The sequence below is a fragment of the Camellia sinensis genome, chromosome 1, assembly GCF_055761805.1.
Source record: "Camellia sinensis isolate YWXY chromosome 1, ASM5576180v1, whole genome shotgun sequence".
NCBI classification, from domain to species: Eukaryota; Viridiplantae; Streptophyta; class Magnoliopsida; order Ericales; family Theaceae; genus Camellia; species Camellia sinensis.
Genome location: NC_138961.1, coordinates 194,766,688 through 194,910,866, shown reverse-complemented (window position 1 = coordinate 194,910,866; position 144,179 = coordinate 194,766,688). Strand labels below are relative to the sequence as shown.

The 144,179-nt window shown below is 36.0% G+C and overlaps 6 protein-coding genes and 2 long non-coding RNA genes across 27 annotated transcripts; 4 read left to right on the top strand and 4 right to left on the bottom strand.

Moving 5' to 3' along the window:
- Positions 1-1,077: 1,077 nt before the first annotated feature.
- On the top strand, positions 1,078-10,782 carry LOC114261845 (glutamate receptor 3.6). 3 transcript variants are annotated; one of them, XM_082891434.1, is made up of 8 exons: positions 1,230-1,371; positions 1,602-1,795; positions 2,089-2,388; positions 2,522-3,879; positions 3,968-4,245; positions 8,810-8,841; positions 8,932-9,341; positions 10,076-10,782. In XM_082891434.1, the coding sequence occupies exons 3-8, from the start codon at positions 2,124-2,126 to the stop codon at positions 10,553-10,555; spliced, it is 2,823 nt and encodes a 940-aa protein (XP_082747560.1). In that variant the 5' UTR covers positions 1,230-1,371; positions 1,602-1,795; positions 2,089-2,123; the 3' UTR covers positions 10,556-10,782. The 3 variants fall into 3 exon arrangements, with proteins under 3 accessions (XP_028057965.2, XP_028057959.2, XP_082747560.1); XM_028202164.2 differs by lacking the exon at positions 1,602-1,795 and having other exon boundaries at positions 1,078-1,277; XM_028202158.2 differs by lacking the exon at positions 1,602-1,795 and having other exon boundaries at positions 1,195-1,371.
- A 560-nt stretch (positions 10,783-11,342) lies between these two features.
- On the bottom strand, positions 11,343-20,253 carry LOC114261859 (serine/threonine-protein kinase/endoribonuclease IRE1a). 6 transcript variants are annotated; one of them, XM_028202190.2, is made up of 8 exons: positions 19,718-20,253; positions 17,021-17,249; positions 16,482-16,674; positions 15,152-16,367; positions 14,158-14,330; positions 13,557-13,803; positions 12,617-12,920; positions 11,343-11,688 (listed from the first exon to the last, which is right to left on the bottom strand). In XM_028202190.2, exons 1-8 carry the CDS (start codon positions 19,894-19,896, stop codon positions 11,545-11,547), a joined length of 2,685 nt encoding a protein of 894 aa, XP_028057991.1. In that variant the 5' UTR covers positions 19,897-20,253; the 3' UTR covers positions 11,343-11,544. The 6 variants fall into 6 exon arrangements, with proteins under 6 accessions (XP_028057991.1, XP_082747549.1, XP_028057974.2 ...); XM_082891423.1 differs by having other exon boundaries at positions 17,029-17,249; positions 19,718-20,204; XM_028202173.2 differs by having other exon boundaries at positions 15,152-16,674; positions 19,718-20,229.
- A 13,443-nt stretch (positions 20,254-33,696) lies between these two features.
- Positions 33,697-34,242, top strand: LOC145821950 (protein FAR1-RELATED SEQUENCE 5-like). Its single transcript, XM_082918520.1, has one exon. It carries the CDS (start codon positions 33,697-33,699, stop codon positions 34,240-34,242), a length of 546 nt encoding a protein of 181 aa, XP_082774646.1.
- Positions 34,243-37,460: 3,218 nt separating this feature from the next.
- LOC114261612 (uncharacterized) lies at positions 37,461-39,057 on the bottom strand. Its single transcript, XR_014329209.1, has 3 exons — positions 38,981-39,057; positions 37,922-38,003; positions 37,461-37,835 (listed from the first exon to the last, which is right to left on the bottom strand). It is a non-coding gene; the product is annotated as an uncharacterized LOC114261612 (long non-coding RNA).
- A 1,131-nt stretch (positions 39,058-40,188) lies between these two features.
- On the top strand, positions 40,189-63,790 carry LOC114261881 (exosome complex exonuclease RRP44 homolog A). Its single transcript, XM_028202207.2, has 24 exons — positions 40,189-40,562; positions 40,678-40,815; positions 42,430-42,587; positions 42,902-42,957; positions 47,073-47,195; positions 47,363-47,493; positions 47,627-47,867; positions 49,147-49,300; positions 50,375-50,615; positions 50,906-51,062; positions 51,214-51,282; positions 53,493-53,618; positions 53,767-53,819; positions 55,262-55,368; positions 56,557-56,611; positions 56,692-56,791; positions 57,238-57,349; positions 61,269-61,389; positions 61,698-61,757; positions 61,864-61,969; positions 62,067-62,162; positions 62,657-62,738; positions 62,833-62,898; positions 63,371-63,790. The coding sequence occupies exons 1-24, from the start codon at positions 40,509-40,511 to the stop codon at positions 63,570-63,572; spliced, it is 2,808 nt and encodes a 935-aa protein (XP_028058008.1). The 5' UTR covers positions 40,189-40,508; the 3' UTR covers positions 63,573-63,790.
- A 4,900-nt stretch (positions 63,791-68,690) lies between these two features.
- On the bottom strand, positions 68,691-68,923 carry LOC145801111 (uncharacterized). Its single transcript, XR_014342014.1, has 2 exons — positions 68,813-68,923; positions 68,691-68,761 (listed from the first exon to the last, which is right to left on the bottom strand). It is a non-coding gene; the product is annotated as an uncharacterized LOC145801111 (long non-coding RNA).
- LOC114261902 (exosome complex exonuclease RRP44 homolog A) lies at positions 68,758-91,106 on the top strand. 10 transcript variants are annotated; one of them, XR_014341992.1, is made up of 24 exons: positions 68,758-69,752; positions 69,868-70,005; positions 71,626-71,783; positions 72,098-72,153; positions 73,010-73,132; positions 73,300-73,430; positions 73,564-73,804; positions 75,032-75,188; positions 76,258-76,498; positions 76,786-76,942; positions 77,094-77,162; positions 79,331-79,456; positions 79,605-79,657; positions 80,731-80,837; positions 87,111-87,165; positions 87,246-87,345; positions 87,787-87,898; positions 88,597-88,717; positions 89,024-89,083; positions 89,190-89,295; positions 89,390-89,485; positions 89,994-90,046; positions 90,174-90,592; positions 90,675-91,106. XR_014341992.1 is itself a non-coding variant. In XM_082891354.1 (24 exons), exons 1-24 carry the CDS (start codon positions 69,699-69,701, stop codon positions 90,701-90,703), a joined length of 2,574 nt encoding a protein of 857 aa, XP_082747480.1. In that variant the 5' UTR covers positions 68,758-69,698; the 3' UTR covers positions 90,704-91,106. The 10 variants fall into 10 exon arrangements, 8 of the variants coding, with proteins under 8 accessions (XP_082747480.1, XP_082747467.1, XP_082747473.1 ...); XR_014341993.1 differs by having other exon boundaries at positions 89,994-90,076; positions 90,175-90,592; XM_082891354.1 differs by having other exon boundaries at positions 90,174-90,204.
- An 885-nt stretch (positions 91,107-91,991) lies between these two features.
- On the bottom strand, positions 91,992-99,920 carry LOC114310481 (protein PIN-LIKES 7). 4 transcript variants are annotated; one of them, XM_082891377.1, is made up of 12 exons: positions 99,712-99,860; positions 99,553-99,606; positions 95,764-96,040; positions 95,586-95,665; positions 94,568-94,692; positions 94,348-94,469; positions 93,620-93,841; positions 93,351-93,467; positions 93,138-93,238; positions 92,993-93,045; positions 92,709-92,894; positions 91,992-92,354 (listed from the first exon to the last, which is right to left on the bottom strand). In XM_082891377.1, exons 3-12 carry the CDS (start codon positions 95,896-95,898, stop codon positions 92,230-92,232), a joined length of 1,266 nt encoding a protein of 421 aa, XP_082747503.1. In that variant the 5' UTR covers positions 95,899-96,040; positions 99,553-99,606; positions 99,712-99,860; the 3' UTR covers positions 91,992-92,229. The 4 variants fall into 4 exon arrangements, with proteins under 4 accessions (XP_082747503.1, XP_082747512.1, XP_082747499.1 ...); XM_082891386.1 differs by having other exon boundaries at positions 95,764-96,026; positions 99,712-99,856; XM_082891373.1 differs by having other exon boundaries at positions 99,553-99,920.
- Between the last annotated feature and the right edge of the window lie 44,259 nt (positions 99,921-144,179).

Below are 144,179 nucleotides of genomic sequence, written 5' to 3'. Positions count from 1 at the left end.
ATTCTCATTCCTCCATCAATTTTATGACCATTGAACTAGCTCTTCAATGTTATTATGATCACAAAATTGTTGTGTAATTCATATGTCTTTTTTTCAACTTCTTTTCATAATGAAATGTTAATAAAAAGTTGAAATTGTAACAAATTAAAAAAATTAATTATATAAAATAATAATACTGCATACTTGAATTTTTATCCAAAATTTTGTCCAGAAACATCAATATGTAATTCATATTTATTTTATATATGAATCTCACAAAACACTCATTACATCTCAACCCACATAATAATTCTAGATAAAGTTCTTTCTAGAAATTCTAGGACCATGACTCATAATTAAAGTGGGTAAAGTGTAATTTAACCAAACTAATTTTATAAGGGTAAATTATACTAATCTCTCTTGAGATTTAGAGAATATAACAAATTTTACAGTTTTAATATAATTATACTAATATCTCTTTTAGTAAGATTAAAAAAATCAAAATTAATTTAGATAATATCTAACAAGACAACGTACTCGTGTCTCTTAACATGTGTCTAACACTTTTCAAAACGTGTTTTATTTTTTAAAGATTCGGACACTTTTTGGATACTTGGAAGACACGTATGTATCTCTTAAACACATGTGTCTATCGATCAGACACATGTAAAAATAATTATAAGTTTGAACAAAATAACTTAAAATACAATAATAAAACAAAAATCATATAAATTTATAGAGATTAATGTCATATTGTATTTTTTTTATTATTTTTGAATGATATATTTATATATATAATATATAATAAATATATATATGAGTATATATTTCATATGTGTTCTCCATATATCGTTTCCTACATTTTTTAAAAATTAGCATTTCGACGTACCCGTATTAAATTACGTGTTTGTGTCCATACTCATTAGGATAATATAAAGACACAAAAACATGCAAGATAAAATATATATCTCAATATAAAAAATATAAAAATATTATTTTTTATTTACACTACTAACAAATTTACGAGGAAAAGAAAGTAAAATATTGCATGAATTAAATTTTTTTTTTAAAAACTCAGTTTAATTTTTTGAAAATATCAGGGAGGTGGAAGTGGGTGTAATGTAATGTACCCATTTTAGCACTGTTTGTTGTACCTGGAAGTGTGGGACCCAACAATCAAATTGCTTTTTGTCAATTCCTGATTTTTGTTGATTTATTTTTCTGGGAAGCAATTGGTTCCCTTTTTCAGTGGCTCATCTTGGAGTATGGAATGGATGGTCTGATTCTACAGCTGCCCTGTAAGTTCTCTCCCTACTCACTGTTCTTTTATCAACCTTCCATACAGTCCTTCACCATCTAGCTTTTCGTGCACCACCATTTTTCTACTCCAAGGTGCCCTTTTCTTCTACTTTCCATCTTCTTTTTTTCTTTTCAGCTTTGTCCTTTACTTCATTACTTGCACAAAGATTGACCTCCTTTCACACCAAGTTGCTAATGCTATGATGGGTAGTTCTTGTGTTGCAACTTTTGTCAAGCATGATTTGTATATGTATGAATCTGTGTTTATATGAACTTGTTGGCTAACATAGTTCTGAGCTCATGTTGGCCTTTGTTTGTTTCAGTTTTTGTTTATAGGTTACAAGGCAAAAATAGCTTAAATCAGCTGAAAATTTTGATTATGTAAAAGTTGGGTTGGAGGAGGGGCGCTTTTAGTTTATGTTTTCTGATTATTCACTTTCAGCTTAAGAAAAAGCTGCATCAAAGAGGCCCCGTTAAATAGCAAGGCTGTAATGGGTGTTCATATTTTCCCCGGAAAGTCTGTATATTTAATATTTGTAGTTTTCATGCCAGCTCATGTGTTATTATGGAAGTTACTTTACAGCTTGAGTTTTCATAATGATATTATTGTTCTTTGTTTATTTGTTTACCCAAACAATCTTTGTTTACTGTTCTTTAAATTTTTATATTTTGATTGTTTGGTTAGATATTATTTCATGAGTTTTAAGCAACATCATGTATTTGAGCTTTTCTCGGTGATGTAATTTGGGAATTTCCAACAAAAATATACATATAAACTGAACTAGGTTTTCTATCCTCTTCACATTACAGATTGAAATTTGGGGCTTTTAATTAGACAGTTCGCCATGAATCTGATTTGGGTACTGGTATTGATGATTTTCAACAATGGACATTTTTCACAAGGAGTTAGTACAAATACTTCTAAAAGACCTGAAGTAGTTAACATTGGGTCAATAATCACTTTCAATTCTGCAATCGGCAAAGTTGCAAAAGTTGCCTTAAAAGCTGCCATTGAAGATGTGAATTCTGACCCTGCAATTCTTGGAGGAACCAAGCTGAAAGTGACTATGCTCAACTCCAATCATAGTGGATTTTTGAGTATCGCTCAGGGTATATATATGTACCTGCAATATCTATTTTTTCTTCCTCCCAAGCTTCATGTTGATTTCTTCATCTAGACAAGCAATTCATAATCTCAATAGTCATCATAGTCTTATAATTTGTAACTTTCTTATGATAACAGCTTTAAAGTTCATGGAGACCGATACTGTGGCAATTATTGGCCCACAGGCTTCTGATCTAGCTCACGTGATTTCCCATATTGCAAATGAGCTCCAAGTCCCTCTATTGTCTTTTTCAGCAACAGACCCGACCTTGTCTTCACTTCAGTATCCGTTCTTCGTGAGAACATCACAGAATGACCTGTTTCAGATGGCTGCAATTGCTGACATTGTTCAGTACTATGAATGGAGAGAAGTAATTGCAATCTATGTTGATGACGATTATGGGAGGAATGGGATAAGTGCGTTAGCAGACCAACTTGCCATGAAACGCTGTCAGATCTCTTACAAAGCACCTTTGACTTCTCAAGCTAGCCAAACTGAGATCCAAGATGTCTTGGTTCAGGTTGCTTTAGCAGAGTCTCGGATTCTTGTTGTTCATATGCATCCCAGTTCGGGTCTAGATGTGCTTTCCGTGGCACAATATCTTGGTATGACGGGAAGTGGGTATGTTTGGATAGCTACAAATTGGCTCTCTACCATCCTTGACACTAACTCTCCTCTCCCTCGGGAGACAATGGACAAAATCCAAGGACTTATCACGTTACGTATTTACACACCAGATACAAAACTAAAAAGAAACTTTGCTTCTAGGTGGAAAAACTTGACAATTACAAGTAACCAAACAGCTAATGGCCCTGTTGGGTTGAGTACTTATGGTCTGTATGCCTATGACACTGTTTGGATGCTTGCAAATGCAATTGATGCTTTTTTCAATCAGGGTGGACACATTTCCTTTTCAAATGATTCGAGGTTAAGTGAACTAAATGGAGGGAATTTGCATCTAGATGCTATGAGCATCTTTAATGGAGGGAAATTATTGCTCGACAGCATTTTAAAGGTCAATTTCACAGGTTTGACAGGGCCGATCAGGTTTGATCCAGACAAGTCACTCATTCGTCCTGCATTTGATGTAATCAATGTGATTGGCTCGGGGGTTAGAAGGGTCGGTTATTGGTCTAATTATTCTGGCTTGTCAGTTGTGCCTCCAGACACACTCTACACAAAACCACCTAACCGGTCTAGTTCAAGTCAACAACTGTATAGTGTAATCTGGCCTGGACAAACAGCCCAGAAACCTCGCGGATGGGTTTTTCCAAACAACGGAAGGCAATTAAGAATTGGAGTCCCAAATCATGTTAGTTATCGCGAATTCGTAGCAAAAGTGCCAGGCACTGATACGTTCAAAGGGTACTGCATTGATGTTTTCACTGCTGCAGTGAACTTGTTGCCTTACGCTGTCCCATATAAGTTGATACCATTTGGGGATGGTATTAATAACCCGAGCTGCACTGATCTTGTGCGCTTGATAACAGCGGGTGTGAGTATGAGATACCGAGTTCTTATCATAAATTTAAAGGTTTTCTGCTTTATCTCATTTTAAATTTCTGGTTTCTTCGTCTGTATAGGTCTATGATGCTGCAGTAGGTGACATTGCGATCATCACTGACCGTACAAGGATGGCGGATTTTACACAGCCATATATTGAGTCTGGGCTAGTCGTGGTGGCACCAGTTAGGAGATTGAACTCTAATGGTTGGGCTTTCTTGAGGCCATTCACTCCGATGATGTGGTCTGTCACTGCTGTTTTTTTCCTAGCCGTGGGAGTGGTTATTTGGATTTTGGAGCATAGAATCAATGATGAATTCCGCGGCCCTCCTAGGAAACAATTCACCACTATTCTATGGTAAGTGCCTAAGAAATATTGTTCAATTACATAGATTCTGAGAATTAATAATGAACGTTTTATTAGTACATATACATCAATATTAGTGTGCTTTGAAGTCTGAAGTCCCCTTTCCATCATTTGAGGCTGCAACAATTATTCCAATAATTACATATCCGATTTGACCTATGGACAAATATGCAAACATTTGTCTTTGTTTGAGTAATAGCAATGAGATTTCCCAATACCAAGAATAGCTAGGATTTTCATAAGATGCCATCCATTCAATGAGAAATAGAAAGGAATATTGAAAATCCGAGTGTCTAGAGCTGAAAAAGAGTCGAAAAGATGATTCCTTGTAACAAATAGATGTATTATTGATTGATATCTTGATGTTGTACAAGATTTATAAATTACAATTCCTATACAATCTATATATAGAAGAAAATGTGGTAGTAGGTGTAGTGGAGGTGATAGTGGGTTAGGTGAAGTGGAGTATATAGAAGAAAATGTGGTAGTAGGTGTAGTGGAGGTGATAGTGGGTTAGGTGAAGTGGAGTGTGTGGTGAAGTGGAGGTAGGTGAAGTGGAGTATGTAGTGGAGTAGGTGAAGGTAAAGATGGGAAATTCTAACAGCCCCCCGCAAACTCAAGGAGGAGAGAAACTAACCAACTTGAGTTTGGAGAGAGTAACAAAACAAGAAAATACATAAAAATAAAAAAGGATAGGAGACACTGTATGGTCGTGTCAGACCGTTGGTGAAGACACTGTATGGGGTGTCATAACGTTGTAGAGGACACTGTATGGTGGTGTCAGACCGATGTAGAAGACAGTTTATGGGGTCATGTCGGACCGTTGTAGAAGACAGTTTATGGGGTCATGTCGGACCGTTGTAGAAGACAGTTTATGGGGTCATGTCGGACCGTTGTAGAAGACAGTTTATGGGGTCATGTCGGACCGTTGTAGAAGACAGTTTACGGGGTCATGTCGGACCGTTGTAGCAGACAGTTTACGGAGTCTTGTCGGACCCTTGTAGAAACTAACCGGAATCAATGTCGGGACAGTTTACAGAGTCTTGTCGGACCCTTGTAGAAACTAACCGGAATCTATGTCGGGACAGTTTACAGAGTCTTGTCGGACCCTTGTAGAAACTAACCGGAATCTATGTCGGGACAGTTTACAGAGTCTTGTCGGACCCTTAAAAAGTCGCACCCTCAAAAGGTGTGCCCAATCTTTCAAAAGGCGTGCCATCAAAAGGCGTGCCCAATCTATAAAAAGGCGTGCCATCAAAAGGCGTGCCCAATTCATCAAAAGGTGTGCCGGACATGATGGCGAGGCACGTGGGCGCCTTGGCTTGCGTGCCCGTTTGTCGGCTGGTGGCAAGAGGCGCGCGATGCGCGTGGCTACCTTTGCTATTTAACCAAGACGAAGGCTGAGGCGGAGGCATACCATTCTGAAACCTCTGAAACCAACCCTTCTCTGAAAAAACTCTGCCTCTTCGGAGAGAGAAACTGTGGAACATTTTGTAGCCCAGAAAAATGGCTTCGTCTTCCCGCGGGCTGCTCACCCTCTTTCCCGACCTCAACGAGTCAACAAGAGAGAGAACTGGTGCGGTGGCACTGGAAACTCAACCAAGCACCCCGGAGTTTGCTCCGTTGAACTTTCCGATGCGGTCGGTGGAGCAAAGAATGGCAGTGCAGTCGGATGTGGAGGCCAATCAGTATACTCTGAAGGCATGTGTGGAAAGCATGACGGCGGTCACAAACTTGTCGAACCGGCTGCAGAGTAGGACAAATGAGGTGCAGCATTTAAACTCCCAGCTGGCTCTGCTCCAACGCATGTATAAGGATGCGCGAGCAGAGATAAGTGTACTGAAAGCAGAAAACAAGGAGTTGAAGCGGAAGGCCACCGTGATGTTCCGTTTTGGAGGTCCGCCATATGCTGCAGTGGAGGAGCAGAGAGTAGTGATCATGCCCAGTGGAGTGGGAAACACGGAGGCAACACCGGCAAGGGCCGCCCAGGACGGAGGCAAAAAGAAGAGACCGGCGGCAGAGTAGGTCGGTGGGTGGCCGTCTGCAGAAAAGAAAACAAAGCTGTTGTTTTTTTTTTTTTTTTTTTTTTTTTGTGTAAAATGTGGATCGGGGTTGATCCCGATATGGCAGATGGTGATAGTGTATTCTGAAGCTGCCTCAAAAGATTAACCATTCGGCTGGCAGTTAATTTTTTTTTTTTTTTTTTTTTTTTTTTTTGGTGTAAAATGTGGATCGGGGTTGATCCCGATATGAATAAAATGAGTGTATTGTGCAAATTTGTAAATTGGTTGCAATTATTATTATTATTATTTTTTTTTTTTTTTTAATAAAGTGAAAAATAAAAATAAAAATAAAAATAAAAATAAAAATAAAAGAAAGAAATAATAATAATATATTTAAAATAATAATAATAATAATAATAATAATATGTTTAAAAAGTGGGGCGGTGGAAAATGATGATTTTGGGTGTGAATAAAATATTTGATGTGTCTATGGAGGTGGAGTACCCACGTGAAATATCTTGAGGCATGTGGGGTGATTATTAGAGAGAGAGAGTGACAATGTGTGCTATGTCCCCCCTGTGTTGCCGAGAGAGAGAGCTAGAGAGATAAATCATTAGGAATTTCAAACCCACCCCCATTCACACAGATCCAATCAAAAAGAAATGAGAGAGAGACCCTCTGAGAGAGAGAGAGCTCGAAGGAATGCGAAATGGTGAAGTTTCTGAAACCAAACAAGGCCGTAATCCTCCTCCAAGGCCGCGACGCGCCGGAAAGCCATGATCATCAGATCCTTCGACGATGGCCTCTCAATCGGATCTGGAACGGCAAATCGAGCACTTGATGGAGTGCAAGCCACTGCCGGAGGCGGAGGTGAAGAAGCTCTGTGATCAAGCTCGAGCGATCCTGGCGGAGGAATGGAACGTTCAGCCGGTGAAGTGTCCGGTAACTGTGTGCGGCGATAAAATTGATGTAGATCGAGGATACTACTTCCGAGTATCAATCTGTGAACGTTCAGCCGGAGGAAGATTCGCCGGAATATTCGTCTAGGGTTCGAACATAGTCGTCGGGAAATTGAAGGAGGAGCTGGAGGGGCTGTTGTTTCACTTCTAGCCAACTTTTCCTTATCTTCCTTTGACATTCCTATGAGAAACCCACGCTGTGCTAAAGCATCCATTTCATTAAAGCCTTCCAGCATTTCCACCTGCTGCTGATAATACCCAGCCACATTATCTTCTGGACGTAAAACGCCGAGACATGAGTGATGGAGGCCACGAGGAGGCGGCTTTTCTTTGAGTGGTGTGTGTTCTTTGGTCTCTAGAGAGAGAGATGTGTGAGTCATGGTGTGGTCTCTAGAGAGAGAGAGAGATGGCTGTCATGGTATGGTCTCTAGAGAGAGAGAGATGGCTGTCATGGTCTGAGAGAGCCGAGAGGTAAGAGAGAGGAAGATGAAGTTACAGTCTGGGTATGTGTAGAGGTCCGGCGGGCAGCCAAGGCGAGGCGGCCGCCCGTCGGTGAAGCAGAATGATTAGGTTGTTAACCTGGCTCTGATACCATGTAACAAATAGATGTATTATTGATTGATATCTTGATGTTGTACAAGATTTATAAATTACAATTCCTATACAATCTATATATAGAAGAAAATGTGGTAGTAGGTGTAGTGGAGGTGATAGTGGGTTAGGTGAAGTGGAGTATATAGAAGAAAATGTGGTAGTAGGTGTAGTGGAGGTGATAGTGGGTTAGGTGAAGTGGAGTGTGTGGTGAAGTGGAGGTAGGTGAAGTGGAGTGTGTAGTGGAGTAGGTGAAGGTAAAGATGGGAAATTCTAACATTCCTCACTCCTTTCTCCAAGTCAAAACTGTGCATGAGTCTTCCATTGGTCACGGCTTCTAAGTGATTATAGAAAGAACTCTCTGCTTTTTGTATATTATTTTCATGAAAACAGAAGATCAAAAGTAGACGGATGAGAATATATTTCAAACAACTAGATATATAATAATATAATTGTTAAGACAAGTTTAAATCACTAATGCTCTGTTTGTTTTGGCGAAATATATTTTTTGGAAAACATTTTCCGCATTTGCTGAATTGGTACAACGGAAAATGAAAGCCAACTTCCGTGCTCAATGGAAAACAAGTTCATTTGAGCAGAAAATATCTTTCACTTTTAAAAGGTGAAAAACATTTTCCAGACTAAAGTCTTACCACCGCCACCGTTACCTCCACCTCCGCTTCCACCTCCACCACTAACACCACTACGTCCACCACTAATACAACTAGTAACACATTAATTTCCAAGGCCACAACCAAACGTAGGAAAACTTTTTCTTCAGAAATCTGAAAAAAGTTTTTCATGTTTTCCGCTCAAACTAATGGAGCGTAAATATGTAAGGCCGCAACAAAATTGTTTGTGGTGGCTGTCCCCTCTTTCCTTTCTCTTACATTGATGCGTATTTTTGAAGTTATTAATCACCTTATCTAAGTCTCTTGATTGCTTATCTTCTTCTCTTTTTTTTTGCTTGGGATTGCTTATCTTTGTGCTTTCACTTTGCAGGTTTAGCTTTTCAACTATGTTCTTTTCCCACAGTACGTAATTCATCACTAGTTTTACAGTCTTCTCTTCCCAAATGGAACTCAAGTAATAATGATGCATATTTTTTTCGCTGTTTAATGCAGGGGAAACAACAATGAGCAGTCTCGGTCGCTTCGTGCTTATCATATGGCTATTTGTGGTTCTGATAATCAATTCCAGTTACACTGCAAGTCTGACCTCAATCCTCACAGTGCAGCAACTTTCTTCCCCCGTTGATGGAATTGAGAGTTTAATAATGAGCAATGAACCCATCGGCTACCAACAGGGTTCATTCTCAGGAAATTATCTCACCAATGAGTATGGCATTCATGAGTCTAGACTCATTCCACTTAATTCGCCAGAAGACTATGATGAAGCCTTGAAAAAGGGTCCCAACAAGAAGGGTGGCGTTGCTGCGGTGGTTGATGAGCGAGCATATCTAGAAATCTTCCTCTCAACTCGTTGTGAATACAGTATTGTAGGTCCACAATTTACCAAAAGTGGATGGGGATTTGTAAGTAATTCTTCATCAACGTCACTACTTCTATGGTTTTTTTTTTTTTTTTTTTTCTTTTATTGGTCAAACACTAATTTTCTTAAGTTTCGCTAAAAAAGCAACAAGCTTTGAAATGGAAGAAAGCTTGGTTCTCAAGTGTGTCTGACTGAGCTAATTATGAGGCAACCTCAAGAGCTTAGTTTTTGTATAATGGTAGTGTGTTTATTAGCTTATCTGTTTGGCTGTTTGACAACAGCTAAAAATGTCACAATTTATTTTTATTTTTTTTGTGTCTTTGGTGAATTTTTTAAAATCATGTTGAAATTTTTAATTTTCAAGTTTGTCTAGTTTTGAATAATTTAAAAAGTAAAAAAAAAAAATCAAAAAAAGATCTTCAAAAAAATAATACTAATAAAATAATTAGTGCACTTATTTCAACAAAAAAAAAAAATTTAAATTTTTTTTAGGTTCATCTAGTCTTGTAGATCTTAAAAGTGAAATAGTTTTTTGAAAGACGAAAAAAAACCAACAAAAAAAACTGCAAAAAAAATAATTGCCAAACCCAACCCAAGTTAAAGCTAAGATCAAGACAAATCAATGGGCTTCAAATAAACCAGTCAGTTCTTCAAAGGCAAAAGCAAAGGATTAGCTGTGTTTCTTTGTTCTGCTTCAAGATGACGAGGAATGTGCTGTTTATTTGTTGACAAAGATTCACTTACCTAGTTTTATTTTTTGTTTTTGTTTCTTATCAGGCCTTTCCACGGGACTCGCCTTTAGCGGTTGACATGTCAACCGCAATCCTGAAACTGTCAGAAAACGGGGAACTCCAACGAATACACGACAAATGGCTGATGGGAAGTGCCTGCAGTTTACAAGGCGCAACGCTTCAAGTGGACCGGCTTCAACTTGGAAGCTTTTCAGGCCTCTTTCTTATATGCGGATTAGCTTGCTCGCTCGCTCTCCTTGTGTATTTTGTGTTGATGGTTCGCCAATATAGCCGCCATTATGTTGATAAGGCAGCAGAATCTTCTAACAGAAGCTCGCCATCAGCGCATCTTCAAACGTTCCTTACATTTGTTGACGAAAAGGAAGAGGAAGTGATAAAACGGTCCAAGAGAAGGCAGTTGGAGAAGGATTCAAATAGAAGCAATGGTGAGGATGAACCGACAATTGTTTCCAATGCGGAAACGAGCTCAAACAGAAGTACTGTCAGTTTTGCTTCTGGAGTCTAGTTCATGTATATATCTCACCCTGAACCAAGTTATACAAGTTGTTTCTTCTTGTTTTTTTAATAATCAATTTGTAATATAATTGGTTTTTGAATTTATTGGGAAGTGTGCTTTTGTATTTCAGCATATGTTCAAATTCCATGGTGGTCCTCTGGGAAGGGCCTCGAACTTTTGTACTGTTCGTAACTGAAAAATCATGGTGGTCCTCTTATGGAAGTGCCTTTTGGTAACTACTAGGTATTTCATGTATATATATGTTGATGTCTTCACAACGAATCTAGCCTTCTTCAACTCAATTGTTTTAAGGGGAGCTTTTCTTTGATATGAACCATTTTAATGACAAACTCAGATTTAATCATAAGTTGAATAAAAAACTTTAATGGTGGTAGAGTGCTAAACTTGAGCGTTACAAAATAATTTATATTTTTTTGAATAAACATATAAGTCTCCGTTGATTTGAGTAACACGCCAATTTGATATAACTTTTTGGTCAACGAGTGAATCATGTTTTGAATGATTTCCATCCAAATTTGAATTTGATAGTGGTGGTCCAGTTCATCTGGTATAATTAGGGTTGTAAATTGACCAGATTTTAATTTTCAATCAGTTTTTCTTTATAAAATTCAATTTCTGAACTTTTTATACCAATACAAACTCAAATATTATATTTAAGGTTGATTAACGCTAGTTTCATCTGTCATTAGGCTACATATTACATGTATAGACACTTACACGCGAACAGAAACATCAGATGACAACAATGAATAGAAAACAAAAACGAAAACAAGGGTTTATAATAAAAGTTAATAAGATTAATTGGGCACTTCATACATCATTCAGTTACAGCCACATTTACATTCATACACAATTTAACACGTGATGAGAGATAGAGCGATCAACATCAAATATCATCCACCAGCCACTACGATATTACCTTAGTGTGCAAGTTTTCTACTCTTTTCTAAAGCGGTCTGTTGGAGCAACGACTCAAACTATATATTGCTTTCGAAGTACTTGTTGAAGCATTCTTCTTCCCTACAGTATTTGTACATAACTTTGTATACTTCAATCAATAATTTTGGGAACCGACTTGTGAAATAGCCATCAAATCCTTCAGGAACTGGTCCGAGAATTTCCTGAATAAACACCAAAAGTCAAACTCAAATCAGCCACACAAAGGAAAAACAAAACTGAAATTTATATTCATAAGAACATTGGTAAATGGCCACCAATTTGGTAAAGGCATGAAATAGTTAAAGAGAAAAATAGGAACTCCATTTATACATCCTCTGAGATTTTTTCGTGTAGAGAAAATTCACGATGTATTTAACTAGGGCCTTTTTCTTCAAGTATGGGTCACCTCAACGAAGGTAGGAGCCGGTGTGTGATTTGGAGATATGAAGTGTTTCCTAGCATAGAACTTAGTACAGCCTAAAGAATGTGATAATCAAATGGCAATGCTATACAATCTTAGGCAAATAAGAGCTGTCCCTTGAGGCCATTTTTGCTTGCCAACAGTTAAAAAAGTAACACTTATTTTCATTTTTTTTTTTTTTTTGTCTTTAGATAGATTTTTAAAATTTGTGTCCAAAGTTTTTGCTTTTCAGATCCATTTAGTCTAGAATGATCTAATTTTTTTTTTTAATATCCAAAAACTAGTCTAAGTGGACCATTTTTTTAAAAAACTTATTACTTTTCAAGTATGTCAAGTCTAGTAAGACCTAAACGTTAAAAGTTTTTCAAAAAAAAGTCAACAAATAAACTGCTCAAAAAGCAATTGCGAAACCCAACCAGGTGGTAAGAGATGAGCAGAGTTGGGATGGATCTTGAGGTCAAGTCTTGCTATGGGGAAAGTATAATGAACAGTGAAAAAATGGTCAATCGCCCTTGCAGCTGCTCAACAAACACTATTTGAGTCCTGGTTGGGTACCACATTTATTAGAGCATTTACCAATTCTTAAAATAACAATCCAGTAACCATCCAAAAATTAAAATATGTATGTACACACATATATACACGTAAAACACAATCCAATTTATTAACTGTTGGCATGAGAAATGAACCTGAATTTCGACAGGAAGTTCTCTATAATGATTCAACTTGTTCCGCATGACTCGCAGTAAGTCACGAACACTGTCATACTTATAGCGCCTGTACCGTCCAATATTATTAATGAATGCAGTTTCCATCTTTTCATCCCATTTTGTGCCTAAAGCCGCTGGACCTATACTTTCTAATGCTTTTAAAAGATCAGAGTCAGTTTCCCTATCTTCCAACTCTACCCTATCGCTCGTGTCACGGAAAAATGATAATCTCATCTCAGAATTCCAAAACAAAGGATGATTAAACACCTCTGACGCCTTGGGCCTGCAAGAAATCAGTAGAACTCAGACAATTAGTGCTCAACAAAAATAAATTCGAATAATTAAGAATGCAGGAAAATTTGTTTGCATAAATGTCCCAACAAAATCAGTGTCCCACTGGCATACAGTCTACAGCACAGTTAGGCCATGTTTGTTTGGACAGAGTGGAATAGATGTGATTAGCATTCCTAGGACTGTTAGTCCAAGGATTATCAATTCCTTTGGAGTGTAAATCATATCTCAATTTAACTAATTAGTCTGAACCTCTACTTAGTCCTTCATTTTATATCTCACCCTCTCTCATGGGATTCAATAGTCCGGATGGAATATTATTCTGGATTTTTTTGAATTATTAATCCAATCCCAAGACCATGTCCGGCCAAACACACATGGTTAAACTACTCCATAATGTGTTGTACATCACAATTGACGTTACACATTCTTTTCATTGGACAAAGAATAACTTTTAGGAATTTGTGAATGACTGAAATGGATTATTGTGGACAAAGAATAACTTTTAAGTTTGTACACTCGATGAAATGGATTAGTGTCTCCAAATATTGTGGAGAACAACATATTAAGAGGCACAAGTCATAACTATTGCCATATAGTCATCGTGACAATAATGTCCAGTACTTACCTTAATTCAACATTAGGGTTTAATAAACAAGAGAACAGATCCATGGCTTCTGGAATATTCTCCACTAAGAAGAGGTCTGCTTTGTTCTTCACAATATTGATGTCACGTTCAAGACGGTCACCAAATGGATGTCTACCACCAGTAATGCAGTAAAAAAGAACACAGCCTAGGCTAAACATATCTACTGCACGTGTTTGGCGTCCACAGAGAAGCTGTTCGGGAGCTTGCCATCCCGAACTGCCATAACCTGCAATAGGTCATCAAACAAAATACTTAACAAATGAACTAAAAACCATTTATCATTCACATATGAATTGTTAGATAACTCTTTTAGGTCTCCCAGATCTACCATAAACCAAACTCAACGTCAAATCGACTAATTATTTACACCCTAGTTTAAACAAATTTATGAATTAAACACGATGCCAAAGGGACAGAAAGGTGGATTGTAGAATTTTTTTTAAAAAAAATGGTTGCATAAAGGTTAAAAATCTAGCAAAGCAATCAAGACACAGATGTCATATGACCATAAAACTTCACATGCATAGCAAATGATGGATATATAGAGTTGCTGACATAATAGCTAGTCAAGAATACTTGCCAGTAGCGTGATGGCCCAAGGAAGACATCTCCCCAACAAGACGCTTGCTGATACCCATATCAGAGAGCTTTGCAAATAAAGATCTTTCTTTAATTATCAACACATTTTGAGGCTTTAAGTCCCGATGAATTATTCCTAGTTCATGCAAATGCAGGAGTCCAGAAACCACATCCCTGTGTTACAGATACAAAAAGGAAGATTAAACAAATGCTGAATTCAGACCAATTAAATTGGCATAAATGCAGACCTACAAAGATTAACAAGGGAATCTAACCTAAACTTGTAACTACATTTGTTTTCATCCAGTCACCAAACCTAATGGCAATTTATGACTACAGCAATAAACTCCGGCAAGCCAGAATTTAAAAGAGGGGAGAGGGGAGGATGGATTCAAAAATCCATTAGACATTACAAAATACCTTGTTTTACAAATTGTATTTAAAAACAAGAAAGTGCTCTAGAATGGAGCTCATCATAGAAAATGAAGGCGCCATCATAGATAGTAGTAAAATTTTTAAATATGATCAGCACATGAAATCCTAAGAATTTCTATCTGCACATCAACTAAGTACTCTTCTTAAAAGTGCTAATGAAAATAGGAAGCACTTATTTCAGATTCATTGTAGAAAAGGAGTAGGTTCACTCTACTCAATGTTGACTGACTGAATGAACATTTCAGGACAGCATATTCCAGTTTTCAGAGGGGCTCATACTCTGCAGCACAGGGGCATCCCTTTCTGCAAACTTACCTTAAGATCTATGCCACATGGGCAATAGAAAGTGGTATCCCCTTCTACAAATATGCTAAATTATTAATAACTTTTTCCCCCATGACCAATGGAAAACGTTGATGGCCATTAAGGTTTGGTGACATCTATGCTGTGGATAAGCAAAAGAATGCGAGTCTGACACAAGCACACTAGTGGCATATTCGGCATGAAATGATGACGGATCTAATGTAAATCTAATTGAAACATCAAAATTTTAAACTAACCTCATCAGTTTCAATAATATAGGTGAAGGATAGCCATTTTCTTTCCACAATTTAACATCCCGCATAACGCCCTTCATTGAATTCAAACGGACTTTATACTCTATCATGGCTTCCATAGCTTGTTCCTCAATAACGGTTGGTTTTTCAGAGGTATCGGAGTACATCTGAATTAGATCATTTAAGTTGCAAGTGCAACGCTCCAGTGAGAGATACACAAAATCTTGATCAGATTCCACTCCATACCATCGAACAATATTTGGATGTCTGTCAGATGCAACAAGATTCTGGATTTCCTTAAAAGCAACGTCATTATGGGCCTTGACAAGACGTTTCACAGCTACTGAACGACCTTCATAAATTCCCTCAAGGACAATGGTACCATTGCTTCCCTTAGCAATTTCTGTATTAGAGACAAATAGTTTACCAACCGTGCGTCCTTCTCTGCTATCATCCATTGATTGATTGAGTTTCAACCATGGTCTGTTATCATATCCATCAGCAAATGAGGTGCTTTCATCCCTCTTCTCAACAATGCCACTATTCTTTCCTGACTTCCGAGTTTTCTTCCTTTTTAAAGGCACTGTTCTTGCATTTAAATCACCGGGCTGCTTATTCAACTCAACATCTTTTCTAGTCACTAAAGGACAAGAGTAGATGACAAAGCCCACAAAAATGATAGCAAAAGAAATGACAGAAAATACACTAGCCACATTTAGTCCACCATTATGATGCTTTTTCACATCTTGCATACCAGATATCCCTGAAATTTCAGTCATTTGAGTCAAAGATGGCACTAGATCAATGTCATTGTAGTGATGAGAGTCCAGAAATGTATTGACATCAGGTTGTGAAGAAAGAAAACGATTTGGACCAGGCAGTGGGAGTCTCTCATCTTTATGATGCAATTCTGAGGATTTATCAACTTCAGGTTGCCAATCAAGCATTAGATTTGAATTAGACACAGGGAGCATCATATCTTGACGATGAGCTTCAGGTAGCATATTAGGCTTATGAAAGGGTCCTAGCATATGAGGACCGCGAAAGCGGTAGACAACAGCCTTTGATTGACATGGCAATGGCATATTAAAGGGAATGTTTGGTTCAGAAGGCAACCCATATTCTAAATCTGAAAGAATCCCACTAAATGAATTCTCAACTTCCTGACAAAGGAAAGCAGCTCCAACTTCAGCAACTGTCATGTTCCACAGAACTTTATCTGTATTTAGAGCGAAAGACTTCAGTGAATAATCAGTTCTTGTGATGTAAAGAGGCAGCTCATCAGGCTTAAGGTTCGATGAACCAGACTGTTCCAGTTCATCAAAAGTAGTACCATTTAACACACTCTTCTCATCATTGTTCTGTGATGTGGGTGGAGAATTAGACAAACTGTAAGTGTAGATTAGCCTTCCAGTCTTAGCATCAACCAGAAACACAGTAGTTTTCTTTGAGCCAAGTACAACTCCTCCATCTTCTGCTATGAGTGGAGTATTACTGATGAACTCTTCAATAGTCTCTTTGAGTTTCTGAGACAGCAAGAATAATACAAGAAATCAAGAGCATATGGTATATGATTATGCAAAAAGGTAACAATATGGCCAGATGAATGGTAACGCTTCTACATTAGGGAAAAAAAATATTGTGCAAGTGGGTATAGATATATATATATATATATAGGGGGTGTATTAAGAAGCTACCAATATCAAATACCTGTATTCATAAATAAAACATATCAGGCTGTCTAGGACAACTAGTCCTAGCAAAACCTGTCAGTCAACACATATGGACGCAGAATCTCAACACTAAACCTTATCAGTGGACCACTTCAAAAAGCATTGATATGAAATATAGCCATGACATTTTCAGACATACCCGCTTACCAAAGGCATCATGCATATACAGCGCCCAGTCATCCCCACAATCTATAAAGAAACTTTCTAGTTGGGAAGTATTTTCCTTTTCATTACTTTGCTCAACAGGAGCCTGATATGAAGAGTGAATTGATGGTCCTGATGAAAATGACCACAACACTTTCCCAGATTTAGGCTCGACTAAATGGATTGTACCATCCAGGGCAGCAACCAGTGCAGTATCATGCTCACTGTTTCAAATAAAGCAATTAATTTAAAAAATAAAAAAAAATGAACAACAACAACAATTGGAAGGTAAATGACAATTGGAAGGTAAGTGATTCATTAAAAATCTTTGCATGCATGTAATGTGACATGACTTCTGTAGAGTCCTGGTCCTGAATATAAAATCCATAGATGAATATTTTTCCTTGTTTTATGGGGAAAACATCCATCATTTAAAATTTTACAAATAAACTTTAAAAAAAAAAAAATTAAAAAAAAAATATTACAAAACATTTGATGCATTACCACCTCCATGTCCTTAAATATGCAAGTCAGTATTTTTGAGCTTTGTCCCTGGTTTTCAAGCCCATTTTATGCATCTAGTAGTGTATTTAGATTGAAATAGACCAAACCCTAAGGATCAAACTGGTCAAAATTGAACTTTAAAACCTAATAATAATAATGATCGAAATAAACAACAACAAAAAATTCTATATCTTCTACCAAAAAACAAAACCAAAACAAAACCAAAACAAAATAAAATAAAATCAATAGAAAAGGTTTCAACAAAACTAAACAGTATTCATACCTTAAAAAGCATTTCAATTGAAATTATATACCTACATTATATAACCCTTAGGCTGTGTTTGGTTGAAGGATTTGAAGGATTTGGGTTCCCTCTCCAAATCCTTCAACCAAACACAGCCTAAATGATAAGCATCAATCACACATCATAAACAATTAAGCAACTGTTCAAATTATACATTTGAAATGTGATAACCTATTTCAAGCTTCTGAAGTTAAGCTAAATAGTGAAAAGTCATAGAAAGTGACAACAGTTCAAGAATATGAATTTTGAAACAAAAGGTAATAAAGAATACCATAAGGAACTGCACCACAGGGAATAAAAAGAGTAGACACTTTTAGCTCTAGGCAGAGTTCAGAATTAAGGGAATTGACAATAGGTCTAGGATTGACAGGATGGGCTTAGAGAGTAAAAGAGAAAAGGCGAAGACGGCTAAGCACCTAATGTACTTTAACACGTAAAGACAGAGAGAATACTTGAAAAACAGTTGCAACATAGTATGAGATGCATACATATTATGTTCATAGTGGAGAAAATATCAGATTCTTCAATAAGCATGGCACACCTTTACTCATGAAATAAGGAGCATAGATTCATTGTGAATCAATCTGAGTTTTACACATGGTAGACCTTCACAATTAACTAACTCTACCGTGGTTGTGCCCACTCTGCGTCTCTCTCTCTCTCTCTCTCTAAAACAGGACTCTATCCTACTATTTCATTTTTATTTGTTTTTCTGATTGTCAATCAGTTTATCAACAAAGACAATAAAACATCTTCGTAATCACAATATGATGTAATTATATGCACTTAAAGCATACGATCTAAAAGAATAACAAAATTTACATGATGAAAAAAGTGGCAAATTTTTTTTTGAAGGCTTGAAGAGGCAAAACTAGTGACATTACAAATCACAGAGCATGTACCCACAATTTAGACCCCAAATTCACCCACAATGATGTGGCAAGCGAGTTGGGCCCTATATGTTGAGTCTGTGCCAAATTAAAAGTTGACACTTATCCTGCCACATTATTGTGGATCAAATTGTAGGAGTAGTTTTAGGGGTCTCAAACATTCAGCAGGGTGACACCCAGTGCACGCATGAATCATATTATTCCTATTTTTTATTCCTCTAATCTATTCATTCCTAATCTTTCTCTTACTCCATGCGAACTGCCCAGAGAATATGTGTTTCTTTTAAATCAACTGAATTATTTAGATAATTAGCCTTTTAATTAATGGTAATTTTATACTTATCTCTATAACTAATAATTGGGCTTCAAGACACCAAAACTGGTGTTCACATATCTATCTATACTATTATTGAAAGTGAACACCTCACTTGGTGTCTATGAACTTTCTTACCTCTTTTTTGTCAAGCTCTTGCGCAAAGTGTCAATTTCTCCATCCAAAAGGAAACAAATAAAAAAATAGTAGTTAAAAAAAGAGGCACAAAGGCTTGAATCTAAGACCATTCACTTAACTTAATAATCCTTTCATCACTTAAACAACATAAAAAATATATATTATGAATTCAAAATTAAAATTTATATTTTAAGCACAGGCATCAGGTGGGCTCACACCCCTAGTATACTAGTATATCTAGGTAGATTAAATAATTAAACCGGACAGATGCTGGAATAAAATATATATATATATATATATTTTTTGATAATTAGATGCTGGAATTACATATTGAAACGTGATAGGAGCTCAAAATAAGTATCTGATAAATATTTTCATAGAAGTGTTTATACACAACTTAACGATGCCACGGTCGAAAAACACTAGATATTCCAGCACAAACAATTCAACAAAACCCTAGGCCTCCATGTTAATTATCTGAAGCTCAAGAAGAATAGAATAAACAAAATTTGAACTTTGAAAAAAAATAGAGGAAACACTCACTTGGAGACTGACAATAGAGACCTCCCAGCCGGTGGTTGACTGAAGCCATTGAGATCGTCTCCAACTAAAGTCGAAAACCGAACCTTGGAAACTTCGGAGCTCGAAACATCGCCGGTGGAAGCCGACAACCCAATCACAAGCATGAAAAGGCACAAAAGACGGATCAATTTGTGTTTCATCGGAGAGATTGAAGCTGACAAGGAGGATTGGGAGACTGCAATTTGTGTGGAGAACGAAGGGAAGGTAATTGATGCCGTAGACAGAGACGACAGTGATGGGGGGTGGTGGAGATTGAGAGGGTTTGGGAAATCCCTGTCGATGTTGAGAACAGGAACCAAGAAGATTCGAAGCTTCCCGTGGTTTCTGCGATTTTGGGATCTCCCGACGCCGTCGGATTAGCTTTCGTGTTTACGTAGAAATGTTTTGTCGCATGACTAGCGGGAGTAATTTTACCAACACGAACTCCAAACACATCTCACATGGGGTCGGTGGGTTTGGAAAATGTTAGCACCTAAATAATTTATTAATTTTTTTTTTTTTATAAGCGTGTGATTTGTATTATGTGATTTATATGTATTCAAGACTCGTTGACAAGTGATTTTTTTAATTAAAAAATTAAAAAATTAAAGAATTAATAATTTTTATTAAAAAGTTAAAAAAAATATATTTTTTATTTTTTTTATATTTTTTTGTAAAAAATTAAAAAATATTTTAAATATATTAATTTTTTTATATTATATTTTAATTATTTAATTAAAAAGTTATTAAAAAAAATATGTCCCCTAATAAGGCTTTATTCCGTTTTTTTATTTATTTAATTTTTTTAACAGGCATTCTGTCCCTTGCGTGTGGCTAGTGTTTGTGACTAGCTGTTTGGTCACATGTTTTTTAAAAGATTAATTATTTTTACCACCCTATATTTTTACTAAACGTTTGTTTTGACCCACCACTTCCATGATAGTCAATCACTTCCCTCCATTTGTCTTTTAAAGGCGGCTACCTTATGAATAAAGTATTACCTAGGGTGGGTTTAGAAATATTTTATTTTTAATTTTTTTCAATTTTTTAAATTAAAATATAAAGTAAAAAAAATTAATATATTTGAAATATTTTTTATTTTTTATTTTTTATTTTTTTTTGCAAAACAACGTGAAAAAAAATGTAAAAAAAATCTAGAACTTTTGACCTTTTCAGTATAATTTTTTATCTCTTTTAATTTTTAGTGATTTTTTAACTATTACTATAGGTAGTTTCCAAACCTACCCTTACGATATAATAAAGTATATATATACATATATCTATAATTGAAATAATAATCATGATATGTCATAATCAATCTTATGACCAAATCACAATTAAGAGTCATAACCAAACATTATTTAAGGATTAACTAAAGGCCAATACTAACAAGTGTCTCATAAACATTGTTTGATGTTGCAAATATGTAAAGATATTAAAAAGTATATTAATTTTAATAAAAGTACATTGAAATTAGTAAAAAGTGTATTGTATTCTATAAATGTTTTATCTTTTACTTGTATTCTATAGGTACTTGTTAGTAAGACTATTGTGTGAGTGATTTTCTGATCACACTGCCCGTTTAGTAATCAACTAGAGAGCACTGGTAGAATAGATGGCTTCAGTTATCCTGCAACAGAAAGAAAGGGCTCCGACGGTGGCTCCTCCACCCGGGGGCACTCCGACGATCAAGTCAGTATATCTCTCAAAGATAATCAAGTGCTAAACTCACTGTTCAAAGCATAAATTGCGTACCTTAGACCCACGGGGTGCCTCTCTTTTATAGTTTACTTAATCCTAGTCCCACAAGAAGCCTGACTTCTATGGACTCCAATTCAGTACTTACTTTGGACTCTTCAAGAGATAAAGATAAACTCCCTAAGAGTTTTATCCTCATCTTGACTAAGTCTCCTCTTTATCCTATGACTCTTGTCCCTTTTCCTTTGTCCTCTTATCTCGGATTCCAATATCTTCGGAGATAACCTTGGCCTTGCCGAGATCATCTCGGCGTAATAACCAGGACACGTGACACCTCGGCTGACACATCGGCGTCACCTTACCACTTGTTGGTACTCAAAAATATATCCCCACAACTACCCCCTAGGTTCTATTACCCCGGCATTCTGAGGTGATGGAACCTATATCATTCCATTTTTCCAGTACGTCCGTTTTCAGTATTTCAGCCGAGATCATTATTTTGGCCGATATCCTTTATTGAAGAACAAGAATTTCAAGAACCCTTGCACGCGTATGAGTTGTCATACACCATAATTCAACCGTTTCTAACCACGCGTTTCTTTCTCGCTGGTTCATACCTGTGACGCGCCCGTAAGTCATCTCTTTCTCACGTGCGCCATCTGACGTATGCGTTCTTCTAGGCGTATTGATTACTTTTTTGCCGCCGTTTTCATTTTTGACAAAATCTTTCCCCCTTTCTTCACTTTTCACTTTTGCATTCGATTTCTCTGTGCTTTTTCTCTCTCTAGCTCCTGGATACGCTATTGTTCCAGTATTCAAGCTCTGCAACTGTCTTCCGTTCTCCCTTCCTATGAAGCTTTTGTCGTCCCCGTTACATCTATAACTGTCGTCTGACTTCGGCAATCTTCATACCGACTTCATATTTTCTGGTAAGCAACTGCTTTCTTCTTATTCCAGTTTTTGATTTTTTCTAGAATTTCTTATTTATTACTGCTTTGCTCAAATAATCAATTTGTAAATCATACATCTGAATGCGTTGATTTCGCTTTTTGCTTATGCCTTGAACACATGTACTGTTCATAGTTCTTCTTGCACGCCTTGCCACTGTTCTTGGCCTTCAACCCTTTGTATTCTTCATCTCCATAGTTTTAGGTTTGGGATTTGTTTGTAGAACTCACGATTTAGGGCAAAACTGAAACTTTCCTTACAAATTTCTGTACCAGCCCAAACCTAGGTTTTTGCCGAGGTCCCATCAATAAGAAACATCTTCCTTCTGAATTTCAACCCTTCTAATTCAGGCCGATGTCATGGGTATGTGGAGACATAGGGTAGATACCCCGACCAAACTTGAGTACTTTAGGCAAGAGTTCTCCATCCCTGCCGATGTCCATCTAAAGCTGGCTGGGGATTATGACTCCATCATGCCTACAGAAAACGCCATGCCCTTTCCCATTGTAGCTTTTACTGAGTGCGGACTCCGGCTCCCACTCAACATCCTTTTTCGCGAGATTCTTCATTTTTATAAGTTGAACCCCATGCAATTGGCAATCAATTCTTATCGAGTGATCTTTGGTATTGCCGCCTTAGCTAAACAGGAAAACGTTAGGATCATCCTAGTCGATAGCCAGTATTGTTATACCATGTGTGCCCTTAACTTGAAAGAAAAAGGCTTCATTTATTACCTTAAGACGAGGTCTACAGAATTCAAAATCATAGCCGACCTCCCAGACTCCAACAAGGGGGCTGGAGATGACTATCTCATTACCTCGAAAAATTGGGAGTTTGTTCCGGACGAGGGCATCCATCTCTATCCTCTTCCCCGATCAGTTTTAGAGGGTAAGGGTAAGAGCCTAGTATTCAGCTTTGCCTGTTTTCTTTCAAAGTCTTAAATACTTTGTCTGTTTCTGACATCTGTTCTTCTTGCAACTGTTCGTCAGCCACCAAAAGATTTTTTACCAATCCTTTGTCCCCAACAAGGACTTGAAGAGACTTCCGGATTTGCCAATCCACAAAAGGAAAGCGCCTGTGCTTCTTAATTTTATTCCATCATACAAGTCGACTTTGCCCGACATTTCCAAAAGGAAGAAGAAGTGCCTTTCTCCACCCTCCGTTACAACTCCATTGACTGTTTCTACATCACGAACAGATCAAGGATCAACATCTGATCCTGCAGATCAGCTATCTTCTTCAGCTCCATACTTGGTTCCAATTGCAGAACGAAAACGTCGGCGACGACTTGTCCTTACTGCCGAGATGGGTCGCCCTAAGCCTGTTGCCAAAGATCTTATGGCCAGCATTCCATCATCTGTTGATAAGCAACCAACCCAAACCCTTCCTCCATCGAAGCCAAAGAGAATAAAAAAGGCTCAACCAAAGCCTAAGGTAACTCAGGTCGAGTCCGAAGATAGCCTGCCTACCTCAAAGTTGGCGGAGAGTGACAAACCTCAACCCCCTGCTGGAAGAGGCGCTCGGAAACCCAGCCATCAGAGTCCCCAAAATCCAAAAAGCCGAGGTCTTCTTCCGCTACGACTTCGGGATCCAAGAAGAGCGATGCCCCCTGGTCCCCAAAAATTACTCTGGAGGACAAGCCAGTCTTGGCTACTGACAGTGCCGACGACATCAATGTCAGCGTAGCCCTAAGCACAGCTCTGCTCCTTCCCAGCGACCTTGATCGCAACGCCGAGTTGAGCGAGTACGAGAATTATGCATTGATGCTTCAACGCTCCGTTCAAGTTAGTGTTTTCTTCTTGGTAATTTTCTTCTTTCTGTTTTGTATTTAGAGAATTTTGAGCTAATTTTTGTCTTGTGTTCTTTCAGGCAATCCAACATGCCCACTCTTTTTTTGTGCAATCTTTTGAAAATCGGCAAAAGCTGGCCGACATGAAGAAGGAGTTCTCTTCTCTTCAAAAGATCAATAAGAGCCTTCAATCAAAAATGAAGAAGCTGGAAGATCAAGCCGAGACTGCAGTTAAAACTCAGAATAATGCCGAAGAGAAGGCTGAGGCTGCTGAGGCTATCAAGAAAGTAGCTGAGTCCCAAAGAAAGGAGGCCGAGGAGAAGATGGCCCAAGCCGAGAAAGAGCTTCAAGAAGCCTTGGCCACTAGAGAGGCTGAAATAAAAGATGCTGATGAAAAGGCATATACCCAAGGCATGGCTGATGTCACTGATGCTTACGAACAGCATGTGAAGGAGGCATGCAACAAGGGTTTTACCCTTGGTTGGATGTCCCATCTGAAGAAACTTAACGTCCCAGAGGACTCGCCATTAAGAAAATCTGATGCCATTCCTTTGCCATTTCCTCCAATTCAACCTCCAAATCAAGACATCGGCGAATCCGAATCCGAGGAAAATGATGAGGATGAGGATCAGGCCTTGGTGAGAAAACCCAAGGATACTGATGAGGCCAAGTCCCCTCCTCAAAATGAGCAAGTCCTAGACTTGACTCAAGATGAGGAAGGTGATGAGGTTCCTATAGAAGTTGTTCCCGAGAATGTACTTGCCGACGTCTCCTCTGTGGACAAGAGTGTTGAAGAAACTCTGCAAGAAATTGATGCCGAGATAGCGGCAAATAAGGCTGCTGGGATGTCTTCTCAACAAGCAACTGATCTTCAAATTCAACCAATTGACGGAGAGGAGTCTTAACTTTATGTTCTTCTTTTGCTTACTTGTATTTTGTTGCTTCTTTATCTTTTGGAACAATGTATGTTTTTTGTATGGCCGATGTGCCATTTTCTTGGTGAATGAATATAACTTTTTCTTTTCTAAGTGCTTGCACTCCTGTCTTCTCTTTTTTGTCTTTGCATGATTCTATACTTAGAATATTCTGCATATGTATACTCTTCCTTCTTTGTGTAATCCTCTCGGGGTGACACACCTCGGTTATACCAACCGATGATCTATCTCGGCAAGTTCTTGTCTTCGGTTTAACTTCAACTTGTAAATTGCTACAAATTTCAACAAGTGAAGATAAACAATTATCTCGACTTAACTTCAATTTGTAAATTGCTACAAATTTCAACAAGTGAAGATAAACAATTATCTCGACTTAACTTCAACTTGTAAATTACTACAAATTTCAACAAGCGTTAAGCATTACTTCGGTTTAACTTCAACTTGTAAATTGCTACAAATTTCAACAAGTGAAGATAAACAATTATCTCGGCTTAATTTCAACTTGTAAATTGCTACAAATTTCAACAAGTATTAAGCATTACTTCGGTTTAACTTCAACTTGTAAATTGCTACAAATTTCAACAAGTGAAGATAAACAATTATCTCGGCTTAATTTCAACTTGTAAATTGCTACAAATTTCAACAAGTGAAGATAAACAATTATCTCGGCTTAACTTCAACCTGTAAATTGCTACAAATTTCAATAAGTGAAGATAAACAATTATCTCGGCTTAACTTCAATTGTAAATTGCTACAAATTTCAACAAGCGTTAAGCATTACTTCGGTTTGACTTCAACTTGTAAATTGCTACAAATTTCAACAAGTGAAGATAAACAATTATCTTGGCTTAACTTCAACTTGTAAATTGCTACAAATTTAGCGTTAAGCATTATTTCGGTTTAACTTTAACTTGTAAATTGCTACAAATTTCAACAAGTGAAGATAAACAATTATCTCGGCTTAACTTCATCTTGTAAATTGCTACAAATTTTAACAAGCGTTAAGCATTTTTGTCTTCTCTCTGCCCCCAATGTGAACCTGAGTTCCACTTGGGTTCTCATTATTCAGAAACAATCATTATACATCTTTTATCAATTCACAAGTCTTTGGAGAACTCTGTTAAAATTTTATTGATGATGTCAGTAAAAAATAACAAGGAACATCTAATGATAGAAAAATTTCAAATTACAAGTATTCCAGGGTCTTGGCAATGCTTTGCCCTCATTATCTTCAAGCCGGTATGCTCCATTGCCTAATACTAAAGTGATTCTATAGGGCCCTTCCCAGTTTAGGCCAAGCTTGCCCTCTCTGGGGTCTTTCTTGTTGCCAACAACTTTCCTCAGGACTAGATCGCCGACTTGAAAATCCCTTGGATTAACCTTCTTATTGTAAGCTCTAGCAAGTTGCTGCTGGTATGCTGCGAGCTGAATTGCCGCTTTCTCCCTTCTTTCTTCTAAGAGATCCAGATCTCGGGCTAGAAGTATGTCATTAGTCCCATTCTCTACTCCTTGGGTTCTGATCCCTGAGATGCCGATCTCTAGTGGAATGACTGCTTCTGTGCCGTAGGCCATGGCAAAAGGGGTTTCCCCTGTTGATCTTCTCGGCATAGTCCGATATGCCCAAAGTACATTGGGCAACTCGTCTAACCATTTTTCTTTTGCTGCCTCCAGTCTCTTCTTTATCCCGTCCAGAATTACTTTGTTGGATGCTTCTGCTTGTCTATTGCTTTAGGAAAAACTTGGTGTTGAAAAGTAATTCTTTATCTTGAATTTCGCACAGAAGTTCTTGATAAGTTTGCTATCAAACTGCGTTCTGTTGTCGGTAACTATTGCTCTTGGAAAGTTAAATCTGGTGATGATGTTTCTCCATATGAAATTCTTGACGTCCACATCTCGGATTTTGGCAAGAGGTTCTGCTTCTATCCACTTCGTGAAGTAATCTGTTGCTACCAACAAGTACTTCCTTTGCCCAGTTGCTTGGGGCAACTGCCCAATGAGATCCATGCCCTATTGGGCAAAAGGCCATGGACTGGATACAGGGTTTAGATCAGCAGTTGGCTGGTGTATCAAAGGTGCGAACCTTTGGCATTGTTCGCACTTCTTCACGTACGCTTCTGCATTTTTTTGCATGTAGGGCCACCAATACCCCTGGGTAATGGCCCTGTGAGCTAGTGATCTGCCCCCAACGTGGCTTTCACAAACCCCTTCATGAATTTCATATAGAAAATCTTCAACCTGCAAAGGGTGTACGCACCTTAAAAGGGGTCCAGTGAAGGACATCCTGTATAGATGTCCGTCCGCTGTCAAATTGAATCTTGCCGACTTCAATCTAATCTTGTGTGCTTCCTTATGGTCTTCTGGTAGCTTTCCCTCTTTTAGGAATGCAACAATTGCATCCATCCAGCTTGGTCCTAAGTCCACACACATTGCTTCTTGTTCTATAATCGGTGGTTCTATGCTTGGACTTGACAAAAAATCAATCATGATTGTCCTTGTTTTTTCAGTTTGTATTGAACTTAGCCAATGCGTCGGCGTGGTTGTTATCATCTCGGCTGACTTGCAGAAGTCGGCAGTTGCGAAACAAGGCTACCAGCCTGATGACTTCCTTTGCGTATGCCGACATCCTCTCATCTCGGGTGGCAAACTCTCCTGTTGTCTGATTTACTATAAATTGTGAATCACAAAAAATTATTACCTCATCTGCTTCGGCTGCCACTACCAACTTTAGTCCTGCAATCAATGCTTCGTATTCTGCCTCATTGTTTGAGACCTTGAGCCCTAATCGAATAGACTGTTCCAATATCTCCCCATCAGGGGATATCAATACTATTCTTACCCCTGCTTCTTGCCGGTTTGAGCTCCCATCGACAAACAGGCGAAATGAGTCACCGATGTAAATGCTGCAGGGTCTTAGTTTTTCCTTTCCTTGTTCTTTTGCCTTTGGCTGGGATTCTCCTTGTTTGTTTGGACATCGCTCATCATGGCTCAACGGAGCCCGATGTTCGATGGATTCTGGCGTGAATTCCGCCACGAAGTCGGCCAAAACTTGGCCCTTAATTGCTGTTCTCGGTCTGAACCCCAGGTCGTACTAGCCCAAGGCCACTGCCTATCTTGCTATTCTTCCAGTTAAGTCTCTTTGTTGTAACAATGACTTCAGTGGGTGCTCTGTTAGCAATATAATCTTGTGCGCTTAAAAGTAATGGTTCAGCTTTTTTGAAGCCATTACTAAAGCTAGTGCCAATTTTTCTAAGGGTAGATACCTTATTTTTGCATCGGCTAGGGTTTTGCTTACATAGTAAATAGCCCTTTGCTCCCATTTTTCTTCTCGAATTAATACCGCACTTATTTGCATGTTTTGAAACGGCTAAGTACAGGAACAACTTCTTCCCTGGTTCTAGATTGGAAAGAACTGGAGCTGTGGTCAAGTATTTCTTGAGGTCGGCCAAAGCGGCTTCGCATTCTTCTGTCCACAGGAAATCTGTGGCTTTCTTCACCAGGTTGAAGAAAGGTTTACATTTGTCTGAGCTTCGGCTTATGAACCTGTTTAGGACCGCGACCCTTCCAGTAAGCATCTGAACCTGTTTTGCTGACGTCGGGCTTTTCAGCTCTAAAATGGCCTTGATTTGATCTGAGCTAGCCTCAATGCCCTTTCTTGTTACCAGGTACCCCAAAAACTTACCTGATCCAACTCTAAACGCGCACTTCGATGCGTTGAGTCGGAGCCGGTATGTTTTGAGTATATCAAAGACCTCTTTTAGGTCGGCAAGATGACCCTTAGGTTCCTTGGTCTTTATGACCATGTCATCGATGTAGACCTCTACTGTTTGGCTAATCAGGTATTTGAACATCTTGGTTACCAACCTTTGGTAAGTTGCTCCTGCGTTTTTCAATCCAAAAGGCATTACCTTGTAATAGTATAGCCCTTTCGGGGTGATAAACGCTGTCTTCTCCTCATCTGGGGGTACATGGCTATTTGGTGGTATCCCCTATAAGCATCCAGGAAGCTCATCTTTCAATGTCCAAATGTGGCGTCTACCAATTGGTCAATCTTGGGTAGAGGAAAGTTGTCTTTGGGACAAGCTTTGTTCAGGCTTGTAAAATTTATGCAGACCCTCCATTTACCGTTCTTATTCTTCACCACTACTGTGTTGGATAGCCATGTCGGGTAGTGAACTTCTCGGACGGCCCTGGCCTTCAGAAGTCTGTCTACTTCTTCCTCTACTGCTTCGACGTACATCAACATCGGTCTTCTAGCTTGTTGAATTACAGGTTTGCCGATCTATCGACATTTAGTTTGTGGCAAGTGACCTCGGGGTCAATGCCAGGCATTTCGTAAGGCGTCCAAGCGAACACCTCAATATTTGCTCTTAAAAAAGTCTCCAACTCTTTTTCCTCTTCTTCGACTAAGCCCGAGCCGAGAAAAAAGAAGCGTTCTTCATCCCCCTCCTGGACGAGGATTTTCTTTAGCGTCTCTTCGCTTTTCTTGGCTGGTTCTTTGCCAACGTCTTCTACGACTTCCAAGTCCTCATCTTCAATTTTTGCCTTATCTGGCTCTCGCATGCTGCAAGTAGATTTCATTGCTGCCATGGAGCAACTCTTCGCCTGTAGCTAATCGCCTCTAACTTCCTCTATCCCATGCTCTGTTGGGAATCGCAGTAGTTGATGCAATGTTGAGGGAACTGCCCCATTGCATGCAACCATGGCCTTCCCAAGATGATGTTATATGGCGAAGGCGTGTCAATCACAATGAATTCTGTCCTGACCTTCTTAGTGCCGGCTTGTACTTCCAAGCTTATTGTGCCCAGTGGCCACGTCGGCGTTCCATTGAACCCGGCCATCGAGGCATTGGATTGCTCCAAGTCATCAGGATGAAGGCTCAGCTCCTTGTAACATCTAACATACATGATGTCGCAAAAGCTGCCTTGATCAATCAGGATATGTCTCACTTGGCACTCCCTAACCTAGAGGGATACTACCAAGGCATCATTATGTGGATGCTGGACCATCTCTAGGTCGGCTTCAGTAAAAGCTATCGTCGGTCCCTGGCATTCTTCAGGCCGAGGTCTTTTATGTCCGACCTGGTTTACGTGCTGTAGGTGTTTTACCTTCTGAGTCTCCCCTCGTATGTTGTTTTCGTTCACCTTTGAGTGAATTACATTAACCACCCGTGGTCCTCCTGCCTGTGGTTGCTGAGCTGGGGGAGGCGAAGCTGCTGGTGCTTGAGGCAATCTTGCCTGTTCTTCCCTTATCCTGGCCTCATCGACAAGGTCCCTCAGATGGCCTTGCCTCATCAAGTCTTCTAGGTGTGCTTTTAGGGCTCTGCAACCCTGAGTTGGGTGCCATTCTTCATTGTGGTAAGTACAACGCCTACCGACGTTTTTTCCCATAAATTCTCCTGGTGTTCTTGTCGGTCCTCTGAAATAGTGTTGGTTTCGTATTTGATCCAGGACTTTGTGGACCGGGATTTGGAACACAGTCGTCACTGCCTGTTTAGCCCTCAATTCCGTTTCTTGTTTAGTTGATCCATTGTTACCTCGGCCTTGCTTCGACAAGCCATTTCCTTTCTCCTGCTTTGTCTCTTTGTTTCCCGACGTATCCTCCTCGGTTCTAGCGTACTTTTCAATTCTCGCCATGAGTTCTTCCATGCTTTTTGGCAATGTCTTTGCCAAAGACTTCCGTAGTGGGCAGTCATCTTTCAGGCCGTTCTTGAAAGACACGACCGCCACCTCTTGGTTGCATTCGGGTATTCGATTGAACACCTTGTAGCACCTTTTTGCGTAGGCCCTAAGGCCTTCATCCTTGGTGATCCTTAAAGCCATCAGAGCGTCGACCCTCAAGGGCTATAGTTTGTTCGTTGCAAACCTAGCCACAAACATCTCGGCTAGGCCTTTCCAAGTTTTTACGCTTCCCTTCGGCAGTTTATGGAACCAATCTGATGCAATCTCCTCAAAAGATGAGGGGAATACTTTGCAGAGCAACGGTTCGTCCCCACTATATAATGCCATTGAATTCAGGTATAATCCAATGTGAAAGTTGGGATCTGACTTACCGTCATATATTTGGAACCTTGGCATATTGAATCTCTTTGGTGCTTCAAATTTGTCTAGTTCCACCGAGAATGGTGTCCTCGGTTTAACCGGGGAAGTTACGTCGGCTTCAGCATTCTGTTGCTTCCTCTTGAGATAATCTCTCAAGTCTTCTTTACTCCTCCCTGGAGCTCGGCTATCTTTGCACTTCAATCTTTTCGACACACTACTTTCGGCCTCGTGGTGGGCCCGTTTTGATTTTTCTCCATGGGTTGTGTCAAAGCAGAGCGCTTGCCCTTGAATATGCCGATGTTCTTTGGGCCTTGGGTCCTTCGTGTGATACGTCCTTCGGGACTCCTCTCGTCTCGACTCCTCTCGTCCGACTTCCTTGGAAGGTCGGTGAGAGTGTCTTCCGCTCCTGGTGTGCTGAAGAGCTTCGGGGATTGTTTTCCTTCCTCCATTCTGGGTGTTAGTTGCTGGAATCGGCGTATCGTGCAGCGGGTACGGTGGCTGCATGACATTGTTTTGCATCATGAAGTTGACGACCGACTGCAGGTTTGTCAACTTGTTTGCCAATTCTTTTACTTCTTTATCCCTCCGTAGGCACCTATCCCTCCATACCTGGAGGTTATCTTCGTTATAGTACTTGTTTTGGTTTGTCTTCTTCGAAGTGTCGCCCTCCTGTCCGACGTCGTTCTCTCCGTGGCCCTGGTCACGGGTTTCTGTATTGTGGTTGTCTCCTTCAATATCAAGGTCGATTGGTCTACCACTCCTAGTAAGAGCGTCGTCCTCAATCTTTTCCTTCTGTGCGTTACTGGCCATCTATTCTTTCTTTTTCCCACAGACGGCACCAAATTGTGTGAGTGATTTTCTGATCACACTGCCCGCTTAGTAATCAGCTAGAGAGCACTGGCAGAATAGATGGCTTCAGTTATCTTGCAACAGAAAGAAAAGGCTCCGGCGGTGGCTCTTCCACCCGGGGCACCCCGACGATCAAGTCAGTATATCTCTTAAAGATAATCAAGTGCTAAACTCACTGTTCAAAGCATAAATTGCGTACCTTAGACCCACGGGGGTGCCTCTCTTTTATAGTTTACTTAATCTTAGTCCCACAGAAAGCCTGACTTCTATGGACTCCAATTCAGTACTTACTTTGGACTCTTCAAGAGATAAAGACAAACTCCCTAAGAGTTTTATCCTCGTCTTGACTAAGTCTCCTCTTTATCCTAGGACTCTTGTCCCTTATCCTTTGTCCTCTTATCTCGAATTCCGATATCTTCGGAGATAACCTCGGCCTTACCGAGATCATCTCGGCGTAATGACCAGAACACGTGGCACCTCGGCTGACACATCGGCGTCACCTTGCCACGTGTTGGTACTTAGAAAAATATCTCCACAACTATTAACTAAAAATTTCTTCAATCATAACCAAAATAAAAATTACAAAATATTGTAATTAACATTACAATAAATCATTGTCAAATCATATCTAACACTACAATAAGTAGTAACAGCAAAATTACAAAAGAGTTCCATTTCGTAGCTCGAAAGGTCAAGGGTCGAAAGGCCCGAATTTTGACCATTCTTTGCACACCCACCTTTTCTTCTTTGTACACAGGTAATTCTTACCAAACTCAGACATTCGTTTCCAAAAAAAAAGAAGAAGAAAAACAAGAACACAGTATAGAGAGTGATAGAGAGGACGCCGATCAAGGTTGTGTGTGCGAAAGGGTGCCGCCGACGAAGCTGCTGCCGCTTCTACTAGTACCGCTGACGAGGCTGCTGCCGCTGTGTGTGCGAAAGGTGCCGCCGCCACTGCATGTGTGTGTCGAAAGGTGAGTGAAATAAAAATTAATGTGGTATGATCTTGATGTTAAACTAGTAAGAAACATTGAGCAATCATCCACCGAATCTTGATGTTAAACTAGTAGGAAACATTGCTCAATCCATGTGCGTGCCGAATTTTGACCTTTTCCCACTTTTTGCACACCCATCTTTTCCCACCTTTTGTCAAAGTATAAATCCATATGTTCTGTTAAACTGGTAGGAAATGGGTTGTTTTTTGTTGATGAAAAAAAATGTTGTATTGATGAAATCTGCTGTTGTTAAGGAACATTATTATTGATGAAAAATATGTTCGGTTGATGAAATCTGGTGCTATTAAGGAACATTGTTGTTGAAGAAAATTAAAAAAGAACTTCATGAAAATTTAACAAAATTAACAAAATTCACATTGCTGTTGTTATGAAATATATTGTTGTTACAAAATTCAATGATATGTTATAAACACCACAATTCAATGCACAAAATTATAAACACCATAACTCATTGTATAAATTAATTCAATGAACAGATTCATAAGTTCCTTGTTATGAACTACAATTCAATGGCTTCATCTTGTTATACTTTAATGCTCATAACAAGGTATTTTTATATAGATTGCCATTTTGGCAGCGATCCATTTACTTGAAAGTTATGTTTTCTATAATCAGATTCCATTGAAGGGCACTCCACATCAAGTCACTTACTTTGCTGAGAAGAATCTGTACCTACTTTGAAGCTACAATGGATATTGATTCAATGAATAATTCATTCAATGTAAGTGAGGAAGTTGAAGAACAAGATAACAATGTTGAATTTAATGAGAGTGGTGAAGTTGAAGAACCGAAGAAGGGGATGTGTTTTATCTTCAAGCAAGAAGTACACACATTTTATGCAAAATATGCGAAACAACTTGGATTTGCTATATCTTATAGAACACAAAATGTAACGAGGGATGGGCAAGTAAAGTACTTTGGAATTGAATGTACTCGGGCGCGAAATAGAACAAAAAGATTAGAAGTAAATCCCCTCGAACCATCTTTGTCATCAAAAATAGATTGTAAAGCAAGGGTTAGAGCCACTCTACAAAAAGATGGAAGATATAAGTTAACCACGGTTGTGCTTGAGCACACTCATGATTTCATTCCGAGTGACTCACTGCATTTTCCAATGAATAAGAGGATTCTTACTCCGGTGAAGAGGAGACTAGAAGTTAACGATGCAGCAGGGATTGGGGTGGCTAGGAATTTTCATTCCATAGTTGTTGAAGCGGGGGATATGAGGCATTAACGTTTGATGAACAAGATGCAATGAATTATATTCAAAATGTTAGAAGATTGAGACTTGGGGTAGGCGACGCCGAATCAGTTACATTTTATTTTCATAAAATGCAACAACAAAATTCAAACTTCTATTCGGCAATTGACCTTGATGAAGATGGTCGCATGCGAAACTTGTTTTGGGCAGATGCAAGGAGTAGGGCGGCTTATAAAGTATTTGGGGATGTTGTCTCTTTTGACACAACCTATTCGACAAACAAATATGATATGTCGTTTGCTCCGTTTGTAGGAGTTAATCACCACGGTCAATCAATTTTGTTTGGTTGTGGGTTGTTAAGTAATGAGAACACGAAGACATTTGTTTGGCTTTTCAAAGAATGGTTAAGTTGTATGTCAGATGCGCCCCCAAAAGCGATAATAACTGACCAGTGCAGAGCTATGCAAAATGCCATAGAAATTGTCTTCCCACAGGGTCGGCATCGCTGGTGTTTATAGCATATTATGAAGAAAATTCCGGAGAAATTGCGAGGATATTCGCAATATGAGTCCATCAAGGTTGCTTTAAGTAATGTAGTTTATGATTCATTCATAAAAGATGAATTTGAGGAATACTGGGAAGCAATGATTGAAAATTTCAATTTGAATGATAACGAGTGGTTGAGGGTATTATACCATGAGCGACATAGGTAGATTCCTGCCTATGTTAAAGACATATTTTGGGTTGGCGTGTCAACTACACAATGAAGTGAGAGTATGAATGCATTCTTTGATGGATATGTGAACTCCAAGACAACCTTAAAGCAATTTGTTGAGCAGTATGACAATGCGTTAAGAAGTAAGGTAGAGAAGGAGACAAAAGCAGATTTTAAGTCTCGTAACAAATTGTATGATTGCTTAACGGTGTATCGTTTGGAGAAGCAATTTCGTGCAACTTACACTAATTCAAAATTTAAAGAAGTTCAACTAGAAATGAAGCGTCTAGTGTATTGTCGTGCAAATCTTATCAAAGAGGAGGGCGCAATTTGTACTTATCATGTGAGGGAGGCTGTTATTATGGGTGAGGGGATGAAGAAAGTGGAATTTATTGTGTATTTTAATTCAACTGAATGTGAGCTCCAATGTATGTGTCGGTTGTTTGAGTTTAGAGGTATTATGTGTGCCCATTCACTTTGTGTGCTCATTGAGAAATCCATATATGAGGTGCCAAATAAATACATTGTTTTGAGGTGGAGAAAAGACTTGGAAAGAGGCTACACATGCATTCCAACCACAAAAACTAACTTTGGCTCTTCTCTACATCCAAAGTTGCATGATAACTATCACAACACGTTGGATGAGATCCTAGAACTTGCTACCAATGATGATGGGTAAACACAAAGTCATTCAACTTGGGTTGATGAAAATCAAGGATGAAGTGAGAACAGTTTAATCAAGTAGTGCGAGTAATGTGCCATGTACTAGTACTTTACCACTTTCGAGTACTACTTTACCACCTTCCCATACTTCACCAAAAAGTCCGCCTCGTATCAATAGTAGAAAAGAAAGCATGACTCGCAAGGTGCTCAGTCCTTTGGTTGCTCGAAGAAGAGGCCGTCCATGTACGAAACGGAAGGTTAGCAAGGTTGATACAATAGTGAATCGGTTGAAGGGAAAAAATAAGAAGGCTAATCCGGTACATTTTTCATTCCGCACTACATATACATATATAGCCGAATTTGTTAAACTTCAAATATTCATCAATGAACTTGTGCTATAGGGTCAGAAGGTGCGTCAAGGTGAACCTCGTAAGTTAAGCTTTCCTTGTACGGGAGGCGTGCAACACACTATGTATGAACCGGTACGCGTTACGTTAAATATAAAAGTTGTTTGGTGTTAACATTTTTGGCTTTTAATTTTATTGCTTGAAATTACTAATTCACTTGTGTTACTATTTCATTATTAGGTGCCGCCAAATGAACCTTACTATTGTCCTTCTATGGATGCCATAGCAGACAGTATGTATGTACCGGTATGTGTTGAATAGACTTAATATATTGCACTTTGTTTGTTATCGGTTGATATTGGTGAATATGTTTGTGGATTTTTTTTTTAATATTTACTTTATTTTTACAGGCACCAGTTAGTACAATTGGGGACGACATTGGAAGCACATCTCATACTCAAGCTAGAATGCTTAACAATATTACCAGTCAAAGTTCGATAGTACCATCAAATTTTGTTGACTTGAACATCGACGGGGATCCATTTTTTTTTTAGTTTCGAAGTGGTAATTATAACCTGTGTATGTTGACTGAAAAAGTATGACTGACTTTGTATGTTCAGTGAATTTGTTGAATTTCAGCTGTTGAACATGGACCATTAATGAGTGAACCTGGAAATTTTGAACCTGTGTATGTTTGTTTGTGTGAAACATGTAATAATGAAGACCTTTGCTTCAATGTATATCCTTTGCTTCCTTCTGGTGCTGCTGTGTTGCTCTACTACTGCTGATGTGTTGTTCTGGTTGGTTGCATTATTCAATAGAGTTGCTCTGCTGTTGTTGATATGTTGTTATGATGGAATATGTTAGGGTGATTATTTGTGTGTCCATTAGTTGCATTTCACTCCCTTCTGGTGCTGCTGGTGTGTGGCTCTGCTACTGATGTTGTGTTGCTCTGCTGCTGCTGATGTGTTATCCTGGTAGCTAAAACATTATTCAATAAAGTTGCTCTGCTGCTGCTGATATCTGGTTTTGTTGGCATGTGTTAGGGTGATTATTTGTATGTCCATTAGTTGCTTTATGCCTCCTAATGCTGCTGTAGCTGGTGGAGTGAAGCTGCTGATTATTTGTGTTAGGGTGATTATTTGTATGTTCATCCTTGGTTCTTTCTCAATGAAGTTCTATTTTGCTGATCAAAAAATTAACATAATAACAAGTGCCTAAAAACCTGTTATGTTCTGCTAAGCGAGCCAAACAAGTTCACTTAATAGAGCCAAACATGTTCACTTAAGAGAGCCAACCTGTTTGTTCACTTAAGTGGCTAGAAACCTGCTATGTTCAACTGTTCACTTAAGTACCTGTTATGTTCACTTAGTAGATTATTCATCTCATAACAGACAAACAAGTTCAAACAAACAAACAAGTTCATTCATTCATCTGCCCATTCATTCATACCTGTTATGTTCAAACAAGCAAACAATTTCATTCATTCATTCATTCATACACAGATTATTCGAGTACCTGTTATGTTCAAACAAACAAGTTCATTCATTCATTCATGTGTTACACAGACTATTGGAGTACCTGTTATGTTCAAACAATAGACCAAATTTTTTATTAAATATTAGACACTGTTAACAGAGCCTACATTCATTCAACCAACAAAATTAAAATACATTCATACAAATTGTGGACACTGTTATGTCCATCAGGTCGTTCCTTCATACAATAAATTAAAATACATTCATATTAGACACTGTTATGTCCATCAGGTCATTCCTTCTCCTTAGATCATTAATTTTTGCACTACTTGAATCTGTCTGAGGTCCAGCATTGGCACAAATTGTGGACGTAACGTCGTCATTATCTGCCCAACTGAAGTAATTGCAGTTTCCGTTCGCACTCTACAATGCAGAAGAAGCAGTTAATCAATAAATGACAAATGAAGTTTGTAAAAAACAAAAGATTAATTTATATACTAGATACTTACATATTTTGTTGGGCAAACGAAAAAGACACGTCCTTCATTTCATAGGATCTTCAAACAATCTTGAATGAATTTGGTTAACAGACTTCTTCAAACAAATCAGTAAAGACTTCTAAGTTCAAGAATTGAATAGTTTTAAAACTGAGGCACTATCTACCATCTTAGAAGACCATGTGCTATTTTAGCAGGAAACATTGAGCAATCATATGAATTTATACTTTTACATGTTAAACTTAGCTTATTGGAAATTTGGAAATCTTGAATCATTATTCCCAAATCAATTCTCAAGCAGTTTTTAGTCTTCACTAAAATTAGACAAAGATGCTAAATCAATTCTCAAGCAGTTTTCTTCAATGGCAAGCCTCCAAATTCAAGAATAACTACAAAAAATTCCTTTTATTTTTCTATTATAGCTGACCTTCCTTCAAATTGGGTATCAATGACTTAGGAAATGGTAACATGAATTCACATGAATTCACTCTATTTTTAGTCTTCACTCTAACTCAACAGGACATAGTCTTCATGAAGTGGAGATGGTTACATGAATTCATTTTCCTCTAATTGCCTCTGTTGGAGAGGCCATTTTCATAAATTAGAGGAATAACTCAACTCAATCAGATTTAGTTCAAGGAATATAACCATTTTTGATACAGTAGTTAGTGAAAACGAGGATTATACTATTTTTGATACAGTATTATAACTAACACAGAACAAGAGTATGAAATTCATGTTCAACAGCTGAAATTCATAGGCCCCAAATTCTGAAATTCATGTTAGTGAAAACGAGGATTATACTATTTTTGAAATTCATGTTCAACAGCTGTTGAAAGAGTATGACTGAATTTGTATGTCCATTTTTGATACAGTATTATAAAAACGCAATAGGTAACCAACACAGAACAAGAGTGGTAGAAGCGGAACCTCCTGAACAAATTAAAGCCAAATCGCAAACCCTAACACAAATTGCATCATAAATCCAACCCCAAACACTCCCAATCGACTTTGTTCTAAAAAAATTGAAGCCAAATGTAAAACCCTAACTTTGCGATTTTTAATTTGTACCTCAGATTCGCTGTCGCAGGCTCCCGTTCGTCCTCCGTCGTCGTTCGTCGTTCGTCCTCCGTCCTCCGTCGTCGTTCTTTGTTCGTCCTCCGTCCTCTCCGTCGTCGTTCGTCCACCGTCTCCTCGTCCCTTGTCCCCCGTCGCGTCTTCCTTCGTACTCCTTGAAGGCCAGAGTGAAGAGATAGAGAGGAGAGACGGATGATATCGAGAGGAAAGAGAAGATATCGAGAGACGGATGGATGATTTCTTTCGAGCTACGAAGAAAAGAAAAATGGAGTTGTTTTCATTGCCAAGCGGAGATGGGAGATGAGATGAAAAAGAAAAGAAAAGAAAAGTAGCGAGAGGAGAGAGAAATTTCTAATTTCAAGCCTTTCGAGCCCTTCAATTTTCGAGCTACAGACCAATTTTGATTACAAAAATCATGACTGGACATCTAGTACACACTTTAAAAAATGTGTATCATCAAATTTTTCTTATAACATAGAGACCAATTGATTTGAATGGATTTTATGGTGGAAGTAATAATCCTAAACTTGTCTCTTATAACTTTTAAGGAATTGGCATAATGGCTTGAGTTTAAGGGTTTATTTTTTCTATGTTTTAGGTTCGATTTGGTTCGATTTGGTTCGATTTGTTGACCAATATAAAACTCTTGAGACCAGAAAAACTTATTTTGAAAAATTTATTCAGACTATAAAAATTTAATTTGATATGCGAAAATTGGCCCAAATATTCTACATAACAACCACCCTTGGAAGAAATCAGCTTGCTTATTTTTATTTTTCAAAAAACACTTTTTAGAAAATTTTACATTCTTATTTTTCGTATTTTTTATTTTTATTGAATTTTTTTAATATTTTAAGCAATTTTTTTTACTTTTTAGACACACCTAACATAAATACACCTAAAAAGTAAAAAAATTGTAAAAAAAATCTTTTAAAAATTCATTAAATACCAATAATATAAAAAATACAAGAATTCAGTATATTTTTTTATATTTTTTAATTTTTTAAAATATTTTTTCATAATTTTTTTACTTTTTAGATACATTTAACTAAGGTGCATATAAAAAAATAAAAAAATATATTTAAAATTTTAAAAATATACACTAAAAACAAAAGAATACGAAAATAAAAAAATTCTCTAGAAAATTCAAAACAAACCCACTAAATGGTCTTTATATCCGAATTGATTGAAGACCCGGACTCAACCGACCCGACCGGAAACCCGCATAATTCAACACCCGCTCATCAAAACAATGGGCCTGTGTCCGTGCGCCAGAGAGAATCGAGCCCGAGACGGTGAAGCTACCACTAGGTGCGTAAGCGTATACATGTTATCGGCGCCGAAACGCAGTACAACTACTGATTATTACTGATAACTAGACAATTAAGGAAGGAATAAGCATACAGGCAATTCTGCAGATACAAGTAAGTATACATAACCCATACTCGCCGTGGTAGGCCAACAGAAGTTTCGAAATTGGGAGAGTGGTAAAGCGACGCCGGAGCCAAATTAGTCTAGAAAGATGTTGCAGAGCAAGTCCTTTGTCCGCAAAACGAAGCAAGGCAAAGTTATCAAGGTCTGTGCCCGCCATTCCTAAAACCCTAGCCCTAATTTGCTGCATCTTCTTCTCCTTCTCAATTTCATTGGTTCAGTTTATATAGTGTTTAAAATGATATCCTTTACACACACAGGTCGTTAGAGAACACTATCTGAGAGACGATATCTACTGCGGAGCCCCTTTTTGCAATGTCTGCGATTCTAAAAGTGCTCGCTTGAGCTCCTCTGCCCCCACCATTCTTATTTTTGACACCAACGTCGTCCTCAATCAGGTAGCCTCTGATTTCTGATTTCTACGCAGTTTACATTATGTTAATACATGTGTATGTATGTGTGTGCAATGGAATAATAATTCATTGGAAAAAAAAAAAAGGAAAGATTTTGAGAGAGACACCGAAGAACTTCCTTCTTGTGCTCAACTTTGCTGGCGAATTGATGATTGCGTTTCTTTCTGTGGAAAAACAATTGAATATGCTATAAAAATAGTGTAACATACAAAGGGTGAACACCATTTTGCTGTTCCCCTCAAGTTGAAGCCTGTTAATATTTTTTTTTCTCTGCAAGTTAATGATTTTATTTAAGAACTTTCATGCTCTCTCAATAATATTTGGATATATTAGGAATTTTATACCTTTTCAAATCATTCGATCTGAATTTGGAAAAAAGTGGCTCATTATATATTAAGAGATTATGAAAAATGGTTGAAGAGAGTGGGGAGGCTGCTAATTTAAGATAATGACGCATGCATGCAGTGTGCACTCTGCGTCTACTGTATATCACAATCAAATCTGTTGAGAGAGAGGGTTGAGGATAGTTGCTGGGAATTGCTAAACATTGGAGTTATTTCGTTTCTATATTGCTCCTTTAGTGAATGAATATAGAAGGCACCTAAGAAGCACATACATTTTTTTAGAAAGGTGGCGGGTTTGTGTTGGACACCGACACTAGTCAAAACGTGTACTAATTAAAAAAAAGAAAAGAAGAATTGGACGCTTGGACAACACATGTGTCCATCACTTACATGTACGTGACTTGGCATATAGTGACCCAAAAAAAAAAAAAAAATGTAAATGTATAGGAGTTCGTGTTAGTTTGCATTTTTATCTATGAGATAAAATAAATATATTTTGTGTGTCCCCTACAGATTTTAAAAATTGTCATGTTGGCGTGTTCGTATCATATTTATGTCATGTCACATGTCCATATATGTACTTCTTAGGAAGGCACTTTAAATTGTATATTAGTGAATTTTCTTAAGACAATTTTGGTAGAGAACATATTAACACCTCTTTCAAATGGGGGAACACCAAAATGGTGTTCATCCTTATATATAGTGTAGATGATACGTATGCAATTGTTTTTAATTTCATTTTGGTGGTTATTAGCGAGTAATTATCTAGTCTTCCATGATCACCACTTTGACAGTGTGCCCATCCAATAGCAAGGGACTATGTATTTACATGGCTCAAAAAAAAAAAAAACAGTTGGGGAAAATCAAGAAACACCATTGGTCAGGCACATAACCACATGGTGTTTCAGGAAGACTGTATAAATTATGGTTACTAGCAGTTAAATAGTAATTAAGATTAACAGTTAGGGTTTCATGTGTTGTAATGTTAGTGGGTCTTGTAGGTTTGTGTTAAAATACGTTATCAATCAATGAAGGAGGCTGGAATATTTTGAAATCGCTTCTTTTGAGGTTTTGGGGGTTTGTTCTTCTCAAATAGAACCAATAGGAGGTCTTTCCCTCTCAAAGCAGGACTTCTCTGTATCTTTTCTTCACGTCTTCTTATTTATTTAGTTTACTTTTAAAATGGTACATATCAATATTTATTTTTGTGGGTAATTGAAATTTTGATTTGGTTTTGAATGCATGTGTTCCTCAGATTGACTTGCTCGAGAATCCGGCAATTGATGATGTTGTCATATTGTCAGTGGTGTTGGAAGAGGTGAAGAACAAGAACCTCTCGGTTTATAATAGAATCAGAGCCCTCTGCAGCAATTCTACAAGGAAGTTCTTTGTGTTTTCCAATGAATATCACAGGCAGGTTTTCTTTAGTTTTCATCATGTCTGAGTTATACCATTTGTTGGATAAACGCATTGGATGCTAGGCCATTCATCATTTTTTAAAATAATTAATATGGTTATTTATTTATACTCAATCAGAGTGTTTAGACTACTATGTAAAAGTGTAGTTTACTTTTTTTAAGCCCCTGTTTCCAATGGTTGTTACTGCATGCCTGGCCTTATTTTAATTTATTCAGTTGTAGAGGCCGCAGCAACTGTAGTAGTATTGAAACAAAAAGATCAAACTAAACTCCTTCTAATTCTTGGTGCGTTATTTGTTTTTCTTGAAGGGATACATATGTGAAGGCCATGGTCGGTGAAAGTCCAAATGATCGGAATGATAGAGGTTTTTTCTTTGCTTTATGCTAATGTTTTGTTTGTTGGATTCATTTTTAATGACTACCAGTTACAATGCTATGAAAGAGATGGTACTTGGTGTCTAGACTCTCATATTCACTATAAAATTTCCTTTTCACGTAACACAATCACCTTGTGGTAGTAGTGATCCATTAATCATTGATTATACATTTTGAACTTGTTGCTCTATTTTCTGGATATCCCCATGAACTGAAACACGTTTCTATCAGCCAAAAAGTTATGAAAAGGCTTTGCTGAGTTCTATATTGGTAAAGTAACAATTCCCAGTCTCTGACTCTCTGCAGACCTGACAATGCTGCTAATAATCGATATATTTGAGAAGATAGTGCAAATGTTGCAGAAAATGTAGATTACTTCATACACTTGGATCTTATTATCAATGCTGGTGCCACTAAGAAGACATGATATGCATTGAATAGTCATGTTAAAAGAATTTATTTTTTCAATATTTGAAAAGACCTCTTCAAAGTAAGAATTTCACGTCTTTTGCTCCATCCTAACGCCCAGAATTCAATTGTGAGGCTGAAGATAAACAATAATGTATAGAGAAAGAGAGAGAATAAATTGTATGTATTATTATTGATTGATATATTGATCTCTATTACAATGATTTATGATTCCTATATATAGAAGAGGGTGAGTGTGTAGTAGGTAAGGAGTAGGTGAAGTGGAGGTGGTAGTGGTGTAGTGGGTTAGGTTTAGTGGAGTAGGTGAGGTGGTAGTGGTGTAGTGGGTTAGGTTTAGTGGAGTAGGTTTAAGTGGGTGAAGTAGGTGGAGAGTAGGTGGATTTTAACAGCCCCCCGCAAACTCAAGGGGGATAGGAACTAACCAACTTGAGTTTGGAGAGAGTAACAAAACAAGAAAATACATAAAAATAAAAGAGGATAAGAGACACTGTATGGTCGTGTCAGACCATTGGTGAAGACACTGGATGGTTGTGTCATAACGTTGTAGAGGACACTGTATGGGGGTGTCATAACCATGTAGAGGACACTGTATGGTGGTGTCATAACGGTGTAGAGGACACTGGATGGCGGTGTCAGACCGATGTAGAAGACAGTTTATGGGGTCATGTCGGACCGTTGTAGCAGACAGTTTACGGAGTCTTGCTGGACCCTTGTAGAAACTAACCGGAATCAATGTCGGGACAGTTTACAGAGTCTTGTCGGACCCATAAAGGAGCTAACCGGAATCAATGTCGGGACAGTTTACAGAGTCTTGTCGGACCCATGTAGAAACTAACCGGAATCTAGGTCGGGACAGTTTACAGAGTCTTGTCGGACCCTTGTAGAAACTAACCGGAATCTATGTCGGGACAGTTTACAGAGTCTTGTCGGACCCTTAAAAAGTCGCACCCTCAAAAGGTGTGCCCAATCTATCAAAAGGCGTGCCATCAAAAAGGCGTGCCCAATCCATAAAAAGGCGTGCCATCAAAAGACGTGCCATCAAAAGGCGCGCCAGACACGCGGTGATGCACGTGATCGACAGTGCGCGTGTCGGCCTCGTCGTCATGTTCTATATAAATCAATGCGGAGGCTGAGGCAGAAAACCTGCTAAAATCTTCTGAAAAACGCTTAACCTTGCCTGAGAGAGAAACTCTGTAATATTCTGTAACCAACCCGTCTCTGAAACACTCAGCAACATGGCCTCTTCTTCCCGTCCAGCTACCCAAAACATGGCCTCCTCGTCCCGTGGTCTGCTCACGCTCTTTCCAGAACTGAACGAGCCCACAAGAGAAGTAACTGGTGCGGTGGCCAGTGAACCTCAACCAAACACCTCTGTGTTTGCTCCGTTGAACTTTCCGATGCGGTCGGTGGAGCAAAAAATGGCAGTGCAAACGGACATTGAAGCCAATCAGTATACTTTGAAGTCCTGTGTGGAGACGATGACGGCAGTCACAAACTTGTCGCACCGGCTGCAGAGCAGGACAAATGAGGTGCAACAGTTAAACTCCCAGCTGGCTCTGCTCCAACGCATGTATAAGGATGCGCGAGCAGAGATAAGTGTGCTGAAAGCAGAAAATAAGGAGCTGAAGCGGAAGGCCACCGTGATGTTCCGATTTGGAGGGCTGCCATATGCTGCAGTGGAGGAGCAGGGAGTAGTGATCATGCCCAGTGGAGTGGGAAACACGGAGGCAACACCGGCAAGGGCCGCCCAGGACGGAGGCAAGAAGAAAAGACCGGCGGAATAGGCGAGAAGAAAAATCCCACTGTTCCGATTTGTGTTGGTTGTGTTTTGTGTTTTTTTATTTATTTATTTATTTTTTTTATGGTGTAAAATGCTGATCGGGGTTGATCCCCGGCATGAAGAAATGACAAGTTTGTAAAATGTTGTTTTTTTTTTTTTTTTTTTTTTTTTTTTTTTTTGAGAGTGTTTTGTTGAAAAAATAAAAATAAAATGAAAGAAAACAAGGGAGAAAGAAAATAGATAAAAAATATTTATAGATGGATTATATGAAAAACATCAGTGCGATTGTTTCAAAATAAAGTGGGGTATTTAAAAAAGAGGAAAAGTGACTTGGAAAAAATAAATAAAAATAAGTGATTTTTGAAATCAAATGGAGGAGAGAGAGGGACAAACCCATGTGATAAAGTGGAGAGAGAGTCGGTGAGTGGGGTGCAAAAGGTGAAGGAGAAATGATGGATTGAAAATGGTTTGTGTCAAAAGTGGACACTGTTAGTGGGGAACATGAGTGCATTGATTATTTGATATAATAATAATAATAATAATAAAAATAAAAAGTTAGAACAGTTGGAGAGAATGAGTGGAGTATGGTAAGGGTTTCATCCAAAGCCAAAATTCCTGCAGCGAATCACTTCGCAAATCCTAGCATGAGCTTTTTCTCTTTCCAGGCTTATTCATGAATTTCCTGGTGATTTCAAGAGCCTCTGGTGGCATTGTGGCAGAGAACACCCCAACCTGGATTTTGGGTGGCAGCAACTGAGAACACCCCAACCTGGATTTTGGGTGGCAGCAACTGGAAAATATCATAGATCTGATTTTTAAAAACCTCGTGACAGCATTTCATCAGCTTCATCCAAGACAAACATTTTGATGTAAACAGGACGAAGTGATTGTCTCCGCAACATGTCAAACACACGACCAGGAGTACCAAGAACAACATGAACCCTACTGGAGAGAATGCGCTGATCTTCGCGCACACTAGTCCCTCCAACACAAGCATGAACCTTCACACTTTGCTGGGCAAGTTCAAGAGTGGGTGGAAGAACCAAAGCTTGGCACTCAACCAAGCTATAATCTAGCTGCTGCAGAATTCCAGAGCAGAATGTTGCAGTGTTTCCAGTTCCAGACTGTCTCGTCATATGAGGTGAAGAATTCTTCTCCATCAGCCTCACACATGACTACAGTTGCACAAATCTTTGTTGATTTTATCAGCGGAATAGGTTGAGGCCCGGCGGGCGGCTAAGGTGAGGTTGCCGCCCGCCGGGGAAGCGAAAATACTAGGTTTTAAACCAGCTCTGATACCATGTAAGAAATAATGTATAGAGAAAGAGAGAGAATAAATTGTATGTATTATTATTGATTGATATATTGATCTCTATTACAATGATTTATGATTCCTATATATAGAAGAGGGTGAGTGTGTAGTAGGTAAGGAGTAGGTGAAGTGGAGGTGGTAGTGGTGTAGTGGGTTAGGTTTAGTAGAGTAGGTGAGGTGGTAGTGGTGTAGTGGGTTAGGTTTAGTGGAGTAGGTGAGGTGGTAGTGGTGTAGTGGGTTAGGTTTAGTGGAGTAGGTTTAAGTGGGTGAAGTAGGTGGAGAGTAGGTGGATTTTAACAGGTTGGTTATGTAAGAAAATACAGAAATTGTGCTTTATTATACACACACATACTTGTACCTGCGCGTACTTGATCTTGCAGGCATACTTTAGGGTGGACTTACATAGGATGGTGTGGTGTCAGTGTAATAGGGAAATTTTAGTATTGGAAATATGAGCCTTAGATTTTCTATGTATACAATTACGTATAAGAGCAATTTTCTGTATTCTGGTGGTTATTTTCATTCCTAGTGCAATGACATGCGTTTGTGGATTTCCATTTCCTGACAAGAAATCGTGGTTTCAGCTATTCGGGTGGCAGCGCAGTGGTATAAAAATCATCTTGGTGATGCAAGTAGGGTCTTACTAATCACAAATGACAGGGAGAACAAGAGGAAGGCCACTGAAGAGGGAATTTCTGCGGAGACAGGTAGATTAAACATCATAACTAACTTTTTTTAAGCTGCCTAGCAGTTCATGCACATCTGTAATGGGTAATACTTCTGTTATATTGTTGTTAACATGTTGATTATGGTATGAACTCATTGGACATCTTATATGGACAAGGCAGACTAATGAAGTTCCTTTTTATTTCAGTTGAATCATTTGTGAAATCACTTGATCAACCTGGATTACTTGACCTGCTTGTTCAGCCTCGTTCAGAAGATGTAGGCATGGAGGAAGTTGAAGATCTGAGACCTTCAAAGAGGAAAATACTTTATACTGAGGTAATCTTGGCTGCAAATGCATGTTTACAACTGATGATTGTATATCATGTAACATGTGTTATTGACTAAATTGTGGTCATGAATTATGCTCAGACAGTTTACAAATTTTTTTCCTGCTCTCCCTTTTGTGCAGCATAAACCCATGTCAGAGATTACTGCTGGCTTGCATTGTGGTATTTTCCATCAAGGGAAACTTCGTGTTAATCGTTACAATCCTTTTGAAGCATATGTAGGAAGTGAGAGCATTGGTGATGAGATAATCATATATGGGCGTGTAAACATGAATAGGGCTTTCGATGGTGATATAGTGGCAGTGGAACTTTTGCCTCAAGATCAATGGCATGAAGAGAAGTCATTGTCCATAGCTGATGAAGGTATGATAGTGCCAGCCATATGGTTATTGGATATATAAAAGATGCAGCCATGAACCCATGATCATACCATTTTTTTTTTGGGTTAAGTAATTGAACCTTCATTTGAAAAGGTTGGAAAGTTATGAAATTTCAAAAAACTAAGAATACTCTTCAATCTATACAAGGGAACCTCCATACCATCAAATGTCCTCCTAAGTATGATCATACCATGCTTATCCATTCCTGTATGTATGCAATTATACTTTCAATGAAATTACATTTCCTGGAATTTTTTTTTACCTACAATATGGTTCTTAGGTTTTGTTTATTGTAAGATAAAAACTGACAATCCAAAAGTAGAAGCCAAAAGCACCCCTTACTCAGCTCTAGAAATAAACTTTTTTCAGCGTATTAAAGCTATTTTTGCCTAATAAGTTATAAGTAGAAGCTATACCAACTGTTTGCATAAAAGCTATAAGCAACTCAGATAAGCTGCACCAAACAGCCCCTTAATGCACTGCCCATGGAGATTTTGGGTTGTGAATTGGCTGGTATACTTTGTGCTATGTTATATGGGCTCTTCAAAATAAATCAAATACCTATCAGACAATTGATACTTGGATAAGGGTATGAGATATATGTTTGATTCTCCCCACCCTCCTCTATTTTTCTTTAATTTTTTTTCCGTATTTTTTTTTTGGGGGGGTGGGGGGTGCTTGTGCGTGAAGTTGGATGCTTAAAAATGAATGTCCTGTTTTAATAGAGGAAGGCTATTCCTACCTTTTCTCTTCCTCTGACCCCATCAAATTCAGATGGTCTGGTGGGTTTGTGTCTGCCCTTTGATTCACAAATTATGTACTAGTCTTAAGCCAAAAAGTGGAATCATATTCCACTTTTTGGAATGGGAAGACAATTCCTAATTACCTACTCAAGCTGAAATCACTTTCCAAACTAATCAAAAATCTGATCCCATTACTCCTATCGTAATCTCACATTTCTGGAGGAATATAAAACCATTTAAGAGTGAAAAAAGTGGATGGGCCTGCAATATTTAAAATTTTTCCATTTTCCCAAAAGAGAATTCCTAACTAAACCAAGTGTTTGAATAACATTGATACAGTAATTTTATAAATAGTAATGAGATTCTCGTTCATTCTCTTTGATTCCTGCCATCCAAACATAGGTTGATGTAATTTGGTCATAGACAGAGTGTTTTGTGCTTGCATGTGTGTGAATTAGGAGTGTGCTATGCATGCTTTAAAATATTATACTTTCCATTAACTTTTTAACTATCTTCCAGAGGATGAGGAAGAAGATGTTCATCTAGTTCCAAGCAGTGCTGATGATGCTCCTAGAGTTCCAAATCCAGCACAAGGTTCTGCGGGAGGTGCAAATACTGTATCTTCTCGTCCATCTGGCCGTATTGTTGGTATCATAAAACGGAACTGGCACTCGTAAGTTAAATGGCTTGATTACTTGATAAATGCGATTATGCTTTCTTCACGAGGCTGGGGGTTGGTTAAGTTATCTTTTGTTTGAGTTTGACATGCTATTTGCTTTTTCCCTTTTCATTTAGTAAAATGCATTCACAAATTGAAAGACTTTCCTCTTAACTTAAGCCTGGCAAAATACTTAAAAAAAGGCTTTTTGGTAGTCTACCAGGCAGTTGACTGCTCATGCTACTCTTCCCTGATTTCAACTTCCCTTAAAAACACAATAACTGATGCTCAAACATCTCATAACTTCATTTGCATTTGCTGCTTATGAGAATGTTTCCACCTTGGCGATGGGGCATTTGTTAGAAATCTCTTTAGGCAGTTTATGGTTTGTGTTTCTACCTGAAATTTTTTCATTACGTGTTTCTTGTTTTATGTAAATAGAAAACATTGAAAGGCAATGTTACCAAACACCACCTTCAGAAAATGTTTTCTGTGTAGAAAACATTTTTCTACGTTTGTTTGTGACTCCAAAATTGTGGTACTAATGGTGGCGGTGGCGTGTTGGTGGCGGTGGCGGTAGTGGTGATGGTGGTAGTGGCAACAATGTTTTCTGCCCAAATAAGCTGTATTTTTGTTGATTTTTGGTTTTTGTCTTACCAAACACCAAAAAATGCCAAAAACATTCCAGAAATCTTTTGCCAAAACAAAGAAAGTGTGTGTTAGTTCCATTCTTTGAAATTTCATATCAGTCATATGGTTCATAACTCCCTTACTGCCTTTGTATACCATATATTTCAGGCTTGGTGAGCTTGTCAAAATTATTTCAAGCTTGATGTGCTTATAAAAATAACTTGATGCATAGTTTTCTTGCTTGCTTCTTCGTTGCTGCTTTCATGGTGACAATAGTTATATTTTCTATATTATTGTTGCTCAAAAAAAAAAAAAAAAAAAAAAGGTTCTATATTATTAGTTTTATAATGCATATATTTTTCTTCTAGAATTTAGCCATTATTGTGGCTAGAGTTACTTGTGTTCCTTGGCTTTTCTGGAAATGGATGAAGTTATTTAATTTTACAAAATATCATGCAGATATTGTGGATCTTTGGAGCCAATGCCTATGCCCGCAGGCACTGGTGGTGTTGCCCATGCTTTATTTGTCTCTAAAGATCGCAGGTTTCCAAAGATACGGATTCAAACTCGACAACTTGGAAATCTTCTGGACAAAAGAATTATTGTTGCCGTTGATTCTTGGGATCGTTTATCTCGATATCCTTCTGGGCATTATGTACGAACAATAGGAGTAATCGGTGACAGGGAAACTGAAAGTGAGGTATGCAGTAATGGCTTTCTGTCAGTTTATTTATTTATTTTTTTGGGGTGAGTGGGTTAAGGCCAAGGTCATTTGCTTCCCTGTTGGACAGTTATCTGTTTCTTCTTTCAATAACCATAATCTATTTCTTCACACTTATGTAATTGTGTTTAGGTACTCTGTCAGAAGTTTGATGAATCAGTTTAAGATTTTTTAGTAATCAAAAATTATGTTTAGGAGCTCTGTATGAAGTTTGATGAATCAATTTAAGATTATGGATTATGTAGTAATCAATTATGTGGGTGCTGCAGGTAGTGTTGATAGAGAATGATATAGATTCGAGACCATTTACTTCTCAAGTTTTGTCATGTTTGCCGCCATTACCTTGGTCTGTGTCTTGTGAAGATCTGGCAAATCCTATTAGGCAGGATTTGCGTCATATACGTGTCTTTAGCGTGGATCCTCCAGGTATGTGATCTATAGATTTATCAGACCTTTTCTTTCTTAATACCCTTTTAGTTTTAATACCCTCTTAGTTTTGCATGAGGCCAGATAGTATTCTTTTTAGTGTAGACAGATACCAAACTCTGTACAAATAATTATGTTTCTCTTTCTGCAGGTTGCAAGGATATTGATGATGCATTACATTGTACAGCTCTTCCAAATGGAAATTTTGAAGTTGGAGTTCGTATCCTTTGACCTTTTGGTTCTTCCACGTATGTTGACCTTATAAATATCATGGAAATTAGTGAAACTCATTAATGGAAGCTAATAGCATGAAAAATATCAACACCATGACAGCAAAATTGATTATATATGACAAGAGGGAACTTCTGACACGAGGGAGAATGATCTTGGAGGAGAAGTTTATGTTTCAAGTCTGTTTTTTGGCTTTGAAAGCTTATTTATGTTGAAGATTTGCCTATTAGTGGAAACTATCATCTATCTTCCTAATTACGTAGAAAAAACAAATCTTGCTTGTTACTAATTTGGTTGAACTATTACCTATCTTGCTAATTACCAATTTCTTCTTTCTTGATATGTAGGAGAGGGAGCTCTCCTCAAGGGTGTCTCTGTATGTCTACATATGGGGATGGAGACCTTTTATAGGATAGTTGGGCCATGGAGGCCAGCTCATCCTTGAGGGTCGTGCCAAGGAGTGGCAAATGTAGGTGTGGTATGCCTTGAGTTATCAGATGAGTGTGTATGTCCATGTATGGGATGGAAACCTTTTGTAGGATAGTTGGGCCATGGAGGCCAACTCATCCTTGAGAGTTATGCCAAGGGGTGGCAAAGTTTGGTGTCATACGCCTTTTGAGGTATCATATGCCTTAGTCAAATAGGTCTCTCTTTCTTGTCTAAGGCAGGTGAAAGTGGAGCCACCTCGAGAGGTGGACTGAGCAATTTTGCTAATCCCTCAACTTTAACTACCAATCTACAGGTTCGTGGTAATCCAGCATGGAGTCATGGGTCACTCGGGTGTCTCATGGCTGAGGCACTGAGGGATCCATAGACCCTACTCCCTACCTAGGTAAGCTGTGTAGCTCTGGGTGACATTCTTGAGCCGAGGTAAGGCTAGGGAAGGTGCTGAGGCTAGGAAAGGTGCTGAGGCTAGGAGAGGCGTTGAGGCAAGGCGAGGCCATGAAGTGACGCACTGCGACTAGGTGAGAATGTGAGTCTCATGCCTTGTGATGATCCAACCCCTCTTAAGTGATGACGTGGCATGTATGTAGGGCACAAATACCTATAATATTTATTGAAAATTCATTAAGAGGGGAATTTCTTTGTTGTTGCAATGTTTTAAGCTTTTGCTATCAAGTTTGAGCATTGGTTTGAGGGCATCCACTTCATGCAAATAATGTGGAGGTTAGGCAACTTAGGTTTTTAAGACTTTACCTAGTGAACCCCTCACTGCTGCATTGGTAGGATGAGCACTTAATTTTAGATGTAATTTTTTTGATCGTCTTATTTTTTCATCATCCTTGCTTCTGATTCTTGATACATGCATGATTTAGTCTTTATTTATTTATTTATTTGATAAATAAAATTTTATTACTAACAACATCAAGATGATGCTAAAAAATACCCCCCCCCCCCCCCCCCCAAAAAAAAAAAAGAAGAAAAAAAAGCCCCATCAAAGGGGAGAGACCACCTAACCAACCAAATCATCAAAAAAAAATTCAAAAAAGCAAACAAATCCAGATCCACCATACCTGTAACCCAGCTATACAAAACTACAAAAAGCCTATTTTCTAAACATGAAAGAGAACGAGCCATCCTTGAAAAATATGCAAATTGCGTTTCAACCAAATCAGCCACATTAAACACAATGGGGCCATGGACCAAGCCTTTTGATGCCGCTTCCCAACCTGACCCCCTCCCCAACTCCAGAGGACTGCCATCACCCTCTGCTTTGTTGAACCCAAACCACTCCAAAAATAGAAAAAATAAGCACCCACATATGATATGCCACAGGCCAATGGATAATAAGCAAATGATCCAGACTCCAATTTATAGTCTTTACTTTTTTGTGCAATAGTAATTTTCTAGTTGTCGTCTTGACTATTTTGCATGAATACTTGTAAAAAACTGTGTACCTTGGGTTTGATTCACTTCTTGGTTTCTTCAGTGTACACATGCTTATTCCCTGTTTGTTGTTGAGCTCAAATGGGCTTTTGTTTTCCTTTGGATTTCATTACTGTTCTTTTGAGTTTCTTCTGTTGGCCATCTTACACGTTTTCCAAGAATCTTTTTTATTTTAATTTTTAATTTTTTGTATATTTTGCTTAGATTAGGGCTATTGTTGGTCTTAATACATCCAATTGTCTAAAGGTGGTTCTCAGTTTTTATCAGTTAGGCATGGAGCTTTTTTGTCAATCCTTAATAACATTTAAATAGATATTGCTGATGTTACAAATTTTGTGCACCCTGGAACCCCTCTTGATGATGAGGCTACACAAAGGGGCACATCAGTGTACCTTGTTGAGCGGCGAATTGACATGCTTCCTAAACCTTTAACAGAAGGTTATATTTCATTCCCATTAACTTGGTTGAATTTGTTGGTTGCACATACAACTGATTTATTTTATGGCTAGTTGTTTCTTAGTTTTAAAATTTCTAATTGTCACAGTAGCTCTCGGATAGTGCACTCAATGGAAGTTTTATATTGCAGATATTTGTTCTCTTCGAGCTGATGTAGAGAGACTAGCATTCTCTGTTATCTGGGTAATGATTGAATCTCTAGTTGTTATGATTCAGCTTTCTTTTTCTAGTGAGTTGTAAGTACACATGTATCTGATTGACCTGAAAAACACTGGTTCTTGATACTCTCTCCAATACCCAAACCTGCAATATCAATATCTGTGGATTATGGTGTCAATTTGATACCTTATTAATTATTAGGGTAAATTACAAATACACTCCCTGAGATTTGCTTAAAATACAAATTTTCTTCCGTGGTTTGAAAAATTACAAATACCCCCTTATTATAATTTTTTATTTAACAGAAATAACTAAAAAAATAAAATTCATAATTGCTCTCCTATATAATAATAAAATTACCTAAATTATTAATTGAAACATATTTTTAACATCATTAAAAACTGTTAATTGACGTGATGATTTATTAATAAAAGGGGAGATTTGTTATTAGAAATCTCAGGAGGTGGAATGTAATTTTCAAAACCACAAGGGGCGATTCGTATTTTAATCAAACCTCAGGGGGTATATTTGTAATTTACCCTTATTAGGGTAAATTATAGTTATGTGGCCACTCCCATTTTTAATTGTGAGTACACCCATTTTACTGTTTAGTCTATTAAACTGTAAAATATTGCTTGTAATGCAAATATTTCCAATTCAAATGGAGCTCAACTCATTGAGGTTGTTGGTCTGTGAGTCAAATTGTTCAACTGATCTGGATGAGCTGAGATGGAAAAAGATGAGAAAAAGCTAGAAATTAGAATGGAAAGAAAGTTAAATAGTTGCCAAATACTGATAAACTTCAGAAAGCAGAAGCCATTTTTTTTCCTTATGTTAGAGGTCCCTGTGTTCAATTAGTCCAATCATTATGGTCCATTTTTGTGTTAAAAAACAACTGACCTGAGATTTACGTTTTCTATTGTTGGAACAAAGGGCTGTTTTGATTTTAGAATGCTTTTTAGGAGCAGTGTCGAATTCTGTAGTTTAAACTTGCATTCTTTCTTTTCTTACTCTATTTTGGTGAGAAATGAGGATCTTATTAGATAACACTTTGCTCTTCCACATTTTTGAATAAATTCATCAACAGATAAGGAAGACTGTGGAACTAGTCATCTTTGCTTTAGTTAATTAATCTTTTTCACCATAATTAGTTTTTGCACATGTTGCATCTTTTCCATTCTTTTTTTCACACTTTACACTTCCTTTAGTTGTACCAATGAATGGTGTTGGCTCAGTTTTATTTTGATTTTAGACATCATATTTGCTCATAATTGAGCCCTTAAGTGTTAGAAACACGCAACGGATTACTTGCTAAAGGAATGCTTACCAAAGGGCATTTATGCTTTTATGTATCGGTTTTTGTGTTTACATATATTTATTTCCCTATCTTGGTGGTTTGTATGTGTTCATGTGTATTTGTGAATTCAAGTTTTGGACCTTTTTTTGACATATTATTTGAATTTCAGGAAATGACACCTGAAGCGGAGATTATTTCTACAAGATTCACAAAAAGTGTCATCAAGTCATGTGCAGCATTGTCTTATGTAGAAGCTCAAGCCAGGATGGATGATAGGTGCTATATCTAATTTTTCTTGTTATACCTTACCCCTTAATTAACTTAGGAAAAAACTTATGAGATAAAGATATTGTTCAGCTTTATGTAGTCTCAATAGTATGATCATATTTACCACTAAATCTTTGGCCATCATTTTCTTACAACATGAATCAACCACCATTTTTCATTGGAGATGATTAAATTATCTCAATGCAGCTATAAACACACAGCATATATTTTAAAGCTTTGCTTGTGACCATGGAAAAGTTAACAAGGCATAGTACAGAGTAGCAATACTTGAGGTGTAATATGACATTCAAAGAATTTGATATACCAATTATCTAGATTTAGAAAACCCAGAGAAGGCCAATGATGGTGCTCTTGATAAGGTGTCAGTGCTAGCTTATGGTGCACAAAAGGGGAGTAGAAGGCCGAGGTTATTCATAATAAACAAGATATATTCAATTCTTACCAGGATTTTTGTTCTGACACAAATTGTGTTCAGATTTTTCATGGTGGATTGATTGATTTATTGTTCATACTTCAGTGATGCCTGTGTACAATGAATCCGAGTTTCAATATCTTGAGAAGATATATATATATATATATATATATCAAGGCAGATGGAATTCCAACCCAGTTGTGTAAATCTTCACATGAATTGGAGTGAGAGATGTCAACGATTGAGACCAACCCATATGCTGTATGGCCACCAGTATTATGAATGCGTAGGTTGCTTGTGTCTACGCGGTCATTGCATGAGTATGGAAACCCTTGCCACCCTTGTTAATTCAGGTGTACACAAGTTTTATTGAACCTTTGACCTGACAAATGATTGAACCCCAAAGGAACTGTTTGAAAAAGGGCATGCTTTTGATTATCATTTTATTGACTAAATGATAAAGCTGGTAATTCAGTCAAATTGCTTCATATTACTAGTTTCTATGTTGTGGGGGCTTGAGAATGTTGCATTGGTGCTTAGCGATATTGTAAACAAAAGATAAAAACAGTCTTGAATCTTGATTAAGAAAGATAATGGGCATTTGACCTTTTGATATCCAGTTACCTGTGTAAGTTTATACATTTAGACTCGCTTTGGGTCTGTTCTTGCCCCTAAGGTTATCTGCATTTATTTATTTATTGTATTTGAAGCTTCCTGCCTACCAGTTTCCATATTGATGACTTTTTTGTACATGTATATTGTAGCCGCTTGATGGATCCGCTAACTACAGATTTGAGAAATATGAATGTTTTAGCAAAGGTATTCATACTCAGGTTGATACTTACCGTCATTTATTCAATTGAGTATTGGCTAATTGTGAATGGACTCTGTTTTTGCAGGTAATGAGGCAGAGGCGTATTGATAGAGGAGCATTGACTCTTGCCTCCGCTGAAGTGAAATTTCAGATTGATACTGAAACTCATGACCCTCTTGATATTGGTATGTTGACTTGACCTTTTTAAACGAAGAAAGTTGATTAGTTTAGCTGTTAAGAGGTAGCCAATACCATTTGTAGGATTAATCGATGAATGAGACTTGGAGCCATTGTTGTCATTAAATATATTGTTGTTTGTTCATTGTTATCCTTCCTCTGCACACTTTAGAATTCCTTCAGGACTCAAAGGCCCAAATCATCCTATATAAACTGGTGTTTAGTGTTTTAATATAAATTTATATACTTGTGTCTAGTGTCCTAGTGAAATCAGCCCCCAAATTTGCATTAAGGTGCTGAAGTTTCTCAATTATCTGATGCATGCTGTAGTTATGTCTATCTGGGTTCTCTGGTTTCGTTCCACTTTGCTTTTTTTTCCATTAATGATTTAGTGGTTTATTTTGTTTTACTTGTGTATTAATATTAATTCCTAATGCATGATATGTGACTGCAGGGATGTATCAAATTCGAGAAGCAAACCAGATGGTTGAGGAATTTATGCTTGCTGCTAATATTTCAGTAGCAGCAAAAATCCTGGAACATTTCCCCCCATGTTCATTGCTTAGGTATAGGTCGCTTTTCATTGCACCATCAAGCTGTCTTCTGGAATATTATATATGTATATTGTTTTTCTGGCCTACTTTTCTTTTACTGTCAGGGTCTAGGAATGATCTGATGGTGACTATTGGAGATCTCTCTCTCTCTCTCTCTCTCTCTCTCTCTCTCTCTCACACACACACACACACACACACACACACACACACACACACACACACACACACACACACACACACACGCTTGGTAGCCTCTTAAGATTATGTTGTGGATGGCATTGGCATAGTAGATGTCCAGAATTGAAGTGTAAGAGTAGAAGATTCTATTGATTTACCGGTGTACAAAGAAAACTTGTTTAGTTGTAGATCTCTAAATGTTCCCCATTTCACTCTAATATATCTGTCTAAGAAATATTTCATGACTGATAATATCCAAAAGTCAGAATGATGATACATGATCGACCGTCCACTAACTGGCGCTGGTCTTTATTGAAAAGGAGGAACACTGCGAGAATATTGTTGCAAAAAAGTTAAATATGATTTGTAAAAATTGATATATTATTGATTGATGTATATTGATATATATTACAAATGGTGAGTGGCTCATTATATAGGAGAGGATGAGTGTAGTAGGTGAGGAGTAGGTGGTGGTAGGTGATGGTAAATTGGTGGTAGGTGATGGTAAATTCTAACAGCCCCCCGCAAACTCAAGGAGGATAGAAACTAACCAACTTGAGTTTGAAGAGAGGAACAAAACAAGAAAATACATAAAAATAAAAAAGGATAGGAGACACTGTATGGTCGTGTCAAACCATTGGTGAAGACACGGAATGGTGGTGTCATAACGTTGTAGAGGACACTGTATGGGGGTGTCATAACGTTGTAGAGGACACTGTATGGTGGTGTCAGACCGATGTAGAAGACAGTTTATGGGGTCATGTCGGACCGTTGTAGCAGACAATGTTCTGACAGTTGTTGTGACAGTTTACAGAGTCTTGCTGGACCCTTGTAGAAACTAACCGGAATCAATGTCGGGACAGTTTACAGAGTCTTGTCGGACCCTTGAAGGAGCTAACCGGAATCAATGTCGGGACAGTTTACAGAGTCTTGTCGGACCCATAAAGGAGCTAACCGGAATCAATGTCGGGACAGTTTACAGAGTCTTGTCGGACCCTTAAAAAGTCGCACCCTCAAAAGGTGTGCCCAATCTTTCAAAAGGCGTGCCATCAAAAGGCGCGCCAGACACGCGGCGATGCACGTGATCGACAGTGCGCGTGTCGGCCTCTTCGTCATGTGCTATATAAATGAAGGCGGAGGCTGAGAGAACATGTGGAAATCAAACCAGTCTGAAACCTCTGAAAAACTCTTCGTGGGCTGAGAGAGATACACTGGTAACACTCTGTAAACACTCTGTAACCAACCCATCTCTGAAACACTCAGCAACCATAACATGGCCTCTTCTTCCCGTCCAGCTACCCAGAACATGGCATCCTCTTCCCGTGGTCTGCTTACGCTCTTTCCAGAACTGAACGAGTCCACAAGAGAAATAACTGGTGCGGTGGCCAGTGAACCCCAACCAAACACTTCTGGGTTTGCTCCTTTGAACTTTCCGATGCGGTCAGTGGAGCAAAAAATGGCGGTGCAAACTGATATTGAGGCCAATCAGTATACTCTGAAGTCATGTGTGGAAACCATGACAGCGGTCACAAACTTGTCGCACCGGCTGCAGTGCAGGACAAATGAAGTGCAACAGTTAAACTCCCAGCTGGCTCTGCTCCAACGCATGTATAAGGATGCGCGAGCAGAGATAAGTGTGCTAAAGGCAGAAAACAGGGAGCTGAAGCGGAAGGCCACCGTGATGTTCCGATTTGGAGAGGTCCACCATATGCTGTAGTGGAGGAGCAGGGAGGAGGAAACTTGCTTGGTGGTCTAGGAAGCACGGAGGCAACACCGTCAAGGGCCGCCCAGGACGGAGGCAAAAAGAAGAGACCGGCGGCAGAGTAGCGGAGAAAAATCCCATTGTGGGTGTGGTTGTTTTGGTTGTGTTTTTTTTTTTTTTTTTTTTTTTTTTTTTTTTTATGTAAAATTGTGATCGGGATTGATCCCGGAGATGAATAAAAAAATGGGTGTTGTGCAAATGTGTTAAATGTTTGGTTTTTTTTTTTTTTTTTTTTTTTTTTTTTTTGGAATGACAAGTATGGTGATGATGAGTATGGGAAAAAGAAAATAAAACCAGTGGGGGGTTGGAACCTGTGGGCTAGGATAGTGAATGTTAATATATTATAATGGGTTGGTATAGTGCAAGGGTGTGTGTGTGTATCTGCAGACAATGGGGTGGTATTCGGTGGAAAGAAGATACATGCCATGTGAATGAATTTTTTTTTTTTTTTTTTTTTTTTTTTTTTTTTTTTATGTTACGAAAAAAAAAGGAAGATAAAATAAAATAAATAAAAGGAAAGTGGTTTGGAGAAAAGAAATAAAAAATAATTTTTTTTATTTTTTATTTTTTATTGCTTGTTAAAATTGATGGATTAATTAATTTGAATGATGAAAGTTGATGGTGATGCATGCCTCTAATGCACTCTCTTTCATGATGGGAATAGTGAGGGCTCCATGTTTGGAGAGGCAGAGATCTGACGGTCTGGCTTGGTTAATGATGAAAGTTGGGATAATATATATTATTTTGAGTCGGTTGTCCATGTGGTGGATATAAAAAGATGGGTCAGGAAGAGAACAAAATAAAGGTGATGAAAAGTTTGAAAGAAATGATGGTGAAAATAAAGGAGGGACAAGGAAAGTGGGAAAATGGCCATAGTGGTGGTATTGGGAGAGTGGGTGCAAAGTGAGAGAGAGAGAGAGAGAGTGGGTGAGTTGGTCAGGGAGCATGGCACGGAGGTGTTGGACGGCGAAGTGCTAGAGAACCATTTCTTGGGACAGATGGTCGTGGAACGCCATTGATAAGCTGTGTTATTCAACACTCTACGCTCATTCTAGCGAGAGCAGCACAGGTCGAGGAGGCCGGGAAGCACGCTATCATGCGGCGAACGGGTCTGCCCGCCAGAGATCTCCGGATCTTGGACCCAATTCTGTCGTACCCGTCCACGGTGTTGGGTCGCGAACGGGCCATCGGGATAAATCTCGAGCACATCAAAGCCATAATCACAGCTCAGGAAGTTCTTTTGCTCAATTCTCGAGACCCTTCTGTGATGCCCTTAGTTGAGGAGCTTCAGAGACGCATCTTGCGCCACGCCACCATCAAGCTACCACATCCCAGGAGGGTGGGGTCAATTCGGTGTTGGTTTCTACTCGGCTTATCTTGTTGCAGATATAGCCATTTTTGGAGCGGCTCAAGAAGAAGGACTATGAAGTGCTCTTCATGATGGACGCCATTGATGAGTATGCTGTTGGGCAATTGAAGGAAGAAGCTTGTTTCTGCTACTAAGGAAGGTGTGAAGCTAGAAAAGTCGAGCGGACTAGGTTGAGGTCCGGCGGGCGGCCAAGGCGAGGTTGCCGCCCGCCGGTGAAGCGAAAATACTAAATTCTTAACCTTGCTCTGATACCATGTAAAAATTGATATATTATTGATTGATGTATATTGATATATATTACAAATGGTGAGTGGCTCATTATATAGGAGAGGGTGAGTGTAGTAGGTGAGGAGTAGGTGGTGGTAGGTGATGGTAAATTGGTGGTAGGTGATGGTAAATTCTAACATGATTTATTGCCGAGAAGCAGAAATTTGTAGAAGTAGATCTGAACTGGCACACTTCTGTACGGTGGACAAGTTATATTCTGTATTTTGTCCAACTTAGGTGGATAATAGTTGTTGGATTTCAGTTACTGATGTATAATCTCATTAATATTTAAATTTTCTTAATTTGGGTGTTAAGCTCTTTGCAGCATTTAGCTCATGTGGTCATTAATTTTGCAGGCGCCATCCTAGTCCAACCAAGGAGATGCTTGAACCGTTGCTTCGTACGGCTGCTGCTGTTGGCCTTCATTTGGATGTGTCCACATCCAAAGCATTGGCAGATTCACTTGATTGTGCTGTGGTGAGTTATCATTTTAGGACATGTATGCTGGACACGTGGAAATTTTTATCTATTAGGTCTCACTGTTCACATTTGCATTAGTATGTCAAGATGAGATTATTCAATATAAGAACTGGTTGTAGCTAGGTTGTATGGTGTCTAGTTTCTTGTTATTTAGTTGCTCGCTGCTACTCTCTCTCTTTCCCTCTCTCTCTTACACATTCACACATAGAGATCTATGTCTATTTCTTATTGATCAATCTGTCATCTACCCGGTGTTCAATTTTGTTATGTCTACACAAATTTGTTCTTAAGAAATTGTGTTGCAGGGTGATGATCCATACTTCAATAAGCTCATTCGCATCCTGGCTACTAGATGCATGACACAAGTAATTACTCCCTGATTTTAATGAATTCAAATTTGTTTTTGCATAAGAAACTTTATATAACTTTTATCTTGTCATTGATTTTTTCTCCAATTCTTTACAAATTCAGGCCGTTTACTTCTGTAGTGGAGATCTTAGTCCCCAAGAATTTTATCATTATGGCCTTTCAGCACCTCTTTATACACACTTTACCTCTCCTATTAGGAGATATGCAGGTGAGTGAGTCATGTTTTGTTGTGATTACCTTAAAGCAGATAAAAAATAAAATAAAAAAAGAGAATCTTTTGATTATTGAATGTCCTTTCCTGGCAGATGTCGTTGTACACAGGTTACTTGCTGCATCTTTAGGCATCTACAAGCTTCCAGCCATATTTCAAGACAGACCCCAACTTACCAGTATTGCCGACAGTAAGGATTACTTCTCTGCCGAGTGTTATCTTTATGTCTCCTTTCATGAAATCATATACCTGGTTTTCTGCACTCTCTTTTGAATTTGGGAAATATCTTGCCGTCCATGCTGAGCATATTGGTGGTTTCAACAAATGTTTAAAATGCAAGATGATAGGACTGGTGATTGGTGTCTTGAAATGATTTAATAGCACTGAAGTGGCCAGTGGGCTATCTTTGGGCATGTCTTATGGTTTAAAAAACACTAGTTTGGCATCTGATAGCCTCTTTCAATTCAGATATTAGGTCTATTCCAGACTTGCATAAATTGATATTCTCATCTCTGACTATGATTTTTTTATAGAAACAAATGCTATTATGCTTTAAATATGCAAATGGTGCGTTTTCCACTGTGATTAACATTTATCAATATGCGGATTGCTAAAGCTAAAGCATGCTATCTTTTTAGTTATTTTGAAATATAAGAAAAAATTGTTTTCATGTGTCCCCTTCAGATTTAAATTATCGGCATAGGAATGCTCAGATGGCGAGCCGGGCCTCAGTAGAGGTTCATACTCTCATCTATTTCCGGAAACGGTACGTGTACAGACCTTTTTATGCTCTCTTTCTCTTTCTCTCGCTCTGTCTGTCTGTCTCTTTCTGTCTCTCATAATTTTCTATCCTCTTGCAGGCCCACGGACACGGAGGCCAGAATTGTGAAAATAAGATCAAATGGCTTCATTGTTTTTGTGCCCAAGTATGTCTTATTGCCCTCTTGCAGTTCCATTCTCTCTTCCCTTGCAGTTCAATTCTCTCTTCCCAAATGAACTACTGTGCCATATTGCTTTTGCTCCCATCTTTGCTCTTACTTCCCATGCTTTTACTTTATGTATTAAATGCATTTTGCTTATTCGCCAGTTTTGTATAGTAGCGTGCACAATCTGTCAATCAGATTATCCTGGAAATGCCTACCATAATCAGAAACATTATTTGTATAATGATGTAATCTTATGAAATGTATAATTGTTCAGTTTCATTGCTCCTATTTTCTCGTAACCCAATTTTTTTTCAAAATGGTCTCGTATCACGAAATGTTGTTCAAAACACGCCCGAAGAAATTTCCCTTGTTGTGGCTGTCCAGCTAGCATGTACGCTTCTTATGATGATCATCTATCTGATGTTAATTTTTATTTTTAATATATAAATTTTCCAAAATAATCTGTGTGCAGGTATGGTATTGAGGGGCCTGTCTACTTGACGGCAAGAGGTGATAAAGGAGGTGGCGGAGAATGGTTGGTAGATGAGCAGCAGCAGAAGGTTAAGAAGAGTGATGGTAGCATTTCATATGGTGTTCTTCAGACAGTGAGGATTCATATGGAGGTTGTGGAGCCCCAACCCAACCGGCCTAAGCTCCAACTTACCCTTATCTAAAAGATGTTACTTTTTCTGTTTTTTGGAATTTAAAAGATTACTTAATTTTTGCCAACAGATAAAAATCCGCTTGTATGACTTTTTTTACACTGTATATAGAGCTGTTTGTGCAGAGCATAGCGGTGTTATTGATAAGTGAATTAAACCACTGGGTATGGCCCACAGTATGTAAGAATATTATTATTATTATTATTATTATTATTATTATCATTTGTTTCCGAGTTGATTTTTAAATTATCTCTTTCTGGGGGTGAAATATTGCCATCAGTTAGAAGATCAGGGATTCGCTTAGCCAATCAATCCTGGCATAAGGAGCACAGGTATTTTTTTCGTTTTATTCATTTTTGTTTTTTGTGTTTGTGAAAACAAATCCAATGAAAAGTTCAAAAACAATCATTGCTTTCATATTATTTTGATTTGTGTGAATATATATATATATATATAAATTAGAAAATAGATTTTTGGTACTTTGTCGAAAGTAGGTTGTGGTTAGAAAATTAGGTGACAGCTTTTGGAAAATGTTAGAGCATCTCCAACGGTGACTTAAATTTTTCATCAAATCTGAGTCAAAAATGACCCATTTCACCAAATTTGATACCACTCACTCCAACAGTTCACCTTTCACCAAATCTATCCCGGGACAACCGGGTGGTCGACCGGCCGGTTGACCGGTTAGGCAATTTTTTTTTTTTTTTCGCGAATTGTCTGAACTTTGTTTTGAACTTTCTGAACTTTTTTCGGTTGACCGGTTAGGCAATTTTTTTTTTTTTTTTTTTTTTACGGTTTGAACTTTTTTCCTGAACTGTTTGAATCTTTCACTGGTCGACCGGTTGGTCAACCGGCCGGGCAACCGGCTGGTTGACCGGTTGGTCTCCCTCCAACGGTCACCAACAGTGTTTTGGTGAAATCAGTATTTCGTCGTTAGTTTGATAAATTTTTTGATGAAATCTCAATCTGATATTCATTTGGTGCAACCGTTAGAGCAGTGAACAGCAGTTTTTTTATCAAAATTTGAATTTGATATCAGTTTTGGTGAACCGTTAGAGATGGTCTTAGCAATCAAATAATTTTACCAACACAAACTCCAAACACATCTCACATGGGGGGTGGGTGTGTTTGAAAGTGTCGTGATTCCGACCCCCAGTATGGAGGCACCCCCAGCACCTCCACCTCCACGTGGGGGCAGGTAATGGAGAAAAAAAAAAAAAAACAATTTTTAACCAATGGGAGGAGACCCCAACATTTCAATGGAGTCCAACTCATTTTCGGGTTTGAAAAATGTTAGCAACCAAATAATTTTTAAATTTTTTTATATAGACGTGTGTTTTATATCATGTAAATTATGTCATTTTTTTTGAGGACATAAATTATGTCATTTATATGTATTTTATTCCGTCTTTTTATTTTTTATTTTTTTTTACGACAATGCTACGTAGCTCAAATTTTGTGGCTCAAAAGTGGCTCAAATGGCCAAAACGACGTCGTTTTGAGTACAGAACAACATAAAAATGACCAAAACGACGTCGTTTTGGCCATTTGAGCCACTTTTGAGCCACAAAATTTGAGCTACGAGACATTTTCCTTTTTTTTAACAGGCATTCTGTCCCTTCGGTGTGGCCAGTGGTTGTGACTAGCTGTTTGGTCACATGTTTTTTCAAGGATTAATTACTTTTACCACCCTATATTTTTACTAAACGTTTGTTTTGACCCACTACTTCCAATAATGATAGTCAATCACTTCCCTCCATTTGTCTTTTAAGGCGGCTACAATAGAATAAAGTAATTCACATCCATGTCATTTGCGATATTTTGATATCACAAAATGCTAAAATTAAATTATTTTCAATTATAATTAAAATTTATATAATAAATTATAATCAAATATTACTTAGGGTGGGTTTAGAAATATATTATTTTAAATTTTTAAATTTTTTAAATTAAAATATAAAATAAAACAAAATTAATATATTTAAGATAATTTTTTATTTTATTTTATTTTTTTACAAAACAACGTAAAGAGAATCTATAATTTTTTACCTTTCCATATAATTTCTTAGCTTTTTTTATTTTTAGTGATTTTTTTAACTATTGCTATAGGTAGTTTCCAAACTTACCCTTAAAATATAATAATATATATATATATATATTCATAATTGAAATAATAATCATGATGGATCATAATCAATCTTATAATCAAATCAGAATTAAGAGTCATAACCAAATATTTTTTAGGATTAACTAAAGGGAAATACTAACAAGTGTCTTATAGACATTGTTTAATATTGCAAATATGTAAAAATGTTAAAAAGTATATTAATTTTAATAAAAGCACATTGAAATTAGTAAAAAGTGAATTGTATTCTATAAATGTTTTATCTTTTACTTGTATCCTATAGGTACTTGTTAGTAAGATTATTAACTAAAAATTTCTTCAATCATAACCAAAATAAAAATTACAAAATATTATATCTAACATTACAATAAATCTTTGTCAAATCATATCTAACGCTACAAAAATAATAACAACAAAATTACAAAAATCATAACTGGATATTTAAGTACACACTACTAAAAAATATGTACCATCAATTTTTTCTTATAACATAGAGACCAATTGATTTGAATGGATCTTATGGCGGAAACAACAACCCTAAACTTGGTCTTTTATAATTTTTAAGGGATTAGCCTAATCGCTTGAGACCCAGAGTTTAGGGCTCTAAGTTTCAGGTTCGATTGGTATGTTAAAATTTACCATCACCTACCACACGCTTACCATCACCTACCACACACTCACCTACTACACTCACCTACTACCACCATCCACTACACCTGCATCTATATAAGGAACCCTTTGTAATAGACAGAACAACAACATATATCAATCAATAATACATACAATTTATCTCTATCAATATATTTTACATGGTATCAGAGCTATAAGATTTAGGCCTATACTCCTTTCTTTCCGCCGGACAGCCGGCCGGCAACCTTGCCTTCGCTGCCCGCGGGAGTTTTTCAACACATATCACAAATACATACCTTGAATCCGCTGCCACAAATTCCATAACCGAACCTCTTCTTCCATCACGGTTACATGGCAACACCGTATATGAGATCTGTCCTGTGTGCTCAACCAACCAGCTTGCGCGACCTACGCACCTCGTGTCTGTCGCCTCCAGCCTGGCCATTATTTCCAGCCACAACTCCGCGACTGAGCCACCCCCACCTGCAACCTCACTCGCCTCGGCTGCTTCTCTCTTTCTCTGTCAATGTTCAACTATACTCAGGTAGTCCCGCCAATTTCGCAGCCTACACGGCTGTTCTCAACCCCCATGATCGGATCATGGGCCTGGATTTGCCTTCTGGTGGTCATTTGACTCATGGGTATTACACCTCTGGTGGGAAGAAGATCTCTGCCACCTCGATTTACTTTGAGAGTTTGCCTTACAAGGTGGATTCAAGTACTGGGTATATTGATTATGATAAGTTGGCAGAGAAAGCAATGGATTTTAGACCCAAATTGATCATTTGTGGTGGGAGGTTTAGCTCTCTCAACCTACTCTCTCTCCCTCTCGGAAAACACTACTGCACTCAACGCATTTCTCTCTCTCTCACTTTCCCACCCAGGGCACATGCTTTTGTCCTTAATATCTTATTATTCTTATTATTCTTATTCTTCCACCGACAACACACACATGACCCTTTTCTCTGCAAGCTTCCCTTTCCCGTAATGCTTTACAGTGCACGCTTTGTATGCACACCAAAAAAAAAAAAAAAAAAAAAAAAAAAAACACACCACACACCCACACACACACACACACAACACCCACGTGATTTCCCACTTTTCTTTTCTTTTAATATATATATATATATATTATAATATATTTCCCCCAATATATTTCCACCATCCTCTAGAATAATAATTCTTCACACACTCCCAATTTGACCAATTCTTTTTCTTATTATTATTATTATTATTATTATTATTATTATTATATATATATATATATATTTTTTCTTTTTTCATCCCACCGTAACCCATTATTATTATTATTATTTCTTTATTTATTTTTTTTCGATTCCCTTCTTTTCAAAAAAAAAAAAAAAAAAAAAAAAACAAGTTCCCAATTTGCACAACAACCCATATTTTATTTCTCTCAGGGATCCACCCCGATCACAATTTTACACAAAAAAAAAAAAAAAAAAACAACAACAACACAACCACATCCACAGTGGGATTTTTCCCTTCTCTACTCTGCCGCCGGTCTCTTCTTTTTGCCTCCGTCCTGGGCGGCCCTTGACGGTGCTGCCTCCGTGTTTTCCACGCCGCCGAGCACTTTCACTCCCCCATACTCCTCTACTGCAGCATACGGCGGACCTCCAAATCGGAACATCACAGTGGCCTTCCGTTTCAGTTCCTTGTTTTCTGCCTTTAGCACACTTATCTCTACTCGCGCATCCTTATACATGCGTTGGAGCAGAGCCAGCTGGGAATTTAACTGCTGCACCTCATTTGTCCTACTCTGCAGCCGGTGCGACAAGTTTGTGACCGCCGTCATACTTTCCACACATGACTTCAAAGTATACTGATTAGCCTCCACATCCGACTGCACTGCCATTCTTTGCTCCACAGACCGCATCGGAAAGTTCAACGGAGTAAACTCCGGGGCGCTTGGTTGAGGTTCCAGTGCCACCGCACCAGTTGTCTCTCTTGTTGACTCGTTGAGGTCAGGAAAGAGAGTGAGCAGCCCACGGGACGACGAAGCCATTTTCTGGGCAACAGAGTGTTACAGCCTATCTCTCTCAGCAAAACGAAGAGTTTTTTCAGAAGTTTTTCTCAGTTTCTTGTCTCAGCCTCCGCCTCAACCTTGGTTTAAATAGCCAGGGCCGATCCGCGCATCGCGCGCCACTTGCCGACAGACGACAAACGGGCGCGCCAGCCAAGGCACTCACGTGCCTCGCCATCATATCTGGCACGTCTTTTTATGGATTGGGCACGCCTTTTGATGGCACGCCTTTTGACAAAATTGGGCACACCTTTTGAGGGTGCAACTTTTTCAACGGTCCGACATGACCCCATAAACTGTCCCGACATTTGATTCCGGTTAGCATCTCCAACGGTCCGACAAGACCCCATAAACTGTCCCGACATTTGATTCCGGTTAGCTTCTCCATCGGTCCGGTGTGACCTCGTCACCTGTCCAGACTTTATCTGCTACAACGGTCTGACACCACCATACAGTGTCCTCTACAACGTTATGACACCACCATACAGTGTCCTCTACACCGTTATGACACCACCATACAGTGTCCTCTACCACGTTATGACACCACCATCCAGTGTCCTCTACAACGTTATGACACCACCATCCAGTGTCCTCTACCACGTTATGACACCACCTTTCAGTGTCTTCACCAACGGTCTGACACGACCATAGAGTGTCTCCTATCTTTTTTTATTTTTATGTATTTTCTTGTTTTGTTCCTCTCTCCAAACTCAAGTTGGTTAGTTTCTATCCTCCTTAAGTTTGCGGGGGACTGTTAAAATTTACCATCACTTACCACACACTTACCATCACCTACCACACACTCACCTACTACACTCACCTACCACCACCATCCACTACACCTGCATCTATATAAGGAACCCTTTGTAATAGGCAGAACAACAACATATATCAATCAATAATACATACAATTTATCTCTATCAATATATTTTACATGGTACGTGAGTATCCTACATTAGAACAACCCCGGTCCCCGGGGAAAAATGGTCTTTTACCTGAATTGATTGAAACCCGGATTCAACAGACCCGACCGGAAACCCGCATAATTCAACACCCGCTCATCAAAACAATGGGCCTGTGTCCGTGCGCCAGAGAGAATCAAGCCCGAGACAGTGAAGCTACCACTAGGTGCGTAAGCGTATACATGTTATCGGCGCCGAAACGCAGTACAACTACTGTTATTACTGATAACCAGACAATTAAGGAAGGAATAAGCATACAGGCAATTCTGCAGATACAAGTAAGTATACATAGCCCATACTCGCCGTGGTAGGCCAACAGAAGTTTCGAAATTGGGAGAGTGGTAAAGCGACGCCGGAGCCAAATTAGTCTAGAAAGATGTTGCAGAGCAAGTCCTTTGTCTGCAAAACGAAGCAAGGCAAAGTTGTCAAGGTCTGTTCCCCCCATTCCTAAAACCCTAACCCTAATTTACTTCATCTTCTTCTCCTTCTCAATTTCATTGGTTCAGTTTATATAGTGTTTAAAATGATATCTTTTTCACACACAGGTCGTTAGAGAACACTATCTGAGAGACGATATCTACTGCGGAGCCCCTTTTTGCAATGTCTGCGATTCTAAAAGTGCTCGCTTGAGCTCCTCTGCCCCCACCATTCTTATTTTTGACACCAACGTCGTCCTCAATCAGGTAGCCTCTGATTTCTGATTTCTGATTTCTTCACAGCTTACATTATGTTAATACATGTGTATGTATGTGTGTGCAATGGAATAATAATTCATTGGGAAAAAAAAAAAAGGAAAGATTTTGAGAGACACCTAAGAACTTCCATCTTGTGCTCAACTTTGCTGGCGAATTGATGATTGCGTTTCTTTCTGTGGTAAAACGATTGAATATGCTATAAAAATAGTGTAATATACAAAGGGTGAACACCATTTTGCTGTTCCCCTCAAGTTGAAGCCTGTTAATATTTTTTTTTCTCTGCAAGTTAATGATTTTATTTAAGAACTTTCATGCTCTCTCAATAATTTTTGGATATATTAAGAATTTTATACCTCTTCAAATCGTTCGATCTGAATTTGGAAAAAAGTGGCTCATTATATATTAAGAGATTATGAAAAATGGTTGAAGAGAGTGGGGAGGCTGCTAATTTAAGATAATGACGCATGCATGTAGTGTGCACTCTGTGTCTAGTGTATATCACAATCGAAGCTGTTGAGAGAGAGGGTTGAGGATAGTTGCTAGGAATTGCTAAACATTGGAGTTATTTCGTTTCTATATTGCTCCTTTAGTGAATGAATATAGAAGGCACCTAAGAAGCACATACATTTTTTTAGAAAGGTGGCGTGTTTGTGTTAGACACCGACACTCGTCAAAACGTGTACTATCTAAAAAAAAGAAAAGAAGAATTGGACGCTTGGACAACACATGTGTCCATCACTTAAATGTATGTGACTTGGCATATAATAACCAAAAAAAAAAAAAAAAAATGTAAATGTGTAGGAGTTCGTGTTAGATTGCATTTTTATCTATGAGATATAATAAATATATTTTTTGTGTCCCCTACAGATTTTGAAAATTGTCATGTTGTCGTGTTCGTATCATATTTATGTCATGTCACATGTCCATATCTGTACTTCTTAGGAAGGCACTTTAAATAGTATATTAGTGAATTTTCTTAAGACAATTTTGGTAGAGAACATATTAACACCTCTTTCAAAGGGGGGAACACCAAAATGGTGTTCATCCTTATATATAGTGTAGATGATACGCATGCAATTGTTTTCAATTTCATTTTGGTGGTTATTGGCGAGTAATTATCTAGTCTTCCATGATCACCACTTTGACAGTGTGCCCGTCCAATAGCAAGGGACTACGTATTTACATGGATCAAAAAAATAAAAATAGTTGGGGAAAATCAAGAAACACCGTTGGTCGGGCACATAACCACATGGTGTTTCAGGAAGACTGTATAAATTATGGTTACTAGCAGTTAAATAGTAATTAAGATTAACAGTTAGGGTTTTATGTGTTGTAATGTTAGTGGGTCTTGTAGGTTTGTGTTAAAATACGTTATCAATCAATGAAGGAGGCTGGAATATTTTGAAATCGCTTCCTTTGAAGTTTTGGGGGTTTGTTCATCTCAAATAGAACCAATAGGAGGTCTTTCCCTCTCAAAGTGGGACTTCTCTGTATCTTTTCTTCACGTATTCTTCTTTATTTAGTTTACTTTTAAAATGGTACATATCAATATTTATTTTTGTTGGTAATTGAAATTTTGATTTGGTTTTGAATGCATGTGTTCCTCAGATTGACTTGCTTGAGAATCCGGCAATTGATGATGTTGTCATATTGTCAGTGGTGTTGGAAGAGGTGAAGAACAAGAACCTCTCGGTTTATAATAGAATCAGAGCCCTCTGCAGCAATTCTACAAGGAAGTTCTTTGTGTTCTCTAATGAATATCACAGGTAGGTTCTCTTTTGTTTTCATCATGTCTGAGTTATACCATTTGTTGGATAAACTCATTGGATGCTAGGCCATTCATCATTTTTTAAAATAATTAATATGGTTATTTATTTATACTCAATCAGAGTGTTTAGACTACTATGTAAAAGTGTAGTTTACTTTTTTTAAGCCCCTGTTTCCGATGGTCGTTACTTCATGCCTGGCCTTATTTTAATTTATTCAGTTGTAGAAGCCGCAGCAACTGTAGTAGTATTGAAACAAAGAGATCAAACTAAACTCCTTCTAATTCTTGGTGCGTTGTTTATTTTTCTTGAAGGGATACATATGTGAAGGCCATGGTCGGTGAAAGTCCAAATGATCGGAATGATAGAGGTTTTTTCTTTGCTTTATGCTAATGTTTTGTTTGTTGGATTCATTTTTAATGACTACCAGTTACAATGCTATGACAGTGATGGTACTCGGTGTCTAGACTCTCATATTCACTATAAAATTTCCTTTTCACGTAACACAATCACCTTGTGGGAGTAGTGATCCATTAATCATTGATTATACATTCTGAACTTATTGCTCTGTTTTCTGGATATCCCCATGAACTGAAACACGTCTCTATCAGCCAAAAAGTTATGAAAAGGCTTTGCTGAGTTCTATATTGGTAAAGTAACAATTCCCAGTCTCTGACTCTCTGCGGACCTGACAATGCTGTTAATTATCGATATATTTAAGAAGACAGTGCAAATGTTGCAGAAAATGTAGATTACTTCATACACTTGGATCTTATTATCAATGCTGGCGCCTCTAAGAAGACATGATATGCATTGAATAGTCATGTTAAAAGAATTTATTTTTTCAATATTTGAAAAGGCCTCTTCAAAGTAAGAATTTCACGTCTTTTGCTCCATCCTAATGCCCGGAATTCAATTGTGAGGCTGAAGATAAACAGGTTGGTTATGTAAGAAAATACAGAAATTGTGCTTTATTATACACACACATACTCGTACCTGCGCGTACTTGATCTTGCAGGCATACTTTAGGGTGGACTTACATAGCATGGTGTGGTGTCAGTGTAACAGGGAAATTTTAGTATTGGAAATATGAGCCTTAGATTTTCTATGTATACACTTACGTACAAGAGCAGTTTTCTGTATTCTGGTGGTTATTTTCATTCCTAGTGCAATGACATGCGTTTGTGGATTTCCATTTCCTGACATTGAAGAAATCGTTGTTTCAGCTATTCGGGTGGCAGCGCAGTGGTATAAAAATCATCTTGGTGATGCAACTAGGGTCTTACTAATCACAAATGACAGGGAGAACAAGAGGAAGGCCACTGAAGAGGGAATTTCTGCAGAGACAGGTAGATTAAACAACATAACTAACTTTTTTTAAGCTGTCTAGCAGTTCATGCACATCTGTAATGGGTAATACTTCTGTTATATTGTTGTTAACATGTCGATTATGGTATGAACTCAATGGACATCTTATATGGACAAGGCAGACTAATGAAGTTTCTTTTTATTTCAGTTGAATCATTTGTGAAATCACTTGGTCAACCTGGATTGCTTGACCTGCTTGTTCAGCCTCATTCAGAAGATGTAGGCATGGAGGAAGTTGAAGATCTGAGACCTTCAAAGAGGAAAATACTTTATACTGAGGTAATCTTGGCTGCAAATGCATGTTTACAACTGATGATTTTATATCATGTAACATGTGTTATTGACTATATTGTGGTCATGAATTATGCTCAGGCAGTTTACAATTTTTTTTCCTGCTCTCCCCTTTGTGCAGCATAAACCCATGTCAGAGATTACTGCTGGCTTGCATTGTGGTATTTTCCATCGAGGGAAACTTCGTGTTAATCGTTACAATCCTTTTGAAGCATATGTAGGAAGTGAGAGCATTGGTGATGAGATAATCATATATGGGCGTGTAAACATGAATAGGGCTTTCGATGGTGATATAGTGGCAGTGGAACTTTTGCCTCAAGATCAATGGCATGAACAGAAGTCATTGTCCATAGCTGATGAAGGTATGATGGTGCCAGTCATATGGTTATTGGATATATAAAAGATGCAGCCATGAACCCATGATCATACCATTTTTTTTTTTGGGTTAAGTAATTGAACCTTCATTCGAAAAGGTAGGAAAGTTATGAAATTTCAAAAAACTAAGAATACTCTTCAATCTATACAAGGGAACCTCCATACCATCAAATGTCCTCCTAAGTATGATCATACCATGCTTATCCATTCCTGTATGTATGCAATTATACTTTCAATGAAATTACATTTCCTGGAAATTTTTTTTTACCTACAATATGGTTCTTAGGTTCTGTTTATTGTAAAATAAAAACTGATAATCCAAAAGTAGAAGCCAAAAGCACCCCTTACTCAGCTCTAGAAATAAACTTTTTTTCAGCTTATTAAAGCTATTTCTGCCTAATAAGTTATAACCAAAAGCTATACCAACAGTTTGCATAAAAGCTATAAGCAACTCAGAAAAGCTGCACCAAACAGCCCTTTAATACACTGCCCATGGAGATTTTGGATTGTGAATTGGCTGGTATACTTTGTGCTATGTTATGTGGGCTCTTCAAAATAAATCAAATACCTGTGCCAGACACTTGATACCTAGATAAGGGTATGAGATATATGTTTGATTCTCCCCACCCTCCTCTATTCTTCTTTAATTTTTTTTCCATTTTTTTTTTTTTTGGGGGGGGGGTTAAAAATGAATGTCCTGTTTTAATAGAGGAAGGCTATTCCTACCTTTTCTCTTCCTCTGACCCCATCAAATTCAGATGGCCTGGTGGGTTTGTGTCTGCTCTTTGATTCAAAAATTATGTGCTAGTCTTAAGCCAAAAAGTGGAATCATATTCCACTTTTTGGAATGGGAAGACAATTCCTGATTACCTACTCAAGCTGAAATCACTTTCCAAACTAATCAAAAATCTGATCCCCATTCTCCTATCGTAATCTCACATTTCTGGAGGAATATAAAACCATTTAAGAGTGAAAAAAGTAGATGGGCCTGCAATAAGGGAATTCCTAACTAAACCAAGCGTTTGAATAACATTGATACAGTAATTTTATTAATAGTAATGAGATTCTCGTTCCTTCTCTTTGATTCGTGCCATCCAAACATAGGTTGATGTAATTTGGTCATAGACAGAGTGTTTTGTGCTTGCATGTGTGTGAATTAGGAGCCAGGCTTGCTTTAAAATATTATACTTTCCATTAACTTAACTCTCTTCCAGAGGATGAGGAAGAAGAAGATGTTCATCTAGTTCCAAGCAGTGCTGATGATGCTCCTAGAGTTCCAAATCCAGCACAAGGTTCTGCGGGTGGTGCAAATACTGTATTTTCTCGTCCATCTGGCCGTATTGTTGGTATCATAAAACGGAACTCGCACTCGTAAGTTAAATGGCTTGCTTACTTGATATATGCGATTACGCTTTCTTCACGAGGCTGGGGGTTGGTTAAGTTATCTTTTGACATGTTGTTTGCTTTTTCCCTTTTCATTTAGTAAAATGTATTCACTAATTGAAAGACTTTCCTCTTAACTTAAGCCTGGAAAAATACTTTAAAGAAGGCTTTTTGGTAGTCTACCAGGCAGTTGACTGCTCATGCTAATCTTCCCTGATTTCAACTTCCCTTAAAAACACAATAACTGATGCTAAAACATCTCATAACGTCATTTGCATTTGCTGCTTATGAGAATGTTTCCACCTTGGCGATGGGGCATTTGTTAGAAATCTCTTTAGGCAGTTTATGGTTTGTGTTTCTACCTGAAATTTTTTCATTACGTGTTTCTTGTTTTATGTAAATAGAAAACATTGAATGGCAATGTTACCAAACACCACCTTCAGAAAATGTTTTCTGTGTAGAAAACATTTTTCTACGTTTGTTTGTGACTCCAAAATTGTGGTACTAATGGTGGCGGTGGCGTGTTGGTGGTGGTGGTGGTGGTGGTAGTGGCAACAATGTTTTCTGCCCAAATAAGCTGTATTTTTGTTGATTTTTGGTTTTTGTCTTACCAAACACCAAAAAATGCCGAAAACATTCCAGAAATCTTTTGCCAAAACAAACAAAGTGTTAGTTCCATTCTTTGAAATTTCATATCAGTCATAAGGTTCATAACTCCCTTACTGCCTTTGTATACCATATATTTCAGGCTTGGTGAGCTTGTCAAAATTATTTCAAGCTTGATGTGCTTATAAAAATATTTAAGGCTTGATGCATAGTTTTCTTGCTTGCTTGTCTTCGTTGCTGTTTTCATGGTGACAATAGTTATATTTTCTATATTATTGTTGCTCAAAACAAAAAATAAATAAATAAATTTTTTTTGTTCTCTTTATTATTAGTTTTATAATGCATATATTTTTCTTCTAGAATTTAGCCATTATTGTGGCTAGAGTTACTTGTGTTCCTTGGCTTTTCTGGAAATGGATGAAGTTATTTAATTTTACAAAATATCATGCAGATATTGTGGATCTTTGGAGCCAATGCCTATGCCCGCAGGCACTGGTGGCGTTGCCCATGCTTTATTTGTCTCTAAAGATCGCAGATTTCCAAAGATACGGATTCAAACTCGACAGCTTGAAAATCTTCTGGACAAAAGAATTATTGTTGCCGTTGATTCTTGGGATCTTTTATCTCGATATCCTTCTGGGCATTATGTACGAACAATAGGTGTAATCGGTGACAGGGAAACTGAAAGTGAGGTATGCCGTAATGGCTTTCTGTCAGTTTATTTATTTATTTTTTTGGGGTGAGTGGGTTAAGGCCAAGGTCATTTGCTTCCCTGTTGGACATTTATCTGTTTCTTCTTTCAATAACCATAATCTTTTTCTTCACACTTACGTTATTGTGTTTAGGAAATCTGTCTGAAGTTTGATGAATCAGTTTAAGATTATTTAGTAATCAATTATGTTTAGGAACTCTGTATGAAGTTTGATGAATCAGTTTAAGATTATGGATTATGTAGTAATCAATTATGTGGGTGCTGTAGGTAGTGTTGACAGAGAATGATATAGATTCAAGACCATTTACTTCTCAAGTTTTGTCATGTTTGCCACCATTACCTTGGTCTGTGTCTTTTGAAGATCTGGCAAATCCTATTAGGCAGGATTTGCGTCGTATACGTGTCTTTAGCGTGGATCCTCCAGGTATGTGATCTATAGATTTATCAGACCTTTTCTTTCTTAATACCCTTTTAGTTTTAATACCCTTTTAGTTTTTCATGAGGCCAGATAGTATTCTTTTTAGTGTGGACAGATACCAAACTCTGTACAAATAATTATGTTTCTGTGTCTGCAGGATGCACGGATATTGATGATGCATTACATTGTACAGCTCTACCAAATGGAAATTTTGAAGTTGGAGTTCGTATCCTTTGACCTTTTGGTTCTTCCACGTATGTTGACCTTATAAATATCATGGAAATTAGTGAAACTCATTAATGGAAGCTAATAGCACGAAAAATATCAAAACCATGACAGCAAAATTTATTATATGTGACAAGAGGGAACTTCTGACACGAGGGAGAATGATCTTGGAGGAGAAGTTTATGTTTCAAGTCTGTTTTTTGGCTTTGAAAGCTTATTTATGTTGAAGATTCGCCTATTAGTGGAAACTATCATCTATCTTCCTAATTACTTAGAAAAAACAAATCTTGCTTGTTACTAATTTGGTTGAACTATTGCCTATCTTGCTAATTACCAATTTGTTTCTTGATATGTAGGAGAGGGAGCTCTCCTCAAGGGTGTCTCTGTATGTCTACATATGGGGATGTAGACCTTTTATAGGATAGTTGGGCCATGGAGGCCAGCTCATCCTTGAGGGTCATGCCAAGGAGTGGCAAATGTAGGTGTGGTATGCCTTTTGAGTTGTCACATGAGTGTGTGTGTCCATGTATGCGATGGAGACCTTTTGTAGGATAGGTGGGCCATGGAGGCCAACTCATCCTTTAGAGTTATGCCAAGGGGTGGCAAAGTTTGGTGTCATACGCCTTTCGAGGTATCATATGCCTTAGTCAAATAGGTCTCTCTTTCTTGTCTAAGACAGGTGAAAGTGGAGCCACCTCGAGAGGGTGGACTGAGCAATTTTGCTAATCCCTCAACTTTAACTACCAATCTACAGGTTCGTGGTAATCCAGCATGGAGCCATGGGTCACTCGGGTGTCTCATGGCTGAGGCACTGAGGGATCCATAGGCCCTACTCCCTACCTAGGTAAGCTGTGTAGCTCTGGGTGACATTCTTGAGCCAAGGCGAGGCTAGGGAAGGTGCTGAGGCTAGGAGAGGCGTTGAGGCAAGGCGAGGCCATGAAGTGACGCACTGCGACTAGGTGAGAATGTGAGTCTCATGCCTTGTGATGATCCAACCCCTCTTAAGTGATGACGTGGCATGTATGTAGGGCACAAATACCTATAATATTTATTGAAAATTCATTAAGAGGGGAATTTTTTTGTTGTTGCAATGTTTTAAGCTTTTACTATGAAGTTTGAGCATTGGTTTGAGGGCATACACTTCATGTAAATAGTGTGGAGGTTAGGCAACTTAGGTTTTTAAGACTTTACCTAGTGAACCTCTCACTGCTGCATTGGTAGGATGAGCGCTTAATTTTAGATGTAATTTTTTTGATCGTCTTATATTTTCATCATCCTTGCTTCTGATTCTCGATACATGCATGATTTAGTCTTTGTTTATTAATTTATTTGATAAATAAAATTTTATTACTAACATCAAGCTGATGCTAAAAAATACCGCAAAAAAAAAAAAGCCCCATCAAAGGGGAGAGACCACCTAACCAACCAAATCATCAAAAAAAATTCAAAAAAGCAAACAAATCCAGATCCACCATACCTGTAACCCAGCCATACAAAACTACAAAATGCCTATTTTCTAACCATGAAAGAGAACGAGCCATCCCTGAAAAGTACGCCAATTGCGTTTCAACCAAATCAGCCACATTAAACACAATGGGGCCATAGACCAAGCCTTTTGACGCCGCTTTCCAACCTGACCCCCTCCCCAACTCCAGAGGACCGCCATCACCCTCTGCTTTGTTGAACCCAAACCACTCCAAAAATAGAAAAAATAAGCACCCACATATGATATGCCATAGGCCAATGGATAATAAGCAAATGATCCAGGCTCCAATTTAGTCTTTACTTTTTTGTGCAATAGTAATTTTCTAGTTGTCTTCTTGACTATTTTGCATGAATACTTGTAAAAAACTGTGTACCTTGGGTTTGATTCACTTCTTGGTTTCTTCAGTGTACACATGCTTATTCCCTGTTTGTTGTTGAGCTCAAATGGGCTTTTGTTTTCCTTCAGACTTCATTACTGTTCTTTTGAGTTTCTTTTGTTGGCCATCTTACATGTTTTCCAAGAATCTTTTTTATTTTAATTTTTAATTTTTAATTTTTTTTATATATTTTGCTGAGATTAGGGCTAATGTTGGTCTTAATACATCCAATTGTCTAAAAGTGGTTCTCAGTTTTTGTCAGTTAGGCATGGAGCTTTTTTGTCAATCCTTAATAACATTTAAACAGATATTGCTGATGTTACAAATTTTGTGCACCCTGGAACCCCTCTTGATGATGAGGCTACACAAAGGGGCACATCAGTCTACCTTGTTGAGCGGCGAATTGACATGCTTCCTAAACCTTTAACAGAAGGTAATATTTCATTCCCATTAACTTGGTTGAATTTGTTGGTTGCACATACAACTGATTTATTTTATGGCTAGTTGTTTCTTAGTTTTAAAATTTCTAATTGTCACAGCAGCTCTCGGGTAATTCACTCAATAGAAGTTTTATATTGCAGATATTTGTGCTCTTCGAGCTGATGTGGAGAGACTAGCATTCTCTGTTATCTGGGTAATGATTGAATCTCTGGTTGTTATGATTCAGCTTTGTTTTTCTAGTGAGTTGTAAGTGCACATGTATCTGATTGACCTGAAAAACACTGGTTCTTGATACTCTCTCCAATACCCAAACCTGCAATATCAATATCTGTGGATTATGGTGTCATACCTTATTAATTATTAATATATTATAGTTATGTGGCCACTCCCATTTTTAATTGTGAGTACACCCATTTTACTGTTTAGTCTATTAAACTGTAAAATATTGCCTGTAATGCAAATATTTCCAATTCAAATGGAGCTCAACTCATTGAGGTTGTTGGTTTGTGAGTCAAATTGTTCAACTGATCTGGATGAGCTGAGATGGGAAAAGATGAGAAAAAGCTAGAATGGAAAGAAAGTCAAAACAGTTGCTAAATACTGATAAACTTTAGAAAACAGAAGCCATTTTTTTTCCTTATGTTAGAGGTCCCTGTGTTCAATTAGTCCAATCATTATGGTCCATTTTTGTGTTAAAAAACAACTGACCTGAGATTTAGGTTTTCTATTTTTGGAACAAAGGGCTGTTTTGATTTTAGAATGCTTTTTAGGAGCAGTGTCGAATTCTATAGTTTAAACTTGCATTCTTTCTTTTCTTACTCTATTTTGGTGAGAAATGAGAATCTTATTAGATAACACTTTGCTCTTCCGCATTTTTGAATAAATTCATCAACAGATAAGGAAGACTGTGGAACTAGTCATCTTTGCTTTAGTTAATTAATCTTTTTCACCATAATTACTTTTTGCACATGTTGCATCTTTTCCTTTCTTGTTTTCACACTTTACGCTTCCTTTAGTTGTACCAATGAATGGTGTTGGCTCCGAGTTTTATTTCGATTTTTGACATCATGTTGGCTCATAGTTGAGCCCTTAAGTGTTAGAAACACATCACGGATTACTTGCTAAAGGAATGCCTACCAAAGGGCATTTATGCTTTTATGTATCGGTTTTTGTGTTTACATATATTTATTTCCCTATCTTGGTGGTTTGTGTGTATTTGTGAATTCAAGTTTTGGACCTTTTTTTGACATATTATTTGAATTTCAGGAAATGACACCTGAAGCGGAGATTATTTCTACAAGATTCACAAAAAGTGTCATCAAGTCGTGTGCAACATTGTCTTATGTAGAAGCTCAAGCCAGGATGGATGATAGGTGCTATATCTAATTTTTCTTGTTATACCTTACCCCTTAAATAACTTGGGAAAAAACTTATGAGATAAAGATATTGTTCAGCTTTATGTAGTCTCTATAGTATGATCATATTTACCACTAAATCTTTGGCCATCATTTTCTTACAACATGAATCAACCACCATTTTTCATTGGAGATGATTAAATTATCTCAATGCAGCTATAAACACACAGCATTTATTTTAAAGCTTTGCTTGTGACCATGGAAAAGTTAACAAGGCATAGTACAGAGTAGCAATACTTGATGTGTAATATGACATTCAAAGAATTTGATGTACCAATTGTCTAGATTTAGAAAACCCAGAGAAGGCCAATGATGGTGCTCTTGATAAGGTGTCAATGCTAGCTTATGGTGCACAAAAGGGGAGGAGAAGGCCGAGGTTATTCATAATAAACAAGATATATTCAATTCTTACCAGGATTTTTGTTCTGACACAAATTGTGTTCAGATTTTTCATGGTGGATTGATTGATTTATTGTTCATACTTCAGTGATGCCTGTGTACAATGAATCCGAGTTTCAATATCTTGAGAAGATATATATATTGCTGGAAATTTGTGTTAATGCATAGAATATGATAGTGGTGTTGGTGGTAGATAGTGGCATGTATAGAATATGATAGTGGTGTTGGTGGTAGATAGTGGCATGTATAGAATATGATAGTGGTGTTGGTGGTAGATAATGGCATGTATATAATATGATAGTGGTAGATAGTGGTAATATATAATATGTAAGTGGCATATAATGGGTTATAATGATGTTTGTAATATCTCCTATATAAGGAGTGTCATTTGGTCTTGTAAAATAAGAAGTTTTGAATATAACAGAAATATATTCCTTCTTCCTCATATTTTCGGAGTTCTTCTTCCTCATATTTTCTAAGTTGGTATCAGAGCAACAAAAAACGCAGCAGCCCTAAAACCGTCATAGCCATGTCGGAAGTCACGTCCGAAACCACTTCAACCCCTGCCGCTGCCATTCCGGTGAAAACGTCCAACTCTCACTCTGTCCAAATCACCACCATCCGCCTAAATGGTGATAATTTTCTCCGCTGGTCACAATCTGTCCGGATGTATATCCGTGGGCAAGGAAAGATCGGTTACATCACTGGTGACAAGAAGGCTCCTGCTGTTAATGATCCGCTGTTCGACAGTTGGGACGCTGAAAACTCCATGGTTATGACATGGTTGGTCAATTCTATGGAGGAGGATATAAGCTCTAATTACATGTGCTATCCTACTGTACAAGAATTGTGGGATAATGTTAGTCAGATGTATTCTGACCTAGGAAATCAATCTCAAGTTTTCGAATTAACTTTGAAGTTGGGAGAGATTCGTCAAGGAGATGATTCCGTCACCAAATATTTCAATTCGTTGAAAAGGTTGTGGCAGGATCTTGACATCTTCAACACATACGAATGGAAATCGGTTGACGACTGCAACCACCACAAGAAAACTGTGGAAGACAGCCGTATTTACAAGTTTCTTGCCGGCCTCAACATTGAGTTCGATGAAGTGCGAGGAAGAATTATTGGCAGACCTCCTCTCCCATCCATTGGCGAAGTATTTGCCGAAGTCAGAAGGGAAGAGAGCCGAAGGAGCGTCATGCTTAAGAAAAAAGGTACTGGTGAATCAATTGAAATTTCTGCTTTAATTAGCGATGCTGCGGCCAACAAGGCTGCAAATTACCAGCGCAGGTTTGATGATAAGCCACGGGTCTGGTGTGATTTTTGCAACAAGCCTCGCCATACACGGGAAACGTGTTGGAAGATCCATGGCAAACCTGTCAACTGGAAAAGCAGCAAACAAGGAGAGAAGAATCGTGGCTTTCCTACCGCTAATGAAGCCGATTCAGGTCCCTTCAACAAAGAGCAGATTGATCAACTCTTAAAGCTGATAAAATCCAACTCCTCATCCGGTACTCCTAGTGTTTTGTTGGCACAAACAGGTAGAAATCCTAAAGCCTTCTCTTGCCTAAACTTCTCTCCGTGGATCATAGATTCCGGTGCCTCCGATCACATGACTAGTTTTTCCCATTTATTTAGTACCTATTTCCCTTGTTCTGGTCATGACAAAATCAGAATAGCCGATGGTAGTTTTTCACCTATTGCAGGAAAAGGATTTATTAAACTAACTGAGAAAATTAATCTCAATGCTGTTCTTCACGTCCCCAACTTAGCCTGTAACCTTTTGTCTGTCAGTAAACTATCTAAGGATTCTAATTGTCGTGTTACATTTTTTGAATCCCATTGTGAATTTCAGGACCAGAACTCGGGGATGATGATTGGGCGTGCTAGGATGCTTGAAGGTCTTTACTACTTTGATGAAGTACCTGTTAGTAATAAAAAAGCTCAGAGCTTTAATAGTACTAGTTCAATCTCTGTTCGAGAAAAAATAATGCTATGGCACTATAGGCTAGGACATCCTAGTTTTCTTTATCTGAAACATTTATTTCCAGAATTATTTCAAGGGATTGATTGTTCTTCTTTTCATTGTGAAAGTTGCATTTTTGCAAAATTTCATCGCTCTACTTATTTGCCAAAACCTTACCAGACTTCCAAACCTTTTTATTTGATTCATAGTGATGTTTGGGGCCCTTCTAAAATCACTACTCTTTCTGGTAAAAGATGGTTTGTTACATTTATTGATGACCATACCCGCTTATGTTGGATTTATTTGATGAATAAAAAATCTGACGTGAAAAATTTATTCACAAATTTTTACAATATGATTGAAAACCAATTTCAAACCAAAATTGGTATTTTACATTCTGATAATGGAACAGAATATTTCAATGAGCAGTTGGGTGAGTTTTTAGAAAAAAAGGGAATTTTTCATCAATCTACATGTCGGGATACCCCTCAACAAAATGGCATTGCAGAACGAAAAAATAAACATCTACTTGAAGTTGCACGTGCTATAATGTTTTACTTGCATGTTCCTAAATATTTATGGGGTGAAGCAATTTTAACAGCCTCTTATTTGATAAACAGGATGCCTACAAAGGTGTTAACATACAAAACACCTTTCGATTGTCTCAAAGCTTTTTTTCCTGACACGAGGTTGTTTTCTGATTTACCCGCCAAAGTTTTTGGATGTACTGCCTATGTTCATGTTCCTAGTCAATTTCGTTCAAAACTTGACCCCCGTGCTATAAAATGTGTTTTTTTGGGTTATTCCTCAAACAAAAAGGGGTATAAGTGTTTCGATCCTCAAACCAAGAAATTTCATGTGAGTATGGATGTGTCATTTGTGGAAACAAAATCCTATTTCCCCAACACTTCTCTTCAGGGGGAGACAAGTGGAGTAGAAGACCGTTTTTGGGATATTTCTATCCCGCTCCCCAATGTCATTTATCCTACACAAAAACCACATCTGTCTGATAATGATCACTTAGGAGAACCAAGTTCTATGGTGCCTAGTCAAGAAGATTCTTGTTTAGGGGGAGAAGTACTACAAAATGATCTAAATCCTGAGCTTCAGGTTTATACTAGGAAGCGATTTCATCTGAAGAATAATGACCTGAATGTCCATCCTAATGACCCGAATGTCCACCCGAGTTCTGGCATCGAAATTTTAGGTAATCCTATTCCTTCTATTTCCGACCTTGATGTTCCTATAGCAATTAGGAAAGGTGTCCGAAATTGCATTAAACATCCTATTGCAAATTACCTCTCCTATCAAAGACTGTCTAAAAACCATAGAGCTTTCACATCTAGGATTTCACACTTGTTTGTTCCAAGAAATATACAGGAAGCATTGGATGATCCGAATTGGAAATTAGCAGTCATGGAGGAGATGAATGCTTTAAGGAGAAGTGGTACTTGGGAGATAGTTGATCTACCCAAAGACAAGAAAACAGTTGGGTGTAAATGGGTGTTTACGATAAAATGTAACGCAGATGGAAGCGTTGAGAGATACAAGGCGAGACTGGTGGCTAAAGGCTTCACTCAAACTTATGGGATCGACTATCAGGAGACGTTTGCTCCTGTTGCTAAAATAAATTCCATCAGAGTACTGTTATCTCTTGCAGTAAATTCAGATTGGCCTCTACATCAACTTGACATTAAAAATGCATTTCTCAATGGTGATCTTGAAGAGGAGGTGTTCATGAGCCTACCGCCGGGATTTGAGCAGAGACTTGGAAGTGACAGAGTATGCAGATTGAACAAGTCATTATACGGACTCAAACAATCACCAAGAGCGTGGTTTGAACGCTTTGGGAAGGCAGTTATCAGTTGCGGCTTCTCGCAGAGTCAAGCAGATCACACAATATTTTATAAACATTCAAAAAACAGTAAAATTGCAATTTTGATTGTTTATGTTGATGACATCATTTTAACTGGTAATGATGAAGCAGAGTTAGCAGCCCTCAAAGAGAAACTCGCAAAAGAATTTCACATTAAGGATCTGGGAGCTCTCAAGTATTTCCTCGGAATGGAATTTGCAAGATCCAAGGAAGGTATATTCGTTAATCAGAGAAAATATGTTCTTGATCTCCTTGGAGAAACAGGTATGCTTGGTTGTAAGATGGTGGAGACTCCGATCGAACCTAACTTGAAGTTACAAGCTGCTAAGGCTGAAGAAGTCAAAGAGAGGGAACAATATCAGCGACTTGTCGGGAAATTGATTTACTTGTCTCATACGCGGCCTGATATTGCCTTTGCAGTCAGCATGGTAAGTCAGTTCATGCACTCACCAGGGGCAGAGCACTTTGAGGCCGTTTATAAGATCTTAAGATATTTGAAAGGAACTCCAGGGAGAGGCTTACTGTTCAAGAAACATGGACATCTTCAAGTTGAAGTATACACAGATGCAGACTGGGCAGGAAGTGTTACAGACAGGAGATCAACATCCGGATACTGCTCCTTTGTAGGTGGGAACCTAGTTACATGGCGGAGTAAAAAACAGAATGTGGTAGCTAGAAGTAGTGCAGAAGCAGAGTTCAGAGCTGTTGCCCATGGAATCTGTGAAGTAATGTGGATTAAAAGAATTCTTGAAGAATTAAAACTTTCTCACCCGACACCTATGAAGGTCTATTGTGACAACAAAGCAGCTATATCTATAGCTCATAATCCAGTTCTACATGATCGCACAAAACATATAGAAGTGGATAAACATTTCATCAAGGAGACAATCAATGCTGGCATAATCTGTATGACCTACCTTCCAACAGGTGAACAATTAGCTGATGTGCTAACGAAGGGACTACACAAGAAGCAATTTGATAAGCTGACTAGCAAGCTGGCTATGGAAGATATCTTCAAACCAGCTTGAGGGGGAGTGCTGGAAATTTGTGTTAATGCATAGAATATGATAGTGGTGTTGGTGGTAGATAGTGGCATGTATAGAATATGATAGTGGTGTTGGTGGTAGATAGTGGCATGTATAGAATATGATAGTGGTGTTGGTGGTAGATAATGGCATGTATATAATATGATAGTGGTAGATAGTGGTAATATATAATATGTAAGTGGCATATAATGGGTTATAATGATGTTTGTAATATCTCCTATATAAGGAGTGTCATTTGGTCTTGTAAAATAAGAAGTTTTGAATATAACAGAAATATATTCCTTCTTCCTCATATTTTCGGAGTTCTTCTTCCTCATATTTTCTAAGTTATATATATATATATATATATCAAGGCAGATGGAAGTCCAACCCAGTCGTGTAAATTTTCACATGAATTGGAGTGAGAGATGTCAAGGATTGAGACCAACCCATATGCTGTATGGCCACCAGTATTATGAATGCATGGGTTGCTTGTGTCTACAGGGTCATTGCATGAGTATGGAAACCCTTGCCACCCTTGTTAATTCAGGTGTACACAAGTTTTATTGAACCTTTGACCTGACAAATGATTGAACCCCAAAGGAACTGTTTGAAAAAGGACATGCTTTTGATTATTATTTTATTGACTAAATGATAAAGCTGGTAGGTCAGTCAAATTGCTTCATATTACTAGTTTCTATGTTGTGGTGGTTTGAGAATGTTGCATTGGTGCTTAGTGATATTGTAAACAAAAGATAAAAAACAATCTTGAATCTTGATTAAGAAAGATAATGGGCATTTGACCTTTTGATATCCAGTTACCTGTGTAAGTTTATACATTTAGACTCGCTTTGGGTCTGTTCTTGCCCCTAAGGTTATCTGCATTTATTTATTTATTGTATTTGAAGCTTCCTGCCTACCAGTTTCCATATTGATGACTTTTTTGTACATGTATATTGTAGCCGCTTGATGGACCCGTTAACTACAGATTTGAGAAATATGAATGTTTTAGCAAAGGTATTCGTACTCAGGTTGATACTTACTGTCATTTATTCATTTGAGTATCGGCTAAATGTGAATGGACTCTGTTTTTGCAGGTAATGAGGCAGAGGCGTATTGATAGAGGAGCATTGACTCTTGCCTCCGCTGAAGTGAAATTTCAGATTGATACTGAAACTCATGACCCTCTTGATATTGGTATGTTGACTTGACCTTTTTAAACGAAGAAAGTTGATTAGTCTAGCTGTTAAGAGGTAGCCAATACCATTTGTAGGATTAATCCATGAATGAGACTTGGAACCATTGTTGTCATTAAATATATTGTTGTTTGTTCGTTGTTATCCTTCCTCTGCACACTTTAGAATTCCTTCAGGACTCAAAGGCCCAAATCATCCTATATAAACTGGTGTTTAGTGTTGTAATATAAATTTATAAACTGGTGTCTAGTGTCCTAGTGAAATCAGCCACCAAATTTCCATTAAGGTGCTGAAGTTTCTCAATTATCTGATGCATGCTGTAGTTATGTGTATCTGGGTTCTCTGGTTTCGTTCCACTTTGCTTTTTTACCATTAATGATTTAGTGGTTTATTTTGTTTTACTTGTGTGTATTAATTCCTAATGCATGATATGTGACTGCAGGAATGTATCAAATTCGAGAAGCAAACCAGATGGTTGAGGAATTTATGCTTGCTGCTAATATTTCAGTTGCAGCAAAAATCCTGAAACATTTCCCCCCATGTTCATTGCTTAGGTATATGTCGTTTTTCATGGCACTATCAAGCTGTCTCCTGGAATATTATATATGTATATTGTTTTTCTGGCCTACTTTTCTTTTACTGTCAGGGTCTAGGAATGGTCTGATGCTGACTATTGGAGATCTCTCTCTCTCTCTCTCTCTCTCTCTCTCTCTCACACACACACACACACACGCACACACGCTTGGTAGCCTCTTAAGATTATGTTGTGGATGACATTGGCATAGTAGATGTCCAGAATTTAAGTGTAAGAGTAGAAGATTCTATTGATATACTGGTGCACAAAGAAAACTTGTATAGTTGTAGATCTCTAAATGTTCCCCATTTCACTCTAATATATTTGTCTAAGAAATATTTCATCACTGATAATATCCAAAAGTCAGAATGATGATACATGATCGACCATCCACTAACTGGCGCTGGTCTTTATTGAAAAGGAGGAACACTGCGAGAATATTGTTGCAAAAAAGTTAAATGTGATTTATTGCGGAGAAGTAGAAATTTGGAGAAGTACATCTGAACTGGCACACTTCTGTACGGTGGACAAGTTATATTCTGTATTTTGTCCAACTTTGGTTGATAATAGCTGTTGGATTTCAGTTACTGATGTATAATCTCATTAATATTTAAATTTTCTTAATTTGGGTGTTAAACTCTTTGCAGCATTTAGCTCATGTGGTCATTAATTTTGCAGGCGCCATCCTAGTCCAACCAAGGAGATGCTTGAACCTTTGCTTCGTATGGCTGCTGCTGTTGGCCTTCATTTTGATGTGTCCACATCCAAAGCATTGGCAGATTCACTTGATTGTGCTGTGGTGAGTTATCATTTTAGGACGTGTATGCTGGACACATGGAAATTTTTATCTATTAGGTCTTACTGTTCACATTTTCATTAGTATGTCAAGATGAGATTATTCAATATAAGAACCGGTTGTAGCTAGGTTGTATGGTGTCTAGTTGTTATTTAGTTGCTCGCTGCTACTCTCTCTCCCTCTCTCCCTCTCTCATACACATTCACACATGGAGATCTATGTCTATTTCTTATTGATCAATCTGTCATCTACCCGGTGTTCAATTTTGTTATGTCTACACAAATTTGTTCTTAAGAAATTGTGTTGCAGGGTGATGATCCATACTTCAATAAGCTCATTCGCATCCTGGCTACTAGCTGCATGACACAAGTAATTACTCCCTGATTTTAATGAATTCAAATTTGTTTTTGCATAAGAAACTTTATATAACTTTTATCTTGTCATTGATTTTTTGTCCAATTCTTTGCAAATTCAGGCCGTTTACTTCTGTAGTGGAGATCTTAGTCGCCAAGAATTTTATCATTATGGTCTTTCAGCACCTCTTTATACACACTTTACCTCTCCTATTAGGAGATATGCAGGTGAGCGAGTCATGTTTTGTTGTGATTACCTTAAAGCAGATAAAAAAAATAAAAAAAGAGAATCTTTTGATTATTGAATGTCCTTTCCTGGCAGATGTCGTTGTACACAGGTTACTGGCTGCATCCTTAGGCATCTACAAGCTTCCAGCCATATTTCCAGACAGACCCCAACTTACCAGTATTGCCAACAGTAAGGATTACTTCTCTGCACAGTGTCATCTTTATGTCTCCTTTCATGAAATCATATACCTGGTTTTCTGCACTCTCTTTTAAATTTGGGAAATATCTTGCCTTCCATGCTGAGCATATTGGTGGTTTCAACAAATGTTTAAAATGCAAGATGATAGGACTGGTGATTGGTGTCTTGAAATGATTTAATAGCACTGAAGTGGTCAGTGGGCTATCTTTGGGCATGTCTTATGGTTTAAAAAACACTAGTTTGGCATCTGATAGCCACTTTCACTTCAGATATTAGGTCTATTCCAGACTTGCATAGATGGATATTCTCATCTCTGACTACGATTTTTTTATAGAAACAAATGCTATTATACTTTAAATATGCAAATGGTCCGTTTTCCACTGTGATTAACATTTATCAATATGCGGATTGCTAAAGCTAAAGCATGCTATCTTTTTATCAAATGGTTGATGGTTATTTTGAAATATAAGAGAAATTTGTTTTCATGTGTCCCCTTCAGATTTAAATTATCGGCGTAGGAATGCTCAGATGGCGAGCCGGGCCTCAGTAGTGGTTCATATTCTCATCTATTTCCGGAAACGGAACGTGCACAGACCTTTTTATGCCCTCTTTCTCTTTCTCTCGCTCTCTCTGTCTGTCTCTGTCTCTTTCTCTCTCATAATTTTCTATCCTCTTGCAGGCCCACGGACACAGAGGCCAGAATTGTGAAAGTAAGATCAAATGGCTTCATTGTTTTTGTGCCCAAGTATGTCTTATTGGCCTCTTGCAGTTCCATTCTCTCTTCCCAAATGAACTACTGTGCCATATTGTCTTAGCTCCCATCTTTGCTCTTACTTCCCATACATATAAAGGCGTTTTGCTTATTCGCCAGTTTTGTATAGTAGCGTGCACAATCTGTCAATCAGATTATCCTGGAAATACCTACCATAATCAGAAACATTATTTGTATAATGATGTAATCTTATGAAATGTATAATTGTTCAGTTTCATTGCTCCTATTTTCTTGTAACGCAATTTTTTTTCAAAACGGTCTTGTATCATGAAATGTTGTTCAAAACACGCCCAAAGAAATTTCCCTTGTGGGTGTCCAGCTAGCATGTACGCTTCTTATGATGATCATCTATCTGATATTAATTTTTATTTATTTATTTATAAATTTTCCAAAATAATCTGTGTGCAGGTACGGTGTTGAGGGGCCTGTCTACTTGACAGCAAGAGGTGATAAAGGAGGTGGCGGAGAATGGTTGGTAGATGAGCAGCAGCAGAAGGTTAAGAAGAGTGATGGTAGCATTTCATATGTTGTTCTTCAGACAGTGAGGATTCATATGGAGGTTGTGGAGCCCCAACCAAACCGGCCTAGGCTCCAACTTACCCTTATCTAAAAGATGTTACTTTTTCTGTTTTTTGGTATTTAAAAGATTACTTAATTTTCGCCAACAGATAAAAATCCGCTTGTTTTACTTTTTTTACACTGTATATAGAATAGTGGCTTATGAGCTGTTTGTGCAGAGCATAGCGATGTTATTGATAGGTGAATTAAACCACTGGGTATGGCCCACAGTATGTAAAAATATTATTATTATTATTATTTGTTTCCGAGTTGATTTTTAAATTATCTCTTTCTCGGGGTGAATGTCGCCATCAGTTAGAAGATCAGGGATTCGCTTAGCCAATCCTGGCATAAGGAGCACAGGTATTTTTTTCGTTTTATTCATTTTTGTTTTTTGTGTTTGTGAAAACAAATTCAATGAAAAGTTCAAAAACAATCATTGCTTTCATATTACTTTGATTTGTGTGAATATATATATAAATTAGAAAATAGCTTTTTGGTACTTTTTAGAAAGTAGGTGGTTAGAAAATTTAGCTGACAGTTTTTGGAAATGCCAAACAAGTTTTATTTTTTATTTTTTTTTTAAATTTTGAAAAATGAAAATGAAAAACAAAAACAAGAGCAAACGAATGATTATTATTATATTTGGTGAACCAGTTACCTCCTCCCCACTTAAGACTTTATTTTGGAAGATTATCAGAACTGTTTCGAAATTTTTTGGTGAACCGTATGACTTTTATATGTTCATACATAGCATAGCTGTCAATAAAATATAGATGTACTTGGCCAACTGGTTTGTATCATGCAGAGATCTTTCCTGATATCTTTGATTTGATTCGAAATGGTAGATCACATTGGCAGCTTGGTATGATAATAAAATCAAAAAAGGAGATTGCTGAACCACAAATAATTCTCTTTTGTATTTCTCTATTATATAGTAACAAAACAAGCATACACAAGTCTTTTTTTGATTTGAATAATATTAGGAATCATGAAAAAAAATATCATGAAATGTATCATAAATATTTTTTATCATTTGATTAGTTTATGGTGTTTTATTGTATGCGTAATCTAAATGTAAATAATCTTTCATAATCATCTTCATGATATTTTTTTCACGATCTCTGACATTACTCTTTTGATTTTGTTATCATACCAAGTTGCCAATTTGATCTGCCAATTTTCCTATATTGAAACAATACAAATCATTTACGTCAAAAAAATCAAAACAAAAAATGGAAAATAGACGCATGTCAAAACACCAAGGCAGAAATGCATGGTATATGCACTATATGAATGCCTAACTCAATTTGACTTTGGGCTCTCTCTCTCTCTCTCTCTCTCTCTCTCTCTTACACACACGTACACAAAGTACTTTCTTCAGTTGTGAACCAATAGGGTTTGATCAGGACAAGGTCCACATGAAGATTGTTGACCATACAGTGAGTGAAAGGCAAGCTACAAGGTAAGTCCATAGGAAGAGCACCGAACACTCCTCTTGTGCCACATCAAACAGTTGGGTCATGGTACCTACATATTTAAGAAAGAAAGAAAAAAAAAAGTTGAAAATGTGAAAATTTTTACTAAACAGCGAACATTGCCAAATTAGAACATCCCGCAAACAAACATTTTCAAAACTTTAGCTAAAAAAACTGTTTCGTTGCGTTGGGGCTATTTTAGTTACAAAAGACAAAATAAGTTTTTTAGCCTAATAAGACAAAATGTCACATTTAAATCATAATTATTTTAATTTTTTTCTTACAAAAAAAAAAAAAAAAAGTCAAAAAGCTCATCCCGAACGAGACTTTGTAGCACAGACCAAAATAGACAAAAAGAATCAACCCATATCCCAAACAAAGTACCAAACGGGTGATAATGGCTTACCAATATTCATGGCAGGTGGTAGTGCAAATTGAATCATGAGCACATAGTGGTACAATGGGTCTGATGGAAGGAAACCAAGACTGCTGGCTGCTCTAACTACACCAATCCCGATGAATGGAAGGAGCACATATCGCACACAGATGACTGCAATAATCATTATCGGTTTCAATCTTGCCGTGCGTAAGCCTGTTCAGTTTGGCAGACAATTATACTTTGTTAAATGTCTAATTTCCCTATTTCATTATTTTTGTGTAGTAAATACGACATTCAAAGCTATTTCTAACCTTGTGTGAGGTTGCCTCCTAGAATGAGGGTGATGCAAGGTATTGTTCCACCCCTGCACAATAAATTAGCCTCCAATTACTTAGGACAACATTGAAATTAGAGAAAAACATGTAAACAATCATTTGCAGTGCTAAAAATACATACCCAAGTAATTTGATGGAGTCTTGGATCACTCTTAGAGGGGCACTCTCACCAATTATAAGGTTCTTCAGCCATGGGATAGCCCCGAAAAAGAATCCGACAATCTGATTATAGATGGAGAAACTATGTGATTAATCTCTTGGTGTAATGGAAATGATAAATTTCAGCATTCATATTAAGCACATAAATGAAGCTGAAATTTTGAGAAGAACTCACAGCAGAAAGGGTTGGAGGTGCCAATAACTCCTCCAGCAACTGGTGGAGAACTACTATTATATTTCCCCAAAACGACACGTTCTCTTTCTCCAGTTTGCTGGCAGACACTTGGGGCATCTACAATAAGAAAATTTGAGAATTTCAAGAACCAATTAGAAATACTGAATTTTGTATGCGCCAATAGATCACAGACAGGGCTTTGTGAATCTCTTTTTTTTCTCATTCTTAATGAGTTTAGGTACTAGGAAACTGAAACAAATGGGACTTACAGCTTGGTTTTCTTCTGTGTACTCTTCAGTGGGTCTTGTTGATGGCACGAGTATAGCGACATGTTCTTGAACTTCTCCTTCAAGAAGATGAGTCTTCTCATCGGATTCTAAATCGTTGTTTGGTAACTTTGAGATCTCTTCAGCTGCTTGAAGAGCTTTGTATTTCATTGATGAGCTTCGTATTAGTTGGTAAGTGTAAGTCCAAATGAAGAAACCTCCAAGCTGGAAAAGATATGGAAAAAGGTGAGAAGAACATAAACAGAAAGAAACATATCACAAACAAGAATAACAGATTTGAATAATTTGAGACTGCATGATCTAATTCAAACAGGTTCTACTGATTTGGATCCCTAATCATTTCAGAATAGACAAATGCATCAGACATATGTAGCAATGCTTAGGATACGATCTAATTCAAGCAGGTTCTACCGATTTGGATCCCTAATCATTTCAAAATAGACGAATGCAGCAGACATATATAGCAATGCTTAGGATATGGTCTAATTCAAGCAGGTTCTACCGTTTTGGATCTCTAATCATTTCAAAAAAGACAAATGCAGCAGAAATATATAGCAATGCTCAGGATTATAGTTCTCAAATTTTCTAATCTTCTGTTCAATCATGGTTTTCCATTTCATCATAGCTTAATTATCAGTCTTAGAAGCATGATTTTGTATTTGGAAGATCAGCATAGAATTGTGAGTATAAAGCATGCAAAACTGCCTTACCGCCATGGAGAAAGATGCATAAGACAGTGCAACGGAACTACATGCTTTGTGATTACCAAAAGGGCTGCCTTCTTCAGAACAGATTGCAGGGACAACTATCAACATTAGGTTTCCCAAGTTTCCTATTCAAAAAACACATCACAATGACAAAAACAATTAGGGTTCAAAGTGGCGTCCCTAAATGCAGTGAAAGAGCTGAAAGCTGTGTGTCTGCAAATACCTGATGAACATGTAGCAATGATCAGGCCTTCTAGATGTGGCTTCGGTTTCAATATTTTCACTGCTATCCATCCTAGTATTCCTCCAAATAGGAAGGTTAGGCCTACATTAATAGGCATAAACCACCTGAAGACAGGATAAAAAGAAGTTTAGAAACACCAGACATTGCTCAAATTTCATAGGTTTCCTTACAAGTTTTCAGGCAGCATTTAGCATTTGTTTCCAGAACTACACTCCATTTGGGAATTGGCTATTTTAATTGACTTTTTGGCTTTTTACGAAAGACGTGTAGAAAAGTAGAGAGAGTGATGTGATAACTTATAGTGGCTTTTAGCTAAAACTTCATGAAAGTGGAACTCATTAAAAATGCCTAGAGGATGCCTCCGAAACTCAAAGCCTTCAAATTTGTTAAAAAATGACTTAAAGTTTGTAACTCTTTCTTATCATTTACCATTGCCACTGAACTTAGCTAGAATTTTGTTGTTACATAAGAATTGGTGATCAAAAAGGTTCCTCTTGCGTTTGGAATTTGCCCCAAAAAGGAAAAAAAAAATATTCTGCTTCAAATTTTGTTATGCAAACTACTTGGAAATGGAGCTTACTACTATTTTTTATTTTTTTATTGTTGAAGTAGTTTGTAATTCTACCATTGTGGAATTCTTCTTTTTATATTTTAACTTCTAATTTATAAGCATTTACAAATTAGAGTAAGGTTGCGCACATCTTGCCCTCAAATCCCGTTTGAGTGGGAGCCTTGCGCACTGGGTCACTAATTGTTTTAGAAAAATAATTATTTACAAAACCATGTTTCATTTGTGTTTTGTTGACCCTTCTTTTTTCTCCCCTTGTCCCATTGGCTAAAACCATTACAGAACCACCTAATTTTGCTTTTATAATTATAAGTTTGATCTTCCACAATCTTTATTGTTTTAGACTTTGTTTGGGTGGTGAAATAAAATATGCAGATCAAAAAGGTACACAAAGAAATGGCAAGAAAGTTGCTCGAGTACATATCCTACCATGCAATGAGATCTTGGAAGGTGACAGTCTCAGCCAGACTTGCAAACATGAGGGATGGAGTGAACACCATGAACACAATCTGTAATCACATTAAAATTTCTTAGTCAATACCATATGAATGTTCATGAAATGGTGAAGAGAGCTGATGATGGCACACATTGAGGTGGGGTGTCTTACCTTGTTGAGGGACTTGCGTGAGGCTGTGGGAAGAAGATTGAGATAATCTGTTGCCATGAAAGCTCCTAATATGCTGATTATGAGCACTTGTAGTATTGGCATTGAAGCCACCTCCAAGAGCGACAAGAAACCCATCTTTTACTCTTGGTTTTGTGACAACTTCTACCCAAATTTTACTGCAAATGAAGTTGGGTTTCCTCGTCCTCTTAACTCTGTGTACTCTGAATCTTGTATAATACAACTAATATGAGAGATGAAAAATCCTGAAAATGAAGAACTAGACAGAAACCATAGAGATTTAGTCAACAGGACTAAATTTAAAAAATAAAATGCTATTCACTGTTTAGTGGGCGAATATTAGTGTTAATGTACCTATAAAAAATATATTAAAAAATGTTAAATATACAAAAATGTTTCGAAATATATAAAATGTGTATTAAAATTATAATTATTTTGAAAAAATCTTTATTTTAACGAAAACACTGTAAGGCTGTAACAATCATTACCATGACCCAGAAAAGATTACAAAGAGGTTGAGCAAATGCTTATGAAAAAAAATCATATTCGTAAATGTTGATTGCTTAAGGCTGTGTCTTCATATGAGGAAAGGAAAGAACCATCAAGGTAGCAGCAGTGTACCACCACTTGTCGTGACTTTGTATTTGACAGTTTGTTGTACATTGCTATCAAAGTGTGCTTTGCTCTCACTAATTCAAACTCAAAAAAGTGTACGGTAGAGGAAGCCTGATTGCCACACATTCTGAGTAATCTCAGACCCATTTCAGTCATTTAACCTCATGCCCATAACTGACGGGTTAAGCTCTATTTACTCTTATGAAGTTTAATTATATTATAATAGGAATACTAATAAATATACTTTCTAAGACAAAATTTATATGTGATTCGCAATTGAGATATGACATTTAATACTGTATCTAGTTAATATGTTTATTTATGTGTTCATTAACATTATTAGACGGAGTTTAACAAGTAATGAGACACACTTACTCTTCTCACATCTTTGATAAAGTGTAAAGTGTAAGAGTTCGAACTGCTACAGCTCATCACTTAGTTGAGGTTTGAGCTATATGTATGAACTGTTTGGTGAGTAATTAAAGCAATTAGCTCAAATAAAAAAGACTATTACAAGTTAGGATTTGTTTCACTTGAATAAAATAGAATGAAATGAAATGATTATTCCTTAATCTTCTACTGAAGGACTATTCTTTTGAGATGGTGAATGATAATTTCATTGATAATACATTTTATATTTTTTAATGAACTAATGTGATAATAATATGCTAAAATGATCATTTTAATGAACCAAATAGAGCAATAGTTGTATAAAACAAAAGGAAACTATGTGATTTATTGAATTAAATTGGCATTTTGTTCAATTCAAGGACAACTACAAATGAATCAAAGAGACCTCAACTAGATTTATTGGTCAAAATAGTCAATTATCATCGAACAAAAACTGAAAGAAAAGAGGATAAAAACAATAACAATCATTACGAGGGCTATTGTTAAAAAAATATATAGAACGTGTATTGAAATGTATAAAAATATTTTTAAATAAGTAAAAGAGTTTATTGACATTATAAATATTTAGACATTTTGTACATCTTATTAACTACTCTTAAGATTGTTATTAGCAGTCAGTTATTAAGTTAGCTTTTTTCTTATTAAAATAAGGCAATAAGCCAATAAATTGACTTTTTCCAAATGTTACCAGAAGAGGCCTTAAATTTAATAGCTTTTTGAAAGGGTTTTTTTAAACCTTGTTTGAAAATAAATGGTATAAAACAATCGTTGCAAAAATCATTCCTGTTAAGCAATTATTATAATTAGAAGTAAAGTAATTCACAAGTAAGTGAAAGATTATAAGCTGGTGTGCCAAAGCGACCATCGAAAATAATTAAAAATTACAAATACGCCATGTATCATGTATGTAAATAATTAAGATTATAATAACAAACGCTTTATTTAGGAAAAGGACAAAAAAATTAAGTCTGAGCCTTACTCTATTTATTTTTCCTTGTATCCACTCTGTTTTTTTGGAATATTTGAAATAATTTATTTAGAGGTTGTTTGGGAAATTCTAATATACTTTTTGAATTTTTACGAAAAATTATAAAATATGAATTGAGTTTGAAGTGATATAATAGAGAGGTGATATAATTTAAATAAAATGACTGCGATCTAAATAGGATAATGTGCTAATGCCAAACAACCACTTAATAATAATCACCTCAAAAAAAAAAAAGAAAAAGAAAAAAAGAAAATTGAAAACTTGTTCGATGATGATGAAGCTAGTTCATGCATCCAAACACACGTATGAGAAAGAATTCCAAAAACCAGAAGATTGATCAAGAAAGGAAATTAAGAACACAATTCCAAGGAGAACTCGTCTAATTATGGATCTCTTAGATTAAATCATATCATATATACACCTATATATATATATATATGTAAATAGAGATTTGAAGAAGTGGGCATTAACATCAGAAAATTTAGGTGGGTGGTGGGGGTGGGTGGCAGGTGGTGGTGGTGGTGGTGGTGGTGGCGGCGGCGGCGAGTGGTGGGTGGTGGTGATGGGGATGGTGGTGGTGGTGGATGGGTGGCAGGTGCGTGATGGTGGCGGGTGGGTGGTGGTGGTGGTGGCGGCGGCGGCGGCGGCGGGGGGTGGATGGTGGTGGCGAGAGGGTGGCAGGTGGGTGGTGGCTGGCGAGTGGTAGTGGCAGGTGGGTACTAAGTGGTGATGGCAGGTAGTGGTGGGGGGTGAGTGGTGGTGGCGGAAGACGGTGGTGGGAAATGGTGGCAGGTAGTGGCTAGTGTTGGGTGGTAAAAAAAAAATTTAAAAACTCAAAACAGAAACACATTTTTTGAGTTTATATTTTTTGGCCAAATTTATAAACCGAGATCGCTGATTTATAAATTAAAAATTTACCAAATAAATTTTTATTTGAATTTTTAAAATTTTTATAAATATAAACTGAAAACTAAATACTGAATACATAAGTGTTACGAAACGGCACTAAACTAATTCACAAGTAAGCGAAAGATTTTAAGCGGGCGTGCCAAAGCGACCATCGAAAATAATTAAAAAGTACAAATACGCCATGTATCATGTATGTAAATAATTAAGAATAAAATAACAAACGCTTGATTTAGGAAAAGGACAAAAAAAAATAAATCTGCGCCTTACTCTATTTATTTTTCCTTGTATCCACTCTGTTTTTTTTTGAAATATTTGAAATAATTTATTTAGATGTTGTTTGGAAAGTTCTAATATATTTTTTAAATTTTTACGAAAAATTATAAAATATGAATTGAGTTTCAAGTAATGTGATAGGGAGATGATATAATTTAAATAAGATGACTGGGATCTAAATAGGATAATGTGCTAATGCCAAATAACTACTTAATAATAATCACCTCAAAAAAAAAAAAAAAAAAAATTGAAAACTTGTTCTATGATGATGAAGCTAGTTCATGCATCCAAACACACGTATGAGAAAGAATTCCAAAACCCAGAAGATTGATCAAGAAAGGAAATTAAGAACACAATTCCAAGGAGAACTCGTCTAATTATGGATCTCTTACATTAAATCATATAATATATACACCTATATATATATATATATATATGTAAATACGGATTTGAAGAAGTGGACATTAACATCAGAAAATTCAGTATTGATTACTACAAAAACTGAAAAAAATAGAGAGAGAGAATTTGAGAAAATTCAGGTCCGAGCATAGCAATGAGGGACGAATTAAACCAACCTGAAATCAATTCTGGTTTGAGAGAGGTGAAACCGCCGAGCAGAGGATTCGGAGCTACAAGAAGAAGAAGAAGAAGAAGAAGAAGAAGAAGAAGAAGTGAGACTCTTCAATGACACCGACCGAGAGAGAAGAGAGAGAGAGAGAGAGTCCTGTAGTTACGTGTTTTATACAGAGACGATGAGAAGCGAGCCACATTAATAAAATACAAATTGCAGTTGCTCATGACTCTGCTTCTATAAATAGACTCTCCTCTGAATAGAGAGAGAGAGAGAGAGAGAAAACACCGGCACCACATCTCACCCCACCAAGACAGTCGGAGCCGTGTGTGTATTTACACGTAGGTGTTTCGATCTTCTCCGCAAGTCCTTACTATCAAATAAGGTAATTCACGAATACAACCCCCTCAGCATTTTAAAAATTACAAATATCTTTTTTTTTTTTTTAGGATTTTTTATTTAATAAAATAAATAAAATTTTACCTACTTTTTTTATATAATAATAAAATCTGAATGGTTAATTAAAATATATTTTTGATATTATTAAAAATTATTAATTAATTTAATAATTTAGTAATAAAATGAGTCACTTATTATGTGATTAAAAATTTGACGAGTGAGATGTAATTTTTAAAATTATAAAGAATAATTTATATTTTAAATAAGAGCATTGGTACCGGTATTCAAGTTTAAAAATTATGTCCATTTTTCAAACCTAATGATGTAACAATCAATTAAAGTTTTCGTTTAGTAAACATGTTATGACTAAAAAAATAGAAAAAGACAAAATAGGCGCTATAAGTCAATAAGACAAAATGTCAAATCCAAATCATAATCAATATGTTTTGGGCAAATTACAAACACCCCCTCGAGGTTTGGTGAAAATACAGATTCCCCCTGAGGTTTGAGAAATTACATCCCGCCCCCTAAGGTTTTTATTTTCATAACAAATTGGCCCCTGAGGTTTTTATTTTTATACAGATTCCCCCTTAATTTTTCCTAATTTGTTATGAAAATTTGGCCCTCATGGGGCAATTTGTAATTTTTCAAACCTCAGGGAGGAATCTGTATTTTTACCAAACCTCGAGGGGGTGTTTGTAATTTGCCCATATATTTTTTCTTTCACAAAAGTCAAAAAAGCCCAAAAACAAAAACCAAAAAGTTGGCTACCGTAGCTAATGTCAAATGAAGCTAAAATATGTTAAAATAGGTAAGGTAACCCTATTTGTCCTATCTTATCTAATCATTAACTAATTATCTCACTAACACATTATTAGATCTTGGAAATGGATTTTAAAAGTGGACTTATATATTATTTTCCATAAAATATACATATGGTCTCTTTGTTTCGTGTCATTTTGGTTATTAAAATTTTTAATTTTGTTAATTTAGTCCCAAACTTTGATGAAAAAGAAAAAAAAAAGAAAAATTACTCATAGGTCCCATATTGGAAAATGTTACTCCATCTAGTCCTGAGTGTTTTTTTATAAACCATTTAGTCCTTTTTTTACATCAGAACATCATCATCAAAACAACATCAATCGAATAGTTTGATGTTCATTCTTTCGCGATGAAATCAATCAAATAGTTTCTTCGAAAGCCCTTTCGGGATCGAAAACGAGTCGATTTGTGCCTTGAAACCCCACTTGTAGTCACGTTTAAGGAGCTTCTTAATTGGGTCTTCATTATTTGAATTGGGTTCGTGCCCAACGGCTGCTCTGAACTTGAAAAATCTGAAATTTGTGATTTGGGGGTTTGAAAGTTTCGGAATTTCGAGTTTTTGGTAAAACCCTTTTGGAATTTTGGGTGTTTCGGTGTGGATGAGAGGAGAGAAGTTTGAAACACCGTTAGGAAGAAGACAACCCGTTGATGGCGATTCAAAAGAGGACAAACCCTACCCGTTGATGTTCATGATGATTAATGTTTGATGTTCATGATGATTAATGTTTGTTCACAGTATTGTTTGATGATGTTTGATGTTCATGATGATTAATATTCTGCAACATCAACATCATCAAAGAACCTGTACCCCTCTCTCTCTCTCTCTCTCTCTCAAGACCCAATTTGAGAAGATACCCAAAACTCAAATTCCTCTAAATTTCCAAATTCTGATGAAAAGATCAGTTCTTCATCCAAAAGTTACATATGGGTCAATCCCAAATTCTGAAGAACATCGCTGAAGAACATCACTGTGTTGTTCCCCATCAACACCACCGACTCACCTCACAGTCCCTTGCGAATGTTTGATGTTGAAGAATAATGTTTAATGTTGAAGAATAATGTTTTATTTTGATGTTTAATCGTTATTTAAAAAATTGTTTAATCGTTATTTTGATGTTGTTTTGATGATGATGGTGTGATGTTTGATGTTGTTTTGATGATAATGTTTGATGTTGTTTCGATGATGTTACTCATAAATCTGATGTTTGATGTTTGATGGATAATGTTTGATGTTTGATGAATAATCCTAATGTTTAATGGTTCAGAATCTGTGTTTGATGTTTGATGAATAATCCTAATGTTTAGTGGTTGATGCTTGATGAATAATCCTGATGTTGCTAATGTTTGATTTTGGATGAATAATGTTTGATGTTTGAAAAGAAGGGAAATCATAAAAAGGCCTATAGTAAGCTTCTTGGAAAATAGGACCTATTAGTCCAACAAAAAACCTTCGGGACTAAATGGGTTAACATTCCCAAATTTGAGATTTATTGGTGCTTTCCCAAAAAAAAAAAAAAAAAATAGGAACCAAAATCACACAAAATGTATACTTTAAAGACTATAGTTAAAATTTATAATTATTCAATTTAAAATTTAAACAGTTGTTTGGAATTAAACCAATTGACTCAATTTGAAAACTTCATAGATGAAATTAACAAAAATAAATTTGTGATGCAAAATGCATATTTTAAGAATCATAAATGTATTTTATTCATAAAATGAAAAAGAGAAGTTATTATTCTCTTTCTAAGTGTTTTATTCTATTTAACTCATATTCTTTTTGAATATTTCATTAAGTCCTATTTAATGTAATATGACCAAATTATCCTTTCTAATTTTTTGCACATGTTTCTATTTTGAAACTAATACATAACAATAATCTCTCATTTTATGGAGAAAATCTCTCTTTCATTTTATGGAGAAAATCTCTCTCTCTCTCTCTCTCTCTCTCTCTCTCTCTCTCACATTATATAGAGAAAATCTTTCACTTATTCCATGGAGAAAATCTCTTCCGCATTACATGAAAAAAAATCTCAAATTATGAATTTTGAGCCATTTTATAATTTGAAAATTTTAAAAATAACGCAACAAAAAATTTGATTGAAAATCAAAATATAATGTAAATGTTCATAGTAAACGACAAATATACAACTAATTTTTGAAAAAATAAAACACATACTAAAGTAGAATGTGGATATTCACAATAAACAAAAAACATACAACTAACCTTCGAAAAAATAAAATTTATACAAAAATACAATATGAATGCTCGCAATTTATGATTAACATACAACTAGCCTTAAAAAAATAACTCATACCAATGTAAACATTTACATTGTAACGTGAAAATATAAAACAAATTTGAAAAAAGTAAAAATCGATTATTTCAATTGTTCAATGGAAACAAAAATGATTGTTCAACTAACAAGTATAGTAACAAAAACAACAAATATACAATTAACTTCTAAAAAAATAAAACTTATACCAAAATATAATGTAAATGTTCACAATTTATAATTAATATACAACTAGTTTTTTTAAAAAATAAACTCATACCAATGTGGACATTCACACTGCAACGTAAAAATATAAAATAAAATTGAAAAAAGTGAAAATCAACTATTTTGATTGTTCAATAGTAACAAAAATAATTTTTAAATCAATAAGTATAGTAAAAAAAAAATACAACTAACTTTCGAAAAAACTTGAAAAAAAAACTCATACCAAATATAATATGAATGTTCATAGACTGTAGGAAAAAGCACATTCGGCGATCAAATTTCCCGACTAAAAAAAATTTGGTCGCTGAAAGCTATATTTTCAGCAACCAAAACAGCATTAGTAGCCAAAAATAAAAAAATTTGGCGACTAAACAATTTTAGTAGCCAAAAGTCTACAATTGGCGATTAAAAATAAATTTGGTCATTGATTATATGAGTTTTATTGACTAAAGAATTTTTAGTAGCCCAAAGTAAAGTTTTTTGGCGACTAAAAAAATTTAGTAGCCAAAAGTCTATAATTGGCGACTAAAAATAAGTTTGGTCGCTGATTATATGGGTTTTACCGACTAAAAAATTTTTAGTAGCCAAAAGCTTTGCCTTTTGGCGACAAAAAAATAAGTTTAGTCGCCAAAAGTGGTCATTTTTAGCTACTAAAATTATTTTGGTCGCTAAAAGTTAATTTTTTTATTTTTATTTTGCTACTAAATAGTTTATTTTACATAAATTATGTAATAAAATAATTATATTTATACATATACTTTTATATTAATATAAGGGAATGTATATAAATAATATATATCACATATACAATCATATAATGCTATAGAGGCGTAGTGGGAAGAGTGTGGTACATAAGGTTTATGGTGCGGGAGATTGGCAGTTCGAGTCTTCACAAGAGGGGATCAAATTGTTCTACAACAAATTTTTTTTTTCACGTTTGAAGCTTTTGGCTACTAAAGGTGTTGGTTGGCGATTCCTTAGATTATTGGCGACTAAAACATTGGTCGGTAAATGTATAATTTCAAAGAAATATAATTGATTATTGGCGACCAAAATTTTGGTCGCTAAAGACTTGCTTTTTGCCGACCAAAGGTTTTTTGGTCGGCAAAACCCTCTAAGACCTTTCCTGACAGGGTTTTGGCAACAAACGTAGCGACCAAAATTTTTGGTCGCAAAATGTCATTGGCGACCGAAAAATAGACAATTGACGACCAATATTTTAGTCGCTAAAAGTGACTTTTTTTGTGGTGACAATTTACAATTAACATACAACTAACCTTAGAAAAACTAAATTCATACCAAAATGAACATTTACTTTGCAACATGAAACAAAATTGAAAAGAAAAAAATGACTATTTCAATTGTTTAATGGTAACAAAAAATGATTGTTCAAACAACAAGTATAGTAATAAATAACAAATAATATGTGAACATTCATATTTTGCAAAATATATAATTATATTCATATCTATGTTTCAACACTTATTTCTCAGACTTTCAAATAAGATGAAATGTGAATATTCACACTGATTGACAAAAAAATTGAAACAATGCCAACAATAGAATTTAAAAAACAAAACTTAATCACTCTAAAAATAAAAAAATATCACCCACATTCTCATCTTCATCATCATCTTTATTGTAGGTGTTGATTTCTGACCACACAACCAAAGAGGGAACTCAGCTGGAGAGCACCGACAGAATAGATTAAGCCTAACACCTGCCAACAAGAAGATGAGAATACCGCGATGGTTCGTCCACCCGAGGACACTTCGACGATCAAGTCAGTAATCTCTCAAAGATATCAAACCAAGTATTCAACTCACAAGTCAAAGCATAAACAATATACCTTAGACTTACCGGGGGTGCCTTACTTTTATAATGATCAGTGTTCAACTTCCCCTAGAAGTCTTACTTCATGGGATTCTATCCTTTACAAGGATAACATCTATCATAACTCACACTATTCACATTAAGATGAACTTCCTCAAGAGTCTCATCTCTATCCAAATAGGTAGTTTAATGTCATTTAGAACTCTAGTCCTCTATCCAAATATCTCAGATTCCGGTATTATCGCACCATATCTCGGCACTATGGTTCGCCCACGTGGCACCTCGGCTAACAACCTCGGCCACGTGGACTACCCAAAAATATGTCCCCACAACTTCCCCCTAGGTTCTATTACCTCGACAAACTAAGGTGATGAAACCTATACATGTACTTCTTCGACCGAGATTGTGATTCGTTGGCACCAAGAAACAAAGACTCAAATGTCCACTCATCAAGAATCAAGAATTAAGAACAAAAAACCATGAACCATCATGTTCCATTTTATCTAGGTCTAATATCTCGACAGAGATCGCACTGCTAGCAGAGATCATGACTTGCTAGTTCAAGAACATCAAGATCCTAGTATCAACTTATCAGAAACCAAGAATAAACAAGTTCTGCCTCCATCCAAATTCAACATCTCAACCAAGATCAACATCTCAACTGAAATCATCATGTCAACCAAGATCACCATCTCAACCGAGATCGTCATCTCAACCGAGGTCATTATCTCTACCGAGATCAATATCTCAACTGAGATCGCACTTCTCAATCAAGATCATCATTAGATTGGAGCGTACCAACCATGTCCCCATCATGTCGCATCAGTTCTGCCCTCCACCGCCCGATGTCAGCACGGGCACGTCGGGATTTGAAATTATAACTTTTTGCCATATTTTTCTAATCCCAGCAAAACTATTTCATTTTCCTATTTCGTCTCTATCTGTACCCCTAAACTCTCTTTCTCTTGGCCTCTACAAACCATCATCGCTGTTCTTGAAACATTCATTACTATGAAGACTCCCTTTGTTCCCAAGGTTCAAACTCTACCAGCTGAACCAGATTAGTAACCAAGCAATTCATTAGCTACTCAACGCATCAACCCACTATTTCAATTGTAGTGAAAATAGGGACAATCTTACAGCTAGAACCAGGAACAAGAAACACCGAGGTCCTAAGCTCCCAGCCTTAGACCTTGATAATTTTCCAATCGCTTTATCTATGAGTAACCATTGTCATAACCAATGACGACATGTCTCGCCAAACTCTTGTCGTAGAAGACTTTCTTGTTGACATCCCTGACGTCATAACTGTGCAATCCACTCCATCTCCTTATAGTCAATGCAACATGTTCATGCCTCCAGCAACTCAATATCTCAAAAGAGAAACACTTGAAGCACATGAAGCAAGTGGATCAAGTTATTGCTGCCAAAGCTGAGGCCATTGCTAAGGCCGAAAAAACAAGTCAACATGGCCTGCAACAAAGGCTACTATCTCGGCTGGATGGCAGCCCTCAAAAAGATGTCTGTCCCCGAGACTCACCTTTCCGTAATATGGGTCAGCTCAATGTCCCTTTCGCTCCATCTCCCAATTAATCTAAGGATGAGGCCGAGAAAGTAGAAGAGGCCGACGATGAGGAGGCCAGAGACAAGGAAGGGGACGAAGCTGAGGTTGTCGAAAAAGTATCTGAAGCTACTGTTGGAACCAAGTCCTTACTCTAAATGTTTAAGTCCCGGACTTGACAGAGGAGGATAGAGATGAGGTCTTCGAGAGCACCTCGCCAAAGAAGGCCGACACTTCTGAAACCGAGATCATTGCCGCTGCAAAGCCTGGACCAGACTCTTCTGGAAATCAAAGTCGAAATCGCAGTCGAGAAACCTGCCCAGCTGTCTGCCGAGGTCGAAACAATTCCAATAGCCGAGGTTGAACAATCTGAGATCAATGCACAAGATCTTAGTACTTAGGAATTTTTCTTTCCATTGTACTTTTTTCTTTGTAATTGTATTTTCTTCTGCTCTGTTTTAAATAGTATCTGTCTTTTCAGGCCGATGTGCTTGTTTATGTACTTAAATAAGCTATTTATTTTCAATGCAAGTCTTATCTTTTCTTCTAAGTGTTGAATGCTTCCTTCATGTATGCTTACTGCTTTGTTTTTATGCCTTGCATGTTTTTTTTATACTTAGAAATTTCTTGTCCTTTTTCCAAGTCTGGCAACTTGGTTCCTCACCTCAGACATAAGTATCTTGGATACATCCACACATCAGAGTTAAGCAGACTAATTATCTCGGATAACAGCCATTGTTATTTATCTCGGCCAAACAATACTTGTAGAGTTTTCTCATTAATCTCTTTACAAATGCTATTTCTTCACTTGTACTTACTGTCTTCTAGCAAGACTTCACTATTCCAAGCCTAACAACCTCACTAGATATGTTGGATAATTGCACTTCGGGTACAGTACAGTATTGTCATCTCGGATTGACTTATCTCGGATAGCATCACTTGTCAATGATCTCGAATAACATCAATTTGCAAATTTTTTCAAAAAATTTCACAAATGTTATGCTCATTCTCACTTCCTGCCCCCTAATGTGAACCTGAGTACCACTTATGTTCACATTAAGGACGCATCACATGGTTATCGCCTAAGTCTCTGTTAGACATTCTTTGGCCGAGGTCATCATGTTTGGCTCACCCAAATGAAGCACTTAATGCTTGACCTTAGTGCACCGAGAGTACCATACTCCTCAGCTTTCTTTTCAAACTGACCAAGTCATGGCCAGTTTCGCCTTGTTTCATGCTAAAACATCACAGACTTAGTTCAACTCTACTATCATGGAAAGTCTAAGTTAGTCGTCATGTTTCAATCTGAAACATCGCAAACTTAGTTCAACTCTGCCATATAGCAAGTGTAATTCAACTTTATCATATGGCAAGTCTAAGTTTATTCGCCATGTTTCAATCGGAAACATCGCAAACTTAGTTCAACTTTGCCATATGGAAATTGCAATTCAACTCTGCCATATGGTAAGTCTAAATTATTCGTTATGTTTCAATCGGAAACATCGCAAACTTAGTTCAACTCTACCAAATAACAAGTGTAATTCAACTCTACCATATGGCAAGTCTAAGTTATTCGTCATGTTTCAATCGGAAACATCACAAACTTAATTCAACTCTACCATATGACAAGTCTAAGTTAGTCATCATGTTTCAATCGAAAATATCACAAACTTAGTTCAACTCTACCATATGGCAAGTATAATTCAACTCTACCATATGGCAAGTCTAAGTTATTTGTCATGTTTCAATCGGAAACATCGCAAACTTAGTTCAACTCTACCATACGATAAGTGTAATTCAACTCTACCATATGGCAAGTCTAAATTATTCGTCATGTTCACCATGGGAACATCGTCATAAGACTATTCAGTCTTATCGTACAATCATGGATTCCAACAACATTTTCAGGCTTCTTTACATAGGTTTCGGCATCCTTTTTGCATATAGGGCCACCAGAATCCCTGTGATATCGCTCTGTAGGCAAGGGATCGGCCCCCTGCATGGATCTCGTGTAAAAAGTCTTCAACCTGGGAAGGATGTACATATCGCAATAGAGGTCCAATAAAAGTCCTTCTATACAGATGGCCTTCTGCCGACATGTAGAACCTGGCCGACTTCAATTTGATCTTGCGTGCTTTCTTTTTTGTCTTTTAGGATCTGGGATCTACTCATTTAGCCTGAGCTCTTGTCTTCTCGGACCTACTCATCTAGGCCGAGATCTTGTCTTCTAGGATCTAGGATCTGGGATCTGGAATCCGGGATCTGCTCACTTAAGCTGAGCTTTTGTCTTCTCGAACTTACTCATCTAGGCCGAGATCTTGTCTTCTGAGATCTGGAATCCGGGATCTACTCACTTAGGCTGAGCTATTGTCTTCTCAGACCTACTCATCTAGGCCGAGATCTTGTCTTCTAGGATCTGGGATCCGAGATCTAGAATTTGGGATCTACTCACTTAGGCTGAGCTCTTTTCTTCTCGGACCTAATCATCTAGGCCGATATCTTGTCTTCTCGGATCTGGGATCCAAAATCCGGGATCTTCTCACTTAGGCTGAGCTCTTGTCTTCTTGGACCTAATCATCTAGGCCGAGATCTTGTCTTTTGGGATCTGAGATCCGGGATCTGGAATCTGGGATCTGCTCACTTAGGTTTAGCTATTGTCTTCTCGGACCTAATCATCTAGGCCGAGATCTTATTTTCTGGGATCTGTGATCCGGGATCTGGAATCCGAGATCTAGAATTTGGGATCTGCTCACTTAGGCTGAGCTCTTGTCTTCTCGGACCTAATCATCTAGGCCGATATCTTGTCTTCTGGGATCTGAGATCCGAGATCTAGAATCCGGGATCTGGAATCCGGGATCTACTCACTTAGGCTGAGCTTTTGTCTTCTCAGACCTAATCATCTAGGCCGAGATCTTGTCTTCTGGGATCTGGGATCCGAGATCTGGAATCCAGAATCTGCTCACTTAGGCTGAGCTCTTGTCTTCTCGGACTTAATTATCTAGGCCGAGATCTTGTCTTCTAAGATCTGGGATCTCGGATCTGGAATCCGAGATCTGCTCACTTAGGCTGAGCTCTTGTCTTCTCGAACCTACTCATCTAGGCCGAGATCTTGTCTTCTAGGATCTGGGATCCGAGATCTGGAATCTGGAATCTGCTCACTTAGCTAAACTCTTGTCTTCTCGGACCTAATCATCGAGGCTGAGATCTTGTTTTCTAGGATCTGGGATCCGGTATTCGGGATCTGGAATCCGGGATTTACTCACTTAGATTGAGCTCTTGTCTTTTTGGACCTAATCATGTAGGCCGAGATCTTGTCTTTTGGGATCTGGGATCCTGGATCTGCTCACTTAGGCTAAGCTCTTGTCTTCTCGGACCTACTCATCTAAGCCGAGATCTTGTCCTCTGGGATCTGCTCACTTAGGCTGAGCTCTCGTCTTCTCGGACCTACTCATCTAGGCCGAGATCTTGTCTTCTGGGATCTGGAATCCGGGATCTGTTCACTTAGGCTAAGCTCTTGTCTTCTCGGACCTAATCATCTAGGCCGAGATCTTGTCTTTTGGGATCTGAGATCTAGGATCTACTCATTTCTCTGAGCTTTTGTCTTCTCGGACCTACTCATCTAGACCGAGATCTTGTCTTCTAGGATCTGGGATCCGGGATCTGCTCACTTAGGCTAAGCTCTTGTCTTCTCGAACCTAATCATCTAGGCCGAGATCTTGTCTACTTAAAGGTCGTCTTCATCTCCTTGGGAGCACTTATTCCCCCTTATCTTTGCATTCACCCCTTCTAGAAGGGCCTTCATTCCGTCAATGTTGATACATTCTTCATTTTCGCTAAACTCGTCGTTGCCGAAACATTGATCTTGTACGATGATGGCCATCTATTCTAACTAAGTTTTCACAGATGGCGCCAAATTGTGGGTGTTGATTTCCGACCACACAACCAAAGGGGAAACTCAGCTGGAGAGCACTGACAGAATAGATTAAGCCCAACACTTGCTAATAAGAAGATGCGAATACTGCGGTGCTTCGTCCACCCGGGGGCACTCTGACGATCAAGGCAGTAATCTCTCAAAGATATCAAAACAAGTATTCAATTCACAAGTCAAAGCATAAAAACCATACCTTAGACCCACTGGAGGTGCCTTACTTTTATAATGGTCAGTGTCTAACTTTCCCTAGAAGTCCTACTTCATGGGACTATATCCTTTACACGGTTAACATCTATCACAACTCACACTATTCACATTAAGAAAAACTTCCTCAACAGTCTCATCTCTATTCAAATAGGTAGTTTTATGTCATCTAGGACTCTAGTCCTTTATCCAAATATCTTGGATTCCGATATTATTGCACCATATCTCGGCACCATGGTCAGCCCACGTGGCACCTCGGCTAACAACCTCGGACACGTGGACTACCCAAAAATATGTTCCCACATAAACAATACCACAAATGTGAATGAAACTGGTCAAAAAGAAAAACATGAATAATAGTAACTACCAAAATAGAGGTAGCAACAAAAAGAAAATGTGTATGATGTGTATATCATTTTTCTATGTACTACATATCAACAATAGACAAAATGGTATAATAATCCAACAAGTAATATAAATTTAAAACAAAGAATTTCATGAAATAAAAATATAAATACATGAGACTAATTAAATTATAATTTTCCTTGATAGAACATCTCTAAATTTAAATTTCATTTCAGCTTCTTTAGTTATTTCACGCCCCCCCCCCCCAATGAAAATTTCGAAGATAAAGTAATTTCAACAGCCACCCCCAAAACAAACAACCCCCCCCCCCCCCCACAAAAAAATCAAAGATAAATTAATTTCAACACCCACATGGTTTTCTAGAGGGATTTATTTATTTATATTTTATTTTTTTTGTGGATCCATTTAAGAGGGACAATAATGATGGAGTAATAAACAAAATTAGTCTTACAATTTATGATGAGTTTGCCGTCTTTTTTTGAGAGTTTAATTTTAGAAGAAAAGAAGAAGGAGAAGGAAAGTCAGAGAGTGTGAAGAAGGAAAGTCAAAGAGCGTGAAGACGACTCTCCATCACAAGTCAACGAGCTTCTTTGCAAACAATTTGGAATTTGCAAATGTAATTTGATATTTTAAGATAAAACATGAAATACATGCTTATACAATCATCAACTCAATTAATCTAAGGTCAAGTTTGAAAAGTTTCAAATAATTTATCTTTTTATCTTTTTTTTATCATATCATCTCTTTATTTTTTTTGCACATCTTTTCGTAAAAAAATAAAAAATACACTTATTTAGGTCATCCTAAATAACCTCTAAGTTATTTATTGATTAAGAATTTGCACCTCATTTAAGAGATTAGATGTCAGCGACCAATACATTTAAAAAAAAAATGTTTTGTCATTTTTTAAATTCCAATAAAAATTAAGGGATTGCTTGGGATGTTCTAAATAAGTGCACTTTTTGACTTTTTATGAAATATGAGTTGGGTTTGAAGTGATGTGGTACAGAAATGATGTGACTTAAATAAAATGATGTGACTTAAATAGGATAGTGACTTTTCGACTTTTTAGTTTTTTCTAAAAATGCCAAACTTAACCTAAATAAACGTCGGCAAAGTATTTTTTTTCAGTATATTTATATTTTGTGATTTTAAAAACAAAGATTAACACAATTGACCTCACTAAAAAGGTGACTTTTGAACCTACAAGAAAATTTAGGGCTTGTGGGTGCTATTTTGGTTTCCTTTGTTTTTGTTTTTGCATTTTTAGAAAGACAACAATAAAAAAATTTAAAAATGCTCATAATTTGCATGACGTTTTCATTCTTGTAGAAAAACAGTTTTTTTTTAAAAAATTTGGACACTCGAAAGCAAAATCCCAATTTGCTTGTCTAACCATGGTTCTGGTACCATGAATACAAGAACAGACAGAGACAGTAGGGGTCCAATTAGCCACCCTTCATTTTTATACTACAAATTAGGATTAATTATACTTTTAACCCTCATATTATAGTTTGAATTTTATTTTGGTCTTTATAGTTTTAAATTGAACAGTTTAGTCCCTATACTTTAAATCAGTTTTAATTTGGTCATTTTATCTAAATTTTTGTTATTTTTTTTCTATGTGTACAACTTAAGAGACTAATAAGTCTTTCAAATTTGTTAAAAGGGAAATGATTTGTAGCCCTAAAATCCTCACCCCTAATCCCCCTAATTTCCATTTCTGGCAACTGTTTCCTTTTTTTTTTTTTTTTCTTTACTTAATATGGAAATTAGGGGGATTAGGGAGATGTTTTTTAGGGGGATGTAGCATGACCCTTAATTTTAAATTATGAGAGTCAAAGTGAAATTTGAATTATGAGGACGAAAAGTATAATTAACCTACAAATTATTAGGTGATACAAGCATGGGGCATTATCTTGTGTGTAAGTTCATACGTAAGCACTGACGTAGATAATTGAATAAGAAAAATGCTTCAGACCCCCACTGGGGGTCGACCCCAGTGAGGTGGCGCATTATGATTGGGCAAAAAAAAAACTGTTTTATTTATTTATTTTTTTTTGAGTTTCGGCCAGTGGAGGCTCGCCACCTCACTGGGGGTGCGACCCCCACTGAAGTCATTTGAAATGGTTGATCAATGGACAAGTTGTTGTTGTTTTTTTTTTTTTTTGGTTGGTTTTCTCTATAGCGTATTTTGGCAAGTGGATTAAAACTAAATTTTAGTTTTTTTTTTTAATCACATTACTTCTTTATTTTTATTGTATTTTTTTAAAAAAAATCAAAAAATTAACTTTTAACCCCTTCTTAAAACAAGCTTGAAGATTGAAGATAATTATGGAGTTGCAAACAAATATGCACAGCCTTTCAATTTCTGATAAACTTGCCACCTATGAAAATGCTTTGTTTTGTAGTACTATATAGTTTGTTTTTTTTTTAATTATTTATTTATTTGACTCTATGGGATTTACAATAAAACCCAATGACACATAATCAATACAAAGAAACTTTTAAAATAGGAGAGAAAGTGCAAATTAATATACAAGGAATAAGATCTATGTATAGATAAAGTGAGTGTTTGGGAAGTTACTATTTTAGTAGACTAAAATTTTTGTATTTGAAAAAATAATTGGATTTTTTTGTAGTTAGATGTGATATTTATAAGAGAAAAAGTGAAATGATTATGTGTTTGATGTGACATTTTGTCTTATTAACTATTTTAACTTATTTTGTCTTTTTATAGATTTTAACCCAAAAATCCCAAAAATCCCCTTTCAAACCACTAATTTGCTAGCGAAGTTATGAAGTTTTGGCTAATTAAACTAGTTTAGTATACATAGTCACAATCTTCAAATATATATATATATATATATATATTTTTTTTTCTGAAAGAAAAATGAGTAAGGTTTGGTTTGGCTGAAAAAAAAGTACATTTTTCATAAAAAAGCAATTTTTTCGAGGGAGAATCTCAACATAATTGTGCAAACACAATTTTTTCGGGGGAGAATCTCATTGAAAAATACCTTTTTCAATGAGGGATTTTCACAAAGGCTCTACAACCTAATAAGCGTAATTAGTATATAACTCGTGCTATGTATGAAATAAAATAATATATTATTTTTTAATAAGATGTATATTATTTACTGTGTGTGTCAATTTTCGATCACACTGCCAAGCAGGTACCCAGCTGGAGAGCACTGGCAAAATAGATGGCACTTGATTGACCTGCAACAGAAAGAGAAGATCCCGGCAGTGGTTCGTCCACTCGGGGACACTCTGACGATCAAGTCAGTACTCAATATCTCTCAAAGATAACCAATAGTGCTTAACTCACTAGACAGAATATCAAAAGCATACCTTAGACCCATGAGGGTGCCTCCCTTTTATAGCCAACACAATCCTAGTCCCAATAGAAGCCTAGCTCTAATGGATTTAGGATTACTGCTAATCTTGGACTCCCAGTAGAATTAGGATAAACTCTTTAAGAGTCTCATCTTTACCCAAACTGAAGTCTTCTCTCATTCTAGGACTCTTGTTCCTTATCTGCTTATCTCAGGTTTCGGTATCTTCAGAGATAACCTCGGCCTTGCCGAGATCACCTCGGCGTCATGACCAGGACACGTGGCACCTCGGCTGGCACTTCGGTGACACCTCGGCCACGTGTCGTTATTCAAAATTTTATGTCCCCACAACTGCCCCCTAGGTTCTATTACCTCGGCATCCTGAGGTGATGGAACCTTTATCATTTCTTCGAATTTAGCACATCAACTAAGCTTACTCCATTATTTGTTGCCGAAGTCAGAACTCGTCGGCTTAATATGACTAAGACCTATAGTCTGCTTTCATCAATGTTTTGGAACTAACAACCAAGCTTTGTTCGAGTTTCTCAGCCGAAACCATCCTCCTAGCCGAGGTATTTGCTTCATTGAATCAAGAACTCCAAGAGTATCATCACGCGTGAAAGCTGTCACGCACAACAACCCAACCGTTTCAGTCATGCGTCTTTCCCTCACTGGATTGTACTTTGTTTTCTTTTTGAAGTAATGTAAACTCTTCACATTGCCGATGTGTTTTTAATACAACAACTCTTTAGCTTTTGAATACTTGCATGCTTGCTTTGTATGCCTCCATACCTCAATCCTCATGCAATCTCCTCGGGGTAATACACCTCGGTTATACAAACTGATGTTTTACCTCGGTAAGTACCCAAGTACTTTAATTTAATACAACCTTAGCCCTAACTTGTAAATTTATCACAAATTTTAACAAGTACAAGACATATCCTTTGTCTTACTTCAACTTGTAAACTTTTTTCAAGTTTCAATCATTGTTTAAATAATGATATCGGTTTAACTTCAACTTGTAAATTGTCCACAAATTTCAACAGGTGTTAAACAATGACCTCGGTTTAACTTCAACTTGTAAATTGTTCACAAATTTCAACAAGTGTTAAACAATGATTTCGGTTTAACTTCAACTTGTAAATTGTCCACAAATTTCAGTAAGTGTTAAACAATGACCTCGGTTTAACTTCGACTTGTAAATTGCCCACAAATTTCAACAAGTGTTAATTTTGGTTTAACTTCAACTTGTAAATTGTCCACAAATTTCAACAAGTGTTAAACAATGATTTCAGTTTAACTTCAACTTGTAAACTTTTCTCAAGTTTCAACAAGTGTTTAAACATCATCTCAGTTTAACTTCAACTTGTAAACTTTTCTTAAGTTTCAACAAGTGTTAAACATCATCTCGGTTTAACTTCAACTTGTAAACTTTTCTCAAGTTTCAACAAGTGTTAAACATCATCTCGGTAAACTCTTCTCTTCTTGGACTTAATCATCTTAGGCCGAGATCTTGTCTTCTGGGATCTGGGATCCGAGATCTGGAATCTGGGATCGGCTTACTTAGGCTGAGCTCTTGTCTTCTCATATCCAGTGTTATCTCGACTTGACAGGTGAGGTCAACTCGGCATCTTGTCGCTTTCTCTAGAGGTAATCCCTCAGATCCTCCTTGGTTCGTCCAGGACCTCGGCTATCTCCGGATTTTAGCCTCTTTGGTGCACTACTTCTTGTGTCATTGCAAGTCCTTTTAGACCTCCCTCCATTGATCGCGTCGAAACAGAGGTCCTTCCCCTGAACATGCCGATTTTCTTTGGAGTCAGCTTCCTTGGTGCGATGTGTCCTCTGTGAATCTCCCCTTCTTGATTCTCCTCGTCCGACCTCCCTTGAAGGCCGGTGAGAATGTTCCTTGGTCCTATCGTGCTGAGGAGTCGTAGGAGTTGTCTTCTGCCCCCCTGCTTGGGCATCTTTCTTGGCTGCTGGAATCTGCGTATCTTGTGACGGGAACGGTGGCTGGAGGTCGTCCTCGTTATAATACTTGTTTCGGTCTGATTTCTTCGGCACGTCGCCCTCCTGGCCGATGTCCTCTTCTCTATGATTCTTGTAATGAGTTTCTTCGTTGTAGTTGTCTTCTTCGATGCCAAGGTCAATATGTTTCCCACTCTCAGTAGGGGTGTCATCTCCAACCTTCTCTTTCGGTCTGTCGTTGGCCATCTATTCTCCTTTCGTTCCCACAGACGACGTCAAATTGTGTGTGTCAATTTTCGACCACACTGCCAAGCAGGTACCCAACTGGAGAGCACTGATAGAATAGATGGCACTTGACTGACCTGCAATAGAAAGAGAAGATCCCGGCGGTGGTTCGTCCACCCGGGGGCACTCCGACGATCAAGTCAGTACTCAATATCTCTCAAAGATAACCAATAGTACTTAACTCACTAGACAGAATATCAAAAGCATACCTTAGACCCATGGGGGTGCCTCCCTTTTATAGCCAACACAATCCTAGTCCCAATAGGAGCCTAGCTCTAATGGACTTAGGATTACTGCTAATTTTGGACTCCCAGTAGAATTAGGATAAACTCTCTAAGAGTCTCATCTTTACCCAAACTGAAGTCTTTTCTCATTCTAGGACTCTTGTCCCTTATCCGCTTATCTCGGATTTCGATATCTTTAGAGATAACCTCGGCCTTGCCGAGATCACCTCGGCGTCATGACCGGGACACGTGGCACCTCGACTGGCACTTCGGTGACACCTCGGCCGGCACTTCGGTGACACCTCGGCCACGTGTCGTTATTCAAAATTTTATGACCCCACAAAATATAAACATGAGTAAGTGTTCAATGTTAACATCACTTACAAATCTCCAACATTTGTATTCATTAATCACTAAAAGATTTACAAAAAGTAGTCCACATGCAAATATACATTCAAGTTTCAATAACCCTAGTACATGAATCTTTAGCATGTGGCATGGTAGTTCAAAAACAATTAAATGCCCTGAAGGGCTACAATTTCTAAGGCTTATGCTCTGTTACACAAAAGTGGTTCTTCAAACCCATACGCATATAGCTCTCTTCTTGGCAAAATAATTACAACAAAACAAGAGCCTTGTGCTCTCAAAATATATCCCACGCCTTTAATTCGGCAGAATCAGCACATCTTTTCTTGCACAAAATTTCATAGGGTGAGCACAAAACCCAGTAGGAAAATCTTAACAAAGTATATATATTTTATACAATCTCATGGGATGAATGCATATGTCATGCCATTGAAAACATTTATATACCATGAAACCTTGAAAATTCAACAACTCAACAATTTTAATGAAGTTCAAAGGGGTGGTAAATATGACTTAGGTAATCCTTAGGTTGGTATTTGCAAGTAGGCATAACCAGCACTACCAAATCCCTACTTTACCGGTAGCTAACTGGAAGGCACGTGGTACCTCCTTCGCGCTTGTTTTCGGTCTTTCACTCTGGATACTCATGCCAATTTAAATAGTACCAATCTACACCATCTATCCGGACTTATCAAACGTATTTACCTCAATGACAATTTAATATGATCTTGTTTCATAAACAATTTCTTTCTCAATGCAATAGTTTTCAAATCTCAATTTAAAATTCGTAATAATCAAATGAAATGGGATGTCAATGCAACATGCATCAATGCAATACAAAATGTTTTCATTTTCATTTTCTCCACACAATCTTCTATTGTGATCAAGTTTTCATTTCTCAATTTCTTCCCACAATCTTTCATCGTGATCAAAATTCCCACCTCCTTTCTCAATGTAATTTCACAAAAGATATATACACACACATATATGTCTATCGAGTAATAAATCATGTTATCAGATCTCATGCATCCTCCACATGTTAATCAATATTTTCAACTGAATCATTTCAAGACCAATCAATAGTATGCTATACAACAAGTTTTTTTTTTTTAAAAAAACAACCATTTCTCATATTCCATGGGATTTCTCATTTTATGCACAAATAATAATAATCCTTAATCATTCATCACCATAATACCTTACCAAAACAAATTCTCAAGAGACTCAACCTTTTCCCAAAATCTCAAATTCCTAGGTTTTCACCAAAATTAGATATTTCCCTCATTTTTTTTTTGAAAGTGTTTTTCCAAAACAACAACCCTCTTTAACAATCTAGCCCAATCCCTCAAGAGTTTTTAGAAAACAAAGGGTAAACCCATTTTAAAAATCATTAAACACTCATAGACTAAAATCAAATTTAATATTACAAGAGGGAGTTCCAAATCAACATATCCTTGCAAAAATGTATATATATAACTCCAAGAAAATCTTTACCTTAAGTTCCTGAAAAAAAGAGAGAAGAAACCCCCAAAATCAACGGTGTTGAAACTTGATCTCCACTGCACACAACGTAGCCCTCGAAGAGTTCTCCAACTTTGATGAAGGAATTAGGGTCAAAACTTTAATGGATTTAGAGAAATCAAGGATTTAATGAAGTTTGGTGATGGAAAAGTAGAGAGAAGGGGGAGAAATGTGTTTTTTTAGAGAGAGAGAGATGAGCGAAAAGTGATGTACACTCAGCCCAAGGAAAAGAAAAAGAAAAGAAATTCGAACTCAGCATTTCCCGCACGTGTGCTGTCACGACCCAAACCCGGCCCTATGGGTTTAGCACCGTAACCGGCCAGTAATCTGAGATTACCGAAGGCCTGCTTAACAGTAATACAGTAAAACAGAGTACAGGGCCTAGCGGAAGCCAAAACAGTAAATAAACAATGTCCAATGAGCTGTGACAGTCTGTATGCAAAAAGACTTTTCATACATATATACATGAACAGTGCAGAACAGTATGTACAACGTATACAATCATTCAGAATAGGGACTCAATCCCTTGTTTACAGTACAGTACAGTGCTATCAGTCTATACAGTTATCACAAAACAGATACAGAGACAGAATGAGGAAATAAAAGACCCCTAAGCCATAGCATGGCAGGCTCGGAACCTCGCATTGAGGCACATAGGTTGGCTCGACAAAACTGGAGTTTACCCCCGACGCTCCTAGCTGCGGTCTGGTGCCTGTACACCTACATATATATATGAGCAGTGAACTAAAGCCCAGTGAATAACACAATGCGTAAAGGGGTTAAGAATGAATGTCCTTACAGTGATGAAAACAGTTCATTAAATCAGTATTTCAGTCGTTCAGTCGATACAGTCATATGTGGTACATGCATTAGCATAACAGTACAGTAAACAGTAGGTCTTAAAAAGACCGAACAGTAAATGATGGCCATCAGTCAGTAACAGTAGTGGTTCCAACGAGGGAACCGACAGAGATCTCTGTAAGAGTAACAGTAAATAGTAGTTACTAAGGATGCCACAATACAGTTCAGAATATAGGACATACATTCATTTGATTAACAGTAACAGTTCAGAAAGCAGTACAGTTCAATTGTTCAGAAGATAATCATTTTGAACATATCTTTACACAGTTGTTACTCACAGAGTTCTGGGCTACAGTAAAGCTAGAGCGCGTCTCCTCGGAAAGCCAACCCTACACAGTTAACAGATTGAACACACACTAAGCTACACAGTTGGGAAAAATAGAAACTTAATCCTTAATGCCTCGGTGTGTTCTTCATCTATATCCTCAACAAGATGTCTTAAACTAGGCCTAAGAATGCCTAGGATGGGATGAGGATACAAAGATGTGATCAGAAAACAGTTTCAGGAATTTCAAAAAAACAGAGTCCCGCTCGAGCTCAAGTTTCCCCGCTCGAGCGGACATGCAACAAAGGTACACGCTCGAGCGGAAAATCCCCCGCTCGAGTGTACTGCAAAAGTACTGGATGGGTGAAATCTCCGCTCGACGGACGCTTGACGCCCGCTCGAGCTTGAGACACATGACTCCGTTCGAGCGCCCAATCCTCCGCTCGAGCGGACTGTAAAACAGTGCAGAGATACTAGATGCTCGGATTCCACGCTCGAGCGTCACTTTCCCTGCTTGAGCGGGAGTGCAAAATCTGGAAATTCCAGATTGCACTTCCAAGCTCAAACTCAAGCTTAAATACATCAAAACCGATCCTCTTGGGCTCATTTTCTGGAAAACTCTTATAAACTCATAGTTAAACATGAGTCAAAACTCAATTTGAGAAATCAAAGCCCAAAGGTGTTTAATTCAAACCCAATTTCAAACCAATTTCATGAATATGGAGAACATGCAAACATGCATGAATTCAAACCAATTCAAAGCTTCAATTTCATGCTCTAGTGAGCTAAATCTTTCAAAAACATGATGAGTTCATGGTCTCTTGTAAAAAAATATGAGCATGCATGTACAATTTTATGAAAGACAACTTCAAAACTTCAAAATAAAGGCATGCATGCATGAACTAGGCTCCAATTCAACATACATGGACCAATTCAAGGCTCAAATCACTAGAGGCTCAAGAATTAAGCATGAACAAGTTCAAATACATTACTAGAAGGTTAAATTCTCTTACCTAAGTCTTGAATTATAGGCAAGGAAGCTCAATTATGAAATCTATACTTCAATTTCTTCAATTTCCAAGCAAAACCAAGCCAAATGAGGTGAAATCTAACTCTCTCCCTTATCTCTCTCTCTCTAGTCGGCAAAAGCAAGGAATGAGCTGAGCAAAATGTTTGTTTCAAGCATACAAAGGCTCTAACATGTTATAATAAAAGGCCCACTAACAATGGCAATAAGGTAAATAAGGCAACTATTGCAATTTAACTCATTTTAATCTAATTTAATCATACCTAATCAATTTTCGGATAACTATACCATAAATTCACATAAATTACAATGATCATAAAATATCAATCAATTTCTGGTTCGGCCGCCGACAAGGCCCTCAATTCGCAATTTAAACATAAAACATGAATAGATAATCAAACAGTCAAACAGATAGATAATGCATTCAAACAGATACAGTCAATCGATTAGTTTCAGATTTTAGGCAGTCAGTTCAGTATTTTATTCAGTTCAATTATCAGTCATAATCAGTTTCAGTTTAACGGTAATCAGTGGTCATTCGGTAAACAGTGACGAGGGTTATTACATATGCGCCTTCTTCCATATGTGCGGCACGCCCTTCACCGTACATGTGGCCTCATCCCTCGCATGTGCGGCCCACCTCCCGCACTTGCCTTTGCTCGTGCAATTAAAGCAGTGGTGAACGAGCGAAGGTCTCCATTCTCCTTACGTGTGGCCCAGACCCCCGTACGTATGGTTCTACCACTTACCCAGAAATTCCACTGGCTGAACTCGAGACAGCAAAAAACTCAACCCTGGAACTAAATAAAACAAACAAAAAGAAATTTGAGAAATGTTTCAAGAATGGTGAACCCAAACGGTTAACGAAACCTTAGATTAATTTCCGATACTCCCAACATGGGCAAACTAATCGTGAATAAAAGAAAGACAAGACGGATTACGTACCCAGTCATCACAATATAAGTAATTTTGAAATTTCAAATTATAGATATAGAATTATTCTATAGAATATCTATATACTTATATATATATATATATATAAGCAAATGTAATTATTATGTCAAAAGTCTCCAAATGTTTATTCTTAAATTCTCATAATTTTAGAATAAATAAATAAATATGTGGCACGTCCCTTCACCTCTCATCTCACTATTCAGATATTCTCACTCTCTTCTCCAATTATTATATAAAAGATAATAATAAAAAAAACCAAATAATATCTTTCTTTAGAGTTTTAGGTATAGATATGTATATAGAAACCCACATGTCTATCACTATATCAGGTAAATTTAAATTTACAAAAAAAAAAAAAAAAATCCCTACAAACCCCACAACTCTTATTCCTAACTGTTACATATATAAAAATAAAAAATAAAAAAATCAGATAATATCTTTGTGTGTGTCTAGCTAAAATCTAAATCCAAATTTTTGAATTTTTACATTTAAAAAAAATTACAAAATGCCATACTCAATTTCTATTGGATCGTACTTCATTTTACCTATATAAAAAAAAGAAGAAGATGAAAAAGGTCAAAAATAATAAGTAAACAACAGATAAGTGTTAACATTTATCAAATAAATGTTTGCTTTTAAAAAAAATAAAATCATTGATTTGTATTTTAAAAAAATGTGATGTTAAAATTTAAAATTTAAATTTTCTATGATATCTTTAGCTCCTTATCTTTATCCAAAAATTAAATTTGAATTTAAACACTAAACATCCAAAATACATTGTCTTTAAGTTAAGTTTCCATATAAATTTGAACATCTACCAACAAAACCCAACATTGGAAACAAAACCCCAGCAACATCATTTTTTTTTTCTTTTTTGTCTTAACGTAGTGGTGATCATAAAAATTTCTTTAAGGTATTAATATTTTATACCTCCTAACTTCAATAATTTATTTATTTTTCCTTTCTAGGGAAGATTATAATATATATAGAGTTTTACAAACAATCCCTCGAGGTTAATAGTTTTTTTAATTGAAATCTATTTGAAGTCATAAAATTCCATGTAATTTTTTTTCATTTTTATTCTATTGTATATTTTAATGATAGATCTTTTCAAGTAACATGTTCAAATTCATATAAATTTACATACAGTCTATATAGTTTTACATAAAATTCACTTAGGTCTATAAACTTTTTCATGCAATTGTTCTAGATTTATAGATCTTTGCATGTAATTTGTGATAGTACTTGAAAAGAATTTTTATTGAATAATTCATGCATATTATAATTATCAATCACTTCATTTTAACTCACTACACACACACACACACACACATATATATATATATATATATATATATATTATGCATTTTCTCAAATATATCATTTGTCCTATAATATTTGGTATAATTACTACTATACATTTTGTCTCTATTGATCTAATTATTAGTTATATATGATATCTTAAAAAGTCGTTTCAATGATTGATTGCAATTATTAAATTGATATATGTTTTTTTCTATTCTTTTATTTTATTTTTGTATTATTTTTATTCTCACTTTTGTCTATTCTATTGTTTATGTGAGAACTTTATTAATAAATTGTATGTTATAAAAATTATCAATATTTAGTTTAAATAATTATTCACAGACATATATATGTATATATATTTGGATTGGCGAAAGTAATTGTTTAGCTTAAGTATGAGATATTATGACTCTTTTTATTAAATGATTAGTTTTATATTCAGATATTTTTCCTCTTAATCTTATTTCCTTCTGGAAAAAAAACTTGAGGCTCCTTATGGGAAAAAACTAATCAACTAATAATATCAATTTGGTTTCTATTGAATCATTCTTTAATCATGTTTGCTAAATTTAAAAATTAAAAACAACTATCTTATTGATATAAGTAACACAATTTAATGGGATTAGACATGACTACAATTCAATTATATCTATTGGCTAAATTTAAAAAATTAAAATTAAAAACATCTATTACATGGGGCATAACCAATTGGGTTAAACATTTTGACTGTAACTTTAATCATAACTATTTATTAAAAAAAAAAATTAAAAAAATTGAACATTAAAAATACTTATCTTATTCTACTACAAATATAAAAATAAAAATAAAAACAACTAATTGTTTTTAGATGGTAAAAACACTTATGTATTAGATAAATTAATTGACATATATCGTCATGATCAATTGGGTCAGATATTTGACTGTATCTCAATCAAATACATAACTATTTGATTATAAAAAATGTATTAAATAGAAAAAAAAAATCATAATCATTAGACTATTTACCATGTAGCCCAATGTTCACTTAAAAAAAAATTCTTATTGCGTAAAGGTTCAAAATTTAGAACACCCAACAAGATAAGGCCTAATTTTGATGTATATTTTACTACTAAAAATTACCACATTAAATCTCTATCATAATCAAAATCTACTAACTCCACCTTAGATTCACACCACAACTAAAATCACATCTCCTTTTCTCTTTCAAAAATATTTTTAATAAAATATTAAAAACAAAGAGAAATATAAATCAAGATTGTGCAATATATATATATACACACACTTTAAAAGGCTTTATCTATCTATATATATATAAGGAAAATGGACTTTTTAGTGAGAAACCTTTTAGGAGCTCCAAATTCTTATTCTAATTTTCTTGATTTTTTTTTATTTTAAGTAATTATTTTTATTTGATAATCCCACATTGGGGGAAAAAAATGAGTTTTTTTTACTGATATAAAGAGAATCTTATACTTCCATCTTAGTAAGGAGCCTTGTGAGAGTTTCAATATCTCATACTAATTTTTTTGATTTTCTTAATTTTAAACAATTAAGAAAATCTCCATTGACTAACCTTTATTTGATAATCCCATATTGAGAAAAAAAAAAGAAAGAGTGAATTGTTTAGGTTATGATAACTTAGGTTGGAACCTTTTATCATAGTTTAGGTTGATGGTTCATCAAATTGTACAGTGAAAATATGTCTTTCTAATAAGAGGCCAACTTATATAATTTAAAGTTTTTTTTAATAATTAATGTTATTATTATTATAATAAAATTGATTTGAAATTTAGAGGCCGTTACCCATCTCCTCAATTGGGTCCCTCTTGTTTGCATGACTACAATTAATTATATTTTTAAAATAATATTTTGCTCCAAATGTAATGAAGCAAGTTAATTCCATGATTATGACCACATGGATGACAATGTAACAAGGCATATGTCGGAGAGGAGAAGAGGTCAGTTGATTGATTTAGATTTATTTTCAGTTTTTATTAGCAATATTATGAACAAATTAAAGTTCGATTTATTTTAAGTAAAACTATCATTTATAATCACATAATTTTATTATATTTAATTTTTTAAAATAAATAACTTATATAATTTTATAAATATGACCACATGGATGACAACGTAACAAGGCACATGTCGGAGAGGACAAGAGTTGATTGACTTTGATTTATTTTCAGTTTTTATTAGCAACATTATGAATAAATTAAAGTTCGATTTACTTTGAGTAAGACTATCATTTATAATTACGTAATTTTATTATATTTAATTTTTAAAAATAAATAATATATATAATTTTATAAATATATCATATATTTTTATTAAAAATAAACATATTGAAATCACATGAACATGACTTTAGAATGAATTTGATTTTGTTTTTTTAATATGCATATGAGTTTACAAAATGATTGAGTATTAAATTCACCAACCTAAACTATACCTCTCTAATTCTTATTAACTAGCTTCCATTTACTTTTTAACCACGGTTTTAACTATTTTATCAAAATATATTGTTAGATTTGTTTGAAGGACTGAGATTGCTTGATTAGAAATCAACTATTAACTTTTATTTTACAATCCCACATCAAGAAAATGAGGAAAAAAATGAATTGTTTCATTATATAAACCTTATACTCCCATTTAATATTATAATGTTGTATATGTTTCAGTTCAAGACAGTTTAAATTTTAAAATTAAAAAGTTTTAATTAATTAATTTTTGTATAAGTTGGTTAGTCCTTTGACCTATCCAATAGGGCGAACCGTTTTCAGTTTGACTGATTCACTAGTTTAACTGCAATTTTAGCAGTTTTATCAAAATATATTAGTTAACTGTATTTGATTCGAAATAAATTAAAGATTAAATGGCTAAGATTGCTTGATTCGAAATAAACTTCCCGTCCAAACAATTGTTAATTTTTAAACAATTAAGAAAATCTCCATTGACTACCTTTCATTTAATTTTTATTTATAATCCCACATCGAGAAAAGAAGAAAAAAGTGAATTGTTTCACTTACATAAAGTGAATCTTATACTCTCATTTATATAGGTAAAATGAGATTTTTAATGAGAAGCCTTATGATTAATATTTCATACTAATTTTTCTAATTTTCTTAATTTTAAACAATTAAGAAAATCCCGATTGACTAGTTTTCATTCAACTTTTATTTTACATAGTATAAAAAAATTAAATATAATTATCATATTTTTATTAAATAATATATTATTTTATCCTGTGCATAGCACGGGTGGTATGCTAATATATTATATAAGGAAAATGTGATTTATAGGAGAAGCCTTCTAGAAGCTCCAAACCCTCACTCTAAAATTATTGAATTTTCTTAATTTTAAACAATTAAGAAATTTTCCATTGGTTAACTTCCATTTACTTTTTGTTTTACAATTTCACATCGAGAAAAAAAAGAAAAAGTGAATTGTTTTATTTACATAAAGTGAATCTTAAACTCCCATTTATATAAGTAAAATGAGATTTTTAGTAAGAAGCCTAATTTTATTAATTTTCTTAATTTTAAACAATTAAGAAAATCCTCATTGGCTAACTTCCGTTTAATTTTTATTTTACAATCTCACATAAAGGTTTTGATTTTAAAAATAATTTTGTATGAGGTTTTAAAACTCTCATATCATCTCTCAGAAGTATTCTTTTGTAAAATATATAGATATATTGATAATTTCAACGTCATTCTCACTGCTTAATACAAAAATTATGAGATAATTGTGATAATTTTAAATTTGTATTTAAAACTTATAAATCATTGGATAGATTATTATAATTTTAAATTTATATTATGGCAATTTTAAATTTAAATTAATAGATTGCTTTCCATATTTAGTGACAGTTTAAATTTTATTTTAAAATTTAAAAGTTTTAATTAATTAATTTTTGTGTAAGTTGGTTGGTCTTTTGACCTAAGTGATTAAACTAAATTATTTTTGGTTTGAATAATTTGCTGATCTAACCATGATTTTTGCAATTTTACCAAAATATATTGGTTAAATTTGTTTGATTCGAAATAAACTAAAGAATTGAGATTGCGTGATTAGAAATAAACTTCTTGCCGAAATAATTGTTAATTTTTATTTTATAATCTCACATCGGCAAAAGAAAAAAAAAGCGAGTTGTTTCACTTATATAAAGTGAATCTTATAAAGGGGGTTTTGAGGGAGAAGCCTTCTAAAAGCTGCAAACCCTCATTTTAAAATTATTGAATTTTCTTAATTTTAAACAATTAAGAAAATTCACATTGGCTAGCTTCCATTTACTTTTTATTTTACAATCCCACATAGGGAAAAAAAAGAAAAAAAATGAATTGCTCCACTTACATAAAGTGAATATTATGCTCCCATTTATATAAATTATTAAATTTTCTTAATTTTAAACGATTAAGAAAGTTCCCATTGGCTAGCTTTTTTAATTTTTATTTTACAATCTCACATCGAGAAAAGAAGGAAAAAGTAAATCGTTTAACTTATATAAAGTGAATTTTATGTTCTCATTTATATAAACAAAATGAGATTTTTAGTGAGAAACTTTATGATCAATATCTCATACTATTTTTTTTGATTTTTTTAACCTTAAACAATTAAGAAAATTTTAATTGACTAACTTCTATTTAATTTTTATTTTACAATCCCACATAGAGGTTTTGATTTTTAAAATAATTTTGTATGAGATTTTGAAACTCTCATAATATCTCTCCTTAAAAGTATTCTTTTGTAAAATATATAAATATATTGATAATTTCAATGTCACTCTTACTGCTTCTTAATACAAAAATTATGAGATAATTATGATAATTTTAAATTTGTATTTCAAACTTATAAATTATGGGATAGATTATTATAATTTTAAATTTATATTGTGTCAATTTTAAATTTAAATTAATAGATTGCTTTCCATATTTAGTGACAGTTTAAATTTTAATAAGATAAAATTTAAAAATTTTAATGAATTAATTTTTGTATAAGCTGGTTGGTTTTTCGACCTAATTGATTAAACTAAACCATTTTTGGTTTGAATAATCTGCTGGTTTAACCGTGATTTTAGTGGTTTTACATGTTACGATGATTCTTTCTTACTCATTAAGTTTTTAAAATTTTTGTAATTATTTCCCTTTCAAAAACCAATATGACAATTTTTTAAAATTCATATATTTCTATTCAAAAATAGTGAAATATTAGAACTATGTCATTTTTTTTTATAACAAAGCATAATTTTAATTATTAATTGTTAATACAACAATTTTAATTTATCTATACTATTTTACAAGAGACAATACTCTTAAACTTATATATAAAATTTTATTTACAAGAGACAAAATATAAAAAAATAAATAAATATAATTACCATATTTTTAATAAATAATATATTATTTTATCCCGTATATAGTAAGGGTGATATGCTAATTATTTTAAATTTATAAATAAAATTTTGACTCTCCTGTGCATAGCACAGATTTTATGCTAGTAGATATACATAGTAATGATAGTAGATATCATAAATAGTTCATAAATTAATAAATTTAAAAAAAAATTCTATATTAATCAAAGATTTAATTAGAGTATTATAATAGAAGAACCAATGACAGATATGGCTAAAACTCATTTTTTTGACTTTCCATATAAATAATTTTGAAATTTAAAATTATAGATATTGATAGTAATCATAGTAGATACCATAAGTAGATCATAAATTAATAAATTTAAAAGATTTTTTGTCTTAATAATAAATTTAATTAAAATATTAAAATAGAAGAACCAATGATAATGTGACATATGTATTTTTATATTTTTTAAATTAAAAAAAATGAGAAAAAACATTAATTTTTTTGCTTCAAAATAAAGATAAATAAATAAAAAAAGTAGAAAAAGATAGAAACATGTGTGAAGTAAATGAGAAAAATGTTTTCCTAATTTCCACCTCATAGGAGATGAAATAGTAAAATAGTAGTAGTGTGCCTATTATAATGCTATATGTATTAATTGGTGTACTAATTAGTGTACTAATTGATGATGTGATATAATTTAAAAAGTTTTTGAAATTTGTAAAGAGATTAATGAGTGTGATCAATAATAATATCATAACTAGTGTTAATACACTAATTAATACATTAATTAGTGCATGTAGTATCACCGTTTTTTTTTGTTACAGGAAAATCTTCCCTACCCTCCCGCAGGTTCAAGGCAGCGTCTCTTGCAGAGATCACCAGGGTGTTCTGTTAGCCGTTCTGAGCGAGGAGACTATAAGATAAGCTCCACTTAAGTCAGAACTCGCATAGCATGTAGTGTCACCTTTTTTTTTTTGTTACAGGAAAATCTTCCCTACCCTCCCGCAGGTCCAAGGCAGCGCCCCTTGCAGAGATCACCAGAATGTTCTGTTAACCGTTCTGAGCGAGGAGACTATAAGATAAGCTCCGCTTAAGTCAGAACTCGCATAGCGAGAGAGTATTGAACCCACACCAAGTGTTGATTAAATAACTTGAGATCCAACCTTTTAACTTTGCTTCGCTCAAGAAATTAGTCCAAAAAAAAAATAAAATTAAACCTGCAACCTTGAAACTTAAACCTCAAATCTTAATCACATTGTCATCCATATTGTCATCCATCTGGTCGCCTATTATTGATTTGGAAACAGACAATGTAACGTTCAAAGTGCTTTAAGCGGTCTTTAGTAGTTGACAATTACTCATCACAAAAAAGCTGTCAGGAAAGAGACCATACAAATTCGGAATCGAATAAAATTAAAACGTGAAATGCATGCTTAATATATAATTATTAAATATACAAAAATTGAAATTTCCAAACTATTGAGAAAGAAAAGCATTGACAGCTAATAGGCTTTGACATATTTAGATCTTGAAATTAGGGACGGATTTGTGGAAGAAATTAAAAAAATAAAATAAAAAATGAATGAAGGCTCCATTTGTTTTACCATTTTCTGTTGTTTGGTTAGACCTATTTTGAGAAGATGAATTACAAGTTAAAGAAAATGTAATTTGAGTACTAGAAAAATATTTTACAAACAACCGTCAAACACTGAAAAATAGGAAGGAAAATGATTTTTTTTGCATAAAAATGATTCACATGTAAAATATTTGTAAAATGATTTACATAAAACAAACGAAATTGAAATGTAAAATATATTTTTCTTTTCTCACTCTAAATCTCTTCTAATATCCAATAATTAATTGCACACTTCCTCTCATCACATGCATGGTGCCTCTATATTCTATTACTATTTTATTAAGAATTAATTCTAATAAATATTAAAAAAATAAGTAATAATTCATATTCTCATGATGTCATCTTAAAATATGCGTTGTGTTGCTTGAATGAAGGGTAGTGCTTTGCCTTGAACTAGAATTAATTTTCATGATAATAATATTTAAATTGGTAAATTAGATAGACCTTTCCTCAAATAATAATAATAATAAAACATAAAAAATAAATTATAGGCAATTTCATAATTTTAATTAAATTATATTGGCCTTTTCTACAATAACATCAACTTTTAACAATGTTAGCAGAGGTGATGAAAATTATTATATTATATTTTAATATTTTATATTTAAATATTTACTTGTCTTAAATGACACTATTATTCACTCACTTATCTAACAAATTTACTTAATTATCACCGTTCTCATAATTTTGGACAAGGATAATAAAGAGTAAATTAGATATTTTAATATAAAACTGATGACATTATTATGGATAAAATACATTAAATTTGACATAATTATATCAATCTTATTTTTAGTAAAGCTAAACGGACCATAATTAATGCAAACAATGTGAAAGTACAAATATAAATAAGATAAAATATAGGAAAAACATATAGTACGCACTTTATAATTTAAAAAAAATGACATAATTTTATACTTTTGGAGTTATAATTAAAAAATTATATATCATAATTAAACACAACACGAGACATAACTAAAGAATTTATGAGTTATATAATTAAATTAATATCATAACTAAAGAAGAAAAGTAGTTATAACTAAAGAAAAAAATGACATAACTAGAAATACATATGGTACATTCTTTTCAACGGTATATATATTAGAATTTCTCTAAAATATATATTCAATGTGAAAGAGAAGATAAAATCAATTTTTTTATTATTTATATAACTAACAAATTACTGATGAAAAGATGGCTAAATATTATGTAAATTAAAATTTTAAGAGAGTTTAATATAATTATATCAAATTTTTTATGTTTATTGTACTTTTTTAAAACATAAGGTGGGGTCCACACTCCTCTCTCTATCTCTCTGTACTCTCCCTCTCTTCCATACTCTACTTTTAAAGCTATGTATCATTATTGTGTCTAACAATCTGAACAAAATGGTTATGAAATTTATATTTAGGGGAAGCATAATGTGATTATATTAAAATTATAAAATCATTTCAGTGGGTTTTGTTAGGTTTTATTTTTCGTATATTTTTACTTTTAGTGAATATTTTTACAATTTTAAGTATTTTGTTTATTTTTTTAGATGCACCTTCTTAGATGTATCTAAAAAATAAAATATTTGTGAAAAAATATTTTAAAAAATTAATAAATACACAAAAATATAAAAAATATACTGAGTTTTTATTTTATTTTTTTATATTTTTGATATTTAGTGAATTCTTTAAAGATTTGTTTCACGAAAAGTATACTTTTTAAATATATTTATATTAGGTGTGTTTAAAATTTTTAAAAATTGTTTAAAATATTAAAAAAATTAGTAAAAATAAAAAAATACAAAAAATAAAAAAATAATTTTTTAAAAAAAAATTAGAAACAAACATAGTGATTGTAATTTATTCATAACTGCCCTAATCAAATCAAAGTAGTTCAAGTATACCAACCATAGAATCACAAATGATAAGAATATAATAATGTCGGTATCATCCATGTCACTTCATTCATTATTATTTACAATATTACGATTAATTCATTCAATAGCTGCCATTCATATAATTAGTTGGTCCGTGATCAATTTGGAGAAGTTATCAGTTAGTTTTGGGTATTATATTAAGTCGTGGCTTAAGAATGTTGTGATTATTAAAAGAGATAGAATTCACAATTTTATATTAAGTGATTAAAAAATATAAAAGATAATTTATGATTAATAAAAAATACTATCACATGATATTTTTAGATCAATTAATAATTTTTCATCAATTTGGCAAGTTGTTTATAGATACATTTAACTTCAGACAACATCCCCATGGGAGCCGCCATTCTGTACGCTTTGTACGTGAATGCTTTGACTAAACAATTAGTATTCAAAACACACACATATACAAATGTAGGTACTTGAAAAAAAGACTCAATAATGTATTATATAATTTAGGCCATCTCTAACGTTTCATTAAATTTGGTATCAAATTTAAAATTTAGTAAAAAAGTGACTTTTTGATATTTCAACGATTTTATCAAATTAATATCAAATCGAGAATTCACCAAACCTTTTACCAAAATGAGAACACGCTTCAGGTTTCACCAAATCACTATTTGTTACTATTGGGAGAGACAAACCGGTCGACCAGCCGGTTGACCAACCGGTCGACCATAAAACGGTTCAAACAGTTCAAATAAATAGGTTCAAACAGTTTATAAAAAAGAAAAAAAATTTACCTTACCGGTCGTCCAGCCGGTTGACCAACTAGTTGTCCCGGAAAAAGTTCAGACAGTTCAAAAAAATGTTCAAACAATTCAAAAAAACAAAAAACTTTTTTGCTTTCACCGGTTGACCAACCGGTTGTTCCCGCGCAGATTTGATGAAAATTTGATGAAAATGAACCATTGGAGCACTCGGTGTCAGATTGAGAAAAAAGTTATTTTTTTACTCAGATTTTATGAAAATTTTGGTGAACCGTTGGAGATGCTCTTACATATAGACTTGTGTAATATTATTATTTATTTATTATTATATTTGTAGTTTGGGTTGGGTACAAGTAAAGCCTATGTTTGGGGAGTGGGTTTTGGGTCTTTTTTTTTTTTTTTTTTTGGCTAAAATAGTCACAAAAAATAAAAAAGATTTTTTAACCCAATAAAATAAAATATCACATCCAACTTATAATTATTACATTTTTTCTTTCACAAAAAAATAAAAAAAGTCAAAAAAGCCAAAGACCCTTTTTTTTTTTTTTTTTTTGAACAGGTCCAAAGATTTCCAAACCAGATTTTTTAGCTCTAAGCTAAAATAATCAAAAAAGTCAAAAAATCAAAAAGCTAACCCACTTCCCAAACAAAATATTCTCTTTGTTCCTAACCTGTACTCAATTGAGTTGTTCAAAAAATTTCGTAAATTTGGTTATACCTTGTTTAATCACCTCCAAACTTGTCCAATTAATGTCAAGGAGAATCAAAAACTTAACGGTATTTTGTCATCCCAACTCATATCTAGTGCTAGTGCTTAGGGGAAATGGAAAATTTTTCATTAGTTGTGAGGTAATTTTGACAAAATATCAAATGAAAGCTCATAACTAATGCTCCCCTGCTCATACCTTTTAGTTTAGGAGGAATGGATGCGCATTGACAAGTCATTATCACAGTTTAGGAAGACTTGTATATCTTCAAATTATTTCTCTCTTATATTTCAAAATATTAAATTATTTAAAAATTTTTGAAGTATAAAAGTATTGAAATATAATCGAATAATTATGAATATTTTCAAATTAAAAAAAGATAAAGAAATTTTGAGATAAAAAACTCAATAGTCTATAACGTTATGATGCGATGTGTAAAAGTGATTGAGTGTTTTTAACAGTAATGTAGAGACTATTAAAAATGGTGCTCTAAACTAGCACTAATGAGTTGGCATCCATTGAGGGCCGGCCCTGGGCTAAGGTGAGACCTGTGCCTAGGGCCCCAAAAATTAGGCCAAAAAAAAGGATCTAAATTTATTACTCTTGCACTATATTAAAAATTTAAAATGGTCCAATTCTGTTTAATTAATTTAGGCTATTTTAAAGAGGCTTCAAAAAATCTATTTGACCCAATTGATAAAAAGCCCAATTAAAAAATATTTATAAGTGTTAGTTGTTAGTCCAATTAAAAAAACAAAATATATGTATATGTGTTAGTTGTTAGCCTAATTTTATATGACCTATTTTTTTTTCTCTTTATGGCCCAATTATGTGTTTTTTAGTATTTTTTGAAAAAATATTTCGTACAATTTTTATTTATTTATTTTGTAGATACATTTAATTTAGAAATGCTTAAAAACTATAATATTTGTATTTTCTTTTTTAAAAATTTACCAAATACAAAAAAATATAAAAAAATACGAATTGCAAACTGAAACAATTATTTTTAAAAACTTTAAACCAAACATAGTGATTTTTTTTTAATATATCTAAAAAGGCCCCGAAAAATTATTTTACCTTAAGCCCCCAAAAACTCAGGGCCGACCTCGAATCCATTTAAAAAAAAAAAAAAAAAAGGCACAACAGCACTGACCTACTACCACATCATTAGTGACGACACTAGTTAATACTCTCACTCATTTTTTTTTTCGTGTTTTTAAATCAAGATTAGTAATTCAAGAGTTTCATTCTCCAATAATAGTGGTGCCTAGAAAAGTTTGACATTTTTATAATTAGAATATGTGAGTTGTAAACGTAAGAGCACTCAATAATTGCCTCAGTTTAACATTGAATGTGACTTTGCGTGCTCGGACTCTGTGGCTTCTGCAATCATTAATAAATAGTTAAGATAAACTTTCAGATGTGGATTGGGTATTATTTTGATGGTGTAAATCGTTTATTTATATAATTTTTTATATATATTATTAATTAAAAAAATTAAATTGATTCAATAATTATAATTTATTTTATTTTATTTTATTGTGTTTATCTAAAAAAAAATGAATGATTTATTTTCAAAATATATTTATCGTTCCAAGACAAACACGATAAAATAAAAAAATTATACATATTGACAACCCTTAAATGACCTATTCAAATTATTAAAATAGAACCTAGACCTCTCAAATTCTATCAAACTCAAATACGAACTTTCCACAATTTTGACCCTATATGGTTTAATAGTTTTCTATGTTCATGAATTTGAAATTATGAAAAGTTGTTGCAACAATAATCAATAGATGACGTGGATGGAGGTCATAGAATATCCATTAATGGATGCTAATGGACAATCTTGCTACTGCTAGTAAAGTACTCCTTTTTTTTCCTTTTTCTTTTTTTTAACATATTGGGAATAAATACTAGAGAAATATGTTTAATTATTGAATTTGAGAAGAGCTTGGCTTCTTTTTAATTCTGGATTTAAATTGAATAGTTCAGTCAGAGACCATATCATACCACGTTAATTTTTATTTATTTATTTATTTTGAGTAAATCAAAGGTCCGAATTTAATGACCACGCGTAATCCAAATTTATATCCAACTAAGATGTCCAATCCAATATTGAATGGGTCAATGAGTTTGGCAATGAGCTGATAAATTTGAGTTTTGAATCTTTAATTATTTATTTTTTTAAAAAAAATGTTAACATAACACCATTTGATGTTCGAGATTGGATTTCACTAATTGAATCTGAATTAGAGAGAAGTTGACGCGACTTAAAACCCACTCTCTGTCTCACGTTAGTTTTATTTTGTGAAATTACTTTTTATATTCACCGCATTATTGTTAGTTTAAAAAATAAATTTATGTATACTGTTAGGTTTTATTTATTGGCAATCCCGTTTGACAAAACTCCTTTGAGTTGTAATTTTATTCGCACTTTTATTTCAGTAAGGCTATGAGCGTTTAGATGCGAATCCAACTCGAATTGTGCTTTTCAGAGAAGTTTGTGATGCTAATGCTTTCAAGATTGCCACTTCGCTGATTATGACGGGGATCGAGCTGCCCGGTCAGCTCGCGGGGGTCCAGGGGGCAGCGCCCCTTGGCGGGTCCAGGGCAGCGCCACGGCGGGGTCGAGGGGCAGCGCCCCCGAAGCAAAATGCAAAAATGCATTCAAAGTTGCCTGTTCGATCATGTTATATTTTTTCAGTTTTTCCAGTTTTGGCCTGTCCGCTCGAGCGGGGAAAGGGACGCTCGAGCGGGGATTGGAAGCTCTCAACATCTCTGCAGTCGCCTGTAAAAATACTGGAAGGTGTGATTTTACGCTCGAGCGCATCTCAGTTTGTTCGCACGCAGTTTTTGGTCAGTCCGCTTGAGCGGGCTGTGTTGAGCTCGAGCGGAGATCGCGGGACAGATTCTATAAATTCGCATGTTGGGTCAGATTTTAGGATTACTACTCCAGATCTTCTTTTTGTTTTCTAGGGTTTATATCTGGGGATACTTTGTGAGTTTTCTTTGATGTTTTATTGAGTATTCAACTCATGTTCTAAAGAGAGTACATCAAAGGTTGTGTTTTGTTCTACAAAAGAGAGTATTGTTCTTCAGTTGTGTATTCTGAAGAATTCGAGCCTGAAGCTGTGGTGGAATCCAGAGTGGCTCATCAGAAAGACAATTCCGTGGTGAAGATGGGGTTGGAAGAGGCACATAGAGGTTGGTTCAATTAGGCGTTGTGGATTCGCTAGGTAATTGAGAGTATACCTGTGTAATTCCTTTAAATCTTCTTAGTGGATTGTTCTTGTGGCTGTTGCCCGTGGTTTTTTGATTACAGTTGGAGGTGTCCAATTGTGGTTTTTTCCACGTTAAAATCGTTGTGTCTCTTTGTCTTGATTGTTTGATTGGGATTGTTATATTCTGCTTAAAATTGATACATAATCACAAATCAACATCTAGGGGATTTCTAAATTTTTCATATACAAAAAGACAAAAAAAATTACACAATAAAATACAAATGTGATAAAAGGCAGCTTGAATAAAGTCCGAATTAGGGAATTGAGATGGGTTCGCCAGCGGAGCTTGCCTTTGTGGGACCATCACATTTTGCTGTCATAATTGACGAACTCAGATCAGATCAATCTATGAATATTGAATATTGAATATTGAATATAATATCTGTCACTCTCTATCCAAGGAGTCGATTGGCTTATACTTCATATTTCATTACAAGATTGGGAGATTTGAGGGACTTTAGCAAATAATTTTTTTTAAGTCGACAAGAAGATTGCAATCAACCAGGAAGCGTCCAACAATTCACAAATTGGTTTAACTGTCAAGAAAGATTCATCCTCTTTTCAGTTTCTTCATCAATCATCCTAAATCATGTTTGTTTTTTAGATTATGTTGATTGAGATTGTAAGTACAGTTGAATTAAGTGATGAGATTAGTGTAGTGGTAAATTAAAAATACAAAGATAAAATTAGTCTACATATTTGTGTATGAGCTAATGTTACGTTGTTATTATTGACTCTATTTAGTATATAAATTGTAAATGCCCAAAACCTCTAAAATTATGCCACCTTTAACATTATGCCCTTCTAAGTTTTATTTGTTTATTAGTGTGATAGTATTAATTGATTGAAATTAAATCTATAAAATTACATGAGAGAATTTATTGCATAGAAAGTGACTTCGTTAGTTTTGTATATTATGGGCAAAATAGTCTTTTTATTCCTGTCAATAGGATTAAAGGATTTGATTAGCAATTCCAATCCTACTATCAGACACGTCATTATGACAATCAAATATGATTTTAATAGGATGCAACCTTACCCTCTAGGAGGCTAAACAAAATAATGAAGCTTCCGAAAAATGCAATTAGAAGCACATCTAAAGCTTCTAAAATTGGATGTTAGTATCTTAAAGATATATAATTAATTAAGCTACAAGCGCCTTTGGGTTCGGTTAGTCATACACGCATGACATACCGCATAAGACCCACCACAATTAATTAAGTGATCCATTTTAAATATTCTATAGAAAGTTAAGATCAGACAGACATAAGATAAGCAATATTCTAAACTTTAAATTTCTTTCCATCTCGCTAGATTATTTTGTTCTAGGTGAACCAACTTATGCATAAGAGAGACTTTCGCCGGCACCGCACCAGTGCCAACCGAGGCTCACTCTTTTTATGGCAGGTCATGGGGATGGATTTCAGCATCATCAGTATCAATCAATTTTGGTAGTGCCACTGGGCCATAATTTCTTCAGTGGCCTTGTAACTATATCAATGACTACCAACTTCAAATGTTAAAATAGAACATGATTGAGCAATTCAAATTTCAAGGGCTTTACAAATATAAACCCTCAAGTTGATTAATTGATTGACCTCTGACAATTATCTAAGTGGTTATAGACAAGACACCTAGATGTTAAGGTGAGTGAGATTTCAGGTTCGAGTCTATAAAGAGATGTTGGTCTGCGTTGTAATCTAATTACTAACAAACTAACCACAATCTTGTGAAAAAAAAAAAATGTTTGATTAATTAGTTGCAACTAGCTCCAAAACACAGCATGTAAAACAATGGAACGAAGTCGAAAGAGAAATCATCCTGTGGAATTTGAGAGAGAGAGAGAGCCCAAATCACAGCAGCATGGGCTGAAACTCGCTCAGGCATGTCCCAGCCCAAGATACGACTAAGCCCAGTTTAAATTTATGGATATAAATTAGAGTTGGTGCTAGTCCCATAATTTTTATTATTTATTTTTTATAAAATTACATTGTACTCTTATAAAATATAAATCTCATAATATTTTGTCCAATACCAGCAGTCAAACAGGTGAAAAATAATAATGATTATTTGTTAGACTACAATTTCCATTTTATACTTCATTAAAAACTCGCTTGCAACTAAGCAATTATATTTTATATTTTGATAATATACACTATTTATACTGAGAGTGATTAGATAAATTCATTAGATAAGAAGAAGCATAATTGTGTCATTTCCCATTAGTAAATATTTAAGGATAATATAGTAATTTATCACATGTATTACACCGTTAAAGTAGTTATTATTATAGAAGAGTCAATGTGATTATAATAAAGTTGTGAGATTAATTGTATTTTTTCATTACTTGGGAGAGATCAGTGTAGTATTAGTATATCTTATTTAGTATCTATAGGCTAACAATGTTATATTTTCAGAAAAGTTATACAGGAAAGTATTTAGAAAAATACATTTATAAATCACATTTATTTTGGGGTTAAAAATGACTTCAAAATATATACAGTTAAGTAATTGCATTATAGTAAATAATTAGGACCAAAGACCAATTCTTCTGCCTTTATATTCACTCAACAGAATATACAGAAAATGGTTCAAAAGAGGAAAACAAAAACAAAATATAAACATATTCGCTAAACAAACAATAATTCCACAAATATAAAATCAATCACAAAATCAGTCCCCCCCCCCCCCCCCAAAAAAAAAAAAAAATGCCAATAAACCAATTAGTGTGTAATGTGAGTGAAATAATTTCTTTGGTGATGGTCTATAGTTAAAATTATAATTTGCAATTGGTTTGATTTTGTCTATAGATTTATTAAAACAACAAACATGAAATTTTATTCAGTTTTTTTACGTGCACAAAATTTGATTATAGAATCTAACACAACACTCTCATATCATATGTGATAAGATTCACACATTTAATAAGTCACACCTCATATGAGAAAGTTATGTCTGATTCTGTAATTTCATGAATTAAAATTATTTTTTAACTAGTTTTTTTGCTTGTGTTATGCATGGGTTTTTTTAAATAAAGGAGTAATATAAACAATAACGAATAATATCAATTAAAAATTAAGAAATTGTGAAAGTATAGTAAAATAATCATATAACAAAATTATAAAAGTTCTTCCAAGTTTAAAAAAGAATCAACAATTTTTTTTTAATCAAAAGTGTAAAAAAAAATAAAACCTATAAAAAATAGTTTAAATTACAATTTATATTCTCAGTTAAAAAGAAAAACAAAAATTGATGAAGAATTGTACAAAACCTAGACAAATAATTTAAAATATTCAATACCTATTAACATATCCAAAAAAAAAAAAAAAATGCAAATCATTTTAAATAGACATTAACAATAATTAAATTGAGTTTGCAAAATATTGTATTAGTAGGTTCCAGAGAATCTCTCTCTTGATATCACATATGCAAAGACTTAGACCAACATAAACTTAATGAATATGTTCATCAAATTTATAAAGTTTCATAATGCATGCAAATAGAAAATGTAAGTTAATTGTTATTACAGTTCATAAGATTGCATGCAAGTAAGAAATCAGAGCAACAACTTAATTTAATATTGATACAAAATTACAATGATAAAAACACAACTTATTAAATGTTTTGTACTAATTTCATTTTTTAATTCAATCCTTTTTTAGAACTCTGAACATAGTTTAAAATTTTTAACAAAAGATTTTGTTAAAATAGTTCCACAAATGCATTTTAGGCATTGATTATATATTTTTTTGTGTCTTCAATGATAGAAAATAATTTTTGAAATGATACCAAAAGGATCCTTTTTTTTTAATGTCCCTTTTTTTTTTTTTAAGAACTCTTATTTAAAAATTTTAAGTTACAATTGCCTCATAAAATGTACAAAAATACCCAAAAATACACTATAAATTTTTATAAAAATATTAAATTTTGATTGTGTGTATATATAATGAGTACTCTATAAAATATAAGAAAAATACCATTAACAACTGTTAGGGAAAATCGATGTGATTCCCCACAAGTAAATCAATCAATGGGAATAAAAACTAATGCGGAAAAATTAAATCAAAGGCAACACAAGAATTTTTACGTGGTTCCCTCAATGTGAGGTACGTCCACGGGATCGAAATCCGATTTCACTATCAACCAAATAATTCCAAACGATTACAAACGAGACACTAATGGTCTCACAAAACACCCTTAGGTGAATTCCAAATAATCATAAATAAACAAAGAGGAAAGACCTCACCAAATAGATGAACCAAAATCTTCTGAACCAGAGTTGAAGAAGACCCAAAATAACAAACTCAAAAAACTCCGTCAAAGCAGCCGAATTGAAGCAAACTGACCCAAGCCTTTTTTGATTCACTGAATTGCTTTTTAAATCTCAAACAGCCGCACAATGTCCTTCGGAAAAGGTGAACAATTTTGTAGCCGCCGTCCTTGCTTGGAAAACCAACCCTACTTTTTTGGGGCAAACATTAACAATATATATATATATATATATATATTGTGAATCTAGGGTTTTGTAATCAAACTCTAATTGTTTCCAAATTGAATTGGGTCTACTCAAATATAATATATAAAAATATATTATACCTAAACCAAGTCAAATTAAAATTCTTTCACAAATCAATTGGGTCCCACACTCCAATTAAGGAAGTATACCCAACAATTCTCCCCCTACCGACTTAGGTGGAGAGATCAACCATACTCGCCAAAGTTCGACACTTCACATGTTTGTCCCTCGACAAAGTCTTTGTCAACATATCTGAAATATTATCATCTGTGTGAACCTTTTCGAGTTGCAACAATTTCGAATCTAACACATCACGAATCCAATGGTATCTCACATCAATGTGTTTCGATCTCGAATGAAAAGTAGAATTTTTACTCAAGTGAATAGCACTTTGACTATCACAATAAAGCACATACTTTTCTTGCTTCAAACCCAACTCTTGCAAAAATTTCTTCAGCCATAACTCTTCTTTGCAAGCTTCTGTAATAGCAATAAATTCAGCTTCGGTAGTTGAGAGAGCAACACATTTTTGTAATTTAGATTGCCATGCCACAGCTCCCCCTGCAAAAGTCATCAAATACCCTGAAGTAGATTTCCTAGAATCAACATCACCGGCCATGTCAGAATCTGTGAACCCATCAAGCATCGGCTTACCATCCCCAAAACACAAACACACCTTCGAAGTCCCTCGAAGATACTTTAGAATCCATTTTACCGCTGCCCAATGTTCTTTACCCGGATTAGAGAGAAACCGACTCACCACACCAACTGCGTGAGCAATATCCGGCCTTGTACAAACCATGGCGTACATCAAAGAACCAACTGCTGAAGCATAAGGAACTTTCTGCATCTCTTCCTTGTCTTTCTCACTTGTAGGACATTGATTCGAACTAAGCTTGAAATGACCCGCAAGTGGACAACCAACCGGCTTCGCTTTATCCATATTGAACCTCTCAAGAACTTTCTCAATGTAGCTTTCTTGAGACAACCAAATCAGCCCCTCTTTGCGATCACGAACAATTTTCATACCAAGAATTTGCTTTGCCGGCCCCAAATCTTTCATAGCAAAAGACTCGCTCAACTCCAATTTCAACCTGTTTATCATGGTAGAATCTTGACCCACAATTAACATGTCATCAACATAAAGCAAAAGAATAATAAATTTACCATCTGGAAAATTTTTCACAAACACACAATGGTCCGAAGTGGTTTTGGAAAAACCATTATTCATCATGAAAGAGTCAAATTTTTTGTACCATTGCCGCGGGGCTTGCTTGAGGCCATACAAACTTTTCTTCAATTTGCAAACAAATTTCTCTTTCCCTTTTTCCACAAATCCTTCCGGTTGCTCCATGTAAATTTCTTCTTCAAGGTCACCATGAAGAAATGCGGTCTTCACATCAAGTTGCTCAACTTCAAGGTTCATACTTGCAGCCATGCCAAGTACAACCCGAATAGAAGACATCTTTACAACCGGTGAGAAAATTTCATCAAAATCAATACATTTCTTTTGCCCAAAGCCTTTCACAACAAGACGTGCCTTGTACCTCAGATTTTTGCCATCATTCTTCAATTTGAAAACCCACTTATTTTTCAGAATTTTCCTCTCCTTAGGCAACTTCACTAAATCATAAGTATGATTTTCAACTAAGGAATTCATCTCCTCTTCCATGGCCTTTTTCCAATCACCTTTCTTTGCATGCTCAATTGCTTCTTGGTAGCTCTCCGGCTCCCCTTGATCAGAAATCAACACAAATTCATTGGGAGGATACTTTCTTGAAGGTTGTCGGTCCCTTGTAGATTTCCTCAACTCAAGTTGTGGTGGTAGTTCTTGAGTTGGATGCTCTTCCTCAATTTCTGACTCAACTTCATTAGAATCAGCATCAACCTCTACATCTTCAATAGGTGGCTGCACATCTCCCCCGTTTTCATCATCAACTGAAAATGAAGGAGATAAATCCATGTCAATGAGATCACTAGCTTTTGGCTCCGGTTGATCACCTTTGCCAAAGTCTTCAATTGTTTGGTCTTCAAGAAACACAACATCACGGCTTCGAATGACTTTCTTGTCGACCGGATCCCACAATCTATATCCAAATTCATCACGCCCATAGCCAAGAAAAATACATTGTCTTGACTTACTATCAAGCTTGGACCTCTCATCTTTTGGAATGTGAACAAAAGCTCGGCGACCAAACACTCTCAAGTGCTCATAAGACACATCTTTGCCGGTCCAAACTCTTTCTGGAACATCACCATTCAAAGGATAGGAAGGAGACAAATTGATCACGTCAACCGCTGTCTTCAATGCCTCACCCCAAAAGGATCTTGGCAATTTAGCTTGTGAAAGCAAACACCTTGTTCTTTCCACAATTGTGCGGTTCATCCTCTCGGCAACTCCATTTTGTTGAGGAGTCTTCTTAACTGTCTTTTGGTGCCGAATACCTTGGCTACAACAATACTCATCAAATGGCCCAATGTATTCACCACCATTGTCTGATCGGATGCACTTTAATTTCTGCCCTGTTTCTCTTTCAACCATGGCCTGAAAATGCTTAAATACTTCTAGAACTTGATCTTTAGTTTTTAGTAGAAAAGCCCAAACTTTCCTTGAATAATCATCAATGAAAGTAACAAAATAAAGTGCACCACCATGTGTTCTAACTTTTAAAGGACCACAAACATCAGAATGAATCAACTCCAAAACATTTTCTTTTCTAGAAACAACATTTTTATGAAAAGAAACTCTATGTTGTTTAC

Excerpts from the sequence above, each read along its gene's own strand:
- LOC114261845 (XM_028202164.2), top strand. The coding sequence starts at position 2,124 with ATGAATCTGATTTGGGTACTGGTATTGATGATTTTCAACAATGGACAT. Across the intron at positions 3,880-3,967 it reads TGCGCTTGATAACAGCGGGT|GTCTATGATGCTGCAGTAGG; the intron begins GTGAGTATGAGA and ends TCGTCTGTATAG. Across the intron at positions 9,342-10,075 it reads CCAAAAGTGGATGGGGATTT|GCCTTTCCACGGGACTCGCC; the intron begins GTAAGTAATTCT and ends GTTTCTTATCAG.
- LOC114261859 (XM_028202173.2), bottom strand. The coding sequence starts at position 19,896 with ATGAAACACAAATTGATCCGTCTTTTGTGCCTTTTCATGCTTGTGATT. Across the intron at positions 16,675-17,020 it reads ATGATGCCTTTGGTAAGCGG|AAACTCAAAGAGACTATTGA; the intron begins GTATGTCTGAAA and ends TTGCTGTCTCAG. Across the intron at positions 11,689-12,616 it reads AACTTCCTGTCGAAATTCAG|GAAATTCTCGGACCAGTTCC; the intron begins GTTCATTTCTCA and ends GTGTTTATTCAG.
- LOC145821950 (XM_082918520.1), top strand. The coding sequence starts at position 33,697 with ATGGATATTGATTCAATGAATAATTCATTCAATGTAAGTGAGGAAGTT.
- LOC114261881 (XM_028202207.2), top strand. The coding sequence starts at position 40,509 with ATGTTGCAGAGCAAGTCCTTTGTCCGCAAAACGAAGCAAGGCAAAGTT. Across the intron at positions 40,816-42,429 it reads CCAACGTCGTCCTCAATCAG|ATTGACTTGCTCGAGAATCC; the intron begins GTAGCCTCTGAT and ends TGTGTTCCTCAG. Across the intron at positions 49,301-50,374 it reads ATAAAACGGAACTGGCACTC|ATATTGTGGATCTTTGGAGC; the intron begins GTAAGTTAAATG and ends AATATCATGCAG.
- LOC114261902 (XM_082891335.1), top strand. The coding sequence starts at position 69,699 with ATGTTGCAGAGCAAGTCCTTTGTCTGCAAAACGAAGCAAGGCAAAGTT. Across the intron at positions 89,486-89,993 it reads ACTTACCAGTATTGCCAACA|ATTTAAATTATCGGCGTAGG; the intron begins GTAAGGATTACT and ends TGTCCCCTTCAG. Across the intron at positions 90,240-90,674 it reads TTCATTGTTTTTGTGCCCAA|GTACGGTGTTGAGGGGCCTG; the intron begins GTATGTCTTATT and ends ATCTGTGTGCAG.
- LOC114310481 (XM_082891373.1), bottom strand. The coding sequence starts at position 95,898 with ATGGGTTTCTTGTCGCTCTTGGAGGTGGCTTCAATGCCAATACTACAA. Across the intron at positions 94,470-94,567 it reads CATTGCTACATGTTCATCAG|GAAACTTGGGAAACCTAATG; the intron begins GTATTTGCAGAC and ends TTTTTTGAATAG. Across the intron at positions 93,046-93,137 it reads GACTCCATCAAATTACTTGG|GGGTGGAACAATACCTTGCA; the intron begins GTATGTATTTTT and ends TTTATTGTGCAG.